General features: G+C 41.7%; 1 protein-coding gene and 1 non-coding gene across 4 annotated transcripts; both read right to left on the bottom strand.

The window, feature by feature from the left end:
- Positions 1-12379: 12379 nt before the first annotated feature.
- On the bottom strand, positions 12380-12453 carry TRNAI-GAU (transfer RNA isoleucine (anticodon GAU)). Its single transcript has one exon. It is a non-coding gene; the product is annotated as a tRNA-Ile (tRNA).
- A 3035-nt stretch (positions 12454-15488) lies between these two features.
- Positions 15489-106892, bottom strand: TTC7B (tetratricopeptide repeat domain 7B). 3 transcript variants are annotated; one of them, XM_035101891.3, is made up of 22 exons: positions 106576-106892; positions 95658-95812; positions 93033-93201; positions 89518-89648; positions 85920-86041; positions 68325-68403; positions 66053-66225; positions 62202-62265; positions 61212-61349; positions 58408-58491; positions 57373-57477; positions 56240-56357; positions 56025-56082; positions 53917-53989; positions 52293-52453; positions 49547-49663; positions 44315-44412; positions 39933-40100; positions 37656-37706; positions 33541-33681; positions 29154-29356; positions 15493-16561 (listed from the first exon to the last, which is right to left on the bottom strand). In XM_035101891.3, exons 1-22 carry the CDS (start codon positions 106694-106696, stop codon positions 16340-16342), a joined length of 2751 nt encoding a protein of 916 aa, XP_034957782.3. In that variant the 5' UTR covers positions 106697-106892; the 3' UTR covers positions 15493-16339. The 3 variants fall into 3 exon arrangements, with proteins under 3 accessions (XP_060128285.2, XP_034957784.3, XP_034957782.3); XM_060272302.2 differs by lacking the exon at positions 37656-37706 and having other exon boundaries at positions 15489-16561; XM_035101893.3 differs by lacking the exons at positions 37656-37706; positions 39933-40100 and having other exon boundaries at positions 15489-16561.
- Positions 106893-122671: the final 15779 nt, after the last annotated feature.

Below are 122671 nucleotides of genomic sequence, written 5' to 3' on the forward strand. Positions count from 1 at the left end.
TTAATGGTTAGCCAATCCTATTTAGCATGCATGGAACATGCAAACCAAACTGCTTGCAAGGATAAACGTACGGGATACTCTCCTCCCCCCCCCTTAATAGAGATCTTTCAATACTTTTCAGTTCAGCAGCCAAAATCTTTCTTTTTAAGTCTTTTTTGTTGTTGTTCCCTAGAACTGTTGGAGCCCTTTTCCTGAGCTAATTTGTAATCCAGTTCAGTAGCTGCTTCTTGCGCTTTCAGAATTTGTAAATGGTGCTGCTTGCTTGACTTGCATTCCTGACAAACTGGCTGTGCTGTTTCACCCCAAGGTGCTTTGGATCTGGGAGCTGAACAGCTTTGATCTCGCTTCTCTGGAAACTTAAAGCTGATGCTCTCCATCTAATTCATTAGAGCCAAAATATCAGATAATGCAGCGTTTTCACTCCTGCACTGACTAACAAAAAGAAAGGACATTTTATTTGAGGTTAAAAATTAAGAGGGAAGTCCAGTTGGTACTCTGGCACTCGCAAAGGAGGTTTTTAGTTTATTTTAAATCCATTGGGTTCCTCCATTAGTGGAAGGAGTGGTGGAATCACTGTCTTCCTGCAGCCTAGAGAAATTGGCTGCGGAGAATGACAGGGCCCTCCAAAACAGAATGATGGATGCCAACTTGAATTACTTTCAAAGAGGACTAGACAAATTCATGGAACATAAAGCTATTAATGGCTACTTGCTAGGATGGCTTTGTTCTGTCTCCACTGTTGGAGGCAGTAATCTCTGAATACCAATTCCTGGGAATAACAAGTGGGGAAAGGGTTGTTGCCTTCAGGTCCTTGTTGCAGACTTCCAGTTGGCCACTGTGAGAATTGGACGCTGGACTAGATGGATCACTGCATCTGGGACTCTCCCTTGGTCATCCACCCTGCCCTTGTCACACCCTTTATTGCCCCTGCTTCATATCTTTTTCATTGTTTTTGCTTGGCTGGAATGTGTTCTTCAACTCTGACAGTGCCTCCTGCTTCCCTGGGATGGAGGGGGGAGAGAGAGGTGTGTGTGTGCTGTACAAAGGTAAAGGGCAATAAAATTGGGGGAGGAAATTTCAATGTGTGCAATGGAACCTCCCCTGCCTGCCCCATGACAACCCCAAATATTCCCAGAGGGTTGGGGGGGGTGTCCCCTAGGACAGTTATAGGGTCCCATAGAAGGGAGGAGAAGGGGCAAACATTCAGTTGCACTAGGATAAATCTTTGCACTGAGGGAATGCATAATAATAATAATAATAATAATAATAATAATAATAATATATTTATACCCCGCCCATCTGGCTGGGCTTCCCCAGCCACTTTGGCCGGCTTCCAACAAAATATTAAAATACAGTAATCCATCAAACATTAAAAGCTTCCCTAAACAGGGCTGCCTTCAGATGTCTTCTAAAAGTCTGGTAGTTGTTGTTCTCTTTGTTATATTGAATTCCACCCAATATTTATATCAAGGACCACTTTTGCCTCAGACTCCACCTACCTCTGGCATGTGGTCTTCAGAAGGTTGCTAAGAAGATGCTGCGGCCCTCAGATTGAGAAAGTTTCCACACTCCTGATAAATATGTTTGTGTGTGTTCACTAAATGGAGTTTTTCACAGTTCTTCGTGGTAGTTCAGTTTTCTCCCTCCTCTGAGCAACATTTATGTTAACCAAGAACACTTCACTCAGTCTCCTTTGGGCCAAATGATACCGCAGGGGTTCGTTACTGGGCCTCTTCTCTTCAGACGCCGTGTGATAGCAGCAGATCACTGGGGAATTTTCTTTCCCTCCTGTTTACAATACTCTCGGTTCCTGTCACAGCCTGGCATGTTTATATCTGCTGCTCATTCTTCCAAAGCTTCCAGCCATCCCGTTTCCACATCATTCCCTGTGCTCCACCCACCCAGGCACACACTTTGGGTGGGCACATGAGTAGCAGTCCATTCTGCAGGCAACGTTTCCTCTTAAATTCCAACTAACCCTGGAATTTCCTTCTATATCTGTGATTTATACTATAATTATGGTTTGTTGATTATTAATATTAATACAATTGAACTTATTAATAAACTGTTGGTTTATTAATTAGTTAGGTCCCTCAAAGAATGAACAACATAGCCATATAAATGAAAGGTACAATAAAAGTGGAATAAGTCAATCAAAACAATATAAAATAGCACACTTGCCAAATACCCACAAATACTCTCCAGCATTCCACCTTTTATTTGGAAACCAGGTATTCTCTCTCTCGCCCTCCTTCCCTTCCTCTCTCCCTCTCTTTGTCTCATAGAATTGTAGAGTTGGAAGGGACCCCAAGTGTCATCTAGTCCAACCCCCTACAATGGAGGAATCTCAACTAAAGTATCCATGACAGATAGTCTCCCTGTCTCTCTCCCATCCACAACCAATTACCATGAAGGAACGTCCTTACCCACATTATACCCCAAAGGAGCAATTCCCATTGATGTTCCCTTTGGAGCCAATCTATCAGTGGCAACCCATCATAAATCTTGGTCTCCAGATATATAGTTTCCCCTCTCCCCAGAAACCAGCCACAGTTGTGTCAAAGTTCTTACTCTACAGGGGTAGAGATAAATAGTCAAACCTTCTGGTTCTTCCAACAGGCTGTTCTTCCGCAGTTGCAAGAGAAAAGGGCTGAGGAAGCTAAGATGCTCTCCATCGGACAGCCAGCAAGAGTCTTACCTGTTCCCTGCTTCCTCTGTAGTGAACACAGTACTACCATGATATCAGGTGGTCTCTATGCTGCCAAGTTCAGGAAACTACAGTTCCCAGGATTCTTTGGGGGGAAGCCACGTGTTTTAAATGTTTGGTATGGATGTGACAATTCTTTCCCTCCCCCTCTCTGCCCATGATAGTTCTCCTCTGCTACCTCATTTAGTATCATCCGGTCTCCTTTTCATGTTAACCTTCCCCACCCACTGCAAAGCTGTCACTCCTCCTGCAACAGCCGCCATGTTAAGACTGGCAGCGGTAACTAGCGTGACATATAATGAACGGGGGGGGGGGGATCATTCACAAATCTTCTCCTAATTTCCAGCCCCCAGCGACTGCTTTAGTTGTCAGGAAGAAAGACACTTCTGTTCACAAACAATCCCTTTGCATCATCCATCCTCCAAACTCCACGAGTTTCAGGGCATATTATTTTGCAAAGCAGAGTCTTCTCTGGAAAACAAAAAAAACGGTGCAGCAAAAGGATCAATCTGCACTATTGGCATTCCCTTCACTAATTAAAAGGTGCCATTTTTCTTCCGTTTGAAAAGCACCATCTCCCCATCACCTCTCTCTTTCTTGCTGGTGGCTTTGATCAGAATTGGGCTGTACTCCAGAAACTCATTAAAAACAAAGTGCAGCCAACTTTTACTTTAAAAGAAAGTGTGTGTGTGTTGGCGGGGGTGGGGAGAAGATTGCTCATCTGTCAGAAGAAAGACAAACAATGTCATACGATTGGCTGCTAATTTGCTGTCCCCCAGGAGCTCTCCTTTATTTTAACATTACACACACACACACACACACACACACACACACACAACACACACACAACACACACACACACACAGAAGGGAGCTGAGCTACTGAAAGATGCTGAGTCAACGGGGGATCTGCTCAGCTGAAAACACTTTCCTTTCTTAGAATGGACAGGGAAATGGCATGCAAAACTCTCCACTGCTTCCTCAACACTATGTGGCCAAAGGTGCCAAACTCTCCTCCTCCTCCTTGAAATAGCTTTAAAGCGTAGGAATGAGGAATTTTCCTGGATAACACCACTACCTAATGTCTCTTGCAATCTTTCGGTTTCTCATTTTCTAATCTTAAATTCAGTTCTCCACATTTTGCTGCCCACTTGATCATTGGCTGTAGTTCACAGTGGTTCTCAAACCAGAGCCAGGCTGCTGAGTCTAGACACTGTTTTAACCTCCCCCAATGCCAGTTGTGGGTGATATGTATTTTAAACATATGCAACTCCTTCCCTGGGGACATCTGACAAACTCCCTCCCTCCCTGTTATTAGGTGGGTGTTGAAAACCTTTTTTATTCATTCCAAAAGACATTTTATAATTGATTCTGCTGTTTTTATAGACCATCTGTTGTTGGTTTTTCTAAAAAAAACTGTTGGTTGCCACCCACCTCTAGTTGTATGACTGCTCTGGTTATAGTTAATACTTAGTGTGTGTTTTTTTGTTATATTTTATTGTTGTATGCAATTTAGAGAGCTCGTGTTAAAAATGAGATATTGATAACTAAATAAAAACATGTTGTTTGATACTGTCCTTTAGATTGCAATTCCCTTTCCTAAGTTTCTAGACATGTGTGTGTATACTTAGGGTATATATGCTGATTCATATTTATATTATTCTAATAATAGGGGACCCAGGTGGCGCTGTGGTTAAACCACTGAGCCTAGGGCTTGCCGATCAGAAGGTCGGCGGTTCGAATCCCTGTGATGGGGTGAGCTCCTGTTGCTTGGTCCCAGCTCCTGCCAACCTAGCAGTTCGAAAGCACGTCAAAGTGCAAGTAGATAAATAGGAACCGCTACAGCGGGAAGGTAAACAGCGTTTCCATGTGCTGCTCTGGCTTGCCAGAAGCGGCTTTGTCATGCTGGCCACATGACCTGGAAGCTATACGCCGGCTCCCTCGGCCAATAATGCGAGATGAGCGCGCAACCCCAGAGTCGGTCACGACTGGACCTAATGGTCAGGGGTCCCTTTACCTTTACCTTTTACTGTCATTTTTGGCTTTCCTCTTTGTGCTTCTCTGAGAGTCTCAGGTGAACGATTAGATGTTTTTATTAAATTCATAAAATACTAGGGGCTGCTCTCCTGCTTGCTCTGCTCACCAACTTCCCTGCCATTCCCCCCTAGAGCTTTCCCTTACTACGCCATGCAACTATTAAGCTTACTTTTCACCTTCCCAGCTCCATTTCTGAAACCACTTTTCTCTTCTAGTCTCCTGACCATGTTTGCCTGCCTTTTCACATACAAACCCCATTTTCCAGCATTTTTTTGGGTAACTTGAGGATGGAGGGACTGGAGTTTTGTTTTTTTAAAAAAGAAAAATGAATTAACCAGTTTTAAGGAGAAATATCAGAGATGGATATCTCCCGCTTGGACTACTGCAATGCGCTCTACGTGGGGCTACCTTTGAAGGTGACCCGGAAACTACAACTAATCCAGAATGCGGCAGCTAGACTGGTGACTGGGAGCGGCCGCCGAGACCACATAACACCGGTCTTGAAAGATCTACATTGGCTCCCAGTATGTTTCCGAGCACAGTTCAAAGTGTTGGTGCTGACCTTTAAAGCCCTAAATGGCCTTGGACCAGTATACCTGAAGGAGCATCTCCACCCCCATCATTCTGCCCGGACACTGAGGTCCAGCACCGAGGGCCTTCTGGCAGTTCATTCGTTGTGAGAAGCCAAGTTGCAGGGAACCAGGCAGAGGGCCTTCTCAGTGGCGGCGCCCACCCTGTGGAATGCCCTCCCATCAGATGTCAAAGAGAAAAACAGCTACCAGATTTTTAGAAGACATCTGAAGGCAGCACTGTTTAGGGAGGCTTTTAATGTTTAATAGATTGTTTTATTTCATTTTTCTGTTGTAAGCCGCCCAGAGTGGCTGGGGAAACCCAGCCAGATGGGCGGGGTATAAATAAATTATTATTGTTGTTGTTGTTGTTGTTGTTGTTGTTGTTGTTGTTGTTGTTGTTGCAACACATAAGCTAATATCAAAAAGCTAACACATCAAAGCCTTCCCAAACTTCCTTCTCACTGTACTCAAATCTGGTTTTAAACAGCCACTTCCACCTCTCCTTGTCACTCCCTGCTCACTCTACATAAACCTCTGACATTGTTTAAAACCACCACATTTTTTCCTGTCAGTGTCTCTTCATCTGTGCTTTATTCAAATCTCTGCTGCTGTTCAAAGCAGCCACTTTCCCCTCTCAGCATGTATCCACCCCCCACTTTACTCAGACTTCTGCCATTGTTTAAAACAGTTCATTTCTCCTTTTCCATGTCCTGGCTATACTCAAATACCTCCTGCTTTTATTCTTCAGTTGCCTCATGTGTGTGAGAGAAAGGATGCACAACTCTCAAATATTAAATAAATCAATTTTAATAAAAAATGATGCCGTGAGCAATTTGGAAGAAAGGTGAGAAATAAATGTAATAAAACTACATCAGAACTATGTTTCTGTATTATGTCTTCAGATGAATTCTTCACATGAGTGAACATATGAGGATAAGGCAGAGGAGATCTCCAATGTTGGTGCATCTTTCTAATCACACTCCCAACTGCACATAAAAGGCCACCAACCCATTTATTTGTTATGATCAATGTCAGTAGTAGGTGATTGAGAAATTTAACAAATAAATGTAAGTTATTAATTGCTTCCCACGAGGCACCTCAAAATGATTTACAGTATAATAAAGACATATATAAAATAGTTACACGTGTAAAAACAATTAAAACAATTGCACATATAAAATAATTGTTGGAAACCGTGTGTGTGTGTGTGTGTGTGTGTGTGTGTGTGTGTGTGTGTTCTTGAAGGCCTTCCCAAATGTTGTGTTTGATTATAATGTTTTGAAAGAAACCAAAGATGAGCTTGGCGATGGAGCACCACTTTGTTTTGCTTTATCTGCTTCCTTCTCTCTGTCTTCGGCTGCTCTGGGCTTCAGGTTGGCAAAGAGCCAGGTTCTACTCTGAGACTGGAGAGCTTCCCTCCATTTGTACTTGGCATCTTTTATCAGCCAGATTTCAGCAGCTCTCTTCTCTGCTCTCCAGGCCAAAAGCCAGTGACTGGCAGCTGAGGTCAGTGAACGCAGAAAATGTTATGGCAGGCTGGAACCCTGAGAAATAAATTTATTCTTTTCCCTCCTGTCCTCCCAGTGTCCCCTTCCTAGGAAACTAGGCAATATTTTCTGTGGCTGCCATCCATAACCCAGAACAGACAGTGCAGTTCTTCCCATGCTCCATTCTCACTCTCACACTCTCACTCACTCGTTGGGAGATGGGCGACTATCAATTTCAGTTTCTCAGTTTCCCAATCTTAAGTTATGTTCTCCACAGTGTGTGTGTGTTTTGTTTTGTTTCAAGTTTGCAAACTGTTATGGCAAAGCCCTCATGAAAATTCACCAACATTTTTCTAATATGCACATTTTTATATGCGGTTTCCCCCAATGTACACATTTTTTCAAAACAATATAATACATTTTGTATGCTATTTTCACGAATATATGCATGTTTATGCATAAGTTACCCATGTATGTGCATTCCTTGCACATTATTTGACTGGAGAACTGCGTTGCAAAATTCAGAGAAGTTTGAATTTCGAAGGATGGCTGTGTCTCAGTTCTAAGATTGCTGTGGAAAGTGTGAATTCGGTAGGTTTTTGCTTGCCTACAAGGAATGTGCTGATGGCAAACATCTTGTAGGGATTTTCCCTCATCTATTTCACACAGGCTGTGGCAAACACAGGTGGAGAGCTGCAAGTTTCTGTCCTATTAAGGCATTTTTGTCTGCATGTGTGAAATTCTGCTTGTGTTCCTGCAAAACACTCAGAACTGGTGATCCAGGAAAAACTAATATATTTTCAAGAGAAAAAAGATCAAATATACACAAACAAATTCTTCATACTTACAGCTTTACCTCATCCATGTTTACTGTACTCAGTAGGTGAAACTCGGAAAATTAGAATATCGTCGAAAAGTGCATTTATTTCAGTAACGCAACTTAAAAGGTGAAACCAATATATGAGATAGATGCATGACATGCAAAGCAAGATATGTCAAGCCTTTATTTGTTGTAATTGTAATTATTTGTTCTTAGGTGAGTCAATTATAAATGGAATGTAATTAATGAAATGTAATAGCGATGTTTATTTTTGTATCATTGTAACTATTTGCTTTATTACTGTGGAATTTCCAAAAGAAAGCATTTGTAAAAATTAAAATAAGGGGGAAAAGTTGCATTACTGAAATAAATTTTTTTAAAAAAATTCCTTCCAGTAGCACCTTAGAGACCAACTAAGTTTGTCATAGGTATGAGCTTTCGTGTGCATGCACACTTCTTCAGATACCAACACGTCAGACCAACATGGCTACCTACCTGTAACAAGTACTACTGAAATAAATGCACTTTTCGAAGATATTCTAATTTTCCGAGTTTCACCTGAATTTTTGCACAACACATAAAGTGAGTGTTGACGCACATGGTGCAGATCCTGCATAAAGGCACTATTCCACATGGCACAGGCAGAGAAAGGCGGAGGCAGGCTGCTCTTACTACTGCTAGGCAAGGTGAGGCAGCCATCTCAGCAGGCCAGTTTATGGGTAGACCAGCAGGGGAGAAAATCCGTCTGTGTAAGCCCCAATGCAAGAAACAACAGTTGCACAGGAACCCATTAATTTTATTAAGAGGTTCACAGGAAAACGTCCCGCTGCCCATGTCCTGTGTTAATTTGTGAAACTGCCATTTGGATTTGCTGGCGGCAAACATGTCTTACTCAGCCATGAGGGAAGCATTACTGTAAACCAACCAGAGCCAGATTGTGACTGTATTCAAGAGAGCAGTCTCAAAATTAGTTGAAGCCAGCATCCAAATACAAGAGAGCAGCATTTCCCTTTTGCGTACCAGGGCCCAAGTACTAACCTGGGTGGTACACACTGTCAGAGAGAAGGAAGCAGGTTTACTATGCCCCCCGCCCCGGTCAGGTACAAACCACACAAATCATGAGGTTTTGTCAATCAAGAGGCTTGTGCGCTGCAATCATGAGCCAATTAAGAATGGCTCATGGCAGACACCGTCATTTGTAATCACAAACAAGTGTTTTCCCGTGTTTGGATCTTGCAAGGAAAAAAAACCACAACAAAGTAATTAGCATTCTCCCTGTGTACCTTTCATTCGCTTGCGGAACAAAACAAAAAAAAAACCACCCATCAACGCGGAGGGATGACAAAGTGTTTGTGCTGAGTCAAATGAAGTCAACAGCAAGGGCCCTGGCTGTGCCCCAGTGAGCTTTGTGCTCCTTGAGCAAAAAGGCAGAGGGCATGTCTTGGAGGATTCCTGAAACAGGCTTGAGATGCTGAACAAGCACTATAGGAAAATTTCACTGAGAGGGAGTTTAGAAGCCTCGCCACTGCTTTCAATGGCTGCCAGGATATAACGGAAGGGTGAACGAAGCCCATGAATCTGACAACGTGGAGGTGGCCCTGGAAGATGTGCATGCGATCCATGTTTACCCCCAAACAGCCCTGGTTTTTGCTACCTGTCCCAGGAAAGTAACAGTTCCTTGCTTTGTCCCCGTTTTGCTATTTGGCATCCAGGTGAAAATGCTGCAATGTGGGAGCGCTCCTGTTCAATGTGCCAGCTAGGCAGCCAGCCGGGCCCTACCCAATATTCCCATCTCTCTCACCTGCCAATTGCACAATAGTCAGCATTCCTTGACCACTCAGTCCAAAGATTGTTTATTCCCTTGTTGTTGTTGTTGTTTCTGCAAACCTCGATGTTCCCCTGAGCATTCTGAAACCCATCCCCTCTTCTTTCTCCATGGCCTTATTTTGGCTACAGTCTTGTCTGTACATACCAGCTGAGTTGGCTTCTAGAAGAAGCAATTGTGGGTTAGGAGACACCTTTCAAAAAGGCTACTAAGGTTTCCATTTGACATTTAGTCCCCTCCATTTAGTCAGCGGATGTTAACTTTTCTGATGAAAAGCTGATGCATCTTGTCTCTGGTACTGACATGCGTCTCAATGTGCACGCATGAGCAGTAAGGCACTCTGCTTGCCATTTAATGCACTGCAATAATTCTGCAGCTGGCAGGATTTTGATCTATGCAGAGCAATCAGGGACGATACAAGGCAAAGCCTGAGGTATGGCCGCACTCCTGAGGTGTGATGTTTCTTCCTGGCATGCCTTCTCTTTCCCTTGCTCAGTAGGCTCTGTTCTGTCACATCAACATAATAACTAGATGCAAACTGTATAAAGAGGCTGAACAAAAGATCCAAAATTTGCTCTCCCTTCAGATTTTATGATGAGCAACACTATTTCAACATTCTATTTTGAAAGATAATATTAATCACATTGGTCATGCAAAGGCTCAAGTCCACTTGGAACTTCCTCCTTCTGATCTAGGAATTCTACTCCCTAGTGTTTTAGGGCATGTTGGCTTTGCTCATTTATCAGCAATCTGTCCATGCTTATGCTGGGGTTGATCCCCTGGCAGGTGGAAATACGGACCACCGCTCAGTGGTAGAATGCAGTATCTACCTTGCAAGCAGAAGGTCTCAGGTTCAATCCCTGGCTGTCAGTGTAGACTATACAAAACTAGATGGACCAACTGACTCCCGTGTTCCTTTGTACATAGTGCTGAGCCCCAAATGAGAACTGGCTCAAATCAAGGATAGATCTTTGACATTACAACAACTCTACGAGGTCTATCGTATTTACCAACACTGAACTCATTATCAGAGTGCTGGTTATAGCCAAAAAGGCACCATTCATGAGCAAGATTAGAGGGCTTGAGGGAACCCCAAGGGTTGCAGAGGTACAAAAGGGGGGAACCCTAAAAGAGAGAGACACACAGTCCAAAAAATACAGCCTAATGAGGACTGAGCATCTCCAGTGGCTACAGAACACTGAGCGCTTGTTTGGAGGGGGGTGGGGAGAGAAAAGGAAATGGAGAATGCCTAGAAAATGTTATGGCAGGCTGAAACCCTGAGGAGGATCATTCTACACTGCAACATTTTGTTGCAGTCCTACTTATTACTCTCATTTGAGTTGTGTAGCAGGAAAACAGAAATGGAGAGGCGTTAGCTGCCCGATGCCACACCATGACTCCATGGCAAATGTTGGTCTATCCCACCCAGTTGAAAGATGCTAAATGGGGCCTCCATGTAGAGGGGCAGTGTACCTGCAAAAACCAGATACTCCTGGGGACAAACAGCAGCAAACGGCCCTTACTTTCAAGGCCTCCCTTTGAGCTTCTCAGAAGTATAGTGCCAGCTGCTGTTCAAAGCAAGATGCAGCATCTTGGGCTGATCTAGCACAGCAATTCCTTCTGTTCGAGCCAAAAAGTCTCTCTCCATTGCATCCCACTGGATTTCAAGTGAAATTACATCACTTTGACTTTCAGCAGTGAGCAAAACTCCTCCAAGATTTACATGCTGTATAAATACCAAACAAGAATGCTGCTTCAGAACGAAGTACCTCGCTTCCAAAAACACACACGCATACTTAATTTCCATGACTAATTCATAACCGCGTAGCTTCTGCATAACCCGACTGGGGCACAAGGCAGCAACCAGCTCCTTCGAACAATGTCATTCTTGCTTAAAGCAAGAAAAAAAAAGGGAGCATTTGATTCAAAGCCTTGTTGCTGTTTCTCCACTGTTACCAACGACAGCATGGCTTTGCAGAGCCTATGGGGGAAAGAGCGCTTTCAAAAGAGTGCTGCAAAGGTCCTTCTGGGGCAATTAGGTTCGCTGAAACCAGGAACCTGGGATGTGCAACGTTTATTTGGGCAAAGAGCACAGCGCATAAATGAGACAGTGACGTCATGAAAAGGATGTAAACGGGTGCTGCTTCAGTCTTTCTGAAGAGGGAGACCTCATGGAGCTTCCATTTTGCAGCGTTTTGGTGGGTGGTGTTTCAACGGTCTCTAAACCTTCCCCAACCCCCCTGACCACTTGAAAATTGTTTAATGATTTTCCCACCTGTTGTAGCAGTTGGAATGGGCTGCGCTAGATGCTGTATGATTTTTCATTGCATTTTTACAGAGCAGCTGAATGAAGCTCATTGCCCAGTTTGGAAACCCCTGATCTAGACAAATATCCATTAAAAGCCATTTCCCCCTCCACTGCTTGAAGGCCACGTTCCTCTGGGGGCAATTTGTTGGCCGCATGTTGGTGCTGCAGGAGCCTGTGGAGGGCAGGGCTGCTGCCAACAGAGGCAATTTTAGGGTAGTACAACCAGTGCAGCTGTATTGGGAGCAGCACTGCATGGGGTGCCAAAGCAGTGCTGTAGAACTGAGCACAAGAGGTAGGGGTGCCGGATTTTAGCACCACACAGGGTGCCGCTGAATTGTGAGCAGCCAAGTGTCACAACTGCATTTCTAACCAGCAATATGCTGCAGCGAGTCTCAGGGTGAAGCCTCCCCAAAATAAGTCTCGGTTAGTTCCACTTGTGCAGGGCTGGCTCTGGGTTTCAGAGCCTGGGCCACATGTCCTCTGGTAGGGGAGACCCCTGGCTGAAATGCTGGTGGGCTCCTCCAGTCATCACAGGGACAACACTGACCTAGAATCATAGAATCGTATAGTTGGAAGGGTCCCTGAGGGTCTAGTTCAACCCCCTGCAATGCAGGGATATGCAGCTGTCCCAAACAGGGATCGAACCTGCAACCTTGGCATTATCAGCACCACGCTCTAGCCAACTGAACTATCCAGACCTAGGTGAGCCAAAAGGTCTGTCTCAACCTAAGGCAGATTCCTCTGCTCTTATAGGCAATGGGAAAAGGTTGCAGCCTGACCTCTGGAGCCAGAACCAATACACCGTAACCTCTATTCTTCTCTGAATTTGCCCTACCAACAAGCAGCTATTCATCCAACAAACTTGGGCTGCTGGGCTGCTGTTGAGCAGCTGATATATTTCAGGCACAGCCTGGTCCTCTGAAGCCTGATTTCTTCTAGGAACTGGAGTACAAAAAGCTACAAGAGCAGAATGCTTAGCAGCTCGCCATGAATCCTGGAACTGAAAAAGGGGGAGAAGTCAGTGTTGAGCATCAGTTCACTCTGTCCTCTGTCAAAGATGCTTCCCTTAAAAGTGTCAGAATAGATGACCTGGATGTAGGGAGCAGGCGGAGGGGAGGGGAGCCGACTCTGGTAAAGTCCCTGAGCATCTTTTCACTGTATCATGGAAGTTACAGGCATCTCACACAAGGGTCCTACATTGCTGCTTCTCTTGTACTAATCCTGTTTAGGCAGGCATCATTTAACAATCTGGGCTCCCCCCGAAGGCTGCAGCAGCCAGTCAGAGGAAACTGCCCTGTCAATCTGAAAGGAAGCTGAAGGGCGCTTGTGTACACAGCAGATTTGAGCCGGGGGCACGCAGATGCAAAAGAGAAGTGCAGAGCGAAAACACAGGGACCCACAAGAGTGTTAACCCCATGGCCTGCTTTAGACAGCGATTCCCCTCTCAGCCTCTCCCCAGAGAAAAGCAGCTGCTTTAGCTCTGCCAAAATGTCAGCGATCAACCTCTTCTTTTCAGCAAAGCAAATACTGCCCCCCCCTCCCCATTCTCCAAGTCAGCACCAATCCAGATAGTACAACCAACAGTGAGCCTGCCAGAGTCTCCCAGGAAGTAAGCAAAGCGGTGGGCTGGCAGGGGAAGAAGTGAGGGGGCGGAGAGGAAGAGAGAAAAAGCTGGAAGACGCTTGTCAAATCCCAGTGCCTTTCTGTGTTAAATCTGTCACGCACCCGAAAGATCCAATATGAGAATCTTTTGCTAGGGAGACTCAAGGGAAATTACAGTAAATTGTAATACTGAGTACATACAAGGCAACAATGCAAGTCAAGTTCCCTGGAAAGATGATAGACCTTCATCAGCTTAAGATCCATCTGTTTAAGGTTAGAATCATAGAATAATAGACTTGCAGAGTTGGAAGGGACACAAAGGGTCATCTAGTCCAACCCCCTGCAATGCAGGAATCTCAGCTAAAGCATCCATGACTATTATTAATAATAGTCCCCAACCTCTGCTTAAAAACCTCCAAGGAAGGAGAGTCCACAACCTCCTTACGGAGTCTATTCCACTGTCAAACAGATCTTACTGTCAGAAAGCTTTTTATAGCCATTGATTCAAGTCCTACCCTCCAGAGCAGGAGAAAACAGGCTTGCTCCATCTTCCATGTGACAGGTTGATCATTGTGGCCCCCCCCCCATTTTATGAAACTATTTCAAGTCAATTCCTGAGAGTGACCATTCTGTCGTGATTATTAATTTCCTTCCACAAAGTAGGGGTGTGAGTGTCTGCATTTGGTGCAGGTCGGGTCCTTGGGTGCAAATGGGGCACTGCCCTCTCAACCTCAGTCTGGCCCCACCTGCCTGCTGCCTTACAAACAGTCCAGGGAATGTTACATGGGCTGTCACCTTCCTCTTCCTTAGCTGCCATTGTAGAACTCAGACAGTCATTGGGTCAAGCTCTGCCAATATCTGATCTAGCTCCACCTACTGGTGACCTCTCTTCCTTCTGCTCTACTGGTCCCAGTGGGCGTCAGTCACCACCACTGCTGCTCCAACCATAGGCTGTGGTTTTTCTTACAATTCTGTGTTTCACACTTCCCTTTTGTTTTTGTTTTAAAGAAGTGCACTGTTACAGATCATGTGCGGAAGTTAAGTTACACGGTCTACAATCCAAGCTGGATACTTTTTCCTCCCAGGGGTTCCACAATACAACCATAAACTAGTGGGAAATGAGTGCTGCGTCAAAAACACTCTTTATAGCTGTTGGTTAAGCTACGATTCCGGGCTTGTAATGCAACTTTTATAGATTTTGCAATGTGTTAGCCGGATTTTTTAAAAGACAGGATATTAATGTTTTAAAGGACAACAGAACCTACTTCATTGCCCTCCGCCCAGCTGCTGCCACATGGCCAAAGCCCTGTGCATGATGATCAAGCAAAAGGGAATTACAAGTAGGAAGGCATGTTTTTAGTTAATTTGCTAATGGCTACCGACATTGGTTCCATTTTCTGTAAATTACCAATTAGACCTGCTGTGTCTTGTTTTGATCAAGGGGTCTGTACAGTTGCTGGCCAAATAAGAGCTAACTCTTCAATGCTCCATAGCATTTGCCAGGGTCTCAGGGTCCATTAGTGGCTTTAAGTACCTTTTAACAAAACAGGCCCAGCTCCCCGTTGGAGACTAATTCAACAGGAATTTCCAGGTCAGTTGGATGAAGTTTTTGATTCAGGTGTGATCAAGGGCTGTTTTCAGGCCCCAATTTAAACAGGAAGACAAGCTGCTTGTATTAAGTATTATATAACTTGACGTAAAAGTGGTCTATTGGTTTACACCTTCCATAAACCTATGTGCAGCAAAAGGAAAGACTGCTGGACAGCGAACTCTGAGCAAAGGGGAAATGTGGCCAACAACGGGCAGCTGTTTGTCACAGAGATTAGCCCGTCTCATATGGTATGCTCTAAAACCACTTCTTGGAGGATTCTGACATGACTGAACCAGCATGCTATGTGTAAGCCCAGTTGAGCCCCTGATTTAATGGTGGATCTCGACCTTTTCTCAGATCAGGCATTTGCCCTGGATTTAAGAATAGTTCAAATTAGATGTTCTTCTGAGCATCTTTTTGTAAAACAGAGGTATCAGATTAATCAAATCTTCTACTATGGCTGTGTTATGGCCCAGACTGCCACTTTGGGGCAGCCTGATTATTTTCATCCAGCTCTCAAAACGAAGGACAAGCACTATATCCATCCAAAAATCATTTTTATTATTAACATAATCTTCCCATTGAGCCAAGTGGGTTTATAATGCATAAGGAATGTCGGTAAATATTCCGTCTTTAGCATCTTTTTACATATTTCCATTGATAAATAAACTCTGAATTCACATAAAAAAGTTAAACTTAAATAACTAATATTTTCTTTTCATTTCTTCTTCTTCTTTTAAACAGGCATACATTGGTAAAATATAAATATTCTTGTACACAACCTCTCTTCTAAATAAAGGCAGTAACAATTAGCTACACATCACAGTTATAAACAACTAAAAACATAAACCTTTCGGTTAATTTGTCTGCCTGGACTACTGCAGAGATGGAGCACAGCAAATTTCACATTTTGATTCCGGGCCCAGAGAGGTTGAAAGACATGAAGAGAACGGGTCTTTGACAGGCTTGGTTAAAAATAGGCTGCTCTGCCACTGAATTTTAACTCGAATCTATTATTCTACAGTTGGTGTTTGATTCTATTTAAAGTTTTACATAACACTCAGATGTCACCTAATAAAACATGGCACAATACCCATTTGAACAATAGCGTCAGGCTTTAAAACTACTATGGGGCGAAGATGTAGGTGATACACGGGGGGGGTGGCATGTGTGTGGTTCCCCCACATTTCTGGTTAGTTATTTCTCTGCATTAACAATAAGATGCTGTATCACTTCCACAGTCAGAATCCCTCACAGTAATGAGCAGATTGCCTGTTTTGTTGTATTACCTCTCAGCCTGAAGAGCCGCCCTTCGAATCAGGAGGAAGGCTTACGCAGTATGCTTCCTAACATTCTCACATGATGATTCATCAGTTTATGAGGACAGTCTTTCAGAGGACTCGAGGGATGATGGTGAAAGGGACAATGGGGCTGCTGGCCTCCAGCTCCAGCGCTGTCAGGAAGCACTCGGTTGCTGCATCGTCATTGCCCTGAGCTTGCAAAACCACCCCGAGGCCATTCCAAACCTCATGGGCCGTGGAGTTCACCTGGACAGCATCCCTAAGAATCTTCTCGGCCAGGCTGTACCTTCCAAGCTGGTGAAGTATCAAAGCCTGCAGCGAGCAGAGAAAAGAGTGCCATGGAAAAGAGGTTGAGGGAACGGCAATGAAATACTGCAAATTTTAAAAAAGAGAAGCACATTCTTCAGACAGGGCAAATGAGAAGACCATGGCAACAAGGCTGGGCCGTTACCAAATCCCAAAATATTTGGATTCTGCACTATGAGAAGATTCTGTAAGGGGAAGAACACGTGCTAAAATGGAAAACGAACGGAAGATGTATATGTGCAGAGGTTGAGCCTCTGTTGATTTAGCTGAGAGGAACTCTTAAAGGGCAAGTGTTGGCTGTGCAACCCTGGAGGAAAAGGCAGCTATTCTTGCAATTTTCCATTACAGTTAAGGCAAGCAGTATGCATTCTTCATCAACACACAAATAAACAGTTCAGTTGTGCACTGTTTCCTCTTTGGTATTCTCAAATAAGGGGAAGCTTTTTAAACTCCTAGAATAATGAGATCATCAACCTATTAGTCAATTGAGGACTCCTTCCACTTCAAATTCTGGCAGGTAGAAGCTAGCCTTCGGAGAAGACAATCAAAACAGCAAGTGGCTATAAACTATGCTTTGTAAACAGAGAAAACAAATTAAATGAGTACATAAAGATCACTGTACACTATGCATACTAAGAATCACCCCATCCCCCCCCCAAGGCAGAGATTTTCAACCTTTTTGAGTCCACGGCTCCCTTGAGCAACTACATTCTTTCGGCGGCACCCCTATGGGGCTCAGGAGTCCAGTTATGCCCCCCCTTGCCTGCAGAGCTGGCAGCCTCTCACCCTTTTTCAAACACCCTTCCTTGTGGAGTGTTTCCTCAGCCTCCTCTCTTCTCCCCTCTCCTTGTGAGTCCTCCAGGCAGCTGCTGCCACCACCCCTGGTCTCTGAGCTGCCCCCAAAGAGAGCTGTTCCTCACGCTGCCCCACAGGGGCCTGGGACTTGTCTGTCCATTCCCAACAGCAAGGGCTGGCAGAGTGGGTGGCTGGGCTCCCTCACCTGCTTAATTGCTTATTCCGAGGCCGCCTCAGCTCCTGGCAACTAGCACCCCCTGGCCAGCCCCAGAGGCACCATTCGCCTGGGGAGCTTGTAGCCAGGGCTGCTGCAACAAACAGCTGCGCAAGCCTTTGGGAGGCAGAGATGCAAGAGGGCCTCAGAGGAGGGAGAGAAGGAAAGAGGGACAGAGGCCAGAGTTGCCCGCAGCACCTGAGGGTGCCCCAGCACACTGGTTGAAAACCACTGCTCTAAGGTAGATAGAGGTGACATCTCCCATTCTGTTGATTGTTCTTAATGAGCAGAAAGTACTTTAGTGAGCTGTGTTTATACACAGTATGCCTTTGAATAAGAGTTCTTTTCAGCCAGCCACTATAGCAGGGGTAGGCAACCTAAGGCCCATGGGCTGGATGCGGCCCAATCGCCTTCTCAATCCAGCCTGCGGACGGTCCGGGAATCAGTGTTTTTATACAAGTAGAATGTGTGCTTTTATTTAAAATGCATCTCTGGGCTATTTGTGGGGCATAGGAATTCGTTCATATTTCCCCCCCACAATATAGTCCGGCCCACCACATGGTCTGAGGGACGGTGGACTGGCCCATGGCTGAAAAAGGTTGCTGACCTTTTGCACTATAGCTAAAGCACCATTATATTTTATTTATCCTTCAGATTTCAACCATACTGGATAACTAGCATTTAAAAAACAAAACAAAAAACAATGCCTTTATAACAACTCTGTGATGTGACTATGCTTGGAATATTAGTATACTAAATTAGTATGAAGGGGAGGGGTATTCCAGCTGTATCAGTTGCACATGCAGAGAAAGGTGCAGGTTTTGTACCGACTGCGAGGGCAAGGTTAAAAGTATATCAGCAAATAAATGAATCCAGACATCTCCTCCTTCTTAGAAATTTTATTGTCTATCTAACGGATCAAAAGGGTAGCAGAAGTAGCATGGCTGCTTCTCTAAAGGAAGCATGAAATGATCCAGGAAACTATTTATTAGTGCTTTCATTTGAAGAAAGGGCACGTGCGACATTTAATCTGTTTATTCTAATCAGGCAAGTGCTTTGGGAAAACGAGATAAAATCTTAAAAGAGGCATTCAGATTCAAAAATATGAACTTAGTAAAAAAAAAAAAACCCAATAGGGTTTTAGAATTCAAACATTCCTTGCTAAGCCTTCCTCTCCACCTGACTCACAATAAATGAACTTTGCATTCAAATAATAAAAACTGACAAAAATTAATGGAGAGTCAAACTATATTTTTGTATCAGTTAAGGCTATCCATTCTACATTCAAACACAATATATATTTTTACATTATTGGGTATTAGTGATCCTACTTTATCTAGGATCTTCAATCAGGATCTTCAGGATCTTCTGGTCAATGGCAAAACTAAAGCTTATTCAAATAGTTCTAGATTCTACATCTAATATTTTGGGCAAAACTTCACCAGATAATTTATTTTGAGTTCTTTTATTGGTGGATTATTGATAAATATAAGGAACCATCTCTCTCTCCCCCAGGTCCAAATCCTAAATATGTCAGGGGAGGGCTATCAACAGAAGATATTAGTTGTTTAGAGATGGAAGGGTTTCAAAACAGTTACTTGTTTCTCTTCTGAAGGAAAAAGAAAAGGAAATATATATTTTTTAAAGTAAAGTTTGCAAGTCCTCACAATAAAAGAATTGAACTGAACTAGACAGTGGAACACTGTTTGTATGCAATGTATGTCTTGACTATGTTATTATGTTTGTTTTTCATGCCTGTTCCTGCCTATTTGATTGTACAATGCAAACTCTCTAGTATATTACATAAATGCAGCTGTGCTATAGTGAAGAGTCCAATCCTCATTGTTGTTACCCTCCCGCCCTCAAACAAACCTTGGAGCTAAGGTATTGAATTGCTTTCCCTTGCTGCAAAACTCTTGTTGCTAAGGGGAAAATGCTCTTCTGCTTGACAACAGTGTTTTCAAAAGGTCAGCCGTGGTTGTTGCTACATGCTGAACTTTATTTTGCTCCAAAACAACAACAAATGGAGGCATGAAACAAATTAGTGCAATTCCTGAAATCTTTAAGAAGAAACTAGCTCCTTGCAGAAGAAAGAAAAGCTTTGTAATGAGGAACATTTGAAATGGCAAGAGGGTATGGTTTGTTTTAAGCTGCAGCGCTCCAGAATGGCAAACATGTATTTTAAACATGACAATCAACTGATGTTTCCACTCATTTCAAGTAAACTAATTAAATCAATTTCAAAAGAAACTGAAAGGGACCTAGATATATTTAAAGTAAAGAATGTAGCAGTGCCGTTTTAGGTGCACCATTGCTATAACTGGACATGAGGATCCTGGCTGCGTTAAAACTCATCCTAAATCCATTCTAGCCATAACAGCTCATATCAAATGAAGAAGAGCTGGAGTAAAATAAAAATATACTTCTATTTTATTGTTATTGAATTCTAAATCATTCTCTTTCTTGCTTAAAAATCTTTGTTTATTCCTTTAATGCCCTGCTGATAAATGGAGGTTCGTGCTGCTTAAAGAAAACATTTGCCTTCCCCAGCCTCAAGCCCTTCAGAGGTTGTCAGATATTACAACTTTGCACAACAGTCTACATCTTTTTGGCTTTGCAGCATGGGCAGGTTGAAAAACCAAGCCCTGTGGCCTATTTTAATAAGATGTGTAATTGGTCTGCAGTACTGCCTCCAGGTTCCTACAGCAAAAGAACACAAGACCAACTGCTTGCCGCCCTTAGATATCTATTTCTGTTTAAATCATAACACTTCTCTTCAAATGCAAGTTGCATCCACCCACACAACTCAGCTGCATGAGGCCTGAGTCACACACGGTTTTAAAATGCATCTCTGCAACAGTCAGAGCTAGGAATTCGATCGCAGCAAAAGGAAAAGGAAAAAACCCTTAGCTTTTTCAGGAATCCAGCTGCACCCAAAAGCCACAGTTTGTATAATGACAGGACAACCTTTGTCAGTAATACTACCAGACAGACAGTTTCCCTTGGCCTCTTTTTTTTTAGTACATCCTGCTTTTACATAGGTTTTCATGATCAACTCTAAAGCTCAAGCACATCATTGGCAATTTTTCTGTTTTTGTCTCATTGTTCCATTTATCGCCCCACCTCAGCAGGACAGTTATTCATTTTATCTCTCAGTAACAAATGGCTGGCACAAAATGAATATGGTGGTGGCAGCGGCGGCGGCAGCAGCAGCAGCAGCAGCAGCAGCAATGACTGTATACCACACTTATGTACATTTGGATGAACATTTCTGAAATTTATGAGAATGATGGTGCTGTAAAAAGGCTCCCCGAAAAAGTGCCTGTATCTCTCTGTGTACACACAACACAGGGCCCCCCATGAAGTGTGTGTTGCTTTCAGTGCTTTTTTTCCTATAATTTTTTAAAGAGGTACTCTCATTTTCCTACTTGTATTATTATACAGTACTGCCCCTCAATGAGGCCAAACTTAGATTCACAAAATGTTTAGGGGTATGCATACCCCTGCGCCGCCCCGCACCCCAAATAACACTGGTTGCTTTCATAAAGGGTGATGTGAATCTGACATATATGGAATAAATTCACATTGAATGGCAGTAAATCTGTTTTCTTTTGAAATTTGTGCTTTGTTACATTTGCACAAGTGGATTATGTGCCAAGTCAGAAACATCCATTTTTTAAATCCATTAAAGTTCATCCTGATGAACTGCCAAGAAAACAGTAACATTCATGGTTTTGAACCTGCGGTAAAGTGGGGGGAAATCTGAAAAGAGGAAATGGAGTTGGCCCTGATGAGTCAAGTAGGAGAATTATATTTCCACATTGGCACAACTTCTCTGTCCTTCATTTCTAAGTTTATTTTCTCACCTCCTGCTGGTCCTGCTGTGTATTTTACGAAGCCATTTATTTCATAGGTGTATAGATTCAACTGAGTAGCTGTTTTTAATTAAAAGCAACAAAACAAAATGAGATACGATGTTTTCGCTTTCTAGTACAATGGTTACTTAAAGATAAAACTGGTTACTTAAGTCATCCTTCCCCAGTATAAGCAGAAATAATTACAGTACAAAGAAGCATTTTCAATCTGATATGAATCTAAACATTTAATCAGAGGAAGAAAAAAGTAAATAATATTGATACAAGAGCCACAAAACATGGCTCATACAAAAGATGATTGAGCTTTGTTTATGCAGGATAGATCTCTGGGTAACCTGCAGTAGAGCACCAAGGATTTCCGATTACCAACTGTTTAACAATAGAAATAGCCTTTCTTTTCTTTTTCCAAATTAGGCTACCGAAACAAATAAATAGTTCTTAAAAACACACAGCTGTTTTTAAAAATCTTTTACAGGTATTATACAGAACAATATAAATGGTGTTTTCTGAGCGGAGGGGGTGAAGTCATTGAATGTCTAGTGGAAGGTTATTGTCATCCTATACCCAACTTCAGTGTACAAAGGGCATCACAAGCGCTCTCAGGTGAGCTAGGCTGAGCAATTTGCCCAGGGTCATATCCCTCACATGCCACCAACCTGCACCAAAACTTCCAATAATTGTGCTTTCTGCCATTCTGAGCAGACATTTTGCCAAGATTTTCACTGCTAAGATTCTTTGTACAGCAGCTAAATAGTTGCAAAGATTCCCAAGAAATGAGTTACAGTACACATAAAGGTGAGTGACATGAGGAGGCACTTTCTCTCTTTTCCATGCATTTTTTATTGTGTGTCAAGATAATATACTAATGATTCACGCTAACTGAAGCAACGCATGGGCACCAACTGTCAGCTCAACTGACTGGTACTTCCCCTATTTCTTCTTCTACTGCTTAAAAAGAAGAAGCCAAGCTTACTGATGCTTTCAAAAAGTTAATATTCTAAGTATTAGTTTTGTGCTAGTGGTTCAGCATCAAGGTCATCATGCGTTCACAACCACAAAACTCAAGATATTACTTTTTTAAAAATGAAAGTTGGTACTCCAAATTCCAAGATGACCCAATGGGAGAAGTCACAGCCTAGGAAAGGAAAATGAATGAATTTGAGATGTTTAGGTCTGAAGAATGGGAAAGTATTGTTCCTAATCTGAAGGCAGCCCTGTTTAGGGAAGTTTTTAATGATTGATGTTTCATTGTGTGTTTTTAATACTGTATTCTATTGGGAACTTCCCGAAGTGACTGGGGAAACCCAGCCAGATGGGTGGGGCACACCGCCTCAGACAGCAGAAACCGTTGACAGCCACCATGGCCAGCAGCCTTTTCCCCTCTTACCACTTGCCTCACCTCAGATGGCAGGAGGAGAAGCAAGAGCGACTCCCTTGAAAGTCCAGCCTTAGGGAAAGAATATATACTTGGGGTTCTTACTCCATTATTAATTAGTTACATGTAAAACACATTTTTATCCAAAGCGAAAGTGTAAAGAAATGTGCGCACAGCTCTTGGGCCCCCTGTGCATTATGCTTCCTAACATCTCCCAAAGAGGACTGCATGATGCTTAAGCTTTTAGCTCCCTTGTAATGCTAACAGGGCCTTTTGTCTCTGTGCTCTTTCAAGGTTGGTGGTTTGCTAATGGTCTGCTTTGCTCCCCTTTTAAAATCTGACCATTAAGTGCTATAAAAGACCCTTTCTTCCAGGTCAAATGCTTTATACGAGGAAATGTGGCTTTTGGGCATGGAAGCTTCCTCTTAGCATGCCTAATCTTTGTCCAATTTCCTAAGCAAAAGCCCCGAACAATGACGCAGAGCTATATTCCCAAAGACAATGTCAGGGTCTCAATATGTATGTTCCGGATGCTTCCCTAAAAGCCTTGCTTTTTGAAATAATGCCACAATATAAACTATGGGTAAGCAGAAGATAGGGCATGGGGATCCAGCCAAACACACTCAGAACCCATCTTCAGACCTTCTTGCTCAACACAGGAAAAAAGGGGGTGGAGAGGTGGAAGCAGATCATGGAAGGCCCAAGTCAAAATATTGCAGTGTGTAGTGCTCCTGTCCAGTGTTCCTTCCAGGCAGCCATCCTGTCTCCTAGGATGCTCCACCAAAATCCCCCCTCTTCGTTTTCCACCCCTAGACACTCTGTATTCTGTGGCCATTGAGTACGCTCAATCCTTACTGGTTTATTTTGGTCTGAAGATTTTTCAAACTTCAAAATGCTAGGGCTTCCCAAGATGTGCTGATACCTCCCTTCCGTGCATGGATGATGCCAGTTTGGCTACACAAGGATCCACACTTGGAGAACAAGTTCATTATTACACATGGAATTATTTATTGGCCAAGTTTTTCTTTTAGACAGCTTAATTGATAATCACTAAGCACTAAAAATCTAAAACTAATGTGAAGCAAAGAGCCAGAATCACTCACCCAAGGGGCACTCCTAGAGAGGAAGGTCTTTGGGAACCTTCTGACATTCACCAGGGAACTTTTCAGAGGGAGCCACCACTGAAAAGGCCCTGTTTCTTCTCCCCACTGCTTGTATTTAAACAGGACTAAGTGTCCAGATAAAGGCTTTAACATTTGATAAAGTGTGTAAACATGATAACTATTCTGCTGCATTCTGGTGCAGCGGCTCAGTGCAAGGAAAACAGCATGCTGGATTTAAGTATAGCATCTCACAAGGCTATGCAAATATTACAACTGTAGAACTAAACAGTGACAAAGATCAGAGAGAGAAAACAGATATAGGCAAGCAGCAAAGAAAATTACTACTTTCACAGAATTGCCTGCAGCTCACCCAGTCCTTAAGGATCATGGGGGGTAACGGAATATAATTTAATCTCATTCGATGTCACATCTTCATTGCCACTTTTGTAGCAAAACTGATAATCAGTTCTTAATTAATATTATAACATTAAATTGCTTTAAGAAGCCTTGAATAGGAGAGCCACTCACCAAATTAAAAGGTAATACAGTGTATTATCTAACTGAGCAGACACTATAAACACATTGTCAAGTTTCCTTACTTTTGTTTTGTTTTAAAAAGATGCATGTTCTTCTTCTAAAAACAACAACACATGCTATACTTAGTCAAAATGAAGTTACCATCGGTTAATATTCAGGAAATGGCACTGCTACTCAGCATTAGTCATGATTTAAATGGCTAGCTGATTAATCAGTTGATTTACTAAAATTATCAGTTGAGTCATTTAAGCTTCTATACATAATTATGTCTGGTTCAGAAATCATGGAACCACAGTTAAATTGGCCTATATACTAGGCTAATATTGATACCGATACATTACAAAAAAATTGGCAAGCTGATACAAAATTAGTATGTTGCTGCACCAGTGGGCTGAAATGCAGACATTCAGCATCTCTTTGAATTCTGTGAAATTGGCTAGGTTTCTTGCATCCTCAAGAATTCTCTGCCCATTCTTTTAAGGCAAAACTATACAGGCTAAATGTGTTATTAATAACTACATAAAGTCTTTAAAACAATTTAATAGCACTTTCACCAGGACAGCAGTGTGCACGGAGAATTTAAGTGTTCATTCCCAAGCTGTGATCTCAATGAGCACTCTCCCTGGCTATGAGTCTTAGGAAAAAGTTTGAAGTAGTTACTAAGGACACTTTTAGCATCATGTGTCATTTGTCCTAGTAAATTGGGGGAGGGGGGCTACACCGTGTACATTATTATTATTTTAAATGATGAGCTTGGCTTGACCCTCAGACAGAACACTGTTCTCTGATATGCACAACTTGACAAAACATTAAATAAAACATGCTATATAACTCTTTTGAAGAATGCACCTTGTTAGGCCAGTGAAGTTCAACACTAGCACTTTAACCATATACAAGATGAGCGAATTGCAATGACATCATAAGTTTGGATAGAAACGACCTACAGTGGTACGTCGACTTCCGAAGGCGATCCGTTCCGCGGCGCTCTTCGGAAGTCGAAACCTTTGGAAGTCGAAGCATCCATTTTGCGCATGCACTGGGAAAATACTTCCGGGTCAGTGGACTTCGGAAGTCGAAACCTTCGGAAGTCAAGGCACTCGTAAGTCGAGGTACCACTGTACTTACTTCAATGCAATTTGAAACATGAGCATGAAGTCGTTGCCACAGCTCTAGCATGAGCACTGCCATTAACTTATATTTTCCAAATCATAGAAGTGCTTCTGTTTAACTGATAAGCAATGGAAAAGAGCATCTTTTCCAATGCTAACACACAAAGGAGACAATAAAATGGAAAGCTCACATGAAACCTGCCATCCGCTATTTCATCTTCAAAGGACCACTATAAAAACTGTTTCATTACGAGATGGAAACTTTGTTTCAGTAAAATTTCCAGTAGATTAAAAAAAAAAAACCAAAAAAAACCCTTAATGGAATTAGCTGAACTCTGCCAACAGAAAGAAGAATATCAAACAAGATATTCCGACCACTGGCCACTCTCCTGCTGCTGTACGCTGTTCCAGGTTTTCTCCTGACCCCTTCGAGCCAATTTCGGGAAAGGCGGGCTCACTATGTTTGCATAGATGCTCAGCTGGAGCACCAAGGAATGGCAAGGAATAACGGAGCAGAACTGGGTGAGTTTGTTCAGACTTAAGTAAATGCCGGTTCACACAACAAGCAATATATACAGCAATATATACCATAAAATATAATCCAACGTAAAAGCAGTACAAAATTACCAACAAAAGTGAATTATTACAAAAGTCCTAGCAGAGACACAGATAAAACCAGCATCCACCCAAAGAAAACTTAGCTATAGGAAACTAGAAACACAGTCAAAAAATCCTCTCTTCAAAATTTTGGGAAGTTTGTACCTAAACCTTATGCCACTGATCTCTTACTCATTCTGTTACTACTATGAAGATTTGTTATTCCCATTTTACAGATGCTAGCCCTTAGCAAACACAAACTGTGACTGCTTGCTTGCATATATTAAGTAAACACTTGACACTGAAAACACGTAAGTTTTCGGGGCAGCGTAGGACCCAGTCTGCTATAATTGGCAGGGCCCCAAAATGCAAAGGGGGGAAACATAAAGGGAAAGAAAGGCAAGAGGACATGGGGAGGGTGGAGAGGAGGGCCACACTCTTGTCTAAATCTTAGAAATTTGTGTAATGTTTGTTGTGGAAGAGGGGGGGGAGGCTTCTCCTCAGCATTAAGGGAACTCATCCTAGCCCATTTTCTATCAGCTGAGGACAAGAGTCTCTATGGCGTTCAGAGGAAATATAATGGAAACTGCTTCTTTCAAGTTGAATTCAAGTGGGCAAGGCAGGGGATTTTAATGTATGGCTTTTATTTTAACATAAGTGTGCTGCTTTCTGTCCACCGCCCACACGCTTTACAAGGTACCTTTTAGCACTTGCCAATGTGCTTAATTATCTCGAACAGCCGGGGAACTAAAAAAGAAAAGAAAAAGAAACCTTCCCCTGCTCTGTGTTCCATTCTGATGTTTTGCCTTATGTGCTCTTTTTCGGGATGCAGGGAGGAAAGGCCTCTCTGAATAATTTATAGGGGCCTAGGCAGAAACAAGCTCCTACTTTTGAATAAAAACGTTGGGTACAAGGAAGGGATTATAACTTTTCCACCGAGATCTATTTGCAGCAGAGGTACTTTGAACAGCTATGTTAAAATGGGACAGTGGGGTTTGTTTGTTTTTTTGCATAGCAAAGCTACGCTGAAAAGACTACTCTGCAATACAATTCTAATGGAACAGATCAAAGATACCATTCCTGCTGGCCAAAAGGAGATTCCCAAACTTGCACCTCTAACTTCTGTACCGCTATGAGCTGTTCGCTAATGCCAAACTAGACATGGCATTCTTTAGTCCCTCATGGCTGGTTTTTAACAAACAAGACAAATAAAACAACACACACACACCCCTCCAATAGGCTTGGACTGTGTTGTTGTGGAATGAGGCACAGAGAGCATGACTACCTTGCCATCCTGGGGTGCCCCCTCCTAAGTTATGACATTTATTCCTTTATATTGCAGGCGGTTGGGGTCCATCCCCCCCGTTTTGAAAGATTAGCATTCTAGCCGCCATCATTAAACGAACTACCATTTCCAGGTCTTCTTCCAACATTATACCTCTAAGATATCCAAACAAAATTACTACTAGATCCCTTGGAAGATAATATAAAATATGTTTGGATATCTTCCCCCTATCTTCGCGTATCGTTGGAAACATATTTGCATTGAGTGTCTTATATCTTTGTCTGGAATTGTATATTAAATATTGGGAGGTTGTGTGATTTTTGGCACCATCCACAAGTTTGAAACTATACAAGGTATCACACTTATTAGTGAGCTAATGTGGAGGAAAACCAAGGGAATTTCACTGTTGTGCCCCAATATTTCAGACTCCCCTTCCTCTGTTAATAAATGTGAAACACACTCACAGCATTTAGAAAGAAAACCTATTACAAAACCTGCAACCACTTGAAGAACTGAAAAAAGAAAATTGAAATCAAGATTAATTTCCATCCACATGAAGCAGAAGACATGAATAGGAAAGAGGTAAAAATCTTGAGTTAAGTTGTACCGAAAATCAGATGCAGTGAAATGCCTTATGCAGCAGTTAAATGCCTTATAAGTAATTCATACTGTGAACAAAATCAAAATGAGCATGTCAGCAGGTCCAGTGTTGTGCTGCAATCTGGGATAGCAATCAAAGCTACACTAACACCAGTGGAAAACCTACAGCCCACAGCTTAATTAGGCTCACCAAGGCAGGCATGGTGGTTTTGGCTTAGTCAAGCCACACCCACCCAGGCCCATGCAGAGCAGGGAACAGCCGGGTACATTTGCCCAGGTCTCAGAGGGCTACGCTGACGGGGGCGCCAGGGACTTGCTGCTTTTTTTGTTTGAGTTTATAACTTCATTCTAACAAGACTCCTGCCCGGGCCTCACACAAGCACTGCATGGGCCTGCACCCACCTGCCCAAAATCTGGCAGCATATAGGACATGAGCTTTTTGGCAGGTACGACACACGGCTGGCCCAAATGTGGCTTGTAGAGGTTGCTGACTAGCTGATAGGTGTCACCTGCAGAACCCTGCGCTTAGCGTTGCATGGGGCTCTTTGATGCATGCAGAGAGCTGTGTTCCTGTTGGGTTTTCTAAGCACAGAGCAAAAATGAATCACTTGACATCAGGTGATTGAAAGGCTGTCTCACCTCGCCTCTCCTGGGTGCTGTGTCTGACCCTGGGGAAGGCCCCTCTGTGCAAAAGGCCACCACTGACAACTGTAAGTTGTACGAGTCAAACTAGCAACCCCAAGAGAAGTCCCCCCTCGACTAGCTGACTGCGGCTGATGCCGCAACTGTGGTGTGCATGGGTGGGGGGCTGCCAAGGAGCAGCACTGGAAGTGGTTTGTTCCTTATTTATTATTTTTACCAATGTGGTTCTGTCCTCTCTTTCTCTTCTTCCATCGCAGATAGCCTCACAACAGTTTTGAGACCAATGCCCTAAGGTTCCATATTAACTGAACTCATGGAACATCATTGTAGAATGCTCAACAAATTTCTAATTATCAAACTGTTTGGGGCGCAATAATAATATTAATCACAAAGCACTTGACATAGGCAAAGCCTTTTCCAGTGTTCAAGCGCTTTGCATGCATTCTGTTGTGTAAACTGGACTTACCAATCTCTGCATACTTTTGACATGCGTTGGGCTGATAGATAAGGCCTCTTCATACCAGCGTTTGGCTTCATCAATATTTCCCCGAAGTTCTGCCACTTGACCTCTCATGTACAGAACGTTGTGAGACATTGGAAAGAGGTTAGCAGCTTCCTGAATACATGCTGTGGCTTCTGCAGGCTTTCCAATTCCTATGTATACTTCAGCTGTAAGGAGGAGGAAGGAGAGAGACAAATGAATGGTCCTCCCCAATTAATATTCTCTCCATTGACTGTTTTATGGCTAAGTTCCCCAAGGAAACTACCCCAAGCAAAGATTTTCTCTCTCAATTATATATATTCCAATCTTCATTAATTCTCTTGAGACACAAGCTTTTGTGAATCCAAGGGTACAAAGGGTAGGGTAGGAAAGGAACAAAGGGAAACTTGGGCTTCACTCTGATGTGAGACAATAATGAGGTTGCATGGGTTGTTTCAGGGCTTTTTTCAGCTGGAACTCGCCAGAAATTAGTTCCGGCACCTTTCAGGTGGGCGCCATTGCCATTATAAGAGAACAAGGGAGCCGTTCATGGTGAGTTCCAGCACCTCGAAAAATAGTACTGGGTTGTTTCCATATGAAAGATAACAGCCTTCAAACCTCTCCCATCTCTATCCACGCTATTTCTAACTCTATGAGCGTCTCCACCCCCATCGTTCAGCCCGAACACTGAGGTCCAGCTCCGAGGGCTTTCTGCCGATTCCCTCAATGCGAGAAGTAAGGTTACAGAGAACCAGGCAGAGGGCCTTCTCGGTAGTGGCGGCCACCCTGTGGAACACCCTCCCATCAGATGTCAAGAAACTACCTGACTTTTAGAAGACATCTGAAGGCAACCCTGTTTGGGGAAGTTTTTTATGTTTGATGTATTATCGTGTTTTTAATATTCTGTTGGGAGCTGCCCACAGTGACTGGGGAAACCCAGCCAGATGGGCAGGGTATAAATAATAAAATTTTATAATATTATTATTACTACGATCCTTGATCTTTTTCTAAAAACAACAACAACATGGCCCTGGAACAGGAGAATTCAGACAACATGCATTAAGGATAGCATGAATTTTGAGACCCTTTAAAAACACAATAGGTGGGATTCAACTAAACTGTCATGTGTGCGGAATAAGGTCCAGTCACACAATGTGACTCCCCCCCTCCCAACCCACTGTATCCCCTTCAGATTAGGGCAGAGAATCAGGCAACTAGTTCCAAATACTCAGGGGAAAGTTGGACTTTTATTTCTAGGAGAGCAACCCCTCTCTCTACTATAGCAACCGCTTTTGAAACCGAGGGACAGTTTCATAAACTGTTAGCAATATGGGATGTGGAAGTGTTCAAAGGCGGGGGTGGGGAATCTGAGGAGCACATGCAAGCCTTTGGGGATTCTTAAAGTAGCTGTCTGGATCCCAGCCCAGTAAGTAAAGATTATTTTAACCAAAGGTGTGAAGGCATATATTAGCACTTCGATCTGCTGGGAACCAGCAAGAGGAAGAATAAAGGAAAATCTGAAAAGTTTGATGAAGCCCTTCCAATAACAGCATAAAAACATCAAGGACCTCATAAAAGCATTTGATAATTTTAAAGCCAATGTTTAAGTAAATTGCAGCCCAGGCTACAGAACAAAATGCCTTGCGATTAGGCTCAGACGGGTACTCAAGTCTGTCTCTCAATGAGTTATTAATGATGAGGGACTTCATGCAATTTGTTTCCACTGACATTTTCAGACATTTTCTCTCCCTCTCTCCAATTTTCCCTGATATCATTCATACTACTCTGAACTACCTCAATTTTCACAGAAGCAGTAAAGATGCTGATTTATAAATTCCCTATATATCTCCACTTTCCTGTTTACTTATACTTTAATAATCAAAGCAACATCTACACGCACACGCGCACACACAATTGTGTTTTCCCCTACCTGTAAAATAATGTGGCTGATATATAAAAAACTGCTTCCATATGAAAATTTTTTTAAATAAGCACTGTTTACTATCATCAGCATGATAGTAATAAGTGAAAAAGTGACAGCCAGGATCCCAAGGGCCATTCATGATATATCACATGGACTTAATGTACTTTCCACTGTAGTAACAGTGCCTTACAACAAAACAAAACAACACCATACTTGTCAGGCCTATCTTTCTGATGACAAACCACCTCTTACTTTCTCTCCCACCCGCCCACCAACCCCAAATATTATGGCGCTGCATACAATGCAAACAGTGGGGTTCTGGTATTAAAGTTGGAACCCCTTCTGATCAAGGTGTGGAAGAGAGGGAGAAAGACAATTTAAGTCAATGACATCACTCTGGTTCTATTCAGGTGAAACTCAAACCAGGGCTCAGGAACATCTGCTACCCAGGTATGCCAAAAAAGTTTGGGAACAGGAGGGTTCAAAAGAGTAGCCAGAGGGGAGGCGGAGCCTGTGTGAGTCACAGGGTAACTCAGGACTGACTTGGGACATATTAGGTCTTGTCTGGCTGCCATGCTTTGGAATTTCATGCAGTGGGAGTCTGGTCTAGTCCCATTGCAGATGAAATTATTCCAGCAGGCCTTTGACTCATAATGTGGCCTTGGCCTCTGCAAAATAGGTGCCATTTTACTGGTGTATTTTATCTTCCTTGTTTAATGTTTTCACTTTAATGTTATCGTGCTTTATTTTATTTGCATTTCATTGCTTTTGGCCACCTTGAGCACCATTTGAAACATGTCAACCAACCAAAGTACTTCATCTGTTTAAAGGCCACTGTCTCAGGCTTGAAATAAGCCTCAAGGCATTCTGAGGCTTACAGAAAAATAAAAATAAAATAAAATATATGAAGGACTGTTGTTCCAAAAGAAAAGCTCCCCAAACACACAAGGCATGCGTGTGCTACTATGAAATCACATTTTTCTTCTCAGAACTATTGGGCATACCCAACAACCTCCACTAGTTGGAAGAAGTCAGCACAGAAAACTAAAGAACAAAACAAAAAAAGTGAGACCTTAAGCTGCCGTAAAACTCTTGTGACTTCTTGGTTGGTTCTAACAAAGGTATTGATCAACTATGGATTTAGGAGTTACCTTTGTTTTTTGTTTTAAAGAAACCTAAACACAATCATTTTGGACACTTCTTAATGAAATTTTTGCATGATGGTTTCTGAGATCAAGGAGCAGGAATGGACACTATTGGATTCAATTTTCAATCAAGATGGCAGATCGAACTTTTCAACACTGCACTGAGTTTTTGCTTTCTCAGCGTTCTGGAGCAACGCTGGGTAAAAGGCTGCTAGCTTCTCAAATCCTCATAACAGCCTTATGATGAAGATTAGGGCAAGATGGGTTTCACAAATGAGTGAGTAACTAACATTCTAGTTTCTGTATTTGCAGACATCCATAATCTGTGGATCTGATTCCTCTAACTTGCTGTCTAAGATAGTACAGCACCGTTCACAGATACATCATATGGGTCTTCAGCTGATTTGTTTTGGGGCAAAGTGATTTTACTTCTAACCTGTATTTCAAAAACAGCATCGTTTCTTGAAGTAAGTACAATATAGTCCCTGATAATAGCTTGCCACCTCCCTTGCGGGTCGAACTACCTTAAACTTCATTCCATAACTCTGTAATATCAGTATCTCAATATACCTCACGTATCTGAGCTTTAACACCAGAAGGTTCAGTCACCCACTTTTACTCTATTAAAGCACATTTACATGAGTTTGTTATTGACACCTCAAGTCAGAAGAGCATGAGGCTCTTCATCTCAGGGTCATGGGTTCGAGCCCCATGTGGGGCAAGAAGATTCCTTCATTGTAGGAGGTTGGACTAGATTACCCTCATGGTCCCTTCCAACTCTACAAATTTATTATTCTACATAATAAATGTATTTCAGATTCTCCACACCCCTCCCAAAATTAGTTTTAGCTTGCTATTCTCTTTTGCAGTCTGAAAAGCATATAATTGCAGATGCCATTTTATCTTTTTTGCCTGAAATCCATAGTTTGAGCTGCCCAGATTAAAGTTCACCAAAACAACGTCACTCTTCATTTTCAATGAGGCACTTTAAATTTCCATGACTTAACACAACCTGAGCAGTGGATGGAAAAGGGGGCGGCGGGGGTGGGGTGGGGAACTCAACCTTCTGACAAGGTTGTTAAATACTAAATGCCATCCTCTCCTAGACTGCTGTTTCATAAATTAAGCATACAATGTTCTTGTCTTGAAATGTAACGAAATGCCACATTCCGAATAAGTGTCCTTAAAAGCTGTGCTTTTAGCTGACATACAATAAAAACATTCTGCCCCACTGAAGGCAAGGAATACAGATTCCTGTAGCTAATGAGCAGGAAAAATGAAAACAGCAGCTGTGCCCTATTACCTGCATGAAGCCAGATTTGAGCCAGTGTCATCCAAGGATGCAGAGGACCTTGCTTCGGAGCACTGCTCTGCAAAGACGAGCCAACTTCAGACAGTGCCTGCTCCACTCTAGAGGCTGCTATCGACGTCGCATGGATCGAACCTGCGGAAATAATAGAAATAGGTTGCATCAGTAGAAAGAGAGAGAAAGCCTGGACTTCAGCTGTTTGCTGTTCTTCATTTTAACTCTGTACATGTAAAGGTGTTGCAAAACCTTAAAACATCCATGTTTGACAGGCTCCCCCTTCCCTGATTATAAGGATGTTAGTGTTAGTGAACCTGCATTAAAAAGCCTATTATATTACTAGCGGAAATGACAGGTGAGATTGGAGCAGCCACTCGTGAAACACAAAGCTTTCGACGATCGACAGCAGGTATACAAGTTCCACGCACACACATACAAGCTCTAAGACTCAAAGAGGTTTGGGGATGACGCTTATTTGATGTAACTCTTACTACTTACTCTTCACTGCTAGTTATCACTGAACACCCCCCCCCCCTTTCCTGGAGGGGTAATTAGAATCCTATTTTAAGGATAATAATAGAGAGACTAAAATAACCTAAGAAATGCAGAATGATCTCAACATTTCCCTGAACAGAAACCAATTAAGCTGCAAAGACTATAAAGTTCACTTAATCACCAATATTAACAGCTGGGGAAGTGAACAGAATGAGCACTTAGTCCAAAATGGAGTTGATAAATCTAAAGGGGGGGGGATCTAACCAACAGATTATTATTTTCCTTGATATTTTCCTATATGTTATGGTTTATTGCTTTTAGACAATTTCTATTTGATATGCATGTACAAATAAGCAAGCAGCTCCTGCCATATGTGAGACACTCACTGCATCTCTCCAACGTGGTGCCAATTAAACATGATGTTCAAAGACTTAAATGCATGCTTGACAAAAGCTGAGGTCACCAAAGAATATAAACAAAGAGTGAAGCATCAGAAATGTTTGCAAGGAGAAGCAGAGAGACAAATGCCTTCTTTGTCAAGATACAAATAAATTGGCACACTCATCTAATCACCTTCTAGTATTTCCTTGACGGCAATTTTGGAACAGAGCTGCTAAAATGTATCCCAAATAATGCCAGGTGTTTACATTGTAACTTCTTGTTCACACATAAAGTTATCATCGTCTTAAGTCTGGCAAGAGCTCCTGGGGCTTTAAGACCTGTGTGACAAGCAGAACTTAATCGAATGAAACTTTCCCTGGCATGCAGAAAGGGTAAATGTCATCTGCTGAACTGCTTGCCCCACAGAAGCTCCAAAAGGAACAGCTTTAAAAGAGAACTAGACAAATCAATGCAGGAGAAGGCTGTCGTTAGACCTCTAGACCACAATGGCTACGTTCTGCCTCCGTTGTCAAGAGTCAGTACAGTCGTACCTTGGTTCTCGAACTTAATCCATTCCGGGAGTCTTTTCGACTCCCCAAACGGTTTGAAAACCAAGGTGCGGCTTCCAGTTCACTGCAGGAGCTTCCTGCACTCTATCGGAAGCCGCGGAAGCTTCCGAAAAACATTCACAAACCGGAACACTCACTCCCGGGTTTGCGGCATTCGGGAGCCAAAACGTGCAAGTACCAAGATGTTCGAGAACCAAGGTACGACTGTATGCCTCTGAATACCAATTGCTGGAAATCCGAAGTGTGGAGATTGCACTCGAATCTTGCTTATTGGCTTCCCATGGGCACCTGACTGGCCACAGTGAGAACAGGATGCTGCACCAAATGGGCCTTTGGTGTGATCCAGGAGAGCTATTTTATCTTCTTATGACTGGAAATGCCATGGGCACCACGAATTCAAGATATTACATAAGTAATGACTTCTCATTATTGAAAGGGGGACCGCTATGAGAGGACATTCATATGTTTTGGCACATATAAATGTGGGGAAGACTAACCAGGTCTCCCCCCCCCCAAACCAGCTTTGAAACGTGATTTAGTACATACATTATCCCTGGCATCTAGGATCCTGGCCCCTATAAAGCAGCATTCAATCAAGTGAGCCTCAACTGCAGTGTGAACCAACATAACCCTGATATGGGCTTAGCACCTCAGTGAAAATGAGGCCTATGTGGAAGATGGTAGGGATAAGGCAAACATCTAAGGCGCTTTGCCTAATCTCCATACACATTTATGTTTTTCTTGTCAATCACCAACTGGAGATTTTCTGCTACCAACTATGGCTTGCTTGTTTAACTAGAACACCCTTTTCATGGTCAGGGCGTAACTTTCAGAAAATAGCAAGAATCCAATATTCAGCTGTGGCTTCAGCTACCAAATTTGCTGCCTCACTTCTTGTTAGACTGGATAGCTATTTGTGTACCACTTAACCCTACACCCGTTCCAGGGGTCATTATAAACTTAACAAAAGTAACTGAGCTAAGATTTTATTCACTAGGATGAACCAGTGCTTTGTTTAAACGGCTTAATTTTATAGTGCTTTATTTCAACAAGGGACACCTGCCACTATTTGAACCACCAACAAAGGAAGCCGTCTATTGTGACAAGATGATTATTAAATTTTTCAGCATTTTGTTGCTAGTGTTTACTTTAAGAAGGCCTTTTGTTTCTGAACAGTTGATAAATTGCCTGACACAAGAAAAAAAACCAAAAGAAGACAATACTGTATTGCTTTTCTACTTGAACGTTTATGGGGGGGGGGGATCCGCTTCTTAATATGATGAGCATGTTGCTACTTCCCCTGTGTTTATCTTTAGGATTGCCAAGTGAATGATGAAATGGTAAATACTTGACATAATGCAAATCCTTCAGAGGCTCACCCCTCTCCTTGCTGCAGAATGGAAAGTTGCTTTTCAATCAAATTTCATGAGAACAATGTCTTAATTAAAGGAAAGGAAATGAGCAAAATCATGCAAGGTGAAAACACAACCCGATTTCACATGCACACACAAAAAAGCAGGTGCCAGAGCATGTAAGAGTGCCAAACCGTGATACATGCAGAGATCTGTATGCCAGTGCGAGTAAAACTCTCTCTAGATGAAGAGACAGTACATTCTTTAGGACCAAATAAAACATGTATGTGTACGGTCTAATCTAGGGGTAGCCAAGTTTGTGCCCTTCAGCTGTTTGGACTACAAAGCCCATTAGACCAGTCAGCATCATCAATCGTCTGGGCTGATGGGTGTTATAGTCCACAATATCTGGAGGTAATACCACACTGGCTGTCCCTGAGCTAATCCCACAAGACGGTGGGCAATACCCAATGATAGTCATACTAAGACTAGTCAATGGATCTAGTCTGAGTATGACGAACATTGCATATCACCCTTCATTAGCAACTGCAATAACTCATCCCCCACCTCCAATATGTTAAAAGGCTCATCGACATTTTGCGAAATGGGTGGTGTACATTAACGAAGAGGAGCCGGGGCTTCCATCAACAAACAAAACTTTCTTTGTTCCATAGGGTTGGTACATGAAACAAGTATCATATGCTTTTTGCTAAGTGATCCTACACTGCCATTAACTGGCCAAAATCACTCTTCAATATAATTCAGAATGGTGCCAAGACCACATAAATGGCTAATAAATAACAATACAGTATTAGGCTTAAGAATGCCAACAACATATCTTAAATACAAAAAACAAAGTGGTTGGGTTTTTTTAGAATAGGTCAACTTTGCGTTATTTTCTTTTTAAAATCTTTTTATTCCAATTTTCGCCCCTTATTCCTTCTAGCCAAGAGACTAGAAAATGAACTAACTGATCTGGAGAAATCATAAATACGGTGTTATGGTGTATTACGGGCTTAAGCAATGGATTTTATAAAGTCAGCCCCTGCTCCCCAGGACCTTTATTTGCATCCCTCCTGAAAATAATACTGCCTCTTTAATAAGTGAACTCTAGTCCTAGCTGAGGGCATTCAGATCTCATAGGACTGCAGCCTCAGGGGGGACTTGAATGGCTAAGGAGCAGTAGCCTTGCTTTGCACAAATATCAAACCTCCATGACAAATGGACACACATTTACATTCTGTGGTGGAGGGAAGGTGTTATTACTAAGCCTTTAGAAGTTTAAAAATAGACCTGTATAGTAAATACTACTTACAAACTGAAAAAAGGGAGAAAAAACCATGAAAGTAAGCATCTGGAGGGTTGCCTTTAAACAACAGATCAAACCACAAATTAAAATCACGAAGGATAACAGCTATAAAACAGAACTGCACAAAAAAGCAAAATACACTTCTGATAACCTTCAAACTGTAAGCTCGTTTTCCTGTTTTTTTTCCAAAGAACAGTGAACATTTTGAAATAAGGAGTTTAAAATCATAATGAATTTCCGGTAAGAATTTGGAGAAAGTTCTTGTTCAATAAATCCCTTTCATGTCATGTTAACAATCAAATTGAATATAGAAAAACAACAGAGTATACATATTGAGAGCAAGAAAGCTACAGAGGGTTTGGACCAATTCTACTCATATGGATTCAATGGGGGAATGAAAGTACATAAACAACTGCTCTGAGGTCAAATTGAGGCTCCTACAAAGTTGCCACATCTCTCCCCCCCCCCCTAAGATATTGCAGCTCTTGCTGGAGGTAGAAAATTCGCAGCCTGCTTTTGTGCTTTCATTTCTGCAGCATCTCATGATTGGTCCTACATCCCTATGGAAAGCTAAATGAGTTCGCGGCTTCACCAACAACAATTTAATGCTACGTGGGCTATGCTCTGTAGAGGCTCTGTTTTAGAAAAGGATATTGTCTATCACACTTCTGCAGCTGTTAGCTAGCATCCAAAGTAATAACCAGTCCTGAATTTTTAAAGCAATTTTGGGGGGTGGGTGGGAAACAAATTCTCCAAAGTTCATATCAGCACCCGTAAGTGCAGGCAGCACGTGATTCCAACAACTGCAAAATGAATTCTGACACAGATCCATCAGAGACCAGTAGACAAAGACCAAATGACAAACTACACCTCACAGCAATTTTCTGGGCAGCACCATTTCAGACAGCAAAGACCTTTTTTCGTATGCTCCCTTATGAAGAAACGCCACCTCACTTCAGGTAGTACCCTGTTTCCCTGAAAATAAGACATACAAAGTAGTAGAGTACAGAATTGTACCAGCTTAGCTATGGCCTCATTTTCTGTAAGGTGCAGTACGGCTCTTAGGGAGGGGTGATATTTTTTTAATGTCCCACTGAAGAACCAGGATCACAGAAAAGCCTTGGCAAAACAAGTGGGAGCAGAATTAACATCAATATGAAAGCACAAGTGCTATCCTTTCAAATAGCATCTTGAATAGGATCCAACTACATTGTGACCTGATTAATTTGCACTCCTTTGCTACTTATTTTCTAGCACCTGTCATCTAATTCTGTGCCAGAGACAACGATTTACTCACTCTACTCCTCCGAAACCTACAGATTAAGCCAATTTATGATAGCCAAAAAAAAAACCACCACAGTGCAAAAGAATAAAACCTTTCCTGTCTTGAAGCTAGCGTCTAGGAATGAAAATTGTTGCCAATTATATTTAATTCTGTCAAATAAAGGTCCTAACATTTCAAAACGAGTTAATTGCATGGATGAGAACAAAATCCAGTAAAAAATAAAAAATGTTGCACCTATAGTACAAAAGAAGTAGGAGCTGAGTTCCTACCACTCAAGAATCAGTACAGTACTGACAAATTTGGTCGCATACTTATAATACTAACAGCATGTTTTCCAAGCACTCCATCATACATGATGTGGAGGCACAGGCATGTGGACAAAGAGTTGCCATGCCCTATAAGGGGCCAGGTTTTCTCCTGCTTGAGGCTTCAGATCCAGTGCTGTGAGGTGGGTTGGGGAGTTAAAATGGCACCCCCATCACTTCTTTCTTCTCCTGGCTCACAGCCACGACATGGAAATCTTCCACATCCTGGTACACCCCAAGTGTTAATCCTAGCTCCACAGCACTGCATCGACAATGGGTACCAATCCTTGCGCACAGACTCTTGGAACAGCTGTGCCACCGACCTATCGCAATATTGCTAATGCCTTATGGCAGCACTTGCTCGGTGCTCTCAGAGAGGCAATGGAGCCCCCTGGTGGTCCCTCGATGTAACATTTCATGAGCCTTCCAAGGGTATTGGGGTGAGGAGACTGATTTAAGAGCACGCCCACTTGAAACCATCACTGCTTACTTGAAGAAACAGTTTCAAATTCCCTAATGATATTTTTAAAAATCATCATCACCATCTAATCCAAACAGGTAGGTTGCACTAATACCAAATACCTTGATGTTCAACAACATTTCAGGGCAATGGATGCTTAGCAGTTATGGAGATTATCAGAAGCACAAACAGAGCAAACTAGCACGCCTATCAGAAAGAGGAAATCAGTTTACAGAGTGGCGGTTCGCAGGGCCCAGGAACGAGGTCACAGTATGGATTGGTTGCATAGGGCCAGACAAAGGTATCTGATTTGGGATGAGGGTGAGGAGATTGAGAAGACATAAACAGGTGGAGAGGAGATTCTGTTCTTGAGAGAGGTGAAGATGTGGAGGAATCAGAAGCTAAAAAGTGAAAGAGAAAAATATAAAGAAAATGCCAGGAATAGGTTTTGAATGGATTAATGGATGCCATGAAAAGAAAATAATAATCCTAATAATGTATAGCTCATTTAACCACCGCTAAAAAGGAAGCAACAGTTTACCACACGAAATGTATTTTCCTACAAGCACTGCAAAAAGGTCCCTTTCCTTGTATGAAAAAGAAATTTTTAAAATGTTTACTGAGATTTAGTAAAACTAGTTTCAATCAAGTCATTCTGGAAAGGAAAACTGTTATAATGGAAACATTTGTAAGGCAAGCTACTTGGCATGTCCAATAGGAATACAGATGGCAAAAATTATTTTCTGAAACAGAGGTAGCCAACGTGGTGTCTTGCAGATGTTTCGGACTCCAACTCCCATCAGCCTCACCTAGGGTGGCAATGCTCAGGGATGACTGGTGTTGTAGTCCAGCATCTAAAGAGCACCATGTTGCCCACTGTGTCCTAAAACCTGAGAGCCTGAAGCTGCTAAATGCTTATCCAAGTTAGAAATAAAACACAAACTGTCTAGGTAAGTGATAATGAACTTCATTTAAAAGATAAATAAATCCTTGAATGACAGCAGGCAGAAGGTCTGATTCATCACCCTGTTCCATGAAAGGAAGGAGATCCTGGTGTCATTCCACTGGCAAAGCATCCTGGTTCATGTGCTCAGGTGCGACTCAACAATTTGTTGCTCACACCCTCCCTTGACAATATCAAAGGCAATGTGTGTATTTATTTTTATTAAATCGAGTTCTTCCTCCTGAGAATTTACAGAGGCATATAAAGGATTATCCCCTTTTATGTAAATAAGCCAGGCAAGGCCTTGAAATAAAGAGTTGCTTCAAAGTAACTCCAAAATCCTCCCTATAATTCAAATTCTAGTGGAATTTGTAGTGGAACTAGACTCCCTCCTGCTCTAGATGAGCCGTTTTGCTTGAAAAGGAGGCGGGAAAACTTGTCAGAGCTGGTAGGGAATGAGTGGGTGGAGACAGCCTGGGTATGCTAGGCTGTGCACCACTGAAAACAGCTCTGTCGGATAACATTTTGCAGACTGAAGTCACCGTTAATTGTTTTAAAGAAGAGATCTATGAAACAACTGGTAAATTGTGTATCAGCTCTGATCTAGTTACAAACTCTCATACTTCTCTTTTTTCTTTTGGCTCTTCAGTAAAACAAAAAAAATTCCAGCACTGATGAAGCAGCAGGAGATGTGGCTATTTTGCAGTTCATGCATGGATGGAGCAAGCCGTCAAGGATCAACTTTTACATTTGAACCTCCGTCTTGGGAGGTCCCTGGAGCCTCAATGAAGACCAGAAGAAAAGTGCTTAAAGAGTGGCTAGCTTGCTAAAATACAGTGGTACCTCGGTTTATGAACACAATTGGTTCTGGACGTCTGTTCATAAACTGAAGCGTTCATAAACTGACGCGAACTTTCCCATTGAAAGTAATGGAAAGTGGATTAATCCGTTCCAGACGAGTCCGCGGAGTACTCAACCTGAAGCGTACTTAACCCGAAGCATGGGTGTAATTGGTTCCGGAAGTCTGTTCATAAACTGAAGCGTTCATAAACTGAAGCGAACTTTCCCATTGAAAGTAATGGAAAGTGAATTAATCCGTTCCAGATGGGTCCGCGGCGTTTGTAAACCGAAAATTCATAAACCGAGGTGTTCATAAACCGAGGTCCCACTGTAAGCACAAGCAGGAGTTTGTTCCAGGTGGGCAGCTTGCCAGAGCCACTATCAAAGCAGCCTTTGACACATAAGCATAGGTAGGTTGAAAACAAATAAAACTTAATCTTCAATTCTGTCCTAAAACCAGATTAGCAGCCCATAGTCTAAAAAAAGAGAGTCAGAATAAGGTCCATCGATGCTTGCAGTCTAAACTTGCCTCTAAACTATGATCTGGCTTTGTTGTACCTAGATCCAGAAAAGGACTGTTGACTCTGAAAATCGGATGAAGGGCATGGTTATAAGGTGGGTGGGAGGAATCTGGACCAGTTTAAAAGATTGCAAAGAAAAAAACGAAGGCCATGCTGACTTTTAACGCATGGTCTACTGTCCTCTGGCCTGGGGGAACATAGAAATTTACCTTATACAGAGTCAGACCACTGGTCCATCTAGTTCAGTATTGTCACTACACTAACTGCCTGCAGTTCTTCAGCATTTTGGTTAGGGTTATCTTCAACTCCTACCTCTCAATGCCAGATAAGGACATGTTTGCTCACAGGAAATTCAGAGCCCACCCTCTCCCCTTGGGGAGGGGCTGTAACACTGTTGTAGAACATCTGCTTTGCATGCTGAAGGTCCTGTTTTGACCAGTCCCTGTAGCTCTTTCATCAGAGAAGCGGACATGGAGCAATGGATTCAAACTTCAAGAAAGAAGATTCCACCTAAACATTAGGAAGAACTTCCTGACAGCAAGAGCTGTTCGGCAGTGGAATTTGCTACCAAGGAGTGTGGTGGAGTCTCCTTCTTTGGAGGTCTTTAAGCAGAGGCTTGACAGCCATATGTCAAGAATGCTTTGATGGTGTTTCCTGCTTGGCAGGGGGTTGGACTGGATGGCCCTTGTGGTCTCTTCCAACTCTATGATTCTATGATTCTATGATTCTATCTTCTACTGTGCAATTCCTCCCTCAACCAACCCTGCCATCTTCCCAGTCCCAGCCTCCAAACTTGCCTGACATTTGGACATTGGACATCAAATGTTTGTGTGTGTGTGTGTGTGTGTGTGTGTGTGTGTGTGTGCAAAGGTCCGTAACTGAACGTGAAATCATTGCTTTAATATCAGAGAGGTCCAGAGCGGCAAGAGATGGGCCCAGTTAGTGTGGCCTGATTCCACCACTGTGGAATTCACTATATTGCCTGTAAAGAGCTTGTGAAATTTTAGCACTGAAGCCTGCCTAAATAACAACTCATGGAAATAACAACACAAAACATTTCAATTCCAACGTGAAGACTGGGAAACGCACCTCATTGCCAATACCCAATTGGAAAGAAAAAGAAAATAGGAGACAGATAGTAGATTGGGTATCTTCATTCAGAACACCAGAAATTTAACATGGAAACTTTACTCTTAGCTGTTATGGCAACACTGTATGGCTTGCGAAGATCTAAAGTGGTTTTATATGCTAATGAAAACAAATGGGCGTAAGAAAGAGACTGCACAGAGATATAGTAAGGACCAATATGGATAAATTGTGCAATTTAATTTAGCCCTCTTTTCAATGATAGGCTAATGACTTGGCATATTGAAAAATATTTATTTATTTTGTTAAATGTGTCCCCATTACATTATGTGCCCATCCCTAAACTGAAGTATGCTTTCAATGAGCCAGTAAACTAAAAATAAACACATTGGAAGTCATGAAGGAAATCTACTTATGATGAGTGGAACTGCTTGCATTACTTTATATTGTAAAAAAATATTAAAACTTTGTTCTTCAATATTGTTTACATAATGCAGCGAAAACATCTTTAGGTGTGTAGAAGGGCTTACAGGTGTAAAACAAAAACAAAATAGGGCTCTGCCTGAACTTAAAGACTTCATGAGCTGATGTAGCTGGTTCCATCATGAATGTACTTGTGGGAGAGATATGATTTTCAAACATCTGCTTCCCACATTCACCCTTTTTATATCAGACTCTGAAAAATACACCTAAAAACAAATGTGTGAAGATGTCTGTACCATCCAGTCCTGTCTTTACTTGATACTATGCCCCAAGGAATTCTGTGCTTTTGGCTCTACATGTGAGGCTGGACTACAAATCCCATCATCCATGGCCATGCTGGTCGAGGCTGATGGGGATTGGAATTAGCCACCCCTGCAATAGGAATTACTCTTCAGTAACAATGCAGAGGATTGTAGCCCAAGGCGCAAAGTTTGGATTATGAACTTTTGGCCCTTAGTATACATGGATGTTTATGTTAAGCATTTAACACAGGAGAGGGCTAACACACAACACCTAGAATATGTGCCTGAACGTTTATTGCATATGTATAAATTTAATGTGTGTGTGTGTGTGTGTGTGTGTGTGTGTGTGTGTGGAATATGAAACTAAACATAAAATCAATAAATATACTGCAGCAAATTTCTATCTTGCCTCAATTGCTTTGATAGGTTTTAGATTAAAGTATCTAGCAGACAACACATATTGTTTCTGACACTTTATTGTTGTAGACAGTAATCCTCACCTGTTTCAGGGTCACTGAAGTCTGGCAAAGTAATTGTACTAAGTTGTCGCCTGTCGGCAATGGCTCTGTCTAACAAACTGCTGCCCCGTCCAGAATCGCTGTAGGAAACAATGCAAGGCACTTGTCATTTAAGGCTTTAAAAGTGAATGTTTAGCTTACTGTACAGCTCTTCATATACAGAGCTCAGTGCTATGTGTACCAACGGGATAGACAACCCATATATCATATAAAAAACACTGCATTTCATGCTGATTAAAGTATTTTCACACTATGGTTCAGATCATTTCAAAGCACTTATTTAATTGTGAGTGGACGTCTGCTCTACTGAGTCACTTGTGGGATGAAAATTATTGGCTCCACTTGGCGGATCTGAGAGACCTAGCTTAAAAAAAAGAAGTCTTTCCATTAATGACTTCCACAGAATGAGATGACAGACCCCTCCCCCAAGGGGTTTACAATCTAAAAACAGACACAAGGGAAACAACAGAGGGATGAGAGGGAAATCAAGACAGGGATGCATGTCGGAAGAAAATGCAATGACTACACATATTTATGGAATGTCTTCCACTTTATGAATGTGTCAGCTCAGGAAAAGTGTCAGCTCAGGAAAAGGAAATTATTTCGTTCTTATTTTGACAATAGTCGTACCTTGCCTCCCAAACAAATCTGCTCCCGAGCAATCAAAACCCAGAAGTGAGCATTCCAGTTTTCGAATGTTCTTTGGGAAGCCGAACATCCGATGTGGGTTCCGTGCCTTCTGATTGGCTGCAAGAGCTTCCTGCAGCCAATCAGAAGCCATACTTTGGTTTTCGAACATTTTGGAAGTCAAACGGACTTCCTGAACGGATTCCGTTCGACTTACAAGGTATGATTGTATAGTGACAAAATGGTGAGGCATGACTATATGGATGATGTTATAATTGCACCAGAAGTAAATATCAGACCTGGGATTTGGTGCTGCTCAGTTAAAAGCAAATACTATTCATCCCTTTCTATAGGGGTGCAATACTGCTTACTGCTCTTGTTGCATCAACACTGCTGACATCCCTAGTGATCTGGTTTTCAAAGTGTTAGAAATCCTCGTTTCTTCACTAAGCTAGAAAATGGCTTCCTGGTTTTGAATCTGAACTCACTCAACATTTCCTTTCGGTGAAACGTCTAAATCCAATTTTTTTAGCAATGTGTTCTATATACAGAATGAAACTATTTCCTTTCTTTGTCTGGCTGCTGTTAAAATGGTGCAAAAAAAAACCCCAAACTCTGAAAGACACCAACACAGCTAATTCCTTGTGCAATGATGCAATTACAGTAATCCACAGGAAACAGAAGGGACCTTCCTTAGTCCATTTTATCAACCAATAACTATTACATCAGTCAGCACACATTTCCTGGAAACAGCTCTATTAATTACTTCCTTGATACATGAACAATGCTGTGCCAAACGTCAGTGAGGAAGAAAATGAAGCTGAAGGTAAATAACCTCTTGTGGAGGCTCGGCTGGCTAGCACAGGTCTCAATTGCTTCCAGCTGGGCAGCCCAGGCAGGAGCATTAATGGGTGAGAAACACGAGCTGTTGTAGTCCATAAGGATGGTTTGTTATTTGCTATGCACACTCAGACACTGTCCATTATAAGGGTGTGTAGTCAGTAATAGGGATTCGGTTGGTATACCAACCACTGCACAACTGGTTCTGAATCTTGACTGACCTCGCAGAGAAGGTACAATAACTGCATATTGAGACCGACCACTTGTTGCCACTGCCACCATACAACCCTGAGCCACCCCAATTTTCATTAAGCACAGGTACACAAAAGCATTTCAGCACTGAAAGCGGTGATGAGCGCCACACCCCAAAGTCAAATTTGACTGACTTAACCATCCAGGGGTTCTTTACCTTTACCGGTGATTATTAATTCATGTGATGCAGGAAAGTTCTTTTCTTATATATTCCACAGCCAGGGAATTAATTGTGTTTTACTTTTTAATAACCGAGTTCTTAGATTATTATTATTTAAATCATCAGTTCTAAACTCAAGGCAGAAAAAGCAATGTTACAACTGGACCCTAACTGACTTAGTAAAAAGCAGGGAAACTGAAACAGCTAACAAATGATGTCATTTGAAAATTATGTACAGTAACTTCTCTGGTTCATTGCAGGTCAAAATGCACACTGCTCTCCAGGATAATCACTACTAAAAAATATTTTTAGCCAAGGGTGCATCAAGCTCATCAGAAAAGCACTGGCCAAACATGATTAGATTCTGTGCTGACATCAAGCAAGCTGCAGAAGTTTGAAGGTTTAAACATATTACTGCAATTGTGTGCACATAAGATATCATGCTGAAATTAGGTGTAAAAGGAAACTATCACTGCACTGCTCAAATCAGCACTCTGGAAACTCAGATAAGCAGAACATTTTGCAAATACAGAATGGGGAAATAGCTTCAAAATGTGTTTAAGATGAAAAAGCCTGCTTCCGAGCCTACTGATTCTATCAGCAACAGCAACAACTGTAATCCACTTTTTACTTAATCAAAATACACTTCGTAGACTTAGATATGACTGAAACCAACTTTTAAAATTTAGAGACGAGCAATTGATTTAACTATACATTTCCCAGATACCTACTGAATGAGGACAGGGTATTTTATTTTGGGGAACATTATTAATTTAAAGCACAAACCCACACATATGTTCTCTGAATTAAAAGTTGTGCACAGAAATGTGAAATTACTGGGAACTGGAAAAAAATATTATTTACATAGTAGTACTGCATTATTATCATTACTACTACTACAGAGAGCCAGTGTGGTATAGTAGTTAAGAGTGGTAGACTCCTAATCTGGGGAACCGGGTTCGCGTCTCCTCCACATGCAGCTGCTGGGTGACCTTGGGCTAGTCACACTTTTTTGAAGTCTCTCAGCCCCACTCATCTCACAGAGTGTTTGTTGTGGGGGAGGTGGGAAAGGAGAATGTTAGCCGCTTTGAGACTCCTTTGGGTAGTGATAAAGCGGGATATTAAATCCAAACTCTTCTCTTCTTCTTCTTCTTCTACTACTACTACTATCATCATCATCAACAACAAATAGTATTCTTATTAAAAACAGGCCCTGCCCATACTACTGCTGTGGTCATAGGAAGATGTTATAATACCTCGGATCACTCATAATAGGATGGGTGGCAGGCACAGAATAAGACGCCCTTCACGCTTGGTTCATTGCTGTATCTGATAACTGTTAACCAGTCATAAAATGAACTCTGGGATGCCCCTAAACCTTGCTTTAGAGCTCTGATTAAACTTAATACACTTAATACATCATTTAGTAGCATCCCTAGCTTCATTCAGCCTCAGTAAGACACACTGATAAGTTGGGCGAGGATATATGCAATGTTGTAACCCTCTCTGATAACGACACCATCTGCACAGCCATTCTACTTCCTGTGTTTTCTTCTTCTCTCTACCTGCTGGAGGGTCATGGCGCAAACTGCAGACAAACCACAGAATTTGCAGCCACAAAACATGGTGATGGCCACCAACTTTTACGGCTTTAAAAGTAGACTAGACATAGGAGTACCAATGGCTAGTAGTCGTGATGGCTATATATTACCCCCAGGATCAGAGGCAATATGTTTCTGATCATCAGTTGCAAAGGAACTGGGAGCAGGCTCTGTTGCTCTTTTCTTCCTGTGAACTTCCAAGGCCTTTGATCTTATCCAGAACAACTCTTCTAACATTCATAAGGCTGAATAAACTTTTATGACTTGCCACCCTACAAGTAAATGTAGTGGTAATGAGGGGAGCAACCAGGTCTATAGAGTCACAGCCTTGTAACCATGTGTACCAATGACAGCATGGATCCTTTCTAAACATTTTAGGAAATGGGAGGGGACCCAATTATCAGTGAGTTTGTCTTATAATAAGTGCATAATCCATAACTGGTAGGTTATATTTTCCCCTCTGCCTCATTTGCCTGCTTTTACGTGCTTAAACGAATCAACATTTTAAAGGGACGGAGGGGAAGCCATAAAATTCAGCCTTTATGCAGAACATAAATGTTTGTCTCATCTTGGATCACACATTTGAAGTCTGACAGTGAATGACATCTGCAAGACTGCTGAAGTTGAGCTGGGCGCATATGCAAGCATTTACTCCAAGTCAGTTCTCACCTGGCATAAAGAGAGCGCAACATGGAGGTTGTTAACTCACAGCGGGGCCAGAGCTATTACATGCTGGCTTTTACAGAATTTGAAAAGAGAAATGTGATACACTGCATGGGGGACCTTGCTGATCTGATAGCATCATACAGGATGGAATATTATTCTGATATGCCTTGCTGCGGCATAATGTCACTGTATCTTTTCATTTACTTGACAGGAATGTAGCAGTAGAAAGTTGCAAAGTACTACCAGGGGAAAAAAACAAAGTTTCTACTCTCAAGATTCTCATTTTGCCTTGCAAAGCTGGGTGAATCCTCTCTTTTTACTGAAAGCAAATCAGAATTTCTGCTACTTGTACTGTACTTCAACGACTGAGTTTCAATCACTCAAGATTTTCATGTCTTCTTGGAGCAGATTGGGCATGCAGGGGGGACGAAGAAAAGGGAAGGGGGGGAAATCAAAGAAAACCGTTGCCCTACAATCTCAACTAATGGAAGCCTCTGCTGAATCAAAGAGCCCTCTGTCAGCAGAATGCCACGATTGGATACAACCCAAACTTCATTTTTGTTTACTATCTTGAAGGTCACTCAAGTGGAACAGCTCAGATTCTTTCCACTTAAATAAAGAAATCAAGCCAGTCCAATGCACATACACCACACCCATAACAGAAAAGCAACTAACATGGTAAGCAAAAATATAGCCACACAAACCTCACATGAAATATAAACTGGAGTATGATAACCCCCCCCCAAAAAAAATCAAGCTATGAACAGAATTCATCTAACCAATCAGCAAAATCCCAGCACAAGGACATCCCCTTGTGCAACAGGGCTGCCCTGCCCTTTCTTCCTCCTGCTCCCCCATTGGCGCGGGGGGGGGGGTGTCGGACACCCAGAATACAAACGGTGGGAGGAGAGAGGATTGTTCCATCTGGCAAGCTGCAATACTTGCACAAACAAGATGACTGGAAGAGTGTGATGCTGAATTCCAACCTTTATTTATATACAAAGGATTCACTCCGACCCCCTGTACACACAAACAGAATGCGTTCCGTGTTGTTCTGTATTGTCCTACCTGGGGTTAGTGAGATTGTAACAGGATTTCCAGATCTGCAACATGTGTTTACAAGTGAGGAGTGCCTCATCTGGGCCCCGGCAGAGTGATTCCAATTTGACTTTTGAAAACAGTAATCTGAGAAGGAGAAAAAAATCAAACTGTAATTCAACAATAAAGGACGTTAAAAACATGAATGCAGCCCTGATGGACAGAGCAAAGGCCATCTACTTCATCATCCCACTTCTTCCAGTGCCCATCCCAGATGCCTATGGAAAGCAGACAAGCAGCCTTGGTTCATGCCAAGTGATGCTAAGACTTAACAAGCCTAGTGGGTCCTTTTTTGTGAACTGCTGCTTTCACAATTACTCCAGGTTACTACGACGTCCTAGAGTTTTGCGACCCACATGAAGGAGTTTCTCTGCAGGCAAGTCAATATGAAAAGGGTTCCCTAAAGATAAAAGGTTTTAGATCACTGTTCTAGAGCACAGAGGCAGACGTTCTCTTTGAAAACAGCCAAGCAGCAGCATTAGAGTAGCATGTACACTCTAACTTTGAAAAAACTCTAGTCAGCAGCCAAAACTAACCGATTTTCTATTAAGCTTTATGGCAGCGAAAAAGGAACCATTACAATGCTGAAGAAATTATACTTGAATAATGCAACGGTTTATTCTGCTTACCAGTTTGTTTTGCTGAAGGTTGCGTGCCTCTGAATTATATTGAAAGCAATTAGGAGGAGCGAAAACTAACTGTTATAGGGAAAGCAAGTGTATTAGAGGTGTACCAAATGAGAAATGTGTTAAGTCAACTAATCTGTCAATTCCATCCACCAAAATAGAACATTTTGAACTGGTTTGTAGGCGTAATTCTAAAAAAGGCAAGCAGCCCAGAAACACGAGGAGGGGATTTGTGAGGGTTTTGCAAGTTTTGCTTGGAAGTGCACAATTGCTTCTAGCAATGGGCAAGAAAGTGCCTGGGGGATTGTGTCCAGTCAGCTGGTCTGATTGAGTTTTAATTATGCTGTGGTAAAATGTTTTCAGAATTTCACAGCTGTTTTCAAACACCAAGAGAGATTCTGCACTTGACTGTTGCATCACTCCTTTTGGTATATTTAAATAGTGGTCCAGTCATGTACCACCCCTTAACTAAAACCCTCTCTATTAGAGGGGATCAATTCTACAGACTGTGCGCTCCAACGAAACCACCAATTTGTGTATCAAAAGTATGTATCAGCCTCCAGACAGCTGTTTGCAGAATAGAGACATAGCTAAAAAATATAGAAGTTACTCATCCAGATCTAGGACTTAACATATTATACCCCACCTTTCATATGAGAACATAAAAATGTAATAAAATAATACACTCAAAGAATAAAAGCAAAAAATAAAAAGCAGAAGATAAAAACAATCAACATTAAGTGTCATAAGTTCACAATGCAGCAGACTTTTGACATAAACAATGGCACTAATTGTGGATAGTCAACAGCTTGTGAATTCAGTCGTAACAGCAAATCACGGTTACATTTGCCACATTGGCAGCCCCTTGCAAACCATAGTTTGGCATTGTGGCTGATTGCGCTTGCAGTTTGGGACTGATCCTGTAAGTCCCTTCTCTGAGGTTTCAACAAGCAACAAACAGTATGGAAACTGGCATAGTCCCCAAATAGACTGCAGGTGTAGAAATGATTGTTTTTTTAAAAAAACCTTCTCAAAAGAAGCACTCAAAGAGACAAGGGCTATACTATTTTCTACTTATTTATTTGACATTATTCGTGTGGCACCACATAATGATGAGTTATTCTCTGGCTGGCTCACAAAATGAAATAGATTTAAAAACAATTATAATACAGCATTAAAACAACTCCAAACTAGGATCAAAACAAAGTAATAAAAAAGCAAAGAACTGTGTCATTTCATGTGCGTACTATCATTACAGTGCCTTATGCTGGATTAAAGATTGTTACTACAAGTCAGTATTCCTATAGTTCAACAGTATATTACTGGGCTGGTTTTTCCTAATGGCTATGAGCAGGCAGAAACTCTAAAAGTCAGATAAACAACTGGACCCCAACCAGCATGACTTACATCTTAAGTCATAAGGCAGGCCAATATTACGGTACTACACACAGCAGGTCACAGGGGTAGGGAATAAAGCTGAAAGATGGCAGCTTGCTTAAAGCCATTAAATGCGCTCAAAACTGAGTTAAAATTTAAACTTCCAACTCACAGATCATGTTCATGACCACTCTGATACACTACTTGTTTTACAGAATGATAAGAACCAGTGACATTTTAAGCACATTGATGTGCACACATCTGTTGAATGAGTGCTATTTGCCACTCAGCTGTTTTGTGATGCGGCTCTTTATTCTCATTTATTTATCATGATATATTAAGAAAAGCAGCAAGATAATCTACTCTATGGAACCCATCAACTTTCCAAAGGGAGGTCATGACGTTTCTTTCAAAAAAATAAAATGAGAGGACGAGAGCTTGTCGTTTTCATTCTATGTATCATGTAAGGTCTGTGAATATTACTTTGCAGCAAAAGCTAACAAATACAATGAAAAATAAGAATTGAGGAAGCAGAATATCACATTGCTATTCACAAAGTCTGAAAGCTATAGCCTTCTGCAACATGGAAAAAGGGAGAAACGCAATGCACAAAATTTGCAAGGCCAAAAATGGCCCAGTCATTTCAAGGGTTTAAATTTTGTCTCATACTAAGCACGCATATGCATAGAAACTACCAAAAAAACCCTACTCACATAAAGTTTTCTGGGTATTCGCTCAAGGCCATGTCAATGATATTCAGAGCATCGTGATAGTGTTTCTGAGCTGACAGCAAGAGGGCAAGGAGATGCAGAGAGTTAGCATCGTCTCCTTGAAGCTGAAGAGCTTGACGAACATATCCTAAAGCTTCTGGTATCTATTTGAAAGAAAAGTTGAAATGGGTTATTCTTATCACATACAGTATAATTCCCCTGCATTTAGAGATTAGGAAGAAATGGGAATGGAAAGTGCCTCCACCGAAGAAATATTCACTACTAGGGGGGAAACCAAAGACACATACATATATATAACTGTTCTCTTCAGAAAAGTGTTGAGGCATTGATGATTTTGCCGCTCACTGACAATGAAAAGTAGCCAAAGTATGTGACTCCTATTGGCTTCCTAAAATAAACTTTAAAATTTTCCTTTTGCACTCAAAATGTAAAGCAACTTGGAACAAGCTTTAGTGTTCCAGGCGTTGGGATTTTTGCAAATTAACAGATTTTCTTCTGACTAAACAAAATTCAGCTTTGTAGCATTTTATGAAACAAATTAAAACATCAAATAATCTTCAAGAAACAAGCATAATTACACAGGGGACCACCATTTTGGCTGGTGTTGATGGTCATCCAAAAATTTGTCCTCGGAACAAACCCCTGCCGTTCAAAAGGAGTAGTGTGGTTTTGTTTCTGATGAATATGAAGTGGTTTTAACTACACCACATGGTTGGGGATGAGTGAGGTCTCAATAATAACACTGCTTGAAACATCAGTGGTGCCCCTTGCTTCAGTGCTACCACCATTGTAACTGTGGAACATACATTAGGCTTTAATACAGAGGTTTTGCGCAAAACCTCTTTAGCACTCATGCGCAAGACCTCGGTTATTTAAAGGAGCACAGATATAGAAATATCTGGACACATATCCAGAATGGAATAAAATAATGGTGGGGGGAGGGGGACACACAAAAAATCCACCCAGACAAAACTGCCAAGCTTTAGCAACTGGTATGGACAGCAAGAGACAGAACAGCCATGAAAATCAATGGTTGAAAAATGAGAATGTGTGGAAGGTAACATGACAGATGCACACTCAGAAAAATCTGATAAGAATGACCCATTTGCAATAGAAGGCCGCCATCTGGAAATACCCTACAACTCTCTCAAGAGAATATGAGGGGATTTCCTTAAAATAGAAAGGCAGCAAGGGACTGGATTTTATGTTGGGATGGTGCTTGCGCAACAGAGAAGAAGGCTGAGTAAAAATATAGAAGCCTTTGTGCTTCTGGACTTTGAAGGCTAGATGCATCCCAGAGGTATCTCCAGTTCTTCTTAAACATCTCAGCATAAGAGCCTTGTTTTCAAGGTATGAAGGACTTGAAACTGTTCTTTGCACTTCTTGGTGGACAAAGAAAACGTTTGTTCCACTTCTTAGAAACAGGAAGATCAAGAATAAATATGAATGTACAGAGATGATAATTAACTAATACAGCTATTATTTATACTTCCCTAATTATCCCCCTGTAGGAATTTTTTTGTTGACCCCCTCCCCCACCAGCATATAGATTCTGCTGAAAAATATGGGGGGGAAACCCCAGTAACATAACAATTTCAGAACTAACCTGTCGGGATATAGCAAACTGTAAAGCTAGATAAAATGCTGCCAGGTGATCTGTTGGAGACAAGATGTGAGCCCTGAAAAACAGTAAACGTATATAGACCATCAAGTCACTTTAAATTTCCAGGTTTACCTTTGTATTTGTCAATTTTAACTGCTGATAACTGATCTACCAGTGGAATTTTGTTCCTGAGCAGGAAGCCAACTCAGCCTTCTCAGCCTTCCTAGCACCCCCATCTTAAACCACAACATTAAAGCCATCAGCCTAATTATTAACAATACAGTTCATGTGAAGATCTCTGCTTTTATTTATTCCATCGCTTTGCATGTAGTGGGTGTTAAAAACAAAAAAAGGAGCAAATTGACAGGGTGTAAGGCAGGAGAGGCAAAGGTGAACTAGAAGAAAGAGAGTCCTCATATTTCTCATGACTCTCCACTGGGTCTTTTATCACAGCTTTGCAAAGCAAGTCTCTAGTTCAGAGTGGGGAACCTGTGGTAATCAGACTTTGGAATATTTGAATACATACATAAATGCAAAATCAAATATTTGGAACATCTGGGGAAGATGGCAGATGAAGGCACTTTCATGTGTTTTCCAGGGACCTAGTTCAAGGTTTCCATTTTCTAGTGCTCACAAGCAAAATATGCAGTGAAGTAATAATCTTGAAGTAGGAAGAATACCTTCTGCTCTGAGGTTAAGGGACGGGGGACCTTTAACATTTTATTCTATTTTTAAGAAGTGAATTAAAAAACTGATAAATAGGCAGCTCATTGAATTAATAATGGGATACAGAGATTTTATCTTGTAGGTTACTGTTTCAAAAATCCAGTTAAAGCTAGGACTGACTTAAAGTTGTTACCATCTGGCAGCTGCTCACTGATCTATATGACACCCATCAATTTCAGACCTCTGTAAATAGCCCAGAAATAATCCAGATTTAATACTGCTTGCACAAATGCCTGCTATGGTACAAGAGATGACAGAGGCGATGCCATCTGTAGCAAGAAAGTGTATATGATAGCTAAATCCATATTTTCCACTGCTGGAGGGTCATGAATAAAGCCAGAAAGGAATTTCTCCAGAAGCCTTCTAACTCAGAACATTTCTTTTTCATAAAAAAGCATGTTCACCCTGTCCTATAGGAAGCATTACAGCCTAGTCCTTATGCCTTAATTTCAGCTGTGTTTTACTAAACAATTAAAACATCAGAAAGAACAATTAAAAGAATTAAATCAGGAAGTTCAAGTTCTAATAGGTGTGGGGCCCCTGTTTACATAAAAATGTAAATTTATTTATTTATTTATTTATTTATTTATTTATTTATTTATTTATTTATTTATTTAGGGCACCAATCAGTCAGTCACTTTCTTGCTTGAGGTACAAATTAAATTTAGAGATGGCTCACAATCATGTTACTATCAAATGTATCTGCCCTAATTCTCTGCTCATGCAACTATTCTGCCTGTGTGCATAGTTAAGGAGCTAGAAGTTGTGACTGAAGATAATAAGGTATTTCTCGGTCTCTAGGAAGCTAATACAGAACCAATAACGCTTAAGTTTTTAAAACACAACTTGATTGCAGTAATAAACTATTTTCATCCTTCTGCTTTATGAGAATTCATGAGCCACATTACAAGTCATGGTGAAGACATTGCACTTGCTCATAACCTCTTAGAATAAGAGGGTTTAAGTCCCTGAATGAACAATAAATACTTTAAACCAATCTAATAAAATAACATCAATATCATATACAATATATTCTGTCAATTTTGGGAATGCTATTCAGAGCTACATTTTCTTCCTCTGGAACAAAATGTGTATTCAGGCAAAGAATCATTCTTCAAACAGATGTTGTGCAAACATTATTCTCTACTAGCTGATAACAAAAATATCTTTAATAATGAAATCAGAGGAAATCCAGTCTGATTCCAAAGGATTTGCCAGCACTACTTGATGAAGCAAACGTTAACGCAATATGTTCTGTACTCATGCACGCAGACTCCCAGAGGTAAAATCCGCATTACATAATCATTTATAAATATATCTTTTAAAAAATACACATAAGGTTTTTCATTATCTACAGCTGAATGAAAAGATTAACACCCACTCACCTTTGAAATGCAAGAAGAGCCTTTCGCTGCAGAACCTCTTGTATCCCTCGCAAAGAAGCTAAAAACAGGATTTAATTAGTCATATTAAGCAGAGGCTTCAGACCAAGCATTTTTTAAAATAAAAAAGGACATACAATGAATCCTTTTGACTATTTGACATATTTCTAAATGCTCTATATTGTTGACTCTTTACCCTTATAAACTGATATACTTACCATCTGTAGCTTGTAAGCTGTAAGTCAGTCCCAGGGCTAAGAAACCTTTCGCTTTGAATTCTGATGATTTGTCCCCCATATCAACCACCATTCTGGCAAACCGTTCTGCTTCTTCTAACTAAAAACAAAAGCACAGATTTATATGAGACTAGTTAATAGACAGAACCCTGCTCACTCCCAATGGTCACATATCTATTTCAAATGGGGTCTGCTTAAATGTTACGATTAATTGGACTGCCATTCTCAGTGATTAATGGGGAGGCACAAGTATAGAAGAGGGTATTTATAGAAGGCTGCCAGGGTATTTTTCTGTCCTGACTTTATCAATTAGTTTTGGTCCGGAATCTCCAAGTTGGAAATGCTTGCATCCACCTTAAAGGGGAGGCAGGTCAGAGTATGCATCATGTAAAAATGGCCTTTAGGAAAGAAAATCTAGCTGACTATGCACGGAGGGATGGGGTCCTACCTTGTGAACAACAAACCAACTATGAAACAATTTTGAAAAGTGCTACTTTTTTGGTGATTATTCTCATATGGTTGGTTAATTGTGGATGATCTGTAACAGTGCGCTTGGTGTGGCATGCATTTTTTTTAACTGATAAATTTTTATTAAGCTTTTGAGCAATCAGATGAATTTTTAAGAATCGCAACCTGTCTGGGCAACATAGAATGATAGGGTTATCTAATCCAACCAACATGCTGCTTCCCAGCTTGCACATACCAGTTCTTGAGAGTATTCCAAAGAGTTGCGTACGTACCATAATTACAAGTCAATTTACAGCTTTTATCAACATATATATTTTAGTATTCTCCAATGCTTCCTGCAATTACCAACCCATTTCCAACCTGAACCAAGTTTACCCATCTCTAGAAATTAGCTTGACATTCAGCACAGGGTGCTCAAAAATTCTAAAATTATCGTGGCAGTGGTTAGGGATCTCAACACTCTTTTAAAAGTATATTCTTTTCAATCTGATATATTCTTGGAATTTTGATATTTTGACCTGGCAGAGGGAATCACATTTCTGTTTATTATAAATCATGCTGGATCAAAAGCAGCAAAGCAACAGCATGTGTGCATATTTCTTTAGATACCCATTTTTCTGGACTCAGAGAACTAATAGACAACTTACCCAATGAAGGGATCCCATACATAGTTTGGCAGCAAGAAGTGGGATTGTGGCATCGTCCGGTTTCAACCGTATACACTCTTTCAAGACCTTCACAGCTCGAGCAGACTGTACAAAAACATGTCTCGGGATAAGACAACCAGGGTAGCGGAATATAGTAAGAATTTTGCATTTTGCCATTTAAGCCCCTTCCAAGCTGTAACAAAAGATTTCTAAACAAATTTCAAATAAAAGGCATTAGTTTAATTCCATGATAGGATCAATACCCACAAATCTGATTGTGAGTATCTTTTTTTTTAGAGAATGGAACAGGTATTGCATCCTGCGCAACACAGCCAGGCTATCAAACATGGTGGGTCCTAGGCTACATGTCTAATTTCCAAGCCGCAGACAAGCCAGGAAGTTGTATTGAAGAGATGGAGGAACACCACCACATGGTATTAAAATAAAATAGTCTGGTATTAACCACCCAAGTATTAGCAAGAATATTAGCAAGAACTGCCACCAAATACCTCCCCTTTATGGCTGTTTTTCCCCCAGCACAACTTATGTTCCATTTCTCTCCCATTTATGAGTGAAGAGGCTGCTCTAAAGAAAAGGGAATGGAAGGGAGGGAATATTTCAAAACCTGGGAACCAACGAATGCCATTTCATATTTCTATCCATCTAGTTATCAAACTTTTTTCTCAATTAAAAAAATGGGGCATAATTTCTGAATAAAACATTGGACAGAGACAGTTTTGCTAAAAAGTTTCAAGTCACTTGAAATAAACAAAAAAAATTGAATTCAACCTCTTTCAGCAGTATGCTTAGCTAAATAGTGAGCATATAAAAGTGTTTGCCATACTGAAATTATATTCAGTCTTGCACGAAGACATTAAACGTGGCTTAAAGTTCTTTGGCTTTAAATGCAGTTAAAGCTACAATCCTGCACCCAAGAACAACCCCCTAAAACACCACTGATTTAGCATGTGCAGGACTGCAGCCCACATTATAAGCAGCAGACCTCAATAAAACAAAATCTGCAAAGAGACCTACTTTTCCTGCTGCCATTAAGGACAGTGCAAACTGATACCAAAGATGGAATTCTTCAAATGCAAATTTCATTGCTCTTTCCAAGCACTAAAACGAGAAGAAACAACACCCATTTTCAGTTAAAGTAATAGCGTGCATCTTTCCAGCAGCAGCCTGGAAATAAATAAATGTTAGAAGGCACTTGGCTTTTTGCAAGTGCTATATAAATGAGCAACAAACAAATAAAATAAAATTGCAATAAAAGTAATATTGCATAATGCAAAAAACTAAGGGCTACGTTTTAATGACTCATGAAGTGCACATTGCTGCATTAACCCAAAGAAGGCAAATTTATTACAATTGCAACTTGGGATTTTCTTTTTTTACATGTTTTCTGCTAACCTACTTTTTTCTCCACAGCACAATATGAACCCATCTCTCAGGTCTCCTTTCACAAGGTATTGGGCTTTCTTTACACACCAAAGAAATAACTTAATAACTCTAGCAGTGGCAGCTAGAGGCCCCATTAGCGAAAGCACGCCTCTAGTTAAGTACAGCTTCAGGTTAAGAACAGACCTCCAGAACGAATGAAGTCCGTAACTAGAGGTACCACTGTAAACCCAAACTTTATTTTCCCAAGTGGAACAGATTGTTCATAGCATTGGGGAGATTCTCTCTTGTGTCTCTTCTTCCCTCCCTCTCTTTTCCCCTTAACTCCTAGCATTTTCCTTAAGCCACTTCATAAAAACTCTTCATGCTGAGATTGATGCAGCCGGGGGGGGGGGGGAGATCTTCTCTCAAACACTTTAGGTCACAAAGTGCACAGTTTCTGAAATCTCTGATTTATTCCAGTTCAAAAGCTCTACTGATCAAGACAATGGAATCAATAGAACACAGATCAGGAGGACAAAGCACAAGCTGGCTTTATCTGTGTCAGTAAAAAGGGTAAGGTAAAAGGGAAAAAGTCAAGGGAAGTGTAACAAGAAAGTTCCAAAGTAGGTTCAAGGTTACAGATACAGTGCGACCTTTCAAAGCAACAGTGCATGATCCAAATTGGAAAAGTGAGAAATGTAGGTCATCCCTTTGCAAAAAGGAAACCAGCTACTGTAACCATCATGGTGATCTCCTGGCAAGTATACTCTGAATATTTTCATGCAAAGCTTTGCTTGAGTTGCTCAGTTCCTCACAGCTGCATGCATCAGTCCAAGTTCTGCATCTACTTGCTGTGAACCATTGATTTGTTTTTAAATGGCAAGATTAAAGTATTTCCCCTTGAAAGTATTTTCCCTTTATTGTTTTTCACAATATAGAACTTAAAGTTGAAATATTTGATTCACCAATACTCAGCCATAATAACAAAAAAAAAGCCAAGCTAAAGTAGTGAACTGGGACCATTCAAACTTTCTGACCTGATACAGTCATTTCCCCACATCTTCATTTTCTAGGTAGGCCATTTATTATGCAGTCACAGAGAGAAGTTCTAGCATGACTACCAGTACTATGTTTTTGCACAGTTGTTATTAATACCATTTTTTCTCCCTAGCTTTGAGAATTCAGGAAAGTTAAATAATTATATACATTTTAAAAATATCTTTCATACGCACACACTTGATGGCTTTCTAAATAAAAGTTGATAAATTTTAATTTATTTTTAATAAATGCCAATTTAAAAGTTACTTCAAATACCCAAAACAATGCTATACATGTCTATTCTGAGGCAAGTCCTCTAGAATTCTGTATTACTCTCAGGTAAGCTTGCATAGCATTGTAACCTTAGAAAATTACAGGACTCTGTATGCATATGATGTTTTTCTTAAAACAAAACAAAACAAAACAAAACCACCCTAAGAATTCATTCGCAATATTGTTTTTATCACAGAATCTAGTTATAAGAAGACAATGAAAACATTGTCTTCTTGGTTTTGCCTAATGTGATGGAGACTTTCTTCAACCAGGCTTTGAATCACTACGGTGATTCTCAAAAAATAAAGGTCGGACATACAATAACTCATTGTGGCAGCAAGGAAACAGAAAAGCCTATCAAGGTAACATGGTTTCAAAATCTCAACTTTCAACTCACATTACTTTTAAAATGTGCAGAAACTTCATTGAGGTATACATGTTGACACTAGCCAGACAGAGAATTCAACTAACAATCTATGGGAAAAGCCAGAATGTAAGATACCTAGGTTCAAAACCATTTAAGCCTTTAAAGATAAAATTCAGCAGTTTGAATTGGGCCTGGAAACAACTCAAAAGCCACTGAAGTTGGCTCAATATTAGTAGTAAACGGTCTTTAAAAATTGGCTTGTTAAGCTGTAGCTGCTAAATTTTGCATCAGAAGATAGACAAAAGCATTCCTGTTATATACTTAAAAAAATACTTAACTGTCAGCTCTCTCACCTTATTTGCTATAACATCTTAAAGACAGTCACGAGGTGGGATCACTCAAATACCCAGCTAAGCAAATTGGTACTGAACAAGTAATAAAGTCTCCTAACTATAGAGCAGTGTGAACCTGAATCCAACTGTTTGATTTGGGACAAAGCGTGCCAAACAAAAACACTACAATCATCTAGTTGAAGAAATGTGTAGCTGCACTGATTATGAATTACTTTCCATTATTTGTGTCCACATTACACAATGACTGTTATCTCTAAGACAGTATTTGTATTATATCCACCAAAGTCAACATGCAGCTGAATGATACACAGATTGCTCCATGCTATGCTGAATTGGCGAGTTAACTTTTCATATGCTGTCAACCCAGAATGTCGCCTAGGTGAACCACTGGGCCTTGGATTCATTGGTCAGCTGTCATAGCCTACCTCTGATAACATTTCATATTGACCTCTTCTTCCCAAGGCAATGGTAAGCAAGTCATAGACTACAGACGCACTTTGCAAACTGATGATGCGATCATTTTTATGTTCTGGTATTCTGCTCAGCACAGCATCGCGATTAGCCTGGATAGCAAGACCAAAAACGAGAAGAGAGGATCAGTGAACAAAATATATAAAACCAAGTCCCATGCTTGGGGTTCTCCAAAATGGAATGGCAAATTCAAACTTTTGTTGCTTTGGATGAAGGAACTGCATTTCTCAAGGGATGCTGCATCACAACTACCATAAATACCTGAGATGCAAAATACCTGAGATGTTTAAAAACATGAAAAGATGCTGAACAACCTCTCTCCACAAGAAGAACAGTACATATGGCATCTGTTTATTCACCTGGTGGATGCCTTAAGTAATAAAGATGAATTGCTCTAAATGTATTCCTCTGTAGGGTTTTAGATATAAATTAGTAGGTAATTTACTTTTATATCTGACCAGGGATCACCATGTCCTTTACTTTTCAACAAGACTTCACACTCATAGTTGTCTGACTTCTTTTAAAGACGCTGATGATGGCCAATGGTTGGGGTCCATAAAAATCAGTGAATCAAGGTAATCAGTCACCAGGGTAGGTTTTCAAAATGGTCAATAAGGAGCACTCTGCTTTTAGAAGCTTAACTACTCATATATTGCCATGAAAACACATCCTCATAGATCAAGAGTATAATTCCCCTTGAACAAAACTGACATTTCCTTTCAGCCCTTGATATTCTGGCAGCTCAAAAACATACACAGTTGCAAACACCCACGATGGCAATGCCAGCAGCAGTACGGATCCTACAGAGTGCCTGAAGTATGGTACACCATATGCTCATCCTCAAAATGGAGTAAATCATGGTGTGAAAAGGTTGACTAAGGTTAATAATGCAACAGCAGGAATGTAAATGAGGGTTCCTTCATAAAGAAAAATGGCTCACTTACCATAGATTCACTAATCAGCAGCAGCAAGAGCGCTTCTTCAGTGTTCTCTTGAGGACAGAAAATGCTGTTAAAAATTGAGTATTCATTACCGTAAAAATCAAGTTCTTCGAGATTCATTTACATACAACAATTAACTGCTGTGTCACATTTTGTGCTACTAATGATTTACTGAAACACCGTTTATGAAAACCTATTTTGGGTCTCATAGCATCAGCAAATCAAATAATGGAAATAAATATGTTTTGAAATTTAACAAAACTGCAGTAATTAGGATCAACAACTAAGAGCTCAAACCAATTTTCTATTTTTGACAACTACAAATTGTCACATTGCATTTGTGCTCAAAGGCAGTACCTTCATATTTCTGGATTTATAGCAATACACACTCAATAGGTAAAGGTAAAGGATCATTAGGTCCAGTCGTGACCAACTCTGGGGTTGCGGCGCTCATCTCGCGTTATTGGCCGAGGGAGCCGGCGTACAGCTTCCAGATCATGTGGCCAGCATGACAAAGCCGCTTCTGGTGAACCAGAGCAGCACACGGAAACGCCGTTTACCTTCCCGCTTGTATTTCTCTACTTGCACTTTGACGTGCTTTTGAAGTGCTAGGTTGGCAGGAGCTGGGACCGAGCAACAGGAGCTCACCCCGTCGTGGGGATTCGAACCACCAACCTGTGGTTAAACCCACAGCGCCACCTGCGTCCGTCACTCAATAGCCAACACTGAATTTGCTCTCTAGGCTTCTTATATTTGGATCGCAATACCTTGCATTTTAGCTGCACTCCAAACTCTTAATAACATTAATTTGCTTGAGCCACTTTGCATTATTATATTCTTTCTTAGAAAATCTACAACACCAGTCATTTTTCTGCTTAATTGGGAATATGGAAGGTTGGCAGGAGCAAGGGGAATGCTCCTGAGATAGACAGAACTTTGTGGAATGCCCACTGAAGAAACAATAAACTCAGATTAAATTACATGATGATGTTTCTACACTGGCCCACACTACTGAGTTTTCAGAGGTACAAAACCAATTCCTTTTATTGAGTGACTGAGTGATATGGGGAGGGTCCATAACTCAGTGCTTTGCATCACTGGTCCTAGGCACTTGTCAGTCACTGATATCTCCAGTTTAAAAAGATCAAGAAACAGGTGATAGGAAAGACCTCTGTCCGAGGACCACTTTATTTCTGGTCCACGTCAATTTTACATGTGTTTATTCCTGTCCATTCTACCTCATTTCTACATTAATCTGAACATTTAAAAAAAACTGTATGAAAATTGGTATTGAACTACCTACAGTCATACCTTGGAAGTCTAATGGAATCCGTTCTGGAAGTCCATTTGACTTCCAAAATGTTTGAAAACCAAAGTGCAGCATCTGATTGGATGCAGGAAGCTCCTGCAGCCAATCAGAAGCCCCGGCAGACATTAGGCTTCCAAAAATAGTTTGTAAACCAGAACAGTCACTTCCGGGTTTGCAACGTCTGGGAGCCAAAAGTTTGAGAACTAAGCTGTTTGAAAACCAAGGTACGACTTGGTTTATCTTTATACATCTTTTAGCACAACGTAATATTTATATATGCATCTTATCTCAATGTGCACATTTCTAAATGTATTTTATTTATTTATAAAATATTTATAGACCACTATTTCATTAAAAATATCAAAGCGGTTTACAACAAAAAGACATAAAACTATATTTTGAAAAGTTAAAAGCAGACATCAATTAACTATTGTGGAAAGATGTATTCTCAATTGCTTGCGTAGGCCTGGTGGAATAGAAGTTTTCAACAGGAGTTTAAAAGTTAAAATAGAAGGCTGCTGCTTAATCTCTATTGCATGCGTATCGGTGCAGGAGGTGCAAACAATTCAAAGTGTTGGTGCTGACCTTTAAAGCCCTAAACAGCCTCGGTCCAGTATACCTGAAGGAGCGTCTCCACACCCATTGTTTAGTCTGGACACTGAGGTCCAGCTCCGAGGATCTTCAGGGGTTCCCTCACTGCGAGAAGGAACCAGGAAGAGGGCCTTCTCGGTGGTGGCACCCACCCTGTGGAATGCCCTCCCATCAGATGTCAAGGAAATAAACAGCTATCTGACTTTTAGAAGACATCTGAAGGTATGTTTTTTTTTTATGTTTGATGTTTTATCGTGTTTTTAATATTCTGTTGGGAGCCGCCCAGAGTGGCTGGGGAAACCCAGCCAGATGGGTGGGATATTCTTCTCCATCATCATCATCATCATCATCATCATCATCATCATCATCATCTAGATCAATTCACTTGAAAGTGCAGCCCAAAAAGTTTTACCACTATTCCTACTTCTGCCCAAGATCCTAGAAAGATGCTACCTGCCAGAGTATGCAGTATAAGGCTTCAATGACAAATAGTCCTATCTGGTGTAAGACCTACTTCCTGTAGTTCTGTTCTTGCTTTTTCCTCCCTTCCCATAATATTAGCAAAGATCAAGGGATGCAGCTATTTAGGAATCCTCAGAGGTATTAAATATAAGGGGGGAAACTTCTTTATGTAACAAGGAAAGGAAGACCAGAAGAACATTTCTTCTTCTTCTGGGAATTTACTTTCGTTACGCCTTTAAGGAAATGCTTCACTAATATTCTACTCTATGCATAATTCAGTATATCAAAAAAAGTCGGATAGAACAAATTTCACTTCGCTTACCAAGTCCAAAGTGCCAAATGATAGCAAATGCAAGTGAGTGCATTTAAACATGCTCGGGGAAATCTTTCAGACCAAAGCTAAGGGAAATGCTTAGAACCAATTTTCCCCTGCAAGTTTCTCCATTTGAAAATCTCTACCCAGCTCAAAGCAACATAAATACAGGTCCAGTCCCTGTACTGTAAGAATAGTTTCTGCAATGGCTTTGCTAATTATTCTTGTGAAATATTTTTGAACACACATTTCGATGTTTTCATTATCGCTAATAAGAGACTGGAAGAATTGTCATTTTAATTGCTCTCCTGCTGTTCCGAAACAACGCCTAGAAAAATACAGCTACACATCAGCTTTTCTTTACTATTCGAACTTGGATACCTTTTCGTAAGCACTGGGGGTGTAACTCAACGTTGTGCTCTTCCAGTCGTTCCCTCTGCACAAGCCTTTCAGCTTGCCAGACCGAACAACCCCCCTCTCCTTCCCGCTGTGTGTTGTTCTGGGGTTCTCCCAACCTACCAGAGCCAATCTGGGAGATGGGGGGGGGGAGGAGAGATGGGACAGTCCCATTGCACAAGTAGAAGTCCTGGGAACTTAAATCCTTTAGAAGGCCTCCTACATGCTATTGGAACAGGTCACAGCACATGAAAATGATCAACAACGTTGCACTACAGCAATAACAATTAGAAATTTAAATATTGGATTATTTCATTACTTCATGGAACAAAGGCTCAAGGCAGGTAAAAATTCTAAAGCTCCAAAAAATAGTTCTAAGGTAGGAAAAACTTCTGCATGATGTTAAAAAAAAATGGTGGGACCTGCCAAGAAAACACTTCTGAAGATGTTCATACTATTCTAATTCGACAAGCAGATGACCGGGAGGCAGGGGAGATATAAGCTACCACTTTTTGGCAATTTTAAAGAGAGAGAAAGGCAGTGCCAAACTAAGACCATGCCACTGGAGGACTCCAACTTTCTAAGCTAGTACACTGCAGCCCACTTAAAGCATCTCTCAACAAAACAGGCATAATATCCAAATAGCTTTAACACAAACCAGAAAGTATGGATTTTGTTCTGCACCATTCCATTTTATCAGCCCAATTTATATATCAGCAATACTGTTGCAATTCATAGTAACGGATTTAAAAAAATCATCATTATCATAAACAAAAAGCTTACTTTTCTCCAGAGTACACCCGTGGTCTTCTGCTAAGCGCATAACTCTTAGTATTTGCACCTTTCCATAGGGGGTCATTCAGGGGTGACTCGTAAGGAGGGTCGTCCAGTGGATTCCAGTAACTTTGTTCACACATGCCTCGTAGCAAGATTTCAGCTAGCTGCCTTGCTATTGTCTGTCAACAAGGAAAAGTATTCCCCGGGAAGTTAAGGGTGTACAAAAAACAGACTGCCGCAGTAGGGACGTAAGTAAAACTCTGTAAAATTAGGCTTATGAGCACGAAGCAAAACAAACAATTGCAACACGTAACTTCGGTACAACAACGGAATGTGCCATCAACATATTGCATTTTGCTCAACATATTCTATACCTTCTTATAATAGTAAATTAACATAAGATGTCACTGTAATACATATTAGAATGAAACTGGCTAACAAAAACAAAGTTCCCAACAGAATCAACCAAGGTTTAAAAGAGCAGCTGATGAAAGATACACTAACAGGTAGCTCATTCTCCCAGTGTGGATCCTTACACCAGTGTTTCTCAACCAGTGTGCCTCCAGATGTTTTGGGACTACAACTCCCATCATCCCTAGCTAGCAAGACCAGTGGTCAGGAATGATGGGAGTTGTAGTCCCAAAACATCTGGAGGCACACTGGTTGAGAAACACTGCCTTACACAACTATGAGGTCACTCTACATGTGGGCAGAGATGGTGCCAGGTTTGAAGAAGGCGCCAGAGACAGTGCATTCCATCCTCTGGCCACTTTTCCCACCTTACTTTTTAAAACTTTCCCACGTTTGTGTCAGTAGTGGTGGCCCAGAACTTCTTCCTCTGTGCCTGGCTAGCTAGCTGGGTGAGCAAAGCTCGCAATGAGGCAAGACTGATGGATGGCACATTGTGAAGCGCTGCGCTGTCTAAATCCTCTGAGGGTCCATGCGTTTCCTAACCCCCACAGGGGGAGAGTGGCAGCAAGTTCAGCCAATGAGATGTCTGCTTTGGAATTGTGGGGCTCCCGAGGCCATCTGAGTAGCAAGGGGACAGGTCAAGCCTCCTCAGCCCACCCACTTCCTGCTCTCATTTGCCTCACATCCCCAAAGGTGGAATCTCATTGGCTGAGCTCACACCACTTCTGCCATGGGCTCATAAATTTTAAATATCAAAATGGCAAATATCTAGCACCTCTAGGGCATGTCCAGGGCTGTTCGTGAGCTCCTGGGATGTGTGGGGCCCCAGAGTTGTGCCCAGAAGTCCATCCATAGTAGTCCCACTATCAACAGGCATCGGACAACCCCAAGATTACAAGAAATACCCCCCCAAAAAAATTTTAGCAGGACCAGCACCCCCCCCCAGCAAAAAGCAGGCCACTGAGAATTCACGGAGGCTATGAATGGTTATGCTCCACTTCTAGTTTTGGAGGCAGTTGGCTGGATTCAGCTACCCTGTTCCGATAATGGAAGCCACTGCAAGGACTTCCACTAGCACAACAGGGCGTTCTTCCTCCCCACCTCCCCCCAAATCCGCTTTGGAGGATCAAGAGATCCCCAGAACAGCACACACAGGAGGAGGAGCGGGGAGATTGTTCCGTCAGGCAAGCATAAATCCTTAGTGCTCTGAAGAATTCCACCCAGTATGGGAACTGCAGGTGGGGAGAGTGTTACTGCATCCAGGTCCTCCCATGGGCTGGCCAATGTAAAAACAGGATGCTGAACTACATGGGTCATTAGCCTAACCTAGAAGAGTTTTTCATGTTTTTAGGTAACATTCAATGTGCATGGAAGGGTGGCTGTTGGGAGGGCCCAGAAAGTTAGGGGATGAGAGTGAAGGAATGGAGTGGCTAGCAACATGAACAGAGGTACTTCACACTGCATGGTTATTTAATTTAACTGGAGCCTCTTAACAGTTAATAAATGCAGATCCCACTTTTCAACATTCTAATAAATAGTAAATGCTGGTCAAGGTTCTTCTCTGAATTGTTAACTTTTATTATAAGCTTGTACAGGCGTGCATGTTAACCACCAACTGTAACATAATAATATTTTTATCTGCTGGTTACAGCAAGGGTCATTGCACTACAATACATCAAATACAGTATTACTACAGTGCATTCTTATGAAAAGTCCCACTTTTCAAAAAACAACAACAACAACCCACTTTTCAATGTGTTCAATAGGGGCTTACTGCCAAACAGAAATGTATAAAATTGCAGACTAAAATAATCACTTATTATCCATTTTAAACTATTTGTAGTTAATTTTGGTTATGAAAACTTACCATGCGTAAATTTTGTGTAGTTCTTGTTTCAACAGCTCGTAGGATCTCTCTAAATCTACCGACTCCTCTTGTCAAATTCCTGTATGTATACACAGAATTCCACAGAAATAGTATTTCCAGCTAATATGTTAACATTTAATACTTTTTAAGGAAGCATCAGTCCCATCCCCCCCAACACCTGCCCAGTTACTAAAGTTGATTTATCCACTTTTGTAAAGATCAAGTAACTTTTTACTCTCGATCACACAAAAAATACTATTTCCTCAAATCCAAAACATAACATGTAGGCAAAATACACTGGCACACGAGAAAGGCCAAATGGTTTGCTGGCATTTGAGCTTTCACAGTCTGTACCCCAGATATGCCCAGGTTGCAATAAATTTGTCACTGGTCACCAAAGCGATGTTTGTTATCTTGCTGCTGTTGTAGCTATTCTTCTAGAATCATCCAGAATATAAATCTGGGCTGAACAAAAATCCCTCCCATCCCTCAGAAATGTAAAGCAACCATAATGCTGAAATGGAAAAGTAAAGAACAGGATGGCATCTCTTTAATATACACTTGTTCTGAAAACAACTTTACAACCAACTTTAATTTTCAACAGTACAGGGTTTACAGGAGAGGTAGCAAGTTGAGCAGAAGGGTACCACAAAATTTAATTCACTAGTCTTTCTTAAAATGAGAATGAACCTCTCGTCATTTTTTTCTCATAAAAAATGCATTCCCATTACTGCTAAATAAAGGGAAATAAATGAGGGACCAAATGAGTGCAAGAATTGCATGTCTCAACCATATAAAAATAGCCTCTTCTCCAAGGTCAAATAAACCTGAGCAACAGTAACATGAAATTAAACAGTAGGATTGACAGCAGACTTGGACACTGGACTTTGCAGTAAAGCTGCAGTACACAACTTCAAGTTTGGCTTGTCAGAATGTGAAGACTTCTGCAGTGCTCCGAACGATTCACAACAATCCATAAATGGAAGCTGTATATGACAGAATATCCTGCACCCATCCCTGCAAATTTACAAACTTTCCCCCCTTTCAAACAAAGCATTTCCTCCTTCTAACACACAAAATCCCATATCAGTTTTAAAAAGGAAATTTAGTTCCTCCTTTATTGCAATGCATCATCATCCTGTTGTTGTTGTTGTTTAGTCGTTTAGTCGTGTCCGACTCTTCGTGACCCCATGGACCATAGCACGCCAGGCACTCCTGTCTTGCACTGCCTCCCGCAGTTTGGTCAAACTCATGTTCGTAGCTTCGAGAACACTGTCCAACCATCTCGTCCTCTGTCGTCCCCTTCTCCTTGTGCCCTCCATCTTTCCCAACATCAGGGTCTTTTCCAAGGATTCTTCTCTTCTCATGAGGTGGCCAAAGTATTGGAGCCTCAGCTTCACGATCTTTCCTTCCAGGCAGCACTCAGGGCTGATTTCCTTAAGAATGGATAGGTTTGATCTTCTTGCAGTCCATGGGACTCTCAAGAGTCTCCTCCAGCACCATAATTCAAAAGCATCAATTCTTCGGCGATCAGCCTTCTTTATGGTCCAGCTCTCACTTCCATACATCACTACTGGGAAAACCATAGCTTTAACTATACGGACCTTTGTCGGCAAGGTGATGTCTCTGCTTTTTAAGATGCTGTCTAGGTTTGTCATTGCTTTTCTCCCAAGAAGCAGGCGTCTTTTAATTTCATGACTGCTGTCACCATCTGCAGTGATCAAGGAGCCCAAGAAAGTAAAATCTCTCACTGCCTCCATTTCTTCCCCTTCCATTTGCCAGGAGGTGATGGGACCAGTGGCCATGATCTTGGTTTTTTTGATGTTGAGCTTCAGACCATATTTTGCACTCTCCTCTTTTACCCTCATTAAAAGGTTCTTTAATTCCTCCTCGCTTTCTGCCATCAAGGTTGTGTCATCTGCATATCTGAGGTTGTTGATATTCCTTCCGGCAATCTTAATTCCGGCTTGGGATTCATCTAGTCCAGCCTTTCGCATGATGAATTCTGCATATAAGTTAAATAAGCAGGGAGACAATATACAACCTTGTCGTACTCCTTTCCCAATTTTGAACCAATCAGTTGTTCCATATCCAGTTCTAACTGTCGCTTCTTGTCCCACATAGAGATTTCTCAGGAGACAGATGAGGTGATCAGGCACTCCCATTTCTTTAAGAACTTGCCAGTTTGCTGTGGTCGACACAGTCAAAGGCTTTTGCATAGTCAATGAAGCAGAAGTAGACGTTTCTCTGGAACTCTCTAGCTTTCTCCATAATCCAGCGCATGTTTGCTATTTGGTCTCTGGTTCCTCTGCCCTTTCAAAATCCAGCTTGCACTTCTGGGAGTTCTCGGTCCACATACTGCCTAAGCCTGCCTTGTAGAATTTTAAGCATAACCTTGCTAGCGTGTGAAATGAGCGCAATTGTGCGGTAGTTGGAGCATTCTTTGGCACTGCCCTTCTTTGGAATTGGGACGTAGACTGATCTTCTCCAACCCTCTGGCCATTGCTGAGTTTTCCAAACTTGCTGTCATATTGATTTCGATGCTGCCCATTTGGTGATATCCATGTGTAGAGTCGTCTCTTGTGTTGTTGGAAAAGAGTGTTTGTGATGACCAGCTTGTTCTCTTGACAGAACTCTATTAGCCTTTGCCCTGCTTCATTTTGAACTCCAAGGCCAAACTTGCCAGTTGTTCCTTTTATCTCTTGATTCCCTACTTTAGCATTCCAATCCCCTGTAATGAGGAGAACATCCTTCTTTGGTGTCATTTCTAGAAGGTGTTGTAGGTCTTCATAGAATTGGTCAATTTCACTTTCTTCAGCACCGGTAGTTGGTGCATAAACTTGGATTACTGTGATGTTAAAAGGTCTGCCTTGGATTCGCATCGAGATCATTCTGTCATTTTTGAGATTGCATCCCATTACAGCTTTTGCCACTCTTTTGTTGACTATGAGGGCCACTCCATTTCTTCTACAGGATTCTTGCCCACAGTAGTAGATATGATAGTCACCCGAACTGAATTCGCCCATTCCCTTCCATTTTAGTTCACTGATGCCCAGGATGTCGATATTTATTCTTGTCATCTCATTTTTTACCACATCCAGCTTACCTCCATTCATGGTTCTTACATTCCAGGTTCCTATGCAATATTTTTCTTTACAGCATCGGACTTTCCTTTCGCTTCCAGGCATATCCGCAACTGAGCGTCCTTTCGGCTTTGGCCCAGCCGCTTCATCAGCTCTGAATCTACTTGTACTTGTCCTCCGCTCTTCCTCAGTAGCATGTTGGACGCCTTCCGACCTGAGGGGCTCATCTTCCAGCGTCATAACTTTTATATGCCTGTTGTCTTTGTCCATGGAGTTTTCTTGGCAGGGATACTGGAGTGGCTTGCCAGTTCCTTCTCCAGGTGGATCACGTTTAATCAAAACTCTCCACTATGACCTGTCCATCTTGGGTGTCCCTGCATGGCATAGCTCATAGCTTCTCTGAGTTATTCAAGCCCCTTCGCCACGACAAGGCATTGATCCATGAAGGGGATCATCATCCTAAATATTATATATTCATTATTATGGGCTTCATAGCAGACTCAATTCATCACCAGCACTAGAATCCAGAAGATGTCATCATATGATCCATGAAGTTCATATGGATGATTGTTCTATGCAGGTCTACAATATTCCCAAATTAGGAAAATACTCATAGTTGCCTTTCCCTGCTTATGGAAAGTTCTTAATACTTGCAACCATGTTCATATTCATTTACTTGGAAGTTAAACCCTACTTTGTTCCATACGACTTGCTTCCAAATAAATGTACATGGAATTGCAGCCGTCAATTAACCATTCATGCTTAGTATCCTTGCATGCGCACCAAGCACGAAAACTGGCTCCATGTTTTGAGGACCACATCACCATTTGCCCCAACCAGCGTTAGAAACTGAGATATGAAAGATAGGAGCTAAATGGCACCTTAAGGAATGTCTAGGCACGCTTCATTTACAACAAGAATACAAAGCTGAAAATGAATGAACTGCAGCTAAAATCTTACATTCATTTTTCACATGGTCTTAAAACTGCAAAAAGCAAAGCCATGCTTCCCCTGCCTGCCCCCCAGTACTCTCTTCTCCAGTCTTCAGAGAGTGGCTGGAAGTGGAGAGGCAGAAAAAGGCCCTCCTTTCCTTCCACTCTGCAGTTTTAATCTGAAATCTTAGGCGCAGCACTGTGTGTCCAGAACTCAGAAACTGCTCACACTAATGAAATTCCCTGTCACAAAACATGCCTGGAACCAGGCACCCCCAAACTTCGGCCCTCCAGATGTTTTGGACTACAATTCCCATCTTCCCCAACCACTGGTCCTGTTAGCTTGGGATCATGGGAGCTGTAGGCCAAAACATCTGGAGGGCCGCAATTTGGGGATGCCTGCCTAGAACAATGGGAGTTTCGCACACTCGCCCCACCTTCCCCCTTCCTTTTACTGAAGCTGCAGCTTTTGTTGATTCTCCTTGTCGCCTCATTGGCCTCAATAAGGAAGTGGATGCTAGATGCACACCCTCCATTCTTCTACTCATTGTGTAAGGGGGAGGGCTTATAGGAAACAGCCCCCCCTCATCAGGCCGAGTTCCTCTCAGAGCAGTAAGTCCAGTAGCGGATCAGATTCCAGGAGTCAGGAAGCAGAGAGGGTCTAGCAGCGTCAAAGAGCCTCAACACCGAGTAGAGAGGGAGACAGCAGGGGAGGAAATGACGGGAGAGCAGTAAGAAGGTCGCCCCCCCCCCGACACCTGAATTGAGGCGCATGGCACCCCGTAGGAAAAGTGGGAGGCACTTGGGGGTTCCCAAGCTGTTATGTTGGGCGCGAAACAGAAAGAAGCCATTGCGAGGTTCTGACTCAGACTAAGCAGATATGTTTTCCAGACTCTTTGCACTGTAAATAGAATGCACAATAAAAAAACACCTTAAAGACAAGCAGGTGTGGAGCGTCGTTACTCAAGAGTAGCCGCAAGAACCTCTGACACATTGGATAATAGATCACCCTAGAAGTTCCTATATCACCATCACATTGTGCTCTTTTTAGCCCCACAGTAAGTTAAGCTCTGCTACCTCCAGGTACCTCTTTGTAAAATGACCTAAAAGAACCTCTGGTATAGCAGAGACTTCTGGGATGTTTTCTTGCTTCTCAGCAGGATGTTCCAGAAGAGAACACAATTAATTCTCTTACACTCCCTTTATCACTAGGCTTAAAGGTTGGAAAATTTCCCCTTGGAAAACTGCCCAAGAGATTTGGGGGCAAGTGGAAGGGATGCCTTGATGCAGAAGAAGTATTTCCCATGATCTGTTCCCTCCTTGCTTAAACCCCTATATATCAACATAAATAAAGATGTAACTTAATTGTACTGTACACTACAATTTCTCTGAAAAGCAGGAGAAAAAGAAAAAGCTATTGACACAGACAGAAGACCTGAGAGAAGAAATTGTATTTCCTGGAGTTATCAAGAAACAAACTAATCACAGTATGCAAATTCCCTATGCCACTTCTAATGTTTGTGCAAAACATGAAAATTCAGACATACTCACATTACAAAGATGGCTATCTTGATTACGCAAACCAGTCAGATATCAAAATGGTGCAGTTTCGTAATTCAGGGGAGTAAATGCAGACTTCTGCATCAGTTAATGGTCCAGCACACTGACTCCATTTGGCTGAGACAATTACACTCCAGCATAATAAATACTGATTTATATTTTGCCAGGGCACCTGTGACCCAGGCAGTGCACTGATGCAAGATTAAAATGCATCACAAGTTAGTTAATCAGCACTTTTGCCAGGATAAAAACAATAATTTTGCAGTGCAGTGCACTTTGGAATTGCGTCAGGGCTTAAGATATTTTCTTCTGCAGTGTCTCTGAAGTGCTGTATTAAACTTCCTAGTGCAGAGTAGCATAATATCTGAAGATCACCAGACCAAAATATTTCTACACCTAACAATAAAAGTAAAACAGTGAAATTACCAGTAACCTGCTAAGCTTCTTCTCACCTACAGCCTCTTGCTGTCTGTTCTAACTTCCTATCTGCACTTTTGGGCACTGTTTATGGAAGGGGCACAGAAAATCTGTCCCTCATTTTGAAGGTTAGTTTCTTATCTTAGATCCCAACTAATAACAATAATATAGATGGCTGTGTGTGTGCAATAGTTGCAAAATACGGGCCTATATATCTTCTTGAATGTTAAACAAAATTAAAATTAAAAAGCACCAAAACCAAAAGCGCAGTTTCTAGTTTCCTACTGTTCTTATAAAGGATCAATCATAGCTGCACATGTCTCAGGTTCAATCCCAGGTATCTCCAGGTAAAAAGGATAATGTATTAAGTAGGAGAGCCATGACGCTAAGGGGCTGGTCAAAGGCAGCTTTCTATGTTCCTAATGGCTTGCACAAAATCTTTCTTATTTCTGCTGGGACTCACTACACGATCTATGCAAACACATATTGTTGTTGCTGGAATAGATCCTTGGATGAAGGGCAGTATAGTGATCGTGATCATCATCATCATCATCATCATCGCTGGTTCCAATATTACTTCAGTGAGATGGAACTCAATATCAACTTCCTGTGCTGCTCTGCTACATCACAGGTTCCTGGTCATGTGGAAGGTATGGCTTCTTCCAGAACCATAACTGGCCCATCTTCTCGGAGGAGCAATATTGGCAAAGACCTGGGGTTTCTGATATTGCCAGAGTGGTGCTGGAAGGAGACACCTTGTAGCACTATCCATGCTGCTGAGATAAAAGGCCCTATTTGGAAAGGGGAGCCATTCTATCAACTCTGCAGCTGCTTCTACCCTGACAACCAACAACTGGCCACTCTCTCTCAAGCTGCTTTGGGATTGGAGGGAGGGTTTTATGCCAGTTTGGGGCACATCTAGGCTCCATATCACTATGGGAGCATAAAGGGAACAAAAGGGTTCACCAACGCAACTACTTTACTATGTAAGATGTACTATCAATTTTTGAAAAGGTTTAAATATGAATCAGCATAACACAAAAGGGATTGTTCTGTGAGAGTACTTTATTCAAATAGACAGCCATAGTGGCTATTGAAATAGAGCTTATTGTTAAAAAATAATAATTCTGGAAACTATACAGGAACAAACATTTTCTAATTTAGAAGGGACTTCTGGAATCAAACATTTGGCTTCGGGACATCAGTGTACTCTAAACTGCATCCCTATCCTGCTCTATCATCCCACACAGCCGGTATTTTTAGATATTTTGGATTTGAGGATTTTAGGAAGAGTAGACTTCATTTTAAATGTAGCCTGGCAACGGAAATGGAGGGTAGCTATAATTGTATTCTAAAGAGTCACATCACACTGGCCTGGTTCGCCTGTCACATTAAACCACTGTTTGAAACCATGTTTTAATGTGAACAAGAAATGTGCATGCTGCTCAAAAGTTCCTGTTGCTGCCATGCCATGAGTGTAGCAAGCCAGAGTCTGGTTTGTTGTGCTGTCCAACCCCAGGTTCACAATCTGTTTCTCTCAAACAACACACAAGCAGTTAGCAAAGAACAAACCTTGGTTGTGATTCTTCATTTATTTGGGAAAACAAACCACAAGCCCATTTGGATGGCATGACATGCCAGTCTCTGGCATGTTTCATTTGTAGCAAAGCAGGAACAGCAGGGTAAGGGAGGAACACTATGGGAACTTTTGAGTAGTTTGCAACAGCACATTGTTCATTCAAATTAAAACATAGGCTGTTTTAAACCATGGTTTAACATGGGCTGATGTCGCATGGATCTTTTCGTGATAATACAATTTCTGTTCCTTACACAAAGCTTGAAAAAAGCACAGTCACAAATGTACTACTGTAACAACTGGGACAAAGGTCATTTTAAGAGGTTTTTAGTACAGGAATTTTCAGGAAATCTGGTTCACCAGATAAACTCCCTGCTAATAGATTTTCCATTTAAAAGGAAGCTGTGAATCAGTTTGCATGTTTTCATGCTCACTTACTGCCAGACTCCACAACTTCTCATGAAAAGTAGCCCACTCTGCTTACGTAGGAACCTAGAAACAAGAATGCTAAGGTGGGAGTTTAAGCTTTAAAGAAAGGATTTATAACCCCATGAGTTTAGAAGTTCAGAAATCCCTCCAAGGTTATCATCTACTGTATACAAATGCACATCCTTCGCGATGAAGCAAAATTCAACATTGTACTGACTCTGAAGGAACACCCGGGACTTCTAAAGCTCTGCTCTGAGCCTCCACTATTCCTCCAGGCTTGGAATCAGGAGCAGGGCAGGAGATTATCCCTGCCTCCAAAGCCAGGGAAAGGGATCGTGACAACCAACGACAATCTAAATCTGGGGAAGTCCTGACCAGAGGGCATTTTTATACATCTTTGAGATGGACTTGTAATCTGCCAATGGCTCAGTTTCCATTGGAAAAGGAGCAGCTGCTCCCCGCAGCTCAATGGGTGGATCTGGATATACAGCGCAGCATTATGTGGACTGTGCATGAACAGCCTCTGTCTTTTTGTTTTAAAAGAAAAGGGGGATGAAAAAGCCACAGTGCAACGCATACAGCATGCAAGGAATTAAGCATTCCTGCAACATGCCTCTAATCCAGGAGGCTCCTTGGCCTGAGAAAGTAGCAACTGATCAACCTCTGTGCTGGACTGATATGGCAGAAAGAAGTATACTCAGCAAAACATTACAGTGCCTGTTTGTGTTGGATGCAGTGGTGGATACTAAACCTTAGATTTGGTCAACAACTTCATTTTAAAAAACAACCACCACCTGCTTGTCCAGATGTCTAATTGTTCCACATACTTCAACTCACATAAAGATATCTACAAATGCTTCTCCTTTTTTCCATCTTGAAAACTTGTGTGAATGTGTTAACTTCCTGAAAACGGTCTGCTGTCACGTATACAAAATGACTTAGCGTAGCAGGGTAATTCTCCTCTGGGATTGGACATTTAACCTTGTAACCTCATTAGTCCGGTTTGTCAATTCTACCCTCGATTGGGTGAAACGCCCTTTCCACCCAGTCAATGGAAACATGCATTTGCCAACCATTTTATGTGTTTTTGTTTTAAAGAGAGGGAAATGGTGTGAACTAGCTAGATCCCCTCTTGAAAGGAAAACAAGCTGTTGTGTTTCCTTTCTAGGGCTGGTTTAGGATTTCTCTGCAATGGGGGCACGTAATTGACAGAGAAGGGGCAGGGAACCTTCTTTTTCAGCCAAGGACCACATTTCCTTGTGAGCAACCTTCGGGGTGGGGCACGTTTCAGCAGTGCGCAAGACCACAGGCAAAAATTGGCAGTATGGATGCCACTTTTCCATTTCTAGAGCAGGCTACAGTCGAGACTCACAAAAGCCAGAGCTTTCTACACATAAACCATTTCTCCATCCTCCACCAGGCAAGCTAGAGGCATTACTCAACGACACATTCAATCCTGTTAAAAGCAGTGCCTCCTTTTCCATCTTTCAAATGCCTGTAAACTCTCGATCTCTTCATAAATTTACCCTTGTCTAAAATGGTTTAATTCTACAGCCTAGCCCTACGCATTGACCACATTGCCTCATATCACAGAGGTTGAGTTCCTTGAGAAGTAATTTTGTCTCCCCAGAATCACCTGAGCCTAAGTGCTTTTGGAAAGCCTCTTTGAAAAGTAGGGTGGTGGCAGCTCTGATACCTTTGTAAGCTAAAGTGAGACCCTGAGAAGACTTTGGCACCTCAAACAAAGCAGTGCCTTTCAAACTTGGAAGCTCCTAAGTTGGAAAACCAGCAGCAATGCCACATAGGGGAGATGCAAGTAGGCAATCAGAGCAATGGGCTGAGAGGCACTTCTAGCCTTAATCTGTATTAATTACAAAAGAGTCAGAAAGCTTTCACCAAAATTGCAAAGATTTACTACCTTGCCATTTACAAACAAAAAACAAAAATGAAAAACACCCTGCAACCTCTTATTGGCAGCTGATTAGCTGGAAAAAGGAAACAAGATTGCTTTATGTAGTACTGCCATGGACTTGCCACTCTATTACAGGCTATATGGTGGGGCATTAACATTTAAATTAAAATACTTAAATTGGTGTTTAGGACATTTTACAAACTTCAATAAAAATATATAAGCACTCAAAATGCAATTCCAATGAAAACCACAGTGAATACAGAACAGAGAAAAGTGAGTATAGGAAGAAATGATGTGCTGAATTGGAATTAACCAGTCCCCTAACACTGAGAAAACAGAAGTGCTTTTGGATACTTTTCAAAAAGTTAGAATGAAGGAGCAAGTTCAAAAGGGCCAAGACAGGTCTGGTACAGCGTCCATGCCATCTGCAGCTCTAATAGCTTGCAAACTGGGAACCAGCCATAGTACACTTGCTCCTTTTCCTTTCCTCCTCCAGTCTCTGGAGTAATATCCTCCCTCCCTCTCCAGCATTAAACATTGCTTCACTGTGGCTCAGTTCATGCTTAGCCAAACCATGGCTTAACATGAACATGTAAGTGTGTGGGTTCCTGAAGAAGTGATATTGATTGCTTCACTCATCCCCTGGTGCTGGTGCTGGTGTGCTGCCAGGGGCTAAGCCAAGGTTTCATTAGCAGGCCATCCAAACCGAGCTCAGGGATTGACTCCTCCTGGCAACCATGGCTGTCACATGCAAACCAGGTCACTGCATGTGTACCAACATAAATTCTGGTTAACGCAAACCAGGATTCCCCATAAATCATGGACTGAAACAAGTTCAAAATAAGTTTGCAAACCATGGTCCTAAAGGATCACAGTTTCAGATAACCATAATTTTCAACAGTAAAATGACAGGGAATGTTGGGAAACAAAGAGAGATGTCACTCGTGATGGCGGAAGTGCAAATCACCCTTTGAAATATTTAGGGGGAGGAACAGCATCTGTTCACCATGTAACTAGAGCTATAGTCTACCATCCTTACTGTAGGAACTGCCACATGGCTACGGTAGCAGTCTCAAGACGGAGGCTATTGGTTTGCAACCATTCTACTTGAAATTAAACAAAAGAGCTTGCTTTTTAAATAACACTATTGGTACTGCTTAAAGCATATCTTGTTTCTTCACAGCCTTTAGAGAGAACCCCAAATTAAGTCCATAGTGTCAGCTAATAAAAGACTTTTACAATCCTACTGACCCTGCAAAATAGCAATTTAACAAATCTGCAGGTTCAAACTGTTAACCACACAAAAATGTCGGGAGTCATTCAAACACTGGACATAAACTTGTTTTTTTAAAAAAAAAGTTAGAATGAAAAGTACAAAATTAATGAAAGGAATTTTTGTTGTTGTTCACTTGACTTTATAGCAGAAATGCTTCATTCTGCATTTAAAAAATACAGTGTGGAATTTCATTGTGAAACATCTAGGCATTGTATAGAAATTTCTCATTGGTATTCCATTCTAAAATCAGCTTCAGACAACACTGAGAATGCACGACATGGTACAAGCAGCTCTAGGAGATGCAAAACAATATCCCTAACAGGTTATCTTCCCTGAATGTCTATGATGTTCTATTCCCTTTGATTCAGACATATTTTTCTGTTCACTGCAGTTCTCATGAAAGCGTTATCCATAAAGGCAAGAGAAAACAACTGATTTAATACCCCTGTTAATAAACAAGCCTAAAAGTTGCAGGGAGTCAGTCCAGGTATATAAAGTCATACCCAAGGATATAAAGCAAAGGGTGATGCGATCAGAGCAATGAGAAAGAATGATGATTGTTGCAGAAAGAGATTCCAAGTTAATTAAAAGAGAAAGGCATTTTTCCAGCTGTCCCCAGCCAAAAAAATGGATTTTTTTGTTTCCCCCCGGTATATTCTGGCTGCAGTGCGACTTCTGGTGCGACGGCCATTTTGGAACTGGGCACAGCAGCATCAAAAGTCACTTCTGAGCATGCTCCGCCCAGTTCCAAAATGGCAGCAGCGCTACTTCCGGTATGCTACTTCCGGTCCGGTCCCTTATTTTTCAGAGAGGAACTTGGCAGGTATGCCTTGAGCCAATTAATACATGCTGGGCTATGCCTGAATGCTGATGTTGTTGATAAATTGTCACTCATGTGAATGTGACTGCAAAGAGTAGCTTTGCACACTTGGTCATCAGCATGGCGATAAATGAGTCCGAATACAGTATAGATAGGCTTGATATTCTTTTGGCCTCATGTACATTACCTCTACATGGAAGGATCCCATGTAGCTCCCATTTCCTCTCTCACCACTAAATGAACAAGAAGCAAACTAGGAAATGGAAGGTTGTGGGTGACTCTCATTTGCTCAATCCAGGCTTCCATTTCTAGGGGATGGATATTATGATGAGCAGAGTTACAAGGCGCATATAGATTTCTGGATTGGTGCATTACTCCCATGTGTATCCGGCAGGAAGGAGACAAACAGGGTTCTACTGAGTCCTGTGCAAATCCAAAACAATGACATCCCTTCTTTTGAACTATAAAACAGACCTAGCTCTGACCTGGCTCTGACCTCTGATGATTAACTAGATATTCCATTTGAGGAGCAGGTGGGGTATTCTAGAACCAGTGCTGAGGATCACCTTGATGGGTCTTCTTCTGGAAGACCAGATTAAGACCCCTTGGAACTGTCAGAGGGGGACGTTGGACCACCCAGTTGTCCTCAAGAATGCCGAAAGGCCAGGGTTAGGCCCAAGAACAACAACATAGCATAAACATATGGACCAAGATTTGTCACTCCACTTGTGAGGAGTCTATTCATGAGAAAACAATCCTTGGGTCGGTATGGGTATGGTCTAGGAGGCCACAGTATATAAGGTCTCGCTCTTGAGTTTGCCAGTTGCTGGAAACAACATAGGCCTCTAGTTCCTTTTTCTCCATTCTAGTTACCTGCCTTACCGGGGTATTCAACCTGTGATATATCAATGTGACACTGACCTCTTGACTGTTTCCCGAACTTGCTGCCGGATCACATTGTGGACTTACAACTGATTCTCCGTGCCAGACCTTGAACCCTGCTCTCTCGGGAAAGTGCTTTGACAAAAGGCTTTTACCACTTTGGACTGAGGGTCGGAGCAAGACCCCCTGGGCAAAGTGACAACTGGATAAGCAACCAGAAAAAGTTGCTTTGTATGAATAACTCTGTTCACAGTCTTTAATGTAATTTTAATATTCAGAATACTGTTATGAAAGAGAGACTGCATTTGCATATTGGCACCAACCCATAGTTTCATATGATGTGCGTGAGCAGGAATGAGTCACCACAATCCTTGAACTCACATGATCCCCTCTTCCCATGCAGTCAGGAGAGGGAGTCTGGAGCTTTCCCTTCTGCTGTGATTAATCCTAACTATGTTTAGTTTAAACAAGCCAGCTTCAGTAACTATAGTATGACAATGACAGGATGAGAGGGACAAAGCACACAAGCCTGAGGCTCACTATGGCTCATTCCGGCTTGAGCATGTCATACTAAACTATGGTATAGCATGACATGTGACTGCAGCCAGTGAATACAATACCGTTAATTTTTCTCTCTCTCTTCTTTGGGGTAGAAGAAATTAATGACAACTTGAATGATAAGAAGTGTACAAATGGTATATGGTTATAAAACGGGGTCAGACTTCGAGAAGATAATTGATTTTCCATGTCTCTTCTAAATGCTCCTACTTGCTGCTTCAGTTTACCTAAAAGGTAACGGATCTTTAAAGTTTCATTAGTGTCTGTAACAGCAGGTTAATATTTCTGTTTAAAAGAAAACCTTCACAGAAATAGCTAATAATGGAACTAATTAAATGGATCACTTGGTCCACCTTAAGATAAATTATTCTGCTTCAATAAGCAACAATATACAACACCCACCAGTGCGATGAGTCTAACCTTTTTTCAGATGCTAGTATCCTTGCATATTTTCCAAGTAGTCTTTTTCTCCCTCTCATATACACTACCATGATCACTATCGCTGGGTTTATGGTAGTGTATATGAGAGGAAGAAAAAGACTACTTGGAAAACATGGTGAGTGCAATCATTCATTGTTCAACAAACTTCTAGAAAATAAAATGCATTCAAACAGACTCAACTGCAGGGTCTTCGCCCAAAGAACTCTGGAAGCTAAATCTGTGAGAAATGACAGAGGTTTCACAACCCTCCATTTAATGCTTTTAAAAGTACTGTATCTCTTTACATGCAATCAAATTTTCAATGGTTTATCATTTATGAAAATGCTAATGTTGTGTCAAACTCCTATTTCCATTGCAACCCTTTCCTACAGAAAGCTAGAAAACACACATATTTAAAAATCTACTGGTAGCACGTGTCACAACTGAAGACCTTCTTCAATAAAATTCTTTGTGTTTGCACTATGGCAATGAAAATTGTAAGTTACAAAATAGATATACCTAGAAAGACCCACTACAATGAGACATAACTGCAATGCATAACCTCAGTTCCTGGAATGGTGTACAATTCTGAATGATTGACTTGCTGGCTAGAAAACCCAGGAAACCTAGCCAGATGGGCAGGGTTTAAATAAAAAATTATTATTATTATTATTATTATTATTATTATTATTATTATTATTATATTATTATTATTATTATTATTATTATTATTAGACCAGGTGACGGTAGTCAATGGGTCTCAAACCCTCAGTGAGTTAGGGATTTTCCCTGCATGCAAAGACAGGTTCAAGCAGAATGAGCAGATTGAGACCCAATAGAGGGTCTAACAATCAAGAAGGCAGTTTCTGCATATGCTGTAGAGCGGGCATCCCCAAACTGCGGCCCTCCAGATGTTTTGGCCTGCAACTCTCATGATCCCAAGCTAACAGGACCAGTGGTCAGGGATGATGGGAATTGTAGTCCAAAACATCTGGAGGACCGAAGTTTGGGGATGCCTGCTGTAGAGGGAAGTGAGGGACAGATGGAGCTCATCAACCTGGGGAAGTAGCCCATCTAGGAGAAGGAACACTCTAAACCTGCACTTCCTTTTGAGATATCTTTGGGAGAAGAAAAGCCTAAGGAGTAAACCCTACACAAATCCAGAGTGGAGTCCTTAAGACAATGGGATGGCACCTTGTATGCTTCCATCTGGCATCTCCTGCAGCCAAGCTGGTGCCAAACAGAGTACTCTTTTTGGACCACATCAGCAAGACTGGGGGGGGGGGAGGGTTTGTCATCTGTGCAGCCCAGGATCTCCATACACACTGCCCAGGCTTGCACCCCGTGGAGGTCACTTCCGTGCTGCTAATGCAGAGGTTTGATTTCACCCCCGAAGGTGCACTCCAATGTCTCTTGAGACAGATGGATTCCAACAACATATAAATAGCATGTTATTTGGTTGACATGCCAGTCAATTGACTAGTCAAATATTTTCAACTGACCACTTATTATTTGACCATGATCAAATACTCTGAAATATTCCAACAATGGCATTGTGTAAATGGTAGCCTTTCTTTCTTTCTTTCTTTCTTTCTTTCTCTTTCTCTCTTTCTTTCTCTCTTAGTATCACTTTTTTCTGTAATGATGGTGTAATTTGCAAGGGCAGAAGATATAGGCAAAAATAGCAGCAAAGCAAAGCTTCTCCTATAACTGCAGGTGTTTCACAAACAACCATCAATGGTAAAGATACTGCCTAGTGGGAAGATGTCCGACTAAGATCAGGGAGAACAAAGTTCGTGCCCACTTTCCACTCTGAAGCTCGTTAAGTGGTGCTGGGCCAGTCACACACACTCAGGTTGTTGTGTTGATAAAAAAACCCCTTCAGGTCTCGGTAGAACAGAAAAAAATGTAATAAAATATACAATTCATTACATTTTTAGAATTAATGTAATTATTTCACAATAGCAGTTATTTGTGTGGTTATTTGTATGGTTATTTTGCAAATAGTGCCAGACCAGCATATAATCTTATTTGTTGCCATGATGTTGATACTTTAAAAACACATGACCAGGCAAATGTTTTTGAAGAGGTCAAACACCCACCGTAGCCACTTAATATTGTTAACATATCTACAAGCCACTTCTAAATCTAGCATTTTCACGTAAGATTCATAGAATCATAGAATCATAGAGTTGGAAGAGACCACAATGGCCATCCAGTCCAACCCCCTGCCAAGCAGGAAACACCATCAAAGCATTCTTGACATATGGCTGTCAAGCCTCTGCTTGACAGATTGCACCAAGTTACTTTCAGAATGAAAACTGGATGGTTGAAAGGGCCATATTCATAGATCTTTGGTTAATTAAGAGCACAAGTATGAAACCTTCAGTCTGAGGAACAAACACAAGAGTGTAGGAAATGGCCTTAATTCTTCAGAACAGAAGCCAGCTAGGAATTGAAGTTTTGTAGGAAGAAATGAATTCTCAGGATGAATAATTTACAAAGTAGTAGCCATACTAGTCTGTTTCACCTGAGGCACCTTAAAGATTAACAAATTTATTTTGTGGACCACTACTAGTTTATTTATTTTGAGTCCACTACTAGTTTCTTGAACTGGAATAAAACTGGTTCAGCCCACCAACCCTAAGCCCAGACTACGCAAACTATCCGTGTACTTAAACAAGAAAATTCATTTATTTATCCTATGCAAAGTTTTATGAACATGCATTCTGTAGCTCATTCTTTTTCAGTTTTCCCACTAAAAATTGAAATAGAGCACAACATTTCCTTCCTCCCCACCTCCCCACCCCTGGCAACCTTATTTACTAGGGGTACTCGAAAAATGAAATCGTAATATTCCATTTTTCGTCCAATTAAATAATGGTATCAGAACTATAGTACAACTCGGAGGCCATGCATTATTCCATACTGGTTCTCAAAACACTAAAAATGGGACCTGTATAAACTCAAATGAGCAATTACATGCTATGTTTCAAAACTTGGAGTGCTTTTCACCAGCTACGACATTTATATCAAACACAGTTCACCAACACAGCAGGATATTCTACACTTTCTATAAAGGTTTACTTGAATCTAAAATGTTATAACAGTCACATCTTTCAGAGGGTTGTGGGAGTAGCAAACTACTCTAAAACCTAGTGCACCAAGTTTTGAAGCCTTCACAAATGAACAGAGGCTTGAATTCCTTTCTTCATTTTGTGTAGCATTTGGATTTCTTATACACCTTAGTAAACTATTCTTAGGGAAGGTTATTGCAAAATTCTGGATGACCTGACATGCAGAGTCTACAAGGATCTACTGAGTAGTCACAAATGGAAATATGCATATACATACTGTTGGTCTTCATGCACGTTTATCCTGCAGCACAATATTAAAATAAGTGGTAACTGAAGAGATTTGGGGGGGAAAGTTTTAAGATCAACAACTCTTCTTTTTCTAGCATTCTTCATTACTAAAACTTTACCACCAAGTGGGGAAATCTTTAATAAAAAAAATGTAACTGATTACATTCCCATAAAACATACTGAAGGATCTATTTTGCACACAATTGAAATTATTGTGCAATGAAAAATGGACTGTCATGAAGGAGTTAATATTTTCAAAGTATCTATACTTTTGAAATATTAAGACATAACCCAAGGCTGGCCTAGTTCACTTTCTGGCAGATTCTTAAATTTATGATCAAGGAGAATATTGAACTAAGTCTTACCCATTTTTGAAGTACAAGACATGGGCTCTCTGAAGTCCTGTTTCTAAAAAATATCCAAGTTCTTGTTCGTGTGCCGCAGGCCCTGGCTTAGGGCTTCTGTTCTGTATATTGGCCATTAATACCTGGGTGATCACACAATGGAATAAATCAAAATTACCCAAATTACCACCTTTCTCCCAAGTCAACTTACACACACATTATTGATCTTCATACGTTCCTTTTATCATCTCAATTCCTATTTCCTGTTCCACATGTGACAATAGTGGTGGATGCCCAAGAGAGGCTCTCACGCTCCCTTTGTTGCGCAGCTGCAACACAACAGTCCTGGTGTGCTGCCAGTGGGTTTTACTCCACGGCACAGGAGTTGCTGCCCCCAACCTCCCACTTACTCTTGCATCCCCAGATGGGAGGGAACCTGGGAGGCACTAAAGAAATTACTTTTTTAAAGGTTCTGAGCCACTGTCCCAGCACTCTTTGTTCAACCTACACCTTTGGGGCTTACTATAGAGGCAGCTCACACTCTCTGAGTCTTTCCCAAACCTCAGAAGAGTGTGCTGGTCATTACAACTCCAGTCCTAAACTTCTACTGGCCTGGATTCTAAAACCCTGAGGCTGGCAACCACACACTCACTCCACAGTCAACCCTTGGCTTAGCATTACATACCAGCTGCAGATCTTGTTTAACAACAAAGCACGGGTTAGTTGCTAAACTGTTCTCCTTGTTAGTTGCTCCTGTGTTGACCATTGCTTTGTTATAAACCACAATCCCCAAGTCATCCATAATGATAAACAGAGATTCTTTGAAAGTGAAACTAAACTAAATGCATGAGCCCCATATTTTGCTCAGGCTCATGGAGTCTCATCAAGTAGTGCTCAACCACGGTTGAGCATTACTTTCAAATGGGCTCACTATTTAGCCTTTGCCAACCTGAAACCACTCCAGATATTCTGGACTCCCAACAGCATGGGAGCAGCTGCCCCCCATCAAGTAAAACAATGTCCGCTCACCCCCTCCCAAGAGGTGGACGGGGTTTGCGACACTGTGTGGGATTACCTGGCCAGGTGCCACCCACCTGGCTACAGGATGGAAGTCACACACACACCCATCTCGGCATGACACTGGGCCAAGAAAAGGCCAATGCCCTTTGGCCCAGACTCACTTGCTTTTCTTCCTGGAACCACTCGATATTTTGGACTCCCAATAGCATGGGTCCAGCTGCTCCCCGCCCCCCGATCAAGTAAAACAATAGAAGTACTTAACCAACTGACCAATCATGTCAGTTATGCCCCTCCTAATGAAGTCCTGCCCCCACAACAAAAATCATAGCTACTCCCATGCCCAACAGCCCCAACCAGTGCAGCTGATGGAAGTTGTAGCCCTAAACATCTGATTGGCAAAGGCTAACTGCTATAGCACTCAAAACTACTTCCATGCCCATCCTGTTCTCCCTTGCCTTGCCTTTAACTGCATTTTATGTTAGTATGATTCCATTTAATGGCCCAATTTGCTGCCTTCATCAATATTTCACTTCCTGGTCCCACTGTCCTGTTTTTATTTTATGATATCTATAACTGTTGCTTTCTTACTCTATTTTAGTGTTTTATGCCTAACTTTGAGGCTGGCAAAATGTTATAAACAAAGATAGCAAGAACCCAAGTTGCTTAAACAAGTGGTAAACAGATGTTGAGACACTGAGGAAAGAATGGATTAAAAAGTTCTTTTGGAGGATTTTTATGTTTTAAAACCAGATAAACTCCAGTACATTCCTATGAAGTCAATTTAACAGGTTGGGAAAATGAAACACAAGGTCATAAATAAAATCCAGGAGTCTGCATATACTTCAGGACTACAAATTCTGTGTTATAGTTTAAGATTACACAACCAATAAGCCACTCAGGCATGCCAGCTTTCATTAAGAACAAAGCTGCAACACATTTTCCACCACACACTACTGGTACATTTTTGGTGAAAGATTCTTTTTACCACGTGAACCCTTAGGAGTTTTCCTGTGAGTTATGCAAGCCACACTGTCATAACCTTGAGACAGTGATAAAAAGTCACAGCATTCTGAACAAAAAGTGCTGAACAGCACATGATGTTGGATTATTTTCAGCTGGAATGTGTAAAGAAATGAGCCATCAATAGGAGCTCAGTTCCAGCAAATAATGAGATATCCCATCCTGGCATGCAGCCAGATTTATTAAAATAATGCACACAGGGGTCAAAGAATTAGTTATTTAATCTTCGGTAAATGTCTCCAAATAGTGAATTAGGCATTAAAGCTGTAAATTAATGCTTTACTTAAAGTAACAAGGGGTGCTATATTTTAGATGGCACACAAGTTTCTGGAAATTTCAGGAGAAAAATAAAGCACAGAATTGCATTGCTGATCACAGTATGCTACTGAAATTTTTTAAATCAAAATCATGCATAAATCAAAATTGGCATGCTCTGAACATCTCACCTAGGTCTTTCTCTTTCCACTAATATGTGGAATGCAAAAGCCAGGACAGATTGACATCCTCGAAGTAACCTTTTGAATTTATGGCTAAGGTAGGCTTTTAATCAAGATCAGTACCATATTGAAGCATACCAACACTGCTACTTTTCCCTGAGGTGGTTCAGGAATCACAAGAAACTACTGAGCTATAGCCCTACCCAATGTGAATATGTCTTATTAAACAAGAAAGCTTAATAACCTATGGTTTGAAGCTGGTTTGCTTAGAAAATAACCATGGTTCGTTGTAAACCAGGGTCCCCGTTTTTTATGTACCTAACACTAAGCAGACATTCTCCCAGCAATGCAGAAGGCCAAAGGGTATGTCTAATGCTTTGCTTGAGTGCACAGAAACTCATCCACACAGCACAAAACCATAATTTGTCATTACATTTTCTTAGCACAAGTGTTGGCCTAATGGAACGATCCAGTCCTTTCCAGCTCTATAGTCCTATTTCACAAACCAAAGTATGTACATGAATTTATGCAGTTAAAACTAGTCAAAGTAAGTAAACATGAATTTAGTTTTTCAATCTCTAGGATTCATGAATAAAAATGATGTTCGATTCTGCCCTAATTTATATAAAAATGATATTAAGAGCATTTTAAACCAGTGAATATGTGCAATGTGGTTTTTATATATTTTCTGCAATCCTTATGAAAGAGGCAGTTGACTTTCCTAAGACCGTAAATCCATGCATAGATATCTGGGAGTATGGTGTGGTTTAGTGGTTAGAGTGTTGGACTCTGGGAGTCTAGGGTTCAAATCCCTACTCAGCCATGAAACTCATTGGGTGACCTTTAGCCAGTCACTGGTTTTCAGTCTAACCTATCTCACAGGGCTGTGATGGTGGCTGTTATTATAATTTCTTACCTGCCCTTCAACCTAAGGTGGCAGGGTTGGTTACAACAATAAAAACACAATGTTAAAAACAGTTTAGAATAACATACAATTTAATGTTGTGAGCATTAAAAGGGGAGGGGGGAGAAGCATGCATATCACCTTGAGGTTACCTTCAAGAGGACTGCACTAGACATTACATCCAACTATGGAATAAATCACATCCAATATTTCAATTGAACTAAATATTCCATCTTACCCTTTCTATCTCCTGGAGGTACAGAAGGGCTATATCCCCAGCCTTCTCATAGCACATAATAATTTCTTGTTCACGATCTGCATGGAGGTTACTTGTTGAAGAGGAAATTGGCAACTTTTCTAGACAAAGACCTAAAAATAAAAGATATTTCAATGAAAATAAAATAATCAGGTGCTAAGGCAGTCTGTTTTCACTGGCCAAGCAGAGAACCCAATACAATAGTTAATTGTGCAGTGCTGTCCTTGTAAACGGCTGTACCTAACAGAAAAACCAGGGGTATATCTGATTTGAGAAAATCCATGGATAAAGCAAAGTGTGTCTTCCCCCCTGCCTCTGCCTTTTTCCAGACTGTGGCAGACCTGCTGTTTGCGAAACTAAATTAACTTCTGTGCATGTAGTTTATTGGATGGATAGCCCAAAATGTATGACTACATATGTAACAGTATGTACTGGTATTATATATTTTGGAAGGTAGTTTATCTGTTCACTATGCATATGGACACCTCTAAGGAAACCCTTACCAAATTTTGCATGACCGTTCCTGAGATCGAGGAACAGGTTTTTTTCTATGTTCAGGTAGTGGTCTCCACCTTTCAAAACTGACCCTTTTTTTGCTTTCTTATAATTCCCAAGCGACGCTAGGTACAAGACTGCTGGTAGATACATTTTTTCTGATAGAAGTACATTATTCTATACTTACTGATTACAGGGAGGAAGATATATTTATTAAATAAAAGAAGGCTTCAGTGCTGAATAGGCTAACATTTGTTTCTGATAATAAAATAAGCATTTTTAAATCTATTATAGCAGCGCTAAGAGGTAAGAAATTAGAAATACAGTAGCAGGAAACTCAGTAAAATTTGTTCTCATCATATTTGGACAGGAAAGTAAAGTGGAGTATAAGGCCAACGGCCTCTTAAGGCCAAAAGACAGATGGACAAAGGTTTTTCCAAGTGTGCAACCATCATGGTTTACAGGCAACAGTGGAAAGGCTGGCGGGGGGAGCACAGGAGCAGCAAATGGGAGTCTGCGGCACTTGCAAGGATGCAACAGATGCTTAGTTCTTAATGTGTGATGTCGGTCTCTAGAGAGGGCATAGGCACCTCCTAGGGAGCAACACAAGTGAAGAGAGCTGCCCTCATCCTATCTGACCAGTGCCAAGCTATCACTGGGCCACAATCCATACCAGTATTGCCCAGACGCATTAGGGAAGCGCCTGTCATTTAACAATACCCTATTTGACAATATTTTGGTTCCCTGTGACCCCTTATTAAGGAGCAAGTTTTCCCAGAAACCTCCCTTTGGCATGCACTGCCAATATCTCATTTTGCTTGTTGCAAGTACAGTTGTACCTTGGAAGTCGAACGGAATCCATTCTGGAAGTCCGTTCGACTTCCAAAGCGTTCGACTTCCAAAGCACAGCTTCTGATTGGCTGCAGGAAGCTCCTGCAGCCAATCGGAAGGCGCAGAAGCCCCGTTGGACGTTTGGCTTTCAAAAGAACATTCGAAAAATGAAACAGTCACTTCCGGGTTTCGATCGTTCGGGAGCCAAAACGTTCGCAAACTAGGCTATTCGAAAGGGTGAGTAGGTTTTCAAAACAACTTTGCAACATTAACTTGTCTGCAAAAATCTACTCATTTCACTCAAGCCAAACAATCCTTTCATAGGATGACTTTTTCCTTAATCTTTTTCCTAGATCAGAGACAATTTAAAAAGCATTAAAATTAATTTTAACATCTATCCATCCCTTCAAACTGGAATTCTATTATATAGGAAGCCTATCAAGAATCCCACACTCCTACCATGCTAGGCAGCAAAATCTCTTCACTGCTATATGACTAGCAGTTGGACTGAACTGTGCAGGGCATGCAAAAGCTCAAATTAATTTTAGAAATTGTTTAGAATCAGTTGTCAATTCTGCCACTGAGTCTGCTCTCTCTGAAGAAAAACAAACCACATAGATGGCAAATGTTTGCTCTTCCAGACAAAAGAAGTAATTCCAAATGCATCAAGGCATGAAAAATTCTATACCCCAATGCACAGAATCTGCTGTGTTCTCAAAACAATGACCCAGCTTTCTGTTATGCACGCACACTGCAGAACACATCTTGACGCTGGGGAAACACTGCCACCTATAGAAACTACGCCAGTATTGCACAGGGGGAAACCTATCCTTGCCCGTTTTTAACTTCTAGGTGCTGTTCATAATGATAAAGTACATCAGCATGAAAATAGAAGGAAGATACTTTTGTAGACGGGAACATCAAGACATATTCCAAAAACGAGTTATCTGCAATCAACATCCCTGACAGGATGGCTGCAGGAAGCCTTGAAAATGTACAATTCTCAACTCTGATTCAATGTTTTTGCTGGGAATCTGGGGTATATTCCAAAATCACAGGTGAAGGTTTGATTAGACAACCTACTCCTGCAAACATTCCACCCTTGTCTATTCCTAGACTATAAATAATGGCCCCAAGCACAGAAAGAAAAGCCATACACATCATACCATGCCTTACCATAAATACCAATAATTTACAATGATGCGATTGTCATTAGAGCTGTTTATTTCCGTAACCTGCTTGCAGAAGGTACCTACAACTGGTTTTCTGGGATTCTACATCCCACCCCCATTTAATGGGATGCCTCATCCTTGGAAGAGACTTTTCAATGGGGCAGGAAAGTCAACTCCCACCAGGCCCCTTCAGTGCACTTTTTCCTGGATCCAACCCATATTAATCAATGTCTTTAAAGAACAACAGAATAATAATAATATTTCATTATTTATACCCCACCCATCTGGCTGGGTTACCCCAGCCACTCTGGGCAGCTTCCAACGCATATAAAAGCATAATAAAACATCAAACATTAAAAACTTTCTGATACAGGGCTGCCTGAATTGGAGTTCCTTTGCTGAAACATTGTGAAAGAAAAGCATGTATCTAATTCAATGAGTTTTCAGTTTGTAGTTTTAGTTAATTTAAACTAAATTAAGCATAATGTTCCTCAAAAGTATTCCTGGGTCTGTTCCATCAATAAACTGACCGATAATATGATCAAAATAACTGCTTGTAAATGACATCTACTTGCATGATTAGTGTAAAGTCGGAGCCACAGATTCACGCTAGATTGCGCCTCCTCTTCTGTGAGATGGAAAAACCAAAAGTTGCAATGTACTAGTTTGGGAGAAGAGAAGGTGTGATCTGGTGCATATCTATGGCTCCAAGATGATGATCACACAAGTCACAGCTTGCTTGCTTGTTGGAACCAACCGTGGTGCCTTTTGAATTAACAGGTTAACACTGAAAGTGGGACATACTTTGACCAAGCTGTGTATGCATAAATCTGAATTACTAGTCTTCTTATCTTTGCTTCATGCAAAGAATCATGCTTCTTCCTATGCAGCCAAAATGTTAACAGAAACAAGCACCATCAAATTTGGTCACATCTGCAATGTATTTTATTTGAAGGTGATGCGGGAGAAAAATCACGGAAGAACCGAAAGTCGTCTTACCTTTGGTAGAATATGCTTCGGCTATCATCCTCAGCCGATAAGGAGGTACAGCTACTAGCTGCAAGCCATCGAGACCCACTCTCGCATATATGTTAAGAGCTTCTTTGTAATCACCTTCCATATAGTTTGATTTGGCCATAACCAAGTTGGCTTCTTGTAAGAACTCTGACTGGAGGAAAGAAATTGCATATATTTACTCCAAGAAAAGACAGCATTATCTGCATTCTTTCCTTGTCCAAACACTCAATCTAGCATTGTGTATAGTTTTATATTCTAAAGATGAGGAATCGTTGCAACTGAAAACACAGGAAATAACTACACTCATGAAATTTATTTTTAACACACTCGCAAAAACATCCTGGATAATATTTCACCTTGCAGCAAAAATGCAGCTGTGAAAATTGCATAACCGAAATAAAAATACCAAAGAGAAAGAAAAATGTACTAATAAGCTTTTTCCCTAAATGTATTATTTCAAAATACAGTAGCACTTTTATGCCCTGTTCCAGTGTATGGAGATAGGATTGCACATGCAGATTGCCTTGAAAATCAAATCCTGCACATGCAAGAATCCAAGCTGCAAGTGTAACAGACCACTGCTGGGGATACACTGATTTGATGTGCGGCATCAAACTTTTATTTGGAAAGGAAGGAGGCGGAGAAACTGAGTACAGCTCACAGTTTCTGCCACATGCAACAGTCTGTGAATTGCACTGTTAATGTACAAAGTGTTTTAAAATCATTGCCCATCTGCACAGCAGCCCTTCTAGACTGGACATGAGCTATTGCTTTTTATTTTCATGCTGTTCCTCCAACACGTCTAGAGCAGATTTGGTGGGTTGGCAGCTACAGGAAGGACGAGGAACCACCAAACATCAGGTCCCTCCATGTTCCATTGACAGAACCCTCCACTGGAGGACAGAGACTTCCACCAGCAGAGCGACAACAATGGATACAACCCACCATTTTCCCTATGTGAAACTAAAGCCAAGATCTAAATAAGTTCATGGAATTTAATAATAACGCCTAGTTGAACCCAATGCCCAGTTCTCCTAATAAAACTGGTCCCTCCATAGGTTTAATTGAGTAGCATGAATGCTAAATTAAGGATTCTACATTTCCATCCAAAATGTTGCTGTTTAACAAAGCTACCGCCAGGTGATTTGGGAACAAAATAACTTCGCCCATCATTATTCCTATATAGGAGAAGAGAATTGCACCACTGCTTAGGCCCAATGATGCCAGCCATTAAGAATCAACCCAGCCCTTTATCTGCATAGCCCCATCCTGGGTTTTATTCCTTTGTCCATTAGGGTGCCGCTGGGGGGGGGGGGGATGCTGGGAATTTGCTGCTAGATTGCTGGATGAAACTGTAAGGATGAAACTGTAATAAAATTTAACAAATGACCATTAAAGGTAAGGGGACCCCTGACCGTTAAGTCCAGTCGCGGACAACTTGGGTTGCAGCGCTCATCTCGCTCTATAGGCCGAGGGAGCCGCTGTTTGTCCGCAGACAGCTTCCGGGTCATGCAGCCAGCATGACTAAGCTGCTTCTGGCAAACCAGAGCAGTGCACGGAAACGCCGATTACCTTCCCGCTGGAATGGTACCTGTTTAACTACTTGCACACTGACGTGCTTTCAACCTGCTAGGTGGGCAGGAGCAGGGACAGAGCAACAGGAGCTCACCCCGTTGCGGGGATTCGAACCGCCAACCTTGTGATCGGCAAGCCCTAGGCTCTGTGGTTTAGACCACTGCGCCACCTGCGTCCATTATTGACCATTATTGGACATCAAATACCTACTGTAAACAATTCTAAAGCAAAATGAAGCCTGATGGGCAGAGCCATCATCATGATTGCTCCCCTCCGTCCTCAGACAGCCCAAAAAGGAGCTCCTGGCAATGAACTGAGCCAGCCAACAGGTGGAGCTCAATTCTTGTAGCAAATATCAACCATACACAGGTGAGAGCACACAACTGCACCTATCAGATGGCATAGGCAGTGGCAGCAAGAAAGCCTACTTTGCTGCATCATCAGCAGAGCCTTCTTGAGTGTTGAATGGGCTACTGAAGTCCAGGCAGAAACAGCTAGTCACCCAATAGCCTTCGGTGATTGATTTGTAAAGCACTTTGAGGTGTCAGGTTCATATGCATTTGGAACTCAATGCCACAATTGCTGCTAGCCCAGCGGAAGTTACTAAATCACCTTTTTGTCATATTTTGTGGAATTGGTTTGTTACAGTGACTCAAGGATGTGGATGGTATGCTTGCAGGGGTCAGGCAAGCCATGCACTCTCTTGATGCTTGCACAACATGGCTGGTAAGATTCAGTAGAAAGGGATAGGCCGTGTGGGTCCAGGAAGTGCTTAATTAATGCCTCATTGTTATGCAGCAGGTTAACCAAAGGTTTGTGGTTTAAGACATTTTAAGGATCGTGTACACTATTCGGAGCCCCCAGCTTGGAAGAAGGACAGTATGGTAATAAGAATATAGGAAAGGTGTCCACCTCGCAAAATCCAAACACAGCAATGGAAAAATATTTCACAAACCCGATTCCAAAAGCTTGATGCAGACTTTATATGCTTACTCAAAAATTCCCAGATACTGTTTTAGAAGTGGCAAGTACCTTTAGGTTTCCTCGGTCAAGCGCTGCAGTGAGGTGCTTCCTGACTTCAATTAACTTTGGCCGGGGACCGCAGGGGGTTGCGCCCTGCTTAAGAGGGTTCTCCTTCAGAAAAAGTTCCAACTTGGATTCGCCAAGGAGGAGCTCTGCCATGTCATCTATGGAGAGAGACGAAATCATTAAGCAGATCAATGGTCTTGCACATGCTGCTAACACCAGACGCCGATCATAAGAGGACACAGAAAGCCTACAGCCATGTTTGTGAAACACACAGCGGCAGAAATGATTTTCAAGAGAGTAAAGAAAAAAATGTTTTCATTCCCATAGCTTCTCTTGCAGCACAAAACACTTCTTTAAAAGAGTTCTTGACTCATAGTCCAAAAGGAATGTTGCATGTTACGTATGCGGAGTGGTAGCCCAATAGCTCTTACAGAACAGGAAAAGATTATTAATTAATTGGTTAATTAAATGTGGGTACTGCCCTATACCCGCAGGTCTCAGAGTGGTTCACAGGATAAAATCATGATATAAAAACATAGAATACATAATCATAATGAAAACAACAACAACCCAATAACCCCTACATACACACATTTTAAAGGGCATTGAATGTCAGTCAACAGGGACACAGCAAGAAGGAAAATGCCACTCTCCCTTCTCTGCTCGTGTCTCTCCCCTAGGAGTGGCTTTTCCTGTTCCTTAAAAAGGATGTCAAGATAACAGTAGTTCTATATTTAATGCACCGTTTGTACTGAAGAAACCTTGTAAAATGTGTTTTAATGGGTGAGGAGGGTCGTGCACTTACTTCAGCTTTCTTCTTCCCTCCTAACTTCATATATCTTCTACACTCTTTTACCCACCCATCAACTGCCAAGTTACAACCGTGTACTTTTGCAGCAGAGGACCACACAGCACTGTGACCAACAGCTTGCACAGCTCATATTGATTTAACGTATTTAGGCTCCTTTAAAAAAATTCCACAGACAAGCACTGATACCAGAATTTGCTTGCCCTCCTCCTCATGCTATTCCCCACAGTATTGCATCTATTAGATTATGAGCCTTTGGGCAGGTATTGTCTTATCCTTTAAAATCTCTGCACTGCATTTAAGTAAATTTTGGATGCTTTATACAGTGACACATAATTGCTGTACAACAACTTTCAGAATTAGGCATGCATAACAGAATTAGTTATGTATGCAAAATAGAATAGGGCATGTATAACTATATGTATGTCAAATCTGCTTGCTATACCAGTAGCGTTGTTCTAAGTATATTTGTTCTAGAGGTTTTAAGATTTTAGAAAGAAATTCAGAAATGAATTTTATTCGAGTCATCTTCAACCAGCGTACAAACAATCTTGGTTAACTGTCTGTAACCACACACAGGTGACAGACACTTTGAGAACTTCAACTGTCTACTTCATGAACTTTCACTTAATGGAAAGTGTAATACCAGAAAGATTTATGCCCATGTCTACTTGCCAGGAATCTGGGAAAGTCTGGGAGAGGACATTCAGTAAACTCCTATCTGATTTGTGGGTAAACAAAACCGTAAATCCATCTTGTTAACAGTGTGCATCATAGCCCTAAGACAGTCTGCTATGCAATAATTACCAAAGTAACGGGAACTGCTGTTCATATATTACTGAAGGAATGAGTGTTCTACAGCTTTTGTAAACATACTGTAGTTGACATCTCACTCTGGCCCATAAGCCATAGTTATAATTTCTAATAACTGCTTTGCCCAAGCAGAAATTATTAGCATGAAGAACACGATGTTCAGCTCTAAGAATGAGTTGGGGAGCTACTGGCATAAGTTTGGAAATCAATCATTCCGATAGTTAGGGCCCCAAGAGCCACAGCTAAGTGTAAATTTAATCTAACAGCTGCTTCTCCTTTGCAAAGGGCCTTCAGGAGGGAGAGGATTTGCAGTGGTTGGAGGCAGGAGGCTTGATCCTGCTAGCCCATTTGTCAATCGAATTCATTTCTCCACAAATGCACTGACCTATATTTACTCTAAGGACGCGGGTGGCGCTGTGGGTTAAACCACAGAGCCTAGGGCTTGCCGATCAGAAGGTCAGCGGTTCGAATCCCTGCGACAGGGTGAGCTCCCGTTGCTCAGTCCCAGCTCCTGCCAACCTAGCAGTTCGAAAGCATGTCAAAGTGCAAGTAGACAAAAAGATACCGCTACAGCGGGAAGGTAAACGGTGTTTCCGTGTGCTGCTCTGGTTCGCCAGAAGTGGCTTTGTCATGCTGGCTGCATGACCTGGAAGCTGTACGCTGGCTCCCTCAGCCAATAACGCGAGATGAGAGCCGCAACCCCAGAGTCGGTCACGACTGGACCTAATGGTCAAGGGTCCCTTTTTATATTTACTCTACAAACAGGTGCCTTATCCAAAGGAGAAAAGCAAAGTTTCAGACTAAAGGATTGATTGCCCCACTAGTAGTGGGCCACAACAAAAGTCAGGCTATCATTACATGCAGTTACAGTTGTAAATGTTTACTTTGGACCCTAGACAGTTTGAAAACCAATTTCCACTTTGAGACAAAAAGGAACTGATTTGCCTTACTAACTCTTAGCATTTCTAGGTTGTTGTTCATTAAGTCTACATTCCGGGCTGTGCACAGCCAATAGCTTTATAGAGATTTAGAGGAAGATTGTAGAGCCATCATTCTATACATATTTCTGTGGCCTCTGGTCAATCCTGTTTTTCACTCCAACACCCTAGTGTGAAGCTGAGCTAAGCCCCCTGACGACCAAGCAGGGCTGTTGCAAGAAATATGATTGTGGCCTACTGAATAGTACTTTTAGTGACCAATTTGCTCCCCCACAATATATATATATATATAAATCCCTGTATCATTTTGTATATTTAAGGCCAAGCTGAACTACACTCGTACCTCGGAAGTCGAACGAAATCCAATCCAGAAGTCCGTTCGACTTAAAAAATTTCAGAAACCAAGGTGTGGCTTCCAATTGGCTGCAGGAAGCTCCTGCAGCCAATCGGAAGCCACGGAACCCATGTCGGATGTTCAGGTTCCAAAGAACGTTCGCAAACCACAACACTCACTTCCGGGTTTGCGGCGTTCGGGAGCCAAAACGTTTGACTTGCAAGGCTTTCGAGTACAACTGCTTTTGCATCCACCATGAAAATTTCCCCTCCTTCCAGCACTTATTTACATAAGCGAAGGTGCAAACATTATCACAATGTGCTTTCCTCCTCAAGCCCCCTTCAAAGAGAGGGTAAGGCTTCTAGCTTTGACTCTGTGATGTCATTTGAATGAATCCGACTGGCTAGCAGCATGCTGTCATTGCACTTGCAATGTAATCCTCAATTGGCTGGGATAATTTAAGTAGAAATCAGAGCTCAAGGAACAGTAAAGAGATGAAACACTGGGACTATGAACAGGGTGGAAATAAAGTAGCTACAGGAGGTTTTCAGTACAGTGGTACCTCTGGTTGCGGACAGGATCTGTTCCGGAGGTCCAGTCAGATCCCGAGGTTTCCACAACCTGAGGACCGCTTCTGCGCATGTGCAGACCGCTTGTCTACTACTTTTGCACATGCGCGTGTGGCGAAACTCGGTAAAATACTTCCGGGTTTGGCATGTGTGCATCCCGAAGTTTACATAACCAGAGGGTTACGTAAATGGAGTTACAACTTATTATTCATACTATATCAGTGATTCCCAAATGGTGGTCTGTGGACCCCAGGGAATTTGAAAAATGGAATCGGCAGTACTTGGCTATTTGGGAACCACAGCACTAGATGATAAACTGTAAGCACCTAAAAGTAACCAGTAGAGAGAGACAATTATTAACCTGGAACAGCCAATGAAACTTGCTTCATGTGATCATGGTATAAAGGCCGTTCTTAGACACCACCTTACCATATACTGGAAGCTCAAAACACCAAAAAGAATCTTCAAAGCAGTGATTGCCAAAGAGTGAAGTCAAGAATTAATGAGTCAGGGAAACCAGCAGCTGGTTGTTATAGGGCAGGGGTGCCCAACTCCCAAGAGACTGCAATCTACTCACAGAGTTAAAAACTGGCAGTGATCTACCCCCTTTTGGGGGCTTCAGGTCAAAGTTGTTGAGTTTTTTCAGGGAGGAGGAAAGCCCCATTTTTGGGGGGTGCAGGGCAAAAATGTTGAGCTTGTTTTAGCCAGTGATCTATCAGTGATCTACCACAGACATCCAGTGATCTACCTGTTGGACGTGCCCGTTATAGGGCATGCAGTTAAAGACTGACAAAATGTCTATCGAGGTTTCATACTTTACTCAACTTTTTAAAAAAAAGTTCTTAACCCACTGCTGATTTTGAATAGCTTGGAAGTGGCCAATTTCCTTGTATACTGAATTAGATAACCAGAAAAATCCGCAATCAAATATTTATAGAACAGCATAAGGAGTCGATTGTTTAGTTGCACAAGAAAGCCAGCAAGTACAGAAGGCTACCAATACTGATTGCATCACTTGCAAAGGTTAACAAATTGCCACGTCTCAAGCTTTAGCATTGCTCAAAAAATGCATGTGGCATTAACAGGAGCAAATGTGTCTATACCAGCAGCGGCATTTTCTCCCTACATACTACATGACTACTGTATATGGAAACCACATTGCTGCCCCCTCCCTTCCTGGTCAAGCAAGGTTTCCTGACACTGCATACTCCGAAGAGCAGCAAAAACACTTAAAGATATCCACTCTGTGAAGACAACAGCAATGAGGAAAACAAGTCCTGTAACAGTATTAAGTAGAGAAAAACAATATATGTTCAACACCATAGAATGGCTATACTAGAGAAATTGCCGTTCACTCTGAGAACTATGGCTGCAAACTGAAGTAGACAATTTGCACCAGTGCTCCAGTGCATAGGTGTTATTGAATAACTGCCTGCAATTCTGATTACTTGAATATAATTGAACCAGAAAGAGGCAGGGTCAAGAAAACAGAACAAATTCATGTTTTTATCGTGCACAAAAAACACAACCACTTTAGGGTAGTCTACTTATGAGATTAGTTGCTAAGAGATCTGCATAACTGCTTCATAATGCTACTTAGCAAAAAGAAACAGGAATATCACAGAAGGTTATGACAACAGCTAAGCAGCAAAGGAAGGACATTCTTACCAATTTTGGTTCCTGGTAAATAAGAACTACACAACATTAAGGTGAATGCTGCTGCTCATATCCCTAACATACTGAAAAAGACCTCGTCTTGATTTGTATACCCATAGTGTTCCCTGCCGCTGCTGAAATTAGGATTGAAATAAGCATTTTATTGTAGCCAATAGAACAGTTTGTGGTGTGTATGGTGCCTAACATACTTTCTAGGGAGTATGAGTTTATTAAATTTCTATGCCACCCCTATTGGGGGAGAATGGTTTGTCTGTCTGCCCACCTGTTTGTTCTCTGCACGTTTGGATGCCTCTTGAAGATAATGTTGCCAAACGTGGCATGAGGGTTCCGAAGTGGGGCTGATGCACTTCATCAATGCTTGGACGCTGGGCTCCAAGAACGGAAACCCCATCCCCCGCACAAAATGGTTGCTGCCTGTATGTCAAAAGGTTAAGCATTGGATATGGCATGTCCTCAAAGTTTCTCCTTTCCATTTTCAACTAACCACAGCTTCACATGAAAAACTGTTGTTAGTTTCATAGCCAATATCAGCAGTTTATTTCTTCTATCTCAGCCAATCCAAGTTTCTCTGACAGCTTCTCAGTCATAAGAGTTCAGCACCTTCCAGATTTAAACTTCACCCTATGGTCCAAAACTCTTTGATATAAATAAATATATTATAATTCTTAGCTTAAAACCTACAAGCAAATTCTGCTCGTATGGTATGTATTCTCAAATAAATATATTTAGGACTTTATGTCAATCACATTGCTTTTTAATCCGTGATAGCCACTGGCAGCAACAACATACCCCACTCTTTAATCGTGGTACACTCTCATCACCATATCCCGGTACCATGCTTTCCCTTACTCCAAAACATAAATAGAGAAGCTTACTTAAAAGAATGCCTGGAGGGATATCGTGACTAAACCGGCAGCAGTACTGGAATACCACAGAGCGCTTTGCTACAAGAGAAGTGTGGTATCTCAAATACCCTCTAAAAGCCTTTAAAGCCATTGGTATGAGAATCGCTGTTAATGGAAAAGCTCTCAATACCCCTCTGCAGATAGTACTGCTAATAACCACAAGCCTGGAATGCTTCACTAAACCAAAGCACATTGGAACTCAAAATATCAAATGCTAACAATCAATGAAGATAGGTTTAATGACATATTCGTATCCTCTCATCTTGTCAGCATACTTTGAGCTTTTGGCTTTTTAAACAGTGATCAGACTTGTTTACAAGAAATAAAAGAGCTAGTTGGGGAGGGAGTAACGTAGATATGAAGATGTAAAAAAATATGATCAAAATGCTATGGAAACCTCATTCAAAACTTCTTCCTTTTTGGGCAGAAAACTGCCTCCTTCTACACAGAGATTCCTAAATTCTATCCTATAATCCAGCAAAATATCACCACTCAGAGCACAACTATAACCTGCAATTTGAAATCTTCAGTAGTAACTACTGTACTTCTTGGTTGGTGGCAAGTGTGTAGGACCTCATGTCATGCACATGTGAAAAGACCAACATAGCTTTAGTAAAGCTTGTTAGGTTGCTTCCAAATGACCAGTTTATTGGACATTAATCCAGATTTATTTGCACATATTTGCAGGAAGGTTAGATAACAATGACTATTTAGTTGTTCATTCATTCATTCCAATTTGTTTGTTAAGATTATATTACTAGTTATCCCATTCATTCCAGTGTCATCACCCCAATCACTTTCCTTATCACAAAAGGTCTGATTTGGGGGGAGTGATGCAATTTGAATTAGCCAGTACATGATTGAAGGCCAACCAAAAATAGTGACAATCTGGAATTTTAAAATATCATGTTAACAGAGGTTTGTGGTTCAACTGAAGTGATAGCTGCAAGTGTTGCTTTCCACACCAATATTGTTTTTATAGCTTGCAGCTGCCCACTACAAATTATTCATTTCAGTAGAACTTATTTCCAAGTACTGTATGTACATATAACATTAGAGCCTGTCTGATCCAAACATGCAGGAGTACTCAAATGCAAGTTCCACTTTACTGAATGCATTTTACTTCCAAGTAAATTGTATAAGCTTGCAAACCAAGTCTGCTAAACAAAACACGTGGACTGGGAAGTACATCCCACTGGAAAAAGTGGGACTTACATGCTTATTCTTTAAAAGTTGCGCCTTCTTATTTTATTTATTATTTATTTAGACTTTTATATAGCTTCTCTTTCAAGAATCCCAGGGCTCCCTGTAATGCATTTTGAAAGACACTGTACTAAAGACTGAAAGTACTACACCACAAATGTTCACAGTAGCTAATGACCGCCTTGCAATTTATAACAGCAAATGCTACATTAATATAGTGGAATTTTTTTAATTTAAAAAATGTTATTTTCAGGACTTACAATTGCATATAACACCACACTCTTAACCATAGGGCTGACAAACTGTGCAACTGACCAGTCTAATATTGTCAAATATTCCAAAAATGCCACTGTGTAGCTTACTTGTAAAAATGCCATTATGGTGAAATTAATCGTTATGGCAGCAATCATGGGCAAGCCTGGAACTTCTCAGATTAGCTCTCTGATATAACTACAGGTACATAGTCGCCTTTGACTGGACTTAACCATCCAGGGGTCCTTTATCTTGTACCTTTTTACACACACCCTTATGTGCATCCCACTTGTGCACAACTGCATTTATGCAGGTCGCTGCAAAATGAATGAATGAATGAATGAATGAATGAATAGGCATATCCTTACTTGGGGCTACTGCCCTGAAGTTGCTCAGGAGAGGGTTGGTGGCCTTTGATCAACCAGCAGTGTGGGGCAGGAGGCGCCTTCTCCCCTTCTCCGCTGCGTATCCACACCCCCATCCTGGCACCAGTTTTGCTGGGTGCCCTTCTCGGCGTTCTCCCTTCATGGCCAGCCAACGCCACATGCAGTGGCTCCCCGTAGGGGAGCTCTACACTAAGCGATTTCACTTATGCATGTGGGGGCCTGGAACGTAAACCCCAGGATAAGTAGGAGGACACCTGTATAGGTAAATCCAAACAGGAACACAGCTATAGGTGGCAATGGCATAGTGCATAGTGCACAAAGGATGAGGATGGAACCAGGGGGCCCGTAAGCTGAAGTATCCACTCAGCCATGAAGCACATCAGACAGTGTTAGACCAGTAACCTACCCAGCCTTAGTCTAAACAACAGGGTTGTTGTCAGGATAAAAGGGCTCCATAAGGCTGCTTGGAGGAGGGGTGGAATAAACATGAATCAATCATTACTGTTTTACAACAGCTTTTCTCTCTCTCTCTCTCTCTCTCTCTCTCTTGTAAGAAGCTTAAGCATGAAACCTGTTGATAGTTACCATCTTTGTTGATCCCATACAAAGGTTTTAAAAAATGCATGATCAATATTGGACCAAAACTTTTCAGATTTATCAAATTCCCAATTCCAGTACTCTGCTCACAGAAAGAAGGACCATTTTACGCCATAGCTCAATGCATCAGAATCCCTGCAAGGGGTGTTCAGTATTGTATTCTGTTTCCACTGGGACACGGGTGGCGCTGTGGTCTTAATCACTGAGTCTCTTGGGCTTGCCGATTGGAAGGTCGGCGCATGACAGTGGTGAGCTTCTGTTGCTTTGTCCCAGCTTCTGGCAACCTAGCAGTTCGAAAGCACACCAGTGCAAGTAGATAAAAAGGTACCGCTGCAGCGGGAAAGTAAACGGCATTTCTGTGCACTCTAGCACTCATCACAGTCCTCTGTAGGCCATAAGCGGTTTAGTCATGCTGGCCACATGACCCGGAAAACTGTCTGTGGACAAACGCCGGCTCCCTCAGCTGAAACGAGATGAGCGCTGCACCCCACAGTTGCCTTTGACTGGACTTAACCATCCAGGGGTCCTTTACCGTAACCTTATGTTTCTAATTTTTATTAGTTAAAACACATGAAAGAGAAACAGGTTTAGCATTGTTTCCTCATGTTAAGTGAACTCATAACTTTCTTTTTATAGGCCCTGGCAGTACAACATGATAGGAGTTTTTGTTTGTTGTTTTTAGGTATTGCTTTGCCCCTACAACTCTTCCATGCATGTATTCCTATTCTAGGGCCCATAAATGCCTGTGTCTATATAATTTTATTGTTCCTCAGTATGAACATTGTCAGATTGTCAATATTAGTTATACTATATCAAAATTGGTGGTACTATGAGATCAACTTCTCAAATAGGGAAACCATTTAGAGGGCCAGTCAAAATGAGCAGATCCAGCCACAATTTCTCAGTGTGGGGAGTACCTAAATTATGGAAATTGAAGCTAAGGCATGAGCAAACCTTGGTTTCTTTGGAGCCGAACAAATAATGAGCCCGGGTTAACACATGACGCGAAAACAAACCATGGTTTAGCTCCTGGTAGTGCAGCAGTACCAAAACCAGGGGAGGAGTGAAGTGGCTGTAATTTCCTCCCAGCACACTTGCTCATTGATGCTATTGTTACTGTACTTGCTAAGCAAGCCATAGATCAGGCATCCCCAAACTTCGGCCCTCCAGATGTTTTGGACTACAATTCCCATCTTCCCTGACCACTGGTCCTGCTAGCTAGGGATCATGGGAGTTGTAGACTAAAACATCTGGAGGGCCGCAGTTTGGGGATGCCGGCCATAGATTCTCAGGCCTCCCTGGAAATCCTTTTTGCTAATGCCAAATTATGGAGGCACTAATCAGGGCCGTCTTAAGCGCCCCTGGCGCCGTGGTGCGACGGATCCCCCCGGCGGCCCCCCGCCCCGTTTCCCAGCGTGGTGGGCGGGCGCAGTGCGGCTGCCACAGGTACTGCTGCGCGGCGGGCGGGCAGGCACAGCGCAGTTGCCGTGGGCGCAGCTGCGCGACGGGCCGGCCAGCAGGCGGGCGCAGCTCGCGGCGCCCCCCTGGCGGGCCGGCGCCGTGGTGCCCTGCGCCACCCAGCCTGGCCGTAGGGCCGGCCCTGGCACTAATTCTGGTTAAGTGGCAGGAAACTCTACCTGGTGTTCAGATGAGATGCAAGCTTAAAAAGCCTTAGCCAGAAGTCCTTAGACCTCTATTAGATAAAATCACACGGGTGCACGCTATTTCATTTATATGCAACTCCTCGCATGTATGAAACAAACAAAACGGTAGCATTAGAGGATCTGACCAAAAAACAAACAAACAAACAAACCAGAACCATCAGTTCACACCCTAACGCTGCTCTTCGAGGCTTAAATTTGAGGCTGGCCTAACACCACACGTTAACCGCAGGAAATTCCCTGCCAGTTTTCAACCCAAGATACTTCAGACTTTATGCCAGAGGACGATATTAAAGGAGAGAGAGATACCGTAGAGCATGCACAGACTAACGACATCACTCTGCAGCCTCAACATGCAAAAACACAAGGCACCTCAAGTGGCAGAGTACCACCCACAGCCTCGGGGAAGGGGTGATAGAAGTGGCACCCCCCCCCCAACTCAATTGAGCACCCAGAGCTTCATCTGTGAGGAAGGGCAGGACGTCGTCGTCGTCCCCTCCGACCTGGGAGCCTCTGCCCTCAGGGTCAGATCTGCGGGGGGCTGCTGGCGTTCATGTGGCCCGGCGGCGGAGGGCCGCATTCTGCACATGCCCAGAGGCGCCCCTCTTGTTGTTGTGCAACCGATAAGGCGGGCTACCCGCTGCCACGCGAGGGCACCCATCCCCTGACGCACCGCGGCTGCCTACTTGGAGGGAAGCTCTGTCGGGGGGGGGGGGGGTCCGGCCCCGCGGCTTCCCTTCCCCCTTCCCCACCTCACCCCCCCCCCGCAGGGCCGCACCGTTCGCGATGAGCTTGGCCGAGAGCTGCTTGACGAGCTCGGGGATCCTCTCCCACTGGCACTCGGAGCGGCACCTCTCGATCTCGGTCTCCAGCCGCGAACCCCCTTTCTTGGTAGCCATGGCGGCAGGGGGAGGCTGGGCGGCCCCCGAGCGCCGCAGGGGCCGGCCAGGGGTGGGGGCAGGGGGTAGCGGCGGCGGCGGCGGCAGCAGTAGCAGCAGCGGGCGCCTTTTCGGCGGCGGAACGAGCCCGGCTACGGCCCCGGAACGGGAACCGGAGGGGGAGCCGAGCGCCGCTCGCTGCAGCGCCACCTGCCGGGCGCTCGGAAGAACGAGGCGGGGGCGGCGCGGGCGGAGGAGGAGGAGCGGCTCCTTGGGCGGGAAAAATGGGACGGGCGGGAGAAGAGCTCAGTCGCCAGAGTTGCTGGCTGTGCTCGGCTCCTTCCTATTTCAGGGCTGAGGGAGGCAATTAATATTGACAATTTGACGGTGTTCAGAAGCAATAAAATTATATAGACAGAGACATTTATAAGCCCTAGAATAGGAATACATGCACTGAAGAGTTGAAGGGGGAAAGTAATATCTAAAAACAAACAAACAACAACTAATAATAATAACAACCGGTTGCCTCGGTTCAATACATATCCTCCAGCATTTCTCAGATGAATGAATGAATGGTTTATTATTACTCCTAAACAGCCAACATAGAATATCTCAGATGAAGATAGGAACATTTTATTCTATTTATTTTTATTATTTTTATTAGTGCTTTTTTCCTTTAAAAATGATTAGGGGTACTCTCATTTTCCTACTCATTTTGAAATACTGCCCCTCAATCAGGCCAAACTTAGATACACAAAATGTTTAGGGGTATGCATACCCGTGTCCCTTAAGAAAAAGCACTGATTATTATGTTTAGGGAAGCTTTTAATGTTTAATAGATTACTGTATTTTGTTGGAAGCCGCCCAGAGTGGCTGGGGAAACCCAGCCAGATGGGCGGGGTACAAATAAATTATTATTATTACCCTACCCATCTGACTGGGTTGCCCCAGCCACTCTGAGTGCCTTCCAACATATGTACCGTGTTTCTCATATTATAAGACATGTCTTATATTTATTTTTTCCTCAAAAAAACACAATATGGCTTATTTTCAAGGGATGTCTTATTTTTTTCCTTCTCCTCCTGCCGCGGCCGGCATTGCTGCTGCACCTATCACTATGTCTTATTTTCGGGGTATGTCTTATATTCCTTGAATGCTTAAAAATCCTGCTATGGCTTATTTTATGGGTATGTCTTAAAATATGAGAAACAGGGTAAAAACATAATTAAACATTAAACAACTTCCCCATGCAGGGGTGTCTTCTAAAGGTCATATAGCTGCTTATCTCCTTGGCTCTGGGGGTTGCCTAACTCCATACCCTCCCAACATTTCTCCGATGAAAATAGGGACGTCCTAGGGAAAAGCGAGACATTCTGGGATTGAATCAGAAACCGGGACGGCTTCTGTAAATCCGGGACTGTCCCTGGAAAATAGGGGCACCTGGAGGGTTTGTAATAATCACCAGTCTTCCCTTCCTTACTCACCTTACTCTCATTTTTCCCCCAGAGGGGTAGCTGGGGGGAGTTGAGCCTGCTGGTTGCAGCATCAGAACAAGAGGTACTCTTTACCAGCTTAAAAGGCAGAAGGTGCAAGCCTCAAAGCACCCATCAGAACTGTCCTCGCCCGCCTGGTGCCCTCCAGATGCATGTGGCCACAACCCTCGCCAGCCCCTCGTTGGCTGTTGCTGATGCGAGTCGCGCTTTGAAACATCTGAAAGGTGGCTTGCTGGTGAAGGTTGCAGTGCGGTGGCCACTGACCTGAGGTCACTGGGACTTACTTAGAAATCATAGAATTATAGAGTTGGAAGGGACCCCAAGGGTCTTCTAATCCAACCCCCTCCAATGCAGAAATCTCAGCTAAAGCATCCACGACAAATGGTCATCCAACTTCTGCTTAAAAACCTCAAAAGGAGGAGAGTCCACAATCTCCTGAGGGTGACTGTTCCACTGTTGAACACTGTTCTTCCTGGTCTCTTTTCTTGCAACTTGAATCCATTGATTTGGGTCCTACTCTCCGGAGCAGGGGAAAAGAAGCTTGCTCTATCCATAGCTGTCAAGTTCCTCCTTTTTTAAAGGGAAATTCCCATATACTGAATAGGCTTCCTCATGAGAAAAGGGAAAACCTGACAGCTATGGCTCTATCTTCCATGTGAACGCCCTTGAGGTATTGGAAGATGGCTATCATATTTTCTCTCACTTTCCACTTTACCCAGCTCCCTCAACTGTTCCTCATAAGGCTTGGTTTCCAGACCCTTGGTTGCCCTCCTTGGTACACGTTTTAACTTGTCAACATCCTTCTTAAATTGTGGTGCCCAGAATTGGACACAGTACTCCATATAGGGGAGATACACATGCTACCTGCAGTGGTGTTGCATTAAGGAGAATTATAGCCATTACAAACCCAATTTTGAATTGGAGTGGTATTACACGTCCAATAAAAACAAAAACGTGAATGACAAACACCCTGAACTGGTGCTAGCCACGAAGCCCTTGTCCCCATGCAATGGAAGGGGACGGTTATTGTGTCAGGTCATAGTCATGCTGTGGCAGAAACACGAGTCCATAAGGTAAAAAATTATACTTCTGGCATAAAACTAATTTTGTTTGCTTGTTTATATATAAATACAATATCCAGGCAATGCCTTCATGGTCGTAAAAAATAGTAACAAAACATCCAAAATCTGCTGCCTGAGGCCTGCATGAGAGTGCCTGGCCACCAAGCTAGATGACTTTAAGACAACAAATGCATGGAGAGAGCTATCGGAGGCTACTAACCATCATGTCTATGCTCTGCCTCCACAGCTGGAGGCAGCAATGCTTCTGAATACGAGTTGCTGGAAACCACAGGAGTGAGGAGTGCTCTGGTGCTTGAATCCTGTTTTTGGGTTTCCCACAGCCATCTGGTTGGCCACCAAAGGATATTGGACTAGATAGGCTTATTGGCCTGATTTAGGAGGTTCTGCTTATTTTCAATTTGTTTTTAACCACAAGGGCGTGTTTCCAAGCCCTAGGCAATGAGCATGCAGGGCAGGAGGTTACCCTGTCCCTTTAATGGTTATGTATATAAGGAATTTCAACAGGTGCAGGGTGTTTTTTATATAAACAAAGCCCCTTTGTATTCCACATTGAGCTTTTGCCAGAAGGAAGTGGTTGAGAAATATATACCTAATAAGTTCTTAGTAAGTCTAGCACAGGCATAGGCAAACTCAGCCCTCCAGATGTTTTGGGACTACAAGTCCCATCATCCCTAGCTAACAGGACCAGTGGTCAGAGATGATGGGAATTGTAGTCTCAAAACATCTGGAGGGCCTAGTTTGCCTATGCCTGGCCTAGCAGAAGTCTCGTTCAAAAGCAACTATCAGTAATAGGTTGGAGGGTTCTACCCATTCTCCAAAGAAAGGAAGCATTTAAGAGAGGCATCACTTTTTTGCAACACTACCCTACTCCACTTCCAGTTCACCCTGGAATTGGGATCCAAAAAGCTGCAAAATCATGTGTGTACACATATCTCTCGAAGACAAATAGGCTGCCCTGCACATGCACGATTGCCTTGATGTTGTGTTCTTTCTGCTGTCTTCTGAGTTTGTTTTTCAGTTTTACAGCAGTTTGTTCCTCGTCCCTGCAAAAGGAAAACGAAAGAGCCACTCTGATAAACGGATTACTGCAATGATCCCTCTGCTTGTCTTGTGGTACAGCTGTGTACAGACATCCAGAGTGGAAGAAGAAGAGTATGGATTTGATATCCCGCTTTATCACTACCCGAAGGAGTCTCAAAGCGGCTAACAATCTCCTTTCCCCTCCTCCCCCACAACAGACACCCTGTGAGGTGGGTGGGGCTGAGAGACTTCAGAGAAGTGTGACTAGCCCAAGGTCACCCAGCAGCTGCATGTGGAGGAGCGGAGACGCGAACCCGGTTCCCCAGATTACGAGTCTGCTGCTCTTAACCACTACACCACACTGACTCTTTGACTGACACTAAAAAGACAAGCAAAGCATCAGCCAGATGAGCTGGGTTGTTATGACAACAACAAAGTGATGGTGCTTTCTAGGAGCCAGCAGGCATTTCCCAACCCACCTCATCTGACTATATGCCACTGTTATCCTAGGAAAGAGAACACTAAGCCGAGGGAGGTTGTGTGTTTGTGTGTGTTTTGGATGGACTAGCTGGCATAGCTGCCAAGTTATCCCTTATTTTAAGGGATTTTCCCTTATGCTGAATAGGCTTCCTCGCGAGAAAAGGGAAAACTTGGCAGCTATGCTAGCTGGGGGTGGGGGGAGGCAAAGCCTCTCTAGTTTGCTGGATCCAAAGCTATGTGTTTGTGGGCCTTCCCTGGAAACCTATTCAGGAGAAAAGATCTGTTGGAATGCTGCGAGTCCTCTCATCCTATGCTCAGTATATGTGTGTAAATAAAAGCATTTATCTTAAAGAAACCACAGTCTTCATTTACCTGCCATCCTAGGAAACCAAACACTAGGTTAGAGCTGGAACCACTGGAGACTGGTTACTAAACTTACACAGATGATGAAATAGGCTTAAGCCCATTAAAAGGGTAGTTTATGGACTTAAGAAATTGGTGATCCTCTACACATAGTGAGACAACAATCCTTCCAACTCATGGGAGGGAGTGTACATCTGTATAAACATTTCCACAATTCTTTCTAGGGCCGACCCACCCAAGAGTCAAGGTGAGGCGATTGCCTCGGGTGGCAGGATACACAGTGGCAGCAGATCCCAATGTATCCCCTCCCCTCCCTGTTCCTGATTAGATATTCACTCACCCCTTCTTCCCTGGGGAAAGGTGGCACCATTTTGCAGTTCACCTCAGGTGCCAAAAGGTCTTGGGCTGGCCCTGACCTTTCCCTATTTACGGTATATATTCTTCAGGTCACATAAGACATTGTGCATGTACAAGGGTATGTGTGCATGGCTCAAACACTCTGTGTATGTAGAGGATCATCCCTGTTATGCCTGTGAACTTGCCCCCAAAGTATCTTGCTGAATATTTACAGAGGTATGTACAGCCCCAAGATAACCTGTAAAAATTGGATATTACCTGGGCTACGACTGAAGATAATATTTTTTAGCCAGTACATTAAACAGAGCAAGCACTCTGAAACTTTTACTGTACAGTCGTACCTCGGGTTACGACCACCTCGGTTTGCGAACAGTTCGGGTTACGAACTGCGCAAACCCGGAAGTGATCTCGCCGCGCGCGCGTGCGCAGAAGCGGCGCGCGCGCAATCGCGCGATCTGCGCATGCGCAAAGCGCGAAAATCGCGCGATCTGCGCATGCGCAAAATGGCAGCACCCATCGCGTTCGGTTTACGAACTATTCGGGTTACGAACTGCGATCCAGAACGGAACGCGTTCGTAACCCGACGTATTACTGTAGTTCTCTTCGCAGAAGATGTACAGCAAGCTGCTATCTAAGGCAAACATTTGTAACTGGCTGCTTACCAAGGTGGAGTTATAGCCTTTCTGAGCACTAGGTCAGTTCAAAACAAAAAGCATTTCAGATTGTTAGTGGGAAAGAAATTCAATCTTTAAAGAAGAGGTAATACATATAATGGAAGGGGGGGAAAGGACACAAAAAAATATGCTTCAGGTCCAAAAGCTTCTCCCAAAAGAAAGATTTTGAGACTTTAGAAAACAGAATACAACACAGTACATCAATAAGAAACGAGAAGTACCATTATGCTGCTGTATAAGGAGCAGTATTCTGATTCAACAAAACTGTAATAAAAATACTTAAACAAGAGATTGAGCTTGGGGGGGAGGGGGAAATGCAGATGAGAAGTAGCCTTTACTTGGTTAAGACTGGATTTAAAAAACAAAAATCACCCATAAGTGATTTAAAGGAATTTTTAAACAAAATTACTAATTGCATGGTGTAGAGCAGTATTCTTCAGACTTTTTACCTCTAAATTTGGAGACCCATTTCTTAATCCTTTTCCATATGTGTACATGGTGGTAGTGCTCCTGTTGCTACCCACCTTGGATCAGCCTGTGACTCACTAGTGCATAGGTAAGCAAACTAAAGCCCAGGGGCCAGATCTGGCCCAATCACCTTCTAAATCTGGTCTGCGAACAGTCCGGGAATCAGCGTGTTTTTACACGAGGAGAATGTGTCCTTTTATTTAAAATGCATCTCTGGGTTATTTGTGGGGCCTGCCTGGTGTTTTTACATGAGTAGAATGTGTGCTTTTATTTAAAATGCATCTCTGGGTTATTTGTGGGGTATAGGAATTCGTTCATTTCCCCTCCCCCCCAATATAGTCCAGCCCCCCACAAGGTCTGAGGGAAGTGGACTGACCCCCTGCTGAAAAAGTTTCTTGACCCCTGCACTAGTGGTTCCCAACCCACCAGCTGAAAGCCAGTGGTACGGAGCTTGTTTTCTTCAGCTGCAGTCATAAATAAGAAGCAAAAAAGTCTCCTAGCACCTAAAGACCAACAGACGTTATTGTACCCCTAATGAAATAGATCCTCAAATACCTTTGAATGCCAGCCCCTTTGCCAATACATAACACACATCAAAAATTGCAGCACAGGAAAAAGAAGCTATGGCAGGTAGTGGAAGAGTTAAAAACGCCTTTCCTGCATGACATCACCCTTCTTCAACCAAGACACAAATTTCTAGACTCAAGTCTTCACCCCCTATCAATATATCGCCCAGGACCAGTATGAGGGGCAGACCACAATGTTGGTTTCACTCAGTGGTATATCACTGATGAAACAACTTTTGCTCCTGAGTCCCTCTGCTAGCAGAGCAACTTCATCCAGAGGAACTCAGAAACGCAGCACCAGCAATATACCATATACCGTTGAGTGAAACAGACATGGTGGTCTGCCCTCATATGGCGCAGAGGGAGAAACAAGCTGCATAGTCGAGACTTGTTCCTCCCTCCACATCTTTAAACTGCTCGGCTGAGGACCACCCGGTTGCCACTCCTTTCAGCCAAGCTGAAGGGAGTGCCCAGTCTGGCTTGCCCAAGCTGGCAGAAGGGTGGGGGCTCCACAAAACTGCCCCCACCATCTGAGTGACCCCGGTGCCCCAGGAGCATTGGATCACCCAGCTGGGGCGGGGGGAGGCTTCTTCTACGCCCCAGCTGCACGAAGCCCAATGCTGCGGCGTTGCGGCGATGCTGCTCAGATGGGACGTGGAAGAAGCCTCCGCCCACCCCATCGGAGCAATCTGATGCTGCAGATCGGGTGAGGGGAGGCTTCTTCTATGGCACAGCTGAGCAAAACCTGATGCTGCAGAGGTGTTGGGGCTAGCCCAGCTGGGGTTGGGGGAGCCCTCCTGCTCCCCAAATGAGCAGCAGCCTGGGCCAGCTGCATTGGCCCTAGCCTGCAAGGCACTGGGGTGAAAGGGCCGTAGCTCCGGCAGTGAGAACTGCGGCAGTTTCACCCTGCCTCTAGCCAGCTGGGCCAATGTAGTTTGTTTCAACATTGCAGTATCTCACCAGACCGTGACGTCTGGCTGGTGGTGATACATCACGATGTTGAAAATCTAACATCGCCCAGCCCTACCACAACCAACATCTGGTTCTTAGTTTTAGAAGTGCAAAGAACACTAGTATTTCAGCAAAGTGTATACAACAAAGAATACATTGTTGATAAATTAACAATTAAACTGATGACACATGTAGTACTTTGTACACAGACAAGTTTATTTTTTGAGGGTAGAACAAATATATTTGAACATATGCACAGTTATGAAATTGTAAGCCCTTACTGCTTTTAAAATTTAAATCCACACATAAAACATTTCAGCAAACTTCAATACTTTTTTTGACAAATGCAAGTTTAAACTTTGTTGCTTTTTGAAGTTGATACAACTTATTCAAGACTTGCCAAATAAAGGGAGACCAAATTAAAGACATGTAAAAAGCATGCATCTTTGCTAACATTTACACAAATACTTGTCAATACTGACAATTAAAAGTAAATAATATAAAATCCCTTAATTTGTGTACAGTATTTAGAAACTGGTGAATGGCAGTATCGACTGTAACAGTAATAAAGCATCCAAGAAAGATTAACACAGCTTAATGTGTAATATACAGTATATGTAACCCTGGGGATTGGGATGCTGGAGGAGGAAAAACACATAATTTTTTCTTTCATCAAAATAATTCTAAAGGAGCCTATGTTCCACTGTACACAATAAGTTAGCAAGTTCTAGCCCAGCTAGAATGAAACAATCCCAACATTTTAAAACTACTGTTAATTGTTTGCATATAAACCATATAAATATTACACTTTGGGAAGATGTCTGAATAAAAGCCTTTATTGTATATATTATATTTGCATGGAAAAAAGAAAAAACCTATTATATATCTAATAAGAACCTGTAAATTAATAATTAAAATTAAAATTCTATCATGGTACAAAGTTTGCATATAAAAAAAAGATATTCTATGGATAGATATGTTTCTATCATAGTTCCCAAAATGTTATATATTATTAACAACTCCACAAATAGAAAGAGATAACGTACGAAGGAAACACACATTTAAAATATCAGTAGAGTGTTAAAGTTTACAAAACAAGCAAGTTCTTTGTGAAAACCACAAAGATCTTGCTTATTTGACCTACAGTTAAATGTTTAAAAATAGTTATCTCCTTAAGCAAAGCAAAAGCTTGTGCTTCACAATGCAATCCTCTCTCAACAGCTTCCATCTTACACAGTACTTTAGATGCACCTTGTTCTATTTTCTTCCCTTTTCCTGATGTGTTTTCCAATATATAGTCACATCCATCCGTTGTACCCACAGTAGCCTCAACATAGTCTCATGTTTAACACACACCATGAAACACACTTACAGTGCAACCCTAGCCATGCCTACTCAGAAGTAAATCCTACTGAACTCAATGGGGCTTTCTAATAGGTAATTTAGATTAGGATTGCAGACTTCTATAATAAAATTTATATGCTGCTTTTCAGGGCAAAGCCCTGCCAAGGCAGCTTACAAAATATAATTAAGACCATAAAACAAATGTTCAAGATACAAATAAAGCAATCCAACTACAAAGGCTAAAAACAGCAGAGGTTTAAAGCAGTCAGATGCCCTACTCAGACTCACATAGAAGACTAGTGGAATGCACTTGATGAATTACCAGAACTCCCATACGCCCCTTTCCTGATGCGACAGAGCATTCATAGTTACATGAGCAACAGCTGATCAATTTGAAAGGCCAACAGCAAAGGGAAAAGTTATTCTTATACCCTGAGCCCAGAAACTATCCAACCATGATGATCAAATAGGTATTCATGCCAAAGCTGCTTTTGTACTCAAAATGGGTTATGGGGAGGAAGCAGCCTGACAATTCCTTTTCCATGTTTCCACAGCATTTTATCAAATTAGGATATATGGATTTCTTCCTAAATTTAAGGCAGGGATATACCTAATCATCTGCCAAGCAGGCGAATCAACGGTCTACCAGCTCAGTTCAGGTTCCCATTTCCTCCTCTCATTACCAGGTTATTGGTGCTAGAGGTGTCCATGTTTTTTTAGTTGCTTCATCTTGGCTTCAGACCTATACAGTCAAGGATTAATTCAGGTGCCTCTTATCAAGCTAATCTGCTACATAAGGAGTACAATCCTGTCACTGGATCAGGGTGTGGGAAGGACTCACACTGATTTCCATGTTATACATGTACTTTGACTCTATAAATTTTTAACAGAAGATATGAAGTTTGTTCATTTACAGAAAACCCCCACTGTTTATCCTAATGAATTACATTTACCACAATACATTAGGAAATGAGTTGTGGGTTTCAACTGTACATTATACTTAAATACAGATACAACAATTAATACTCTATCTCCTAGAACAACACAAATAGCATTTGTTAATAAAAGATATTTGGAGAACTCTGATTAATGTTGTGGTAATCAGTACTAGTTGGGAGTTATATCCAAGTTCTTTCAGAAATAAAGGAGTAACAACGCAAAGGAAAGGAAATAAAATTGTTAAGAAACCCATTCATTTTAGAATAAAGGGGGGGGGAATTATATTCAAGAGTACACACCAAAATTGTGCCTCATGTTACAAATGTAAAAATAAGTTATTTAGAAGTGTCATTATTCTTGAGTGTAACCTTTAAAAATGAAATGTCATAATTTAAGAGACAAGCTCTCTCTCTTATAGTACTACTTTTCCTTTCAATTCTTATTTTTCTGATTTACCAAATCTATAAAATCTTTAAAATCTATAAAACCATTATGGAACACTATTTACCCTGATCTGCTACACAAGCCAAGTAGGTGAACTGTAGCAGATACTCTGAAGAACGTACCAGTACAAAACTGGAGTTGCTAGGAGCATGACAAGCCAATGGTCCAAAGACGTGCCTTTTGGATCAGGCCAATGGGCCACCTGGTCCAAAGTCCTGTTCCTAGTGGCCAACCAAATGCCTCTGGGAAGCCTGCACGAGCACAACAGAACTCTGCCCACCTTCAGTTCCCAGCAACTGGCATTCATACTGCCTGACAGTGGAGTTAGAACATAGCCAGCATGGCTAGTAGCCACTGATTTCCATTGTCTTCCATGGATTTGTCTAATCTTCTCTTAAAAGCCATCCAAATTGGTGGCCATCACTGTTTCCTGGGGGAGCAAGTTCCATGACAACTATTTGCTTCATGAAAAAGTGCTTTCAGGTTCATTGGAAGTCCATGAGTTGTGGCATAATGAAGGAGAAAAATGTTTATCTACTCTCTCCATACTTTCATGCAGAAATTTATAAATTATATGTCACCTCTTACTTGTCTTTTCTCTAAACTAAAAAGTCTGAAATGCTGCAATCTTTCCTCTGGGCTGTGTGGGGTGGGGGTTGTTCCATCTCCTTGATCTTACAGACCCCCTTGATCACTTTCTCAGGATAGTCCTAAGCAGCCAGAACTAATTTTCTGAGCAATGTAGGGGACATGAAATAGCAGTCAGTTAATGAAAACATTTGTACAAGAAGACTAAATGACATAAAATTCATTCTCAATTCTTCTTTAATGCCCTCAAGGAACCAGCTTATCTAAAAATGCTTGTACCCCCATCCCAAAAAATGTGCCCAGCCAGTACAGTCAGCCAATAATGAATACTGCAATATGACAAGACATCTGTATCCACTCTACAGTGCCTATGCAATTAGAAGCCTGCTTCCATTCACAAATCTTCCCTGCTAGATGCGTTGGTTATATATGCTCCATTCTTTTAGAGATTAATTATCGGAATCTCAAGGACACTGGAAACAGAACACTAAGATACAGCTAACAGAGCAAAAATTAGTATGTATGAAGTTTACCTATAGAAAAAATAATTACTGAGGGACAGAAAAAGCATAGGATTTGAAAACTCTATTCCAAAAGAATAGTTTGCTTATTTCTTACTTTACAAAACTTTTCAGTTAGCTTCTTAAAACCCCATCTTAATTTTAGTCAAAACCAAATTTGTGATAGTATCTCAGGAACATACTGTACTTATCTCTTATGCTGGTAGTTGGTTGGGGGATATCACTCTTTTTTTCCAGCATTTCCATTGTCACCGCAAGTGTTTTGAGGAAGGGGATTTACCAGTATCAAGTATCATAAGCATCTAAAGGTGTGCTTATAACATCACTGGAAATGTGAAAAATCAATCTCCCAATTATCCTGGGAGAACTTGTACTGATGATTTTTTTTAAAAAAAAATGTGCTGGATATATCCCCTTCCATTGTGCAAAGCAAACTTTCTTCCACCACAAAAATAAATGTGCTGCAAGCAGTTGCAACTCTCTCGAAACATGGCTTTTTCATCCTTCCCATTCATTCTAGCACTTTAAAATGGCTGAGGCTTCCTCAAGAGATTTCTAAGTGCTCCACCCTGTTTACGCCACCACCCTCACTGTTCCCAAGAGTCCCCCAACCCTGTGGAGCAGGTTTGGCTAAGCATGCCATGTCACTCATACAGGTGACATGGAATGTGCTATTGGGCTAGTCTGAAGAAGAGTGGCAGTTGTAAGAAGAATTTATATAAATAAAATTAGGAGAGACCAATCAATCAAAAATATTTCTTGGCTTTAAAAACAAAAGCACTTTTTAAGCACTAATTATTCCTAAACTTCTAGAAATATCCCAATGAATGTTTAACATACTTTTTATCCATCTATTGTATACATCTTTCAGTTCATGCCTTTTGTGTAAGCCTAAAATAGCATATAAGATCTGGCTATGCTGTTTCTAAATTGTTTCTAAATATTTGTCATAATTAAGAACTTTATTTAGAAATGTTAGGGACTAATTAGTGCATATCTTTAACATCTAGCAAACAATATGCTTACATTTATTATATTTTGACAATAGAAAAGGACAGAAAATTCTCAGCAAGTTGAAAAAACATGCTTAAAAAGGAGCTAATAGGTTTACAAATAAGAGTTTTGGAATTGGATTATTATGTCACCTAACACATCAACATTTTGTGGCAAACTCTTCTATATTAGTGTCACAATTGACTAACGCCTTGATACAAAACCACACTTCATTTAGAATGGGGGTGTTTCCAACTCAGTTTAAATCAGGGGTCCCCAGACTTACTGGGCTTCGGGCCGGTGCCCGCCGCGCCGACCGCGCGGCGGGCCGGAGGGCGGGGGAGCGCGCACCCATGCGCATGCGCACACGCACACGGTCGGAAAAAAATCGCCGAAAATCGCTTGTGCGCATGAGTATGGGCCTCCCCCAACCCGGAAGTGCATCGGAAATGACCTCTTCTGGGTCGGGAGAGGCCCATACGCATGCGCACAAAGGATTTTCGGCGATTTTTTTGCCAATTTTGAAGATCGCCGCCGCGCCGCGCGCCGTAAGAGCGGGCAGCGGCAGCGGGCGGCGGGGGTCGTCGCGGGCCGGATTGGGAGGCCAATTGGGCCGCATCCGGCCCGGGGGCCGTAGTTTGGGGCCCCTGGTTTAAATAATCTCTGGTAGCAGGACTGGAGAAGAGCCTTGCCTTAGATCCTGGAGATGTACTACTACTATTCAGACTGTAATGGGCTGGATGGACTAAGTCAATAAAAAGAGAGATGGAAATAAATAAAGCCTATTGTTTTGATTTTAGTTCAACTGAATTAAACCTTCAATTGACTATGCAGGATTATGTATAACACAATCCATAACACAATCTTATGTATATATTTACTCAGCAATAAATCCCACAGAGTTCAATGGAGCTTACTCCCAGTTAACCCTGTAAAGGATTTTAGCATGAAACCTTAACTAGTGAAGGACACAAAATCAATTAAGGGGAACAAGCTTTGCACACAGATAACTATCATAACAATTATGTTTCATGTCACAAACCAACATTATCTTCTCTTTTGTAGCAATATAAGCCTTAACATAAACATATCAGAAAATTATATATTTAGCCATACCAATATCTGTGGGTTTACATGGCTTTCTCCAGTAGAAAAGAAACCCTGATTAATTACTGTATATAAAATTTGGGGTTTACATTTTATCCTTGTTTGGTTCATCAGGTAGGATCCAGATTTCCCCAGAACAGAATTCTCCCACAGGCAAATGGAAAATTTAATTTATTTCCCCTTCTCCTTGCAACACCCCTGCCCTGCCCGGTTCCTCAAAATCACATCTTCCCTGCTTCCTCCATGTAAAAGTGCATATGGATTGTTTTTATGTATACCCGATACAAATATTTTCTCTGTAAATATATTAAACATTTTTTCCTGAAATTAAAACAAAAAAAACCCCAAAGTTTTCTAGCTTCACTGGAGGAGTTTCCTAAAATAATATTGCACCGACCTACTGGTGTCCTGGAGAATCAATTAACAAATTAGCCAGAGAAGGGAGTCATCCACAGTCCTGTCCCCAGTTCTGTTGCACTGCAAACAGGAAACAATATCCATTTGCCTGATAGACTGAAGACTAAACATGATCAAGCCATAAGAAATTATTTGCTTCACGCTTTTAGTATTTTTTTTCTATCAGCTTGAAGGAATAACATTTTATTAAACTAATTAATTGTCCGATGCAAGTAGCATTTATGGCAACACAACTGCATCTGTACCACTTAATCTCTACCACTTAATCACTATTATTATACTACTTTCTCTACTTAGCATATTATACCTATTTCAAAATGTAACCAATAAAATTATATAATGTACGCATTCAAAATTTTGAAAACATAACTATTTGAATAAAAACATAATCAAAGTTGTGCTCTGCACCCACTTATGCTTTTATCAGATAAAATCCACTCCCAAGAGTACAAAAATGTTCACGATCTTTCTTGATAGCTGCCTGTGCAAGAGAACAATGGAAATACAAACTCCCCCTTTTCCTGAGAAATTAAATCATTATTTTACTCTGCACGTTTTATGAAGTCCTACCAAATATCAATGAAACTATTCTAATATAAAACACCATTTATTTGGATTTCTCCAAAAGGGACTAGATTGTTTTAAATAATTATTTTAAACTACATATAGATTTAAATTAGGGCTCACCGCATTGCAATTTAATCTGCTGAACTCCTAAGAATTTATTTTTAAAAGTACACATTTTAATCAATCTTTAAAGTGAAATGGAAAAATCAAAAGAAGTATAGCAAAACATTTCTGTTTAATTTACTGAACACTAAAATAGCTTTCATCTATTAATTGGTGGTTTTTGCATAATCATGATGCATTGATTTATTACAGAGAAAATGTTCCATTGTATAGGTCAATACAATGGGGGGTGGAGAGGGAAGGGAAGGTCATATTCTTGAAGAAAGATTCACCAAGTGAATCCAAACTAAATGCTGGCATAGTACTGAACAGCTTAATTTAAACTACTACTTTAAGTTATTTGTGCTATCATCACATAAAACTTTAAAATATAAAGATCCGGATAATGTAAACAATACAGTTTTCATATTTTCTATCAGTTTAGAAGCTCTGTGGCAATTTATCTCAAAGTATTAAATTAAGAGCACAATCCTATGCATATTTACTCAGAATTAGGCCCCACTGAATTCAATGGGGCTTCCAAATAAGTATGCAAAAGACTACAGCCTAAGTCAGGCATCCCCAAACTTTGGCCCTCCAGATGTTTTGGCCTACAACTCCCATGATCCCTAGCTAACAGGACCAGTGGTCAGGGATGATGGGAATTGTAGTCCAAAACATCTGGAGGGCCAAAGTTTGGGGATGCCTGGCCTAAGTAATTCATATAAATAAACTGTGAGAACTTCTCAGACTCAAAGATGTGCCACTTTTTTAGCACCAGGGCCATACTGGAAACTTTTAAGTGTTCCAGCTTATCTGCCTTAAAAATGAAAAAAATGGAAGGAAAAAAAACAGTACAAGCTTCTGTCCCGTCCATGTTTGAATATACAAACTGCAGGCATAATGTAAGTTCCTAAACACAGTGTGGAAGCCAAGGCACATCTGGTGAACAAGCTGTGTTAATTCTATGCTGTATGGATCTTGGAATTAGCAACTCCAATTGTGAACAAACTCAGATTAGGATGTCAAATGATTAAGTCACTTAAGCCACCTCAAGGGACAAAATAATTATGGTTGCAATTATATGATCCTTGCTAGTCAGTTAAACTTCAGCAGCTTTTGCTTTTAAGTAAGCATGCATTAACAAACATGCAAAAGATCACATTGCTCATCTGTTGCTAGATTACAAGCTTCCTAGTTTCTATCACTAGATCCGCAAGGCTACAACAAAGGCTAGAATCTCAACTTTTCTGTAAATGACAATTTGATTGCAAGAATGCTGACAAGAATCTAGAAAGCCACACATAAAATACCTCTTGAACCATTAATCTCATTCCTGATGAAAGTGCTACCAATTACACTACAGCAACACAGAAAAAATATACTCTTTTCAAGACAGTTTTCCATCAATTTCCATAGGTAAGCCTGCATTAGATTTCTCAAAACACTGATAATAGATGCAACTTTGTAAACAAGCCATATATATATACATACATATATATATATATATATATATATAT

The sequence above is a fragment of the Zootoca vivipara genome, chromosome 1 (genome assembly GCF_965207765.1).
Source record: "Zootoca vivipara chromosome 1, rZooViv2.hap1.1, whole genome shotgun sequence".
Taxonomy (NCBI): Eukaryota; Metazoa; Chordata; class Lepidosauria; order Squamata; family Lacertidae; genus Zootoca; species Zootoca vivipara.

What these genes read in the sequence shown, in the direction of transcription:
- TTC7B (XM_035101891.3), bottom strand. Translation starts at nt 106,696, where the DNA reads ATGGCTACCAAGAAAGGGGGTTCGCGGCTGGAGACCGAGATCGAGAGG. An exon ending in CGAAGCATATTCTACCAAAG is followed by an intron (nt 89,649 to 93,032) that starts GTAAGACGACTT and finishes TTTTATTTTTAG; the next exon opens with GTCTTTGTCTAGAAAAGTTG. An exon ending in TCAAAAGTATGCAGAGATTG is followed by an intron (nt 16,562 to 29,153) that starts GTAAGTCCAGTT and finishes TGCTCGCTGCAG; the next exon opens with GCTTTGATACTTCACCAGCT.